Source organism: Solanum verrucosum, unplaced genomic scaffold (assembly GCF_900185275.1).
Source record: "Solanum verrucosum unplaced genomic scaffold, falcon-dt-bn FXZP01000278.1, whole genome shotgun sequence".
Lineage (NCBI taxonomy): Eukaryota > Viridiplantae > Streptophyta > Magnoliopsida > Solanales > Solanaceae > Solanum > Solanum verrucosum.
The window spans coordinates 4,588,546-4,731,643 of record NW_026020332.1 but is presented as its reverse complement, the minus strand read 5'-3'; the positions used below and the strand labels follow the sequence as shown (position 1 = coordinate 4,731,643).

At 31.8% G+C, this 143,098-nt stretch overlaps 16 protein-coding genes across 21 annotated transcripts in view; 4 read left to right on the top strand and 12 right to left on the bottom strand.

Annotated features, from left to right (window-relative positions):
• The window catches only part of LOC125836587 (membrane-anchored ubiquitin-fold protein 3-like), an 8,417-nt gene extending 733 nt beyond the window's left edge, over positions 1-7,684 (bottom strand). Inside the window, exons 1-3 of the mRNA XM_049515773.1 lie at positions 7,569-7,684; positions 7,275-7,454; positions 5,087-5,257 (exon numbers count right to left, since the gene is read on the bottom strand). Of these exons, the coding sequence (XP_049371730.1) occupies positions 5,087-5,257; positions 7,275-7,404 (301 nt within the window). The 5' untranslated portion in view covers positions 7,405-7,454; positions 7,569-7,684. The remainder of the gene's footprint in view (positions 1-5,086; positions 5,258-7,274; positions 7,455-7,568) is intronic.
• Positions 7,685-14,843: 7,159 nt separating this feature from the next.
• Positions 14,844-19,661, bottom strand: LOC125836563 (diacylglycerol O-acyltransferase 2D). The gene is made up of 9 exons (XM_049515747.1): positions 19,305-19,661; positions 19,141-19,215; positions 18,955-19,040; positions 17,236-17,342; positions 16,994-17,149; positions 16,490-16,576; positions 16,113-16,210; positions 15,190-15,277; positions 14,844-14,977 (listed from the first exon to the last, which is right to left on the bottom strand). Exons 1-9 carry the CDS (start codon positions 19,505-19,507, stop codon positions 14,876-14,878), a joined length of 1,002 nt encoding a protein of 333 aa, XP_049371704.1. The 5' UTR covers positions 19,508-19,661; the 3' UTR covers positions 14,844-14,875.
• A 4,312-nt stretch (positions 19,662-23,973) lies between these two features.
• On the bottom strand, positions 23,974-25,241 carry LOC125836527 (uncharacterized). The gene is made up of 4 exons (XM_049515698.1): positions 25,159-25,241; positions 24,904-25,077; positions 24,634-24,727; positions 23,974-24,092 (listed from the first exon to the last, which is right to left on the bottom strand). Exons 1-4 carry the CDS (start codon positions 25,231-25,233, stop codon positions 23,974-23,976), a joined length of 462 nt encoding a protein of 153 aa, XP_049371655.1. The 5' UTR covers positions 25,234-25,241.
• A 2,245-nt stretch (positions 25,242-27,486) lies between these two features.
• On the bottom strand, positions 27,487-28,426 carry LOC125836425 (vacuolar iron transporter homolog 1-like). The gene has a single exon (XM_049515593.1). It carries the CDS (start codon positions 28,312-28,314, stop codon positions 27,487-27,489), a length of 828 nt encoding a protein of 275 aa, XP_049371550.1. The 5' UTR covers positions 28,315-28,426.
• Positions 28,427-29,161: 735 nt separating this feature from the next.
• Positions 29,162-31,947, bottom strand: LOC125836508 (uncharacterized). Its single transcript, XM_049515676.1, has 4 exons — positions 31,518-31,947; positions 31,310-31,426; positions 30,385-30,483; positions 29,162-29,416 (listed from the first exon to the last, which is right to left on the bottom strand). The coding sequence occupies exons 1-3, from the start codon at positions 31,869-31,871 to the stop codon at positions 30,406-30,408; spliced, it is 549 nt and encodes a 182-aa protein (XP_049371633.1). The 5' UTR covers positions 31,872-31,947; the 3' UTR covers positions 29,162-29,416; positions 30,385-30,405.
• Positions 31,948-49,434: 17,487 nt separating this feature from the next.
• On the top strand, positions 49,435-53,766 carry LOC125836151 (subtilisin-like serine-protease S). The gene is made up of 11 exons (XM_049515244.1): positions 49,435-49,628; positions 49,722-49,819; positions 49,913-50,010; positions 50,103-50,261; positions 50,843-50,954; positions 51,040-51,565; positions 51,647-51,741; positions 51,837-52,079; positions 52,167-52,281; positions 52,536-52,722; positions 52,943-53,766. The coding sequence occupies exons 1-11, from the start codon at positions 49,548-49,550 to the stop codon at positions 53,503-53,505; spliced, it is 2,277 nt and encodes a 758-aa protein (XP_049371201.1). The 5' UTR covers positions 49,435-49,547; the 3' UTR covers positions 53,506-53,766.
• Positions 53,767-53,964: 198 nt separating this feature from the next.
• LOC125836152 (uncharacterized) lies at positions 53,965-54,600 on the bottom strand. The gene has a single exon (XM_049515245.1). It carries the CDS (start codon positions 54,549-54,551, stop codon positions 54,108-54,110), a length of 444 nt encoding a protein of 147 aa, XP_049371202.1. The 5' UTR covers positions 54,552-54,600; the 3' UTR covers positions 53,965-54,107.
• A 13,408-nt stretch (positions 54,601-68,008) lies between these two features.
• LOC125836134 (probable L-type lectin-domain containing receptor kinase S.5) lies at positions 68,009-76,394 on the top strand. Of its 2 annotated transcripts, XM_049515218.1 has the most exons (3): positions 68,306-69,614; positions 71,710-72,533; positions 76,268-76,394. In XM_049515218.1, the coding sequence occupies exons 1-2, from the start codon at positions 68,369-68,371 to the stop codon at positions 72,528-72,530; spliced, it is 2,067 nt and encodes a 688-aa protein (XP_049371175.1). In that variant the 5' UTR covers positions 68,306-68,368; the 3' UTR covers positions 72,531-72,533; positions 76,268-76,394. The 2 variants fall into 2 exon arrangements, with proteins under 2 accessions (XP_049371173.1, XP_049371175.1); XM_049515216.1 differs by lacking the exon at positions 76,268-76,394 and having other exon boundaries at positions 68,009-69,614; positions 71,710-72,585.
• On the bottom strand, positions 72,926-75,712 carry LOC125836136 (2-oxoglutarate-dependent dioxygenase DAO-like). Its single transcript, XM_049515221.1, has 3 exons — positions 75,341-75,712; positions 73,589-73,904; positions 72,926-73,409 (listed from the first exon to the last, which is right to left on the bottom strand). Exons 1-3 carry the CDS (start codon positions 75,679-75,681, stop codon positions 73,161-73,163), a joined length of 906 nt encoding a protein of 301 aa, XP_049371178.1. The 5' UTR covers positions 75,682-75,712; the 3' UTR covers positions 72,926-73,160.
• On the bottom strand, positions 73,098-79,444 carry LOC125836135 (2-oxoglutarate-dependent dioxygenase DAO-like). 2 transcript variants are annotated; one of them, XM_049515220.1, is made up of 4 exons: positions 79,050-79,444; positions 77,320-77,635; positions 76,876-77,144; positions 73,098-73,140 (listed from the first exon to the last, which is right to left on the bottom strand). In XM_049515220.1, exons 1-3 carry the CDS (start codon positions 79,388-79,390, stop codon positions 76,896-76,898), a joined length of 906 nt encoding a protein of 301 aa, XP_049371177.1. In that variant the 5' UTR covers positions 79,391-79,444; the 3' UTR covers positions 73,098-73,140; positions 76,876-76,895. The 2 variants fall into 2 exon arrangements, with proteins under 2 accessions (XP_049371177.1, XP_049371176.1); XM_049515219.1 differs by lacking the exon at positions 73,098-73,140 and having other exon boundaries at positions 76,628-77,144.
• An 883-nt stretch (positions 79,445-80,327) lies between these two features.
• On the bottom strand, positions 80,328-90,394 carry LOC125836144 (kinesin-like protein KIN-14E). 3 transcript variants are annotated; one of them, XM_049515232.1, is made up of 24 exons: positions 90,320-90,394; positions 89,477-89,715; positions 89,257-89,329; positions 88,957-89,088; positions 88,633-88,871; positions 88,187-88,514; positions 86,489-86,588; positions 86,231-86,412; positions 86,005-86,120; positions 85,726-85,828; positions 85,045-85,197; positions 84,813-84,959; positions 84,515-84,715; positions 84,075-84,239; positions 83,896-84,000; positions 83,654-83,794; positions 83,370-83,564; positions 82,950-83,076; positions 82,644-82,846; positions 82,367-82,549; positions 81,886-81,981; positions 81,539-81,736; positions 80,949-81,220; positions 80,328-80,792 (listed from the first exon to the last, which is right to left on the bottom strand). In XM_049515232.1, exons 2-24 carry the CDS (start codon positions 89,620-89,622, stop codon positions 80,600-80,602), a joined length of 3,798 nt encoding a protein of 1,265 aa, XP_049371189.1. In that variant the 5' UTR covers positions 89,623-89,715; positions 90,320-90,394; the 3' UTR covers positions 80,328-80,599. The 3 variants fall into 3 exon arrangements, with proteins under 3 accessions (XP_049371189.1, XP_049371188.1, XP_049371190.1); XM_049515231.1 differs by lacking the exon at positions 90,320-90,394 and adding an exon at positions 90,214-90,319; XM_049515233.1 differs by lacking the exon at positions 90,320-90,394 and adding an exon at positions 90,206-90,223.
• A 7,779-nt stretch (positions 90,395-98,173) lies between these two features.
• On the bottom strand, positions 98,174-99,153 carry LOC125836481 (uncharacterized). The gene has a single exon (XM_049515654.1). It carries the CDS (start codon positions 99,121-99,123, stop codon positions 98,185-98,187), a length of 939 nt encoding a protein of 312 aa, XP_049371611.1. The 5' UTR covers positions 99,124-99,153; the 3' UTR covers positions 98,174-98,184.
• Positions 99,154-99,607: 454 nt separating this feature from the next.
• Positions 99,608-103,239, bottom strand: LOC125836480 (N-acylphosphatidylethanolamine synthase). Its single transcript, XM_049515653.1, has 5 exons — positions 102,987-103,239; positions 102,491-102,618; positions 101,265-101,350; positions 100,813-100,950; positions 99,608-100,104 (listed from the first exon to the last, which is right to left on the bottom strand). The coding sequence occupies exons 1-5, from the start codon at positions 103,196-103,198 to the stop codon at positions 99,805-99,807; spliced, it is 864 nt and encodes a 287-aa protein (XP_049371610.1). The 5' UTR covers positions 103,199-103,239; the 3' UTR covers positions 99,608-99,804.
• A 1,450-nt stretch (positions 103,240-104,689) lies between these two features.
• Positions 104,690-113,808, top strand: LOC125836673 (C-type lectin receptor-like tyrosine-protein kinase At1g52310). Of its 2 annotated transcripts, none has more exons than XM_049515878.1 (5): positions 104,690-105,000; positions 105,128-105,191; positions 108,437-108,856; positions 109,106-109,664; positions 113,026-113,808. In XM_049515878.1, the coding sequence occupies exons 1-5, from the start codon at positions 104,920-104,922 to the stop codon at positions 113,552-113,554; spliced, it is 1,653 nt and encodes a 550-aa protein (XP_049371835.1). In that variant the 5' UTR covers positions 104,690-104,919; the 3' UTR covers positions 113,555-113,808. The 2 variants fall into 2 exon arrangements, with proteins under 2 accessions (XP_049371835.1, XP_049371834.1); XM_049515877.1 differs by having other exon boundaries at positions 104,914-105,000; positions 108,434-108,856.
• Positions 113,809-114,673: 865 nt separating this feature from the next.
• Positions 114,674-120,328, bottom strand: LOC125836681 (allantoate deiminase 2). Its single transcript, XM_049515891.1, has 12 exons — positions 120,141-120,328; positions 119,255-119,343; positions 118,880-118,983; positions 118,724-118,808; positions 118,492-118,608; positions 116,781-116,890; positions 116,596-116,701; positions 116,403-116,489; positions 115,617-115,859; positions 115,378-115,503; positions 115,143-115,304; positions 114,674-114,938 (listed from the first exon to the last, which is right to left on the bottom strand). Exons 1-12 carry the CDS (start codon positions 120,265-120,267, stop codon positions 114,816-114,818), a joined length of 1,479 nt encoding a protein of 492 aa, XP_049371848.1. The 5' UTR covers positions 120,268-120,328; the 3' UTR covers positions 114,674-114,815.
• A 20,681-nt stretch (positions 120,329-141,009) lies between these two features.
• LOC125836675 (polygalacturonase QRT3) lies at positions 141,010-142,844 on the top strand. The gene is made up of 3 exons (XM_049515880.1): positions 141,010-141,242; positions 141,319-141,555; positions 141,843-142,844. The coding sequence occupies exons 1-3, from the start codon at positions 141,036-141,038 to the stop codon at positions 142,842-142,844; spliced, it is 1,446 nt and encodes a 481-aa protein (XP_049371837.1). The 5' UTR covers positions 141,010-141,035.
• Positions 142,845-143,098: the final 254 nt, after the last annotated feature.

Genomic DNA, 143,098 nt, shown 5'->3' with positions numbered 1-143,098 from the left:
GGATAAGATTTAAGTTAAGCACCTTGCCACATATAAGCAAGTGCACTTCAACAGGTCAAAATCCACTAGCACAGTTAGATCTTCATTTAACTCAGCAAAATTTAACTTGCACAAAACACCCGGCTCACCTTGTTTCTCCCTCGAATCTACCACTTCATTATCCACCAAAGCTACATCCAAAATCTGCCTTCCATCAACAAAAGCATTTTGCAAAAACGAAATAGTCTTGTCCAAAACTCTCTTAAGTCTATTAGAAAGCACCTTAGAAATGATCTTGTACATGCTTCCCACTAAACTAATAGGTTTGTAGTCCCCAATACTAGATGTCCCTTCCTTCTTAGTAAAAATGACAATCAAAGAAGCATTTAAGCTCCTTTCGAAGTTACCCCTCCTAAAACTCATCAATAGTACTTAATACATCATGTCTGACTGTACAACAATGCTGAAAGAAAACCAAAGTGAAACCATCTAGACCTCGAGCCTTGTCACCCACACAACACTCCACTGCCTCACACACCTCCCTTTCGTCAATCTTTCTCTCTAACCACTCACTATTATCCCCTCCAATCTGATTGAAATCAAACCCCCCTCCCCCCAAACTTGACCTCCGTTCTGCTTCCTCTTTGAACAACTGTTCTTTCTACTTCCTCCTCTCCCACATGTATGTATCTCCCCCCCCCCCCCCCCCAAACTCTACTGACTCTATTAAATTTTTCCTCCTATTTGCAACTACTACCCTGCGAAAGAACTTGTGTTAGAGTACCAATACTCCAACCCCAACGACCTCAATTTTTGTCTCCAACTAGTCTCTTAAAGCTAACTCTATTTTTAAAATTTCTTTCTCCTCCATTTCCCACTTGTCCCACTTCCTTCGCACCTGTATTCTTTCTAACTCCCCCACCTCATTCATAATATCCCTCATTTTCACATCTACCCTCCCAAACACTACCTCTTATTCCACACCTAAAGTCTTTCTTAAGCATCTATACTTTTTTTGCAAGTCTGAAAGATGGTCTCCCCACTAAGGCATAACTACCCCACCACCCGGCTACTCTATCTCCAAAGTTTGTCACTCACAGCCACGTGTTCTCGAATCTGAAAAGTGATCTCATTCTTCTACCCTTACACCATCCAACATAATAGGTGAATGATCTCCACAAGAGAGGGAATTGGATAATGCTTGGTGTTGAAATTGGCACCTATCAAAGGTAAATCTATAAGAAGATAGTTAGCGATAAACTGCAAGAATTCCTCCATGTCCCTGGAAATCGCCCTGCAACCCAACCTCTCCTCCAGAAATCGTTTAGTGTTAGAAATCCCTTCCTAACACCCAAGGGATCTCCCACCTCTCCATACAATCCCCTAACTCCTCCAAAAATTCAACCTTAGACCCCTTATCTACAGGTCCATACACACCCACCCCACCCCAAAAAAAAACTGCATTCCACTCTATTTTGTTTCTAAACTGCACACCTAACATGAACTCCCCTTGTTAAGCTCAACACACTTCACCTTTCTGTTCTCTCACCTTTCTATCATCCCAAAGAATAAATATTCGTCCTGCACTTTCCTGTGCCGGAAAATAATCATACTCCCTCCCCTCCCCACCCCAAACAAACACACACTCTTCTAATAGTGCTATCCGTCAAAGTTTCCATTTTTGTTTCTTGAATACATATCACATCTGCTCCTATTTTAGTAATAAAAAATGTAGGAGCATTAGTCACTCTAGAAGTTGGGGCTTGTTGTCCAATTCCAAATTATCATGTCAAGGTGTTGTACAGATTCTCTTTTGGTAATAAAATCCTTTATATACCAAAAGAATATTTCATTTATTTTGTTAATTTCAAGTTCATTAATGTATTCTCAACTTTAACAATTCATGTGGGCAACTTCACATTAACACTCCCAGTCTCAAATTCATTTGAAGAAAAGACTATTGTTTATTATTAAGTAAATTAGTACAACGTACAATAAAGAGGAAAAGGAAAAACATTTTCTACATACATGCCTTCCAGAATCAGATACGTAAGTAGAAGCGACGGATGTTGGAGGGTGACGGCTCCTACTAGTGTGATACATATTAGTTGAAATATCTTATACACTACATTACTGAACTTAAGATCACACCAGCTCTCATACAAGAATAGGGGATGCTATCACAAGAGAATAGAGGATAAAGTAGTACGCAGAGAACTATTAGAATCTATTCACATAAGAATACTGTAACTTCAAATCTCTTCAACAACAATTTACTCTATTTTCTTAAACTCCTTATCAAGAATCCAAAAGATTTAATCCTAGCAGTTGAAAAACCAAATGTTCCACATCTAGCCCCCTTCTCCAAATTAGACACTCAGGTTAGTTAAATTTCAATATGAGTATCAATCACTAAATAAGGGGAAAAAATTAATGATATTTTCCCGATTGATTAAACCTAAATTTACAAATCTCAACCCAAAAAAGGTAATTCTGACAAGATATTCTAGACTTGGAATTGTTATAAACCAGCCAACAACTTGGAACAAAAGCAAGAAAAGAATATTCAGAGATTTACCAGGCGAAACGTCTTCATAAATATTAGATAAAACATTGATACTAAAACTGGAACAGTTGGTTGTCCCAAAGTAGAATAGTTAACAATGCCAGACATGTTTTACACATAAATACTCACTCACCCTGTCCCATTGTATGCCCCATTTCATGTCAAGACTAGGCTCAGAATTTAACAAATTCATTTAACCTATGTATCTATCTAAGAGAAAAAATATCAAAATCATGATTCAAAAGTGAGTTTGATGATAAAATGTCTGATGATTGTATTTAAGATAATAAATGAGTCTATGATACACCACCAACATGAGAAGTGTATAGAAGTAGTGTGTTTTTATAAATTAAGCATGTCGAATATTATTGTTTATAAAAGTGTAACCTACATTTAAGAGAGTTTTTTGTTTGGGAGAAAGTGATGTAATTTTTACAAATAAAGTGGCAAAAAGGACGTGATGTACATATGTACACTGTTGAAATCAAAAGAGAATATATCCCATCTAATTCTGAAGACCGAGGGTTTCTAACATCTGCAGAACTGATTCAGCATCATTAACATATTCCAACTAACACCATGAATAAAGATAGTATACAATTAACTTTTATCTTGAGGATGACAAACATTTACAGGAGTTCCAAAATGAAAACTGTTACATAATTTGGGAAAAGTGGATTTTGAAAACCCTAAAATGGAAAGACCTTTTTTTTAAACTGGTAATGTTGTAAAATGGAAAGTCCTTAACATGTCATTTGGAGCTTTTGAGGTAATATTGTTCAAGAGCAACCGATGAGTTGCAAGCTTTCTTCAACATCTGTGTCATAATAGATTATTATTTAAATTTCTTAAATTGTGCACTTCATTCCAAAGAAGTGTGCCCTGCACTTATCACTTTTTGCCTCAAGCCCATAGACCTCGTTTTTGCACTTCTTGTTTCTAAAAACACTGGGTCACAAAAGAAATGAGCTTAACTAAACAAATCATTGACTAAACCCAATAGCAAAAAAACACTACTCATCTCAATCTACATAAAAGTATTTCTAGTCTTGAAGGCTCATGAATATGAAACTAATATGGAAGGAATGTCATCCCAACTGTTATTACCAAATTAGGGGATGCTTTCTGCAGATGACCTAATCTCTCGAGTCACCAACATAGTGTGTAATGTTGTTTTCGACAAGTTTCCTGGACCATATATACTTACATATAGTAGATGAATCCATATATTATAATCACTTATCAAATCTCAATTCTAAACATAATATAATTTTTTTAATCTTTTTGGGGAATATCAATTCTAATTTTGTTGTTCTTACTGTTCTGTACACATCATCACAAGTTAACTTTCTTGACCATCAGCATAATCACAATAATTTTCATTTGTGGTATATCTACAAGATGCAACATGGTATATACAAAACGATACTTTCCCCATTTCAACTCAAGTATCGTACAAAAGAATGTCTTTCTTAAAGTAGGTAACACTCTAATTCCAACACTCTACTTAGCTTGTTTAAAACCACGGGATTCAATGGGCATTTTGGCACATTACAAATATCATTAGTTTATAACTACAAGATTCAAAAGTTATTTTCTTAAACTCCGCGCTTTGACACTAATATTGAAACGGACAGAGGAACATTTTTTTAAATGCAATCTTCATTAAATTAGGTGAAATCAGATTTGATTAAGCATGTTCTTAATTGAAAGCTCATATTATAAGTAACCATAGTTAATATGGTTACTTATTAACCATAGTTAATAGTCAGTGGGAGATCAACCTAGTTGCGTTTAACTTAAATAGGTTTAGTAATTTGTTTTGGAGCAACTCTTGCATATGTGGACTATGAATTAGTCAAATTTGAAGGCATATAAAGCCCTATACTGTAAGACATAAGCTAGGTTTAGGTTATCAACTAGAACTTCAAGTCAAGCAACCTGCAGCACTCCTTTTTTATTGTTACAGTTTATGAATATACAGTTGAATTTGTAGTAAACCCATTTGATCTCTTCTAAAATGAAGAAATGACATGCAAGCTAAGACATGAAAATACAGAAACTAAGTCTCCATCACTTGAGGAGTTAATACTATCTTGCTTATAATGGTTGAAACAAGATTCTAACTTCATACTTTCTGTTCCAAAAGCTAAAATATTCAGTATACTTTATGAACAACTGCAATTAAGACAACATATATTTGAAAATGGTCCCTGGGCACGAGCCATTGCAATCATCTGGAATTTCTGGCACGTACCACAGAAATTTCTTTGTAAGGCAAAAATTGTCAAGAACCATATACATAAAAAGCATTACCATGTTAAAAATAAGGTACGTACAACCAAGTGACTAGTTAACTATATTGCATGACAATTAAGATATTAAAAAGCAGACGAAGAAGACTATTGTCCTTATTTTTTTCTAAACACACAGATTTAGTTAGGTTACATAACAGAATCACCAATAGCCTCAAGATACAAATACATTATAGAAAGGGTAAAATCAGTATATATTACCACAAATCAAGTAAGAGGAACCCACCTGATTTTGATTTACCTACTGATGGCTGTACAACAGCATGCATGGTAATCACACCATTAGGTAGTTCGCCGAAAGGCGTCTTACATTGACCAACAGTCTTGTTGTTTTCCAAAATTTTCCCAGCACTTATCAACTTGACATCATTTGCCGCCTTGGGTGCAATTTTCTTATCTGCCAAGAGAGCATCACAACTTAATCTCGGGAAATTAGAGGCCACACAAATAAATAATAACCTTTTGCCACTTTTCTGAATATATAGTTTTGGTAAGTTAATAAAATGAAAATCTGCCAAACATTGAAGGCTTTACAGGATTTAGATATCAATAGACTTTTCTGCATGGCATAAAGCAAAATAGGGATAGCCAAATTGCAGGCCATAACCAACTCACCTCAATCAAGATTCTTATTTCTTTTAATAGGTAACAATAACCTCAACCAAAATTCTTATACTGATTTGATTGTTCATTTGTCCAGTGAGATTTGGGCTTGAATTTTGGTCCCATTTGGTTTGACTTAAATACTGAACTAAAGCTTTTTACAAAAGTTAAATCATCAAAAAGTTGTGCTTCAAAGTTAATCCTCTTTATCAATTTCCATATAGATCAATTAATTACAACACTGTATAATTTGTCTAACAAGGCAAATTATGAGTTCTTTGAAACTAGTTATTCACAACCTCACAAGTCCCACCTATCTCTATATGTGTGTGCGCGCATGCACAATACAAATACCTAATGTAAGAAATAATAACTATTAAACAAAGAAAATGATTATCTGGACGAACGAACTAAACAACTTAAAATTAAACGAAATATATAAAGTAAAAATCATGTCAATCAAACACAAAAAAAAAAAAAAAAAAATTGTTTAACATGAGGTATTCAGAATCCACTTGTCCAATTAATCCAAATTCACGCCACAAAAGTTCATTGAGGGTTATGCGTTCCCTAAAAGAGATTTCTCCATTCTCAGGATTCAAACCCAGATATCATCTATTCTACTGCATCCCTTAGTGTTAATTCAAAAATCATTTTAGATTTCTGAATTAGATGTAGAAACAGTTAAAGATGTTAGCTGACTATGGGGTTGAGGTATGGAGAACAATCAGAGGCCTATGGCCAATACGAATAACCTTTTACACAGCCAATCTTTTCAAAGTATCTTTTACACAACACTTTTGTGGTCAGCCAGTTATCAAAACCATGTGTATATCAGGCCCCAATATGGTCGTGACACATGTCATGAACATTTAATCAATATCGTGGCTGCCACCACCATGGTTTTCCATGAGAAAGTTTCCATAAACAACTAATCGATGAAAACCCAAAATGAATTCAGCACAACAACGCAACATTCAACAAGACCCAGTTGGATTTTCAAGTTTTCTCAATGCCCAACAATGGTAGGTGAAATATATTACTTCATCTAAAAAATATGCCCAACAATGGTAGATTCCTTAATTTTTCCACCCAAACTTCACAAATATCAGTCTTAAAGCTTGTAAGTCGCACAAAATAACCGATTCAACAAGATTTGAACAACAAGCACCCAATTTTCATATCTGAAATTTTGTATCTCCTGTGTGAGAGAGAGGGGGGGAGGGGTTCTATGGGGGATGGGGATATCAAATATGGGATGGGACAAAATTCTTACAGGCACAACGCACCTATTTTGTGCACGTAGCAAAAGTGGTGTTGCTTGTTAGATACTTTAGAAAGGTTCGGTGTATAAGGATTACCATGTTGGATAGGTGTGCCACAGGGATTTGTCCTAACTAGGTATTCTGCTTGTCATTTTGCATATAAGTGGGTTTGTATCAGAAAGTTAACATGGCTACAATCTCTTTAGCTATTTGATGTGAACTTTAGGCCATTTTCATTTTAGCCTTATCAATCAAAATCTCAGATTAAAAAATCCATCGCTTAATTCCATAAAAATCACCAAAACCACAACTAAAAGCCCCAAAAATGCAAACAAAAAACATTTCTTTGAAACATTTATTTGGGTTGGAGGCTGATAAGGTGCTGAATACTTCTCCTTAGGGTGCTAGGTGTCATTAGATTTATGGGTATTCTCATCAAACCCTGTTTTCCCATTTCCAAAAACAATTAACAAAATTCAATCAAAAGCATCTCAATTACGCTACGCCAGCCTCCAAAAAACTAACAAATGACGTAATTTTACTAACCTTTAGGCCACTCAGCGACAATTCTCTCTTTCAGCATAGCTACGGTTGAAGCCGGGGAGAATCGAAATGGACCCACATCTGATCCATCGAACAAACGAAACTTAACTTCTATCAAATCTTCCTCCGGCATTTGCAATCGCCCACCAACCTCTTTCTTCTTAGTTTTTTCACCTCCGTAACCTAAATCGCAGAGACAAACAGCTTAACGCTCAGAAAAAATAAACTGAAAAAAGAGAGAGATGAGAAGCAGATATATATATATATAAGCAAGTTGAATAATTCAAACAAGTTTACCAGTGGTTTAACGAGCAAGGATTCTTCTGCTTGATTGCATTGAATCGCACAGCTAAAATGGGGAACCCTAGACACAACTGAACTCCAGTGTATATGAAGACGATATATATATATATATATATATATATATATATATATATATATTGACAGAAATGTATCTAACAATGTGTGTGTATTAAAAAAAATTATCAAATCTTCTATTTCATGCTTAAACTAAATTTTGTTTCAATTATACACCTAAATTTTTTAATAAAGTATTTTAGTTATATATTTGTGTGCAAATTTGAAAATAATATTAGTGAGGTTTCTCATTTCTATTAGATGGTTAAATAATTAAATAAACTATATAAATATCAAGTGTTTCTATTTGAAGTTGATGTATATATAATTAGAGACGAATATAAACATTACAAATAATTAATTATACTTTTAAAAATTCAGAGACTTAATTAAAATATGATTTAGTTGGAATACCCAAATAAAATATTTTGTTAAATTTTAAGGACTAACTAATATATTAAGCAATGTATATATGATTACGTATGTTTTTCTTCTTCTTCTTTTTTTCCTTTTTTCTTTATTTGGAAGTGCTCTTCAATCAATTTTCTTATTTTAGAAAGAATGTTGTCAGAATTACCTTTTGTGGGTTTATTTATTAAAGCTCAAGGTATATATGTATAAATTTAGGTTTATCCAATCATGAAAACCACAAATTTAGTTTTTCTTTCCTAATAATATGTTTCGTAGAGTTTAATTAATTTGAATTTGTATTAGCACTGTCAAATAAGGCTGTTCAAAATAGTACTCTCTATTGATGATTTAGCACTCTCTACTAATGATTTTTTTTTTTAAATAACTCCAAATTAATTTGATTTCAAAGAAATTAAAATCTTTAATAGTATTTTCAGAGACAATGAAAGGCACTGCAAGAGGCTATAAATATACAATTTTTGGACGATATTGTATGTAAGCTGTGTGTTTGTAGTTAAGAGTGATTTGCTCAAAACATGTGGATCTTATTTCGGCTAGAAGCAAGCAGTTGTTCATCGACATGCCTATATCTAGCCAGTTGTATTCCTAGAAATTTTAATACTTTTTATGTTGTAATTTATTTGTCTTATTTTTATTTTTAATTAATTATATATTTGAAAATTAAGTACGGTAAGTTACCATCATTACAACTTACAATATTTGATTATATATTTAAAAATAACGTTAAAAATACTATAAATTACAATAATTAACGATCTAAATATTTAGCAATATATAATAAATAATAACATCAAAAAAAAAAAAAACATGTAAAAGATTTGAATATTGACTCTCTAAATTTCGTTTTTGTTGCATAAATTGAGACAAAAAAATAAGGAAAAATTACCTAACTACACATCATTTATTATCATATTTTCTTATTTTCCCTACCATTTCATAAAATATCAAAAATTCCTTTTTTTGCTCTCATCATTCCTTTTTCCGGATACATTAATTTGAAATCTCCTAATTCCTTCCTTTTTTTCATTCCACAATTACTTTCATTAATCTATTTTTGAATTTCAAATCTTTTCTCTTTCCGATTGATGAATTTAATAGTATAACTCATTACATATATTCTCTTTCTTGTTCCATGGGGACATTTTTTATTATATAATTGTAAGTTTTTTATATCAAAATTTTTGAATTAAGTGAGCTTTGATAATAGATATTGTATCCGATTTTAAAAATCAATCCTAAAAAGAAAAAGTTACAATTTCACTTATAAAATTTTAAATTTTTTCCAGGTAGAAATGCATGTCCAAATAAAATTTCAAGTTTTAAAAATCACAATTTTAAAAACTCAAATTTTTAAGTTTCAAACTTCAAAATCTACAATAAACCAAAGCTCAATACCTATGGGTACGTTTTAAACCTTGACTATAGTTCTTTAAGGACTTGCTCTTTTGCTAGATTTCCAAAGAGTGCATTTCTAAGAAAATTAGTAATGGAAAGTGACCATTCAACAAGTTTTTTTTTATTAGCCTTTAAGGCAGAAAGTTACTCCTCCAGCTCTGGGAGTCCTCCAAAATTCCTTATAAATCCTAACTCCCCAAAATAATATTTATCATTTCCTTATTTCACTCCACAAATCACTCCCTATATGTATCGCGTTTATTTTAATTCTTAACTTAGTTTTTATTAGTGTTATTACTGATTTGATACATCACTGCTACAATCGTTTTTTGTTCTATGCATATGATACTTAATTTTCAATGTATCTAGTTTATTTGGATAAAGCATTGTGTATCAAATTAAGTATCTTGATACATAAATACGTAAAAATTGATAATCTTATTGTATCAAATACATTATTATCAACTGCAAAATGATACATTTATAGATACACTTTATTTTAGCTTACATACACCGTTCTTTCACAACCTTATTGTATCAGATACATGAATGTCAACTATAAAATAATACATTATTTAAAAAATGTATCTTATCAACTGAAAATCTTCCACAATTGCATATTTATATTTCAAGGCAAATAATGTATCTTCTTCTAGAATCATAGACTGAATAAAGATGCTTAGTTGATGCAACAACCTGCTAACATTAAAGAAATTAGTGATACATTCCATAAAATAGTTATTTATATGGATCAATCACAAACAATCAAACAATTAACTTATACTTAGTATCAGGTACAAAATATAGCTATAATCTGATACATACCCTCATTCTTGGACATTTTGATGCTTTTACAACAAATTACATGTACAATATATCATCTATTTAGTATAGTATTTCACAAACACAACAAGATACAAAAATAGTAATGTATATCATGCTAAATATTTGGTCATGATACAATAATTTAAATCAATACTACATGTATCACACAATAATCTATTGATCTTTAAGCAAAACTTTAAATACAAAATTACTTATTTAATGTATCTAATTAATAAGAGTATAGTACTTGTCAATTTATACAAGATACGTAAATACTAATGTATCACGATTGTATAGTCATCTTGAAAACACAAACAAAAAATCAAATTAACAACACAATATATGTAATTCCATATCTCTAATTGTAAGATCTATTTTACTATGAAATTAAAGCTATGATCTATTTTATACATTGCAAATCGAGGCTCATATTTTTTCCAGATTCTTAAATGTCAGATCTTTTTTTTCTTTAGATTCTTGAATGTCAGATCTTTTTTTTTCTTCAGATTCTTCATTGCTTGACAAAATCAAAATATTCATGATGTATCTATACAAATTTTTTTATATAATTTTGAATCAAAATTGTAAGGATCTTCGACGAATTGGGAGAAGAAATTTGAAATCCATCACTTATGTATCGTTCATAACTCACCTTGTTTCCTAGATTCTTGAATGTATTCATCATGTATCAGCTTGTTTTTGACTTTTTAATCTATTATGATTTGGGTACGAATTGAAAGAAGAAAATTGGAATTGTTTGAAGCTAGACAAATTCGGAATAGAATTGAGAGAAGAAAATTTAAATTTTGAATTAAAGGTGGGTGGATTTGAAAGAGAACTAAAAGAAGAAAATTTAAATTTTGATTTGATTGAATCTTTTAAGATTTGGGAGAGATTGAAATATACTAGATTAGCGTAATTTGGGAAACTCACAATCAACTTTATATTCTCTTTCCTTTAAAAGTGTAACTGAATTTGTTTTAATGTATCCGGCTTGTTTGCTATGTATTCGGATAGCATTGATTTTGAGGGATTTTTGTAAATTGAAAAAGAATTGGGATAGGTCCTTACATTATGGGATTTATGTAAGTTATACAAAAAATAATCTCTCTATTTTATATTAAGAGATTTTTGGGTTTTCGTCATTGTTCAATATAATTGAATTGTTCAAAGTTTAAGATAGATATTTGGAAAAAAAATAATCATATTTGTAATTTCCTTTATGAAGTTTGATATTTTTCAGAAGATAGCATTACATACAAAGTTATATTTATAATTCCACAGAAGACCATAATAAAAAGTATAATTAAAATTATATCTTTATACATTTTTTTAATAGATATATATTATCTTATAAATTCAATTAATATGAAATAAAAATAAATCTATATTGAGTTCATACTAACCGAGACTTTTCGGTGTGTATATAGGAGTAGGGGGGGGGGGGGGGGGGTTCACATATATCTTCATTAATTAAAAAGTACACCCAACCAAAAACAGAAAGGAATAATCAATCCTCCATATACACGTACTACAGGAATTAGTTATGATGAGGACAACAGCATCCCCCTAAATTCCCTACAAATTAATTAAATATATACCAATTAATGTAGCTCTTGAGTTTTAATTAATTATTTGAGCTCTGGGTGGTATTAATATATAATAAAATCTCATTAGGTGGTATCAATATATAATAAAATCTCATTAGATTAATAATTGATGAATTAATAATCACTTTAAGATAATATGTTTCTTTGATTTCAACTTAGGTGAATGAAAAAAATTATCCATTTCGATAAAATAATATGATAATATACCTTTAAAAGATCCTTAGATAAATATATGGTTCCATTAATATTATTAACTAATAGTCCTTTAAAACTGTTTTTTGTTGAAATTTAAATCTAATTGAAGTTCATTCCTTACATTTTTTATTGCATCTAAAAGTTCTGGTATTGTCACGCATACAAATCTTTTTGAGTGCATGTGGGAACGATCTTTTCTGTACTCACATAATATTTTACGTAATTGATCTGTCATTGTTAAGGTGGTACGACACCTTTTAAATGAAAAGCCACTTTTTGATATGGTTCCAAGAAATTTTCTATGTTGCTTATATAGTTTATTTTGTCACCATCATGCATTGAATATTTTTAGTAAAGATACAACGAACAATATTTGATTAATAAGAAACAGTGAACATTATGTATAATGAATCAATATATTTTTACAATGAATCATTTAAAAAAGTATATTACAACAAATCATATATATATATATATATATAATAAATTTATTTTTTTATATGAATTCAATAAATATGATACATAATTTAGTAAGATAGAATGATTTTGATGTATTTACTGTACTTTAAGTATAATAAATTTATTTTATGTGAATTCAACAAATATGATATATAAATTAATTAGTAAAATACAATAATTTTGATTACTCATAAAATCTCAAAATACTCTTTAAATTAATAAATATTAATTCATCGATTAAATAATACATTTATAAAATAATAAATTTGTATCATCCAACTCCCACCTATATTACTTTAGGGGAACTTTCACATATAGCTATTCAAAAATAGCTTAATTATGCTCCATAACTATAGTTTGCTTATTACGATTCGTAGCTACATGTTATAGGGAGGAGAGCGACGAGTGAGATTGGGAGAGGAAGGAGAGAGGCGAGCGAGAGAGGGCAAAGAGTGGAGAGAGGCGAATTGTATATGTATATTTGTTGAATTGTATATGTATATTTATCAAATAATTGTATATATGTAACTAGTATATATATGTATTTGAATATCTAGCGAGCGAGATTGGGGGAAGGAGGAGGGAGTTGAGCGAGATTGGGAGAGGGAGGAGAGAGGCGAGCGAGAGAGCGCCGAGAGTAGGGAGAGGATAATTGTATTTGTATGCATGTCATGTAATTGTATATATATGTGTAATTTGTATTTGCATATGTATAAAAGAGGACAAGTGACGTAGTTAAAACTAAAATTAAGTTGTGAGCTGTAATTAATTCAAACTATAGTTATATTAGCTAATTAACTAGTATATGTTTGTTTTTTCACGTAATTGTATAATTAATTACTTGCAGCACAGACAGCGACTAAGGTTATTGCTGAGTACTTAGTGATTTTATCAAGTACTTCCATTCCGAATTACTTATTTACTCCCCGTCCAACAATAGTTATTCACTATATTAAAAATAGCTGTCCAGTTTAAAAAATCAAGAGATGATTTATCTTTTGTGTCTATTTTGCCCTTTCTATTAAATATTGTTTATCATTTAACACATTTCTCAAAACATTAAATTTAATAAAGTAATAATAATAATAATATTACCCCTATTATTTATTGTTTCTTAAGGAATGTGCCAAATCTATAGTGACAACTATTGTTCGACAGAGGGAGTACCATTTAGTCCTTAGCATAAGTCATAACTTTATCTATTTTAAGAATTTAAGAGAGTCTCTTTACCTTTTTCCATATTATCCTTAATATTAAATAATTATATAAAAATGTAATAATCAAATTTAAAATTTCAAAACATCATTAATAGGATTAATTTAAGAGTAATATACACTTCAAAATAAAGCTTTCTTACGAAGTGTATCCGACCAACATGGGTCAAGCATGAGGTGGGCATGGTATTGTATGGTATTTAAAAATTTTGATATCATAATTTTGATATTTGATTTTGAAAATATTATACCATTACCATATCAATTTAATTCGGTATAGTTCGGTATATTAAAGTTCGATTTCAACATTTTACGGTATGGTAAATCGATAATCATAATTTGTTCAAACTCGACTAATATATACTCGTATAATAGGGTATTATGACTTTGACAATTAAAAAAGGTCTCAATTGTATCATACTAACACATTACACATATATGCAAAATAAAGTACACACAACTCGTTTTGTTAATCAATTACAATTCAAATACATTTCAATCAAAATAGAGTAGTCAAAGTTTTAACTTCTAAACATTAAGTTTATTCTAATATTAGGTCGCATGTTTGTTAATATTTTAATAGTATATATGTTATTTATGTAATTATATACTTCGTTATTGTATTCGATATTTCGATATGCTATATCTAAATACCAAATATCGTACCGAATACCAAAATAAATTAAAATATATATCATATACCGCACTAAATACCATAATATTAAAACCACAATATTAAAAAATTCGATATAATATGATCTTTCGATATATACCATACCATGCCCACCCCAGCCTTTGCCTAGCAACAAGAAACGGAGGAGTGTTGTCAGTTTTAAAAAAATATAATTAACTACAGTTTTCATCTTTATGCTTACTCAATGGTAAATATAACAATAATATTAAATTGAAATCAAGGAATAAATCAGAATAATCCAGTCAAATTATAACGACTACAAATAAGAATATTAGTGACTGCAACTTTTTTCATTTATTTCTTGCTTCCCATGACTGCCTCTCTCCATGGATACAGTTAGATGCAAATTAAATTGTATAGTCACGAGAAGATTTAGATACATATGAATCATGATACACAATAATGCAGAGTTATCATATAACATTAAACAACTCTCAGTGGTAGATCTTCATAACCAACCCTCTTTTTGTGCCTTTCAAACAGTTCTTGCATTGCTTCAATAAACTGACTGTGCACTTCAGAAACCTTCAACAGAAAAAAAAAACTAAGGTTAATTATGGGTCCAGATATTATATTTGTTGAAATTTTTTGAGTTTTAACATAATATATACTCTGCATTAAAAATACTGGACACCTGGTGTTGAAGCACCAAATCAAGCCCCATATGACTAGACCACAATATTACTCAGTGCCAATAGCAGAGAAAGAGACAGACTTAACAGGGTGAACTGACATACCTCTTCAACGGTTGGCTCTGGATTTTTCTTGAGCACAATTGGCCTACCAACTACAACATGCATGGGTCGTTGAAATGGTACCGGAGAGCTGCAGTGAAACACCATGACATTACAGAGATGAAAATACAACACGAGTGGCAAAATGCATTATAGACGTTTCTAAAAATATTCTAGGGACTACTATAGCCATCGAAATCCATCTTATGATGCTAGCACTACACACTCATTTTTCCTCTATTCTATTTACAATAATGTACTCTTTCACTGTTGGTGGTGATAGTAGCAGCACTGCATTATTGGATCAGGGCGAGATTTAGTAATAAGGTAACAAAAGGTCAGAGTGAAAATAAAAACTTGAATAAAATAAAACCAATCCCAATCAGCCCAGGATGATGGCTGTACGTAGCTGCCCAGTTTGTGTCATTTCAGCCATAAAAGATGGGTAAAAATCACCCTCATCAAACTCAAACAAAATATGGAGGTCAAAGATTTTATTGTATTGCAGAAATACGGGAGGTTGGTTGCACATGGTTCAAAGCTTTGTGAATAATAGGGAAGCCACTCCACTTAAATCATTCACACACAAATTAATGTGGTTTACTAAAAAAACAGCTAGAAACCGACCACACAAAACGACCTCTTGAGGTCGATTTTCTTATTCAATTTTTTTTTTTTCAATAAAGAAGCTGACCTACTGAGGTCGGTTTACTTGGCAAAAAAAATGCAGGAAATATATTAGCTGACCTCATACAAGGATTTTGTAAAACAGCTATATTCAAAACTGTGAAATGTGCCTGACTTACACATCACAAGCTATGCACTTACCACTAGACCAAAGCCCCAGAGACAAGGGCCAGAGATTTTAGACTAGCTTCCTGGTATAGAAATCAATAGAAACTCAACAAAAATCTGAAATAACATACCCCAGCACGCCCCAAAAAAGAATTGGAGTGAACTTAATGAGCCTAGAGAATTCCAAGTACAGTTTCCCGCTTGGCTTCCACCATTTGTAGACATCAGTCTGCAGAATTTAGGTAAAACTGTAAGCACACGCCAGGATAGTTTTTCAATAACACACAAAGATATGTCAGCCCAAATATTTTAATAGCTTGCAAGAAAAATATTCAGTCCTGCTTGAAATTTTGATCATATAGACGGATACAAAACTCGCACAGGTTAGAGAACATTTCATTCCCAAATAAAGACATCTTTACACATCGAAGCACTACGCATCGAAGCACAAAGATGGAAGTAAATACCTGAACACTATGTAAACGGAAATAGAAGAACAAAATATCACCTGGCCGAAACAGAAAACTGGAACTAGTGGTTTGCCCGCCTCTATGGCAATTCGTACAAATCCTTTTCTTCTTTGAAGGTAGGCAATCTATCACAGGTTAAGAGAGCAATAAGATTTAACCCCTCTCGATCCCAGCACACACAGTAAAGGATATGAAATAATCTCAATTTCACACATTGTTTTCCCCAACAGGAACATAAGATGCATAGAAATTCTTTTACCATGCCATCAGTCCCAAACATACTATAATTTCTGGTCACATAAGAAAGAAAAACTAGACCTCTTTCCTCAAATATCAGATCGTTTACAATCCAATGAAGAGAGTACTTGTTGAAAAGAGAGTAGAGCTTATATACTCTTTTGATGAGTTCCTACTAGTTATTCCTGATCAAAACTCCTTTTTGTGGGTGCATCTACTTGGTCTTACCAGGAGTTAGGAAGAAATGTGGTGAGTACAGCATAATATACTGGTTTGGAAAATACAATCAAGTTTCGAGATTGAACCTCTGATCCGTGTTCCATATAGAATGCCTCTTGAACTCCACCTGGCACTATGATGCAGCTGTAACCAGATGCCAAGAGGGATTTAAAAATTTTCCTTGTTACTGGTGCAAGTCCTAACCATGTCCAGATATGCCGCAAGAAAGGTGTATAGAACACCTGTCAATGTTTCTTCATAGTAAATGCTACAGCTGAAAATAAGACTATGTACAATTAAAATATAAGAACAAGGAATCAAGTCATACAGCAGTACTCGCAAGCACTTTGATTTTTGGGAGAGGCATGAAACCTGTAAGATCAGCAAGGGCAACCGCCCCAATAGGCCAAACGGAATGTGGCTCATACCCAAAAACTGTAAGTAACAACATCTGAGTTAGTCTGAAGAACAGGAACTGAAGATTTCTGATTTTCCATTAATGTGACAAGCACTCAGAATGATGTATCTAGTTCCTCGTAGAAACAGATACCATCTGCCTACAATGGAAAGGACGTGAGCAAGTGCCCCTTCAAAAAGAAGTGGATAATGGGAGCAATATATTATTATTCACAGTAGAGAAAAAAAACAAGGAAAAACAAAAGAGGAAATTTTAGAACATAAGCAAGCAAGAGAAATAAAGATTCGAGGACCGAATTACCCAAACTATAGAATACTCAACAAAACAACATAGTAAGAGAAGAGGACCAAGAGAGCAAGAGCACAGGAGGATTTCTTTTCATTTGGCCCCTTAATCATTACAGTATACTCATTTGTTCTATTTTCTTTCAAACATATTTTCAAATCCTTAAAAAGTAATTTACATCGAAGGGGAAATTTTCTTGTTATGGTCCTATATTTCATTTGTTCTAGAAATGCAAATTTCACACGCCAACACTTGACGGCCATGACCACGTGATATAGGTTTAAACCTGTCTAATTTAATTCTTCACAAGACACCAAGCAAATGGAATCAGAGTCAAATGATATAGAATCGTTTTAGAAAGAGTCACAGAAAATAGGCTGAGTGGTTGAGCTAATAACAAAATGAAACAAAATAATGTATTCATCCAGCCCCCGCAAGTGGATACAAAGACTGAGAAGCTATGCTCCTAAGAATGGAGATTGCTATAGTGAGAAATTTATCAAGAGAAGTGCATCAAAGTAGAAGTCTCTAGACAGCATTTAAGCTAGTTAGAAGTCAACTATGGTTTAGACAAAAGCAAGCCTCCCAAGGTGACACAGGTTTACATAACTTGTCATCTAAAAGCAATAGCATTGGTCAACTTATGTTGAAGCAAGCACACTAATCACTGTTTTGATTGAGATTGCAGTTGATTGGTTATTACCTTCAATTTACTTCTTCCATTTCAATTTATTTATTTTACTTTCATGTTAAGTGTATTTCAAAAAGAATGCATATTTTCCTTTTTTTTGGTAACTCTTAAGTTCTAACTTTCCACGCAACATGTTTAAGATTAAAGAACATTTTGGTACATTCTACGTATCTTCAATTTAAGACTACAAAATTCGAAAGTCTTCTACACTTGCTTAAATTCCATGTCAAATCAAAACCAGACAAAGTGAAACAGAGGGGGCAACATATTTACATGACAACAATCACACAATTATGCCAAGAAATGTACGGCTTTATGACGGATATAGATAGCTTGGTAATACCAATGTTTCCAAGTGATCGAGTGAATTGCAAGTTCATGAGCACACACAAAAGTATAAACTTTAATCAGCCCCTGATGTTTTATTGGAGTCTGCCTAAAATAGAAAAGTGGGGACTACAATTTTTTGCAAATTTGTAATTTCTTAAAATGCTATCATTCCGCAGGCAAGACAGCTGCAAATAGACTAACCAATTATAGCAGAAACACTGTGCTAGTCTCTTCTGGTTAGTTGATTCCCCAACCCCAAATCAAATTAAAGTAAGTTGATTTGTTTATACTTATTGAGGATGGATAGTAGTCACTAATTTTACCGTAAGCCTCATTAGGATCAAATGCTTTGATGTCCTCTACATACAAATGCACCGGAAAATAGCCACAAGCATGCTTACAGATGTACCTGAAGAACCCCAATTTTCAGCATCAATAATACAGAAGAAAATCAATAGTTTCCACTTAATCAGATAAATACTAAATTGCAACCACAAAAAAACACTTGCCTAGCTAATCTTCGCCCCAAATTATTTTTCTCACCAATCGGAATGAGAATAAGTATAAGCAATATTCCTATAACTCTGAAACAAAATTTCAACAAAGTCAAACTCAAACTAGTCGACAGAAAGAAATAAGAGATAGAGAGAAAGTAAAGAGAAAACTAACTAACACGAGTGCTTTGGAGAAAGGAAGAAAAACAAAGGAAGCAATAAGGATTAAGAAGTTGAAATGGACGGAGCCAAGCCATAAGACCAACGCCAATACAGTATGCAATAATGACCCGGAATTCGTCCCTTTAAACTCCACCGGCGTCGGAGTTGACGGCGGCGCCGGTTTTTGATGAATTACAGAATCGTCATCTCGTATAGCCATGGGTGAAAATTCAAATCGAAACGAATAAAACAGAAAAAATGAATATGAAATTAAAGAATTGGTTATGAATTTATAGGAAGAAAGTTGGGAATCATGCAGTAGCTAATTTCCCTTTTTTATTAGATATTAGATAATAAAGAGGAGTGTTGGTTGTAGAATTGATGATGTTGTTCCAGCGACTTCGCGTCGAAAGCATCGACTTATTTTATTAATATTAACTCGTCCACTTTTAATTATCATGATTTTTATTTTTAAAATTAAATTATAAAAACTTTAATTAACTATGTATTTTTTCATATATAAAAAATTGTAATTTATATTATTTTTCATATAGTTTTTGAATATCTGATTTTTTTGTTTAAAATATTAAATTAATATAATTTAATTTAATCTTAAAAATTAATTAATCAATTTGACTTTTAAAAACGTAATATAACAAATAAAAAGTGGACAACGAGACTATAATTTTGATTTTGTGAGTTGTGATTTTGAAGTCAGCGCGTGGAATTTACTTTAACACGTGGTTTCTACAGAGAAAATGACAGGCAGATAAAATATGGGTCCTTTCTTCATTCTAGTGGTCACGTTACGAAGGTTAAAAATATTTATTTTGTCAAAAAGATATTATTCATTTTGTTTTATTTCGACTTTTTATTGGTTCTTTTTTATTTGTTATTATTTATCTATAAATTCTTCAATTTATTTAGAGAGTTAATGTTTTTTTTTGAAAAAGGTAGAGTCTTTTTAATGAATAAACTTAATTTTGGAATTCTATCAATTAGTAAGGATAAAATGGTAAATTCGTTATGTAAATTATTATTATTTTCTTAATAAGTGTATCAAGTTAAAAATAGACAAATAAATACTCCCTATGCCCCTAATTACTTGTCCACTTTTCCTTTTGTAGTTGTTCCTAGTTACTTGTCCATTTTGACTAATCAAGAAAGGACAATTTTTTTTAATCTATTATATCCTCAATTAAATGACTAATTATTTTTAAAAATATAGAACTTTTCATCCACTTCATAATTAATATGAGTAAAATGGTAAACTCACTATGTTATTAATTATTTTCTTAATAAGTGTGTCAATTCAAAAGTGAACAAGTAATTAGAGACAGAGGGAGTAGCAACAAAGGGAGTAGTATAATTTACATAAATTCATCGTGCTAAAAGCTAATTACAATTTTTCCTATGTTTTTTTTTCAAATTAACAAAAATCTCTTAAAACTTATGGATTTTAGATACATTACTGGACTTCCGGATACATCAACAAACATCTGATACATAAGGGAGGATGTATCAAAGAGAAGATAGGGATGTATAAGAGAAGGGATAGAACATCCGGATTCATAAGGGAGTGATGTATTTGGAGGGGATAGGATGTATCAGCGAGAGGAAAGTGATGTATCCGAAAGAAGATTTTTTTTAATAGTAGGAAATTTTAGAGATAATGGCAAAATAAAATGTGTATTTAGGTGATTTTTCCAAAAATGTATTACTCTCCTATTCACTTTTATTTGTCACTTATTTCTAAAATAGATTTTCATTTTTAGTTGTTATTTTTGACATATCAAGAAAAGACAATCTTTTTTTTCCATATTTTACCCATAACATTAAATACTATTCTCCATATCATTCTTTAAGACCCAATACTAAACATTTATTAGTAGGGATTTTATGGTAAAATACTTATATGAATAATTGTTTTCTTAATGTGTGTCAAGTCAAACAACGACAAGTAAAAACGAATGGATGTAATACTTTTTTCGAGGAATCAAATTGTTTGGCCAAAATTGTTTTGGAAAGAAACTAAAAATTTCTATTACAAAAAAAAAATTAGAAAATTATTTTTTCCAAGATTAAAATATTGTTACCATAGATACATATTTAAAATAATTTATCTTTATAAAATAACCTTAATATTGAAAGTGCGTTGATACTTATATTTTTTCATAATTTGACTCTCAAAAACATTTTTTTTTTTAAAACTTAATCAAACACAATTTATTTATTGAAGCAAATTAGCCAAAAACGAATTAGCCTAAACCAAATTATTTATTTCAAATTGAACTTTCTAGCAACAAAAGTCTCTTTTTCAGCCAAACATTTTGGCAAACGTCTCTTTTACAACCAAACATGTTACAGGCTGTACATACGTTGGGTTAATTTAGATTTTTTAAATGACAAATAAATTAGTTACGTCAAACTTCAAAATTTATAAATTATGTTAATAAAAAGAAGAAGATCTTATCAGATTATTATTTTTCTGATAAAGTCTTATTTGTGCTTCCATTTTAATTTTTTTAATAAGATAAAATAATTTGAAGTATTTCTTTAGAAACTAAACACAAAATGTGAGATGAGTGATGATTATATTAAAAAATACTAACAAAAATAATAATTAAATTACATAAAGTAAATATTATTAATTAATAAGTCATAATGAAAATGATTATAATCTAAAATTAATAAATCATATTAAACTAAATACAATTAATAAATAGTAATGATATGACTAAATATTTAAAATAAAGTTATGCACTGACACTATTTAAACAAATGCAAGATTAAAGAGTGATTATTTAACATAATATCCTTCTTAATGTTGAATTTCGACATTAATATTAATTTGATTTTGATTTTAGTTTTTAAACTTTTATTTAAATTACTACTAATCTTATTGAGCTATAAATTTTATTGAATTTATTTTGCCAGCATATATAGCCTCTAGCCGCAAGCTACGTATTGATTTTATTTTTTATAATAAAGAATTAAGAAAAGTAGATCTATGTTACCTACTCCCATTAAATTATACTTTTTTTTAAGATAGCATTGCTAACCTTGACTGGATTCTAATTGATTAGATTAAATACCTAGATTAACTAGAGATTATTCAACAAACTCTAATATATCATCGACCCATTTTTGATACTATATATGATTTCTTGTTGTTCTTGGAACGAACACTCATGTGTATGTGATAAATACGGGGGCAAAGCCAAAATTCTAGCTACGAATTTGTTATAACTAATGAGTAGTTATTTTCACTTAAATTATACTATATGTTATAATTTTTACAAAATTTGGGAAGCTATTATTTTAAAAATTCAAAATTTTGAATCCGCTTCTATTTGAATGCAAAGTATTCATATGTACAGTTTTATCCACCCCACACCCTTTCAAAACAAATTGTGCATGTGCAAAACAATTTGTTTCCTAAATGACAGGTCAATTTTCATGAACTAAAATTAAGGAATGTTTGGATTGACTTTTTAAAAGTTATTTATAAGTTAAAGTTAAAATTGAAACATTCAATTTTTTACTTTTAACTTTTTGGGTGTTTTTCAACTTGAAAAAGTGTTTTTAAAAAATACTGTTTGAATTAGTTAAACATTTTTAAAATTAAAAAATAACTTAAAAGTAAAAAAAAATTAAAAAATAAATCAATCCAAACACATTGTTAATGGTTTTTTACTTTTAAGTTATTTTTTAATTTCAATTTGTTATTAATAATCAATTTTTATTTGTTGTAGTTAAAGTATTTGAAGTAGTGTTTACTTCATATATATAAAATCAATCCATCAAAAGGTAACAAGTTAGCCAAACATTATATTCATTCCTAGCTAGCACATATCAAATAATAGATCAATCGTCCGAAAACGATCTATATATAAGGATACATATTTGGTAATTCTAGTGCTATGGCTAGAGTACTCTCTATAATTTTTACTCTTACGCTACATATTTTATTGAGTCATATTTCATAGTTTAACTTGATAGTTGGTATAATTGTAGTTTTCTCATGGATCATAAACCATCATACTAAGCTAGCTAAACGTTTCCTAATTATTATTATGTTTATGCTTGTGCTTCCACGTACAAAATAAGTTGCTTAATTGGTTGAATTTTTTGGAGTATTAATTAAGAGATGCAATTGTTTTGTTTTTCATGTATTTTTGTAAAAATATAAAGTAGTATATCATGAAAAGACCATATCCCTTTTAAAAGTGAAATAGTACAAGTCAAATCATTATCCAATATTCACATTATCTTGCTCCTGCCAGCATTGATATCTCTCTTTATTACTTTGACAATCACCAAAAGATCTCAGCAGCCTAGATTATTGCACAAGATCAAGTCAGTAGTCACCCACTCATTTTTAAATACGGTATTGTATTTTTAGTTCAAACTTTATATATATCTTTAGAAAATTAAATATTCATATAAAATTTAGCTAGACGATCACTTTCTATAAATTTATAATATATAAAAAACGTCTAAATTTTGAATCTTCTAGCCGATAGGTATGTTGGATGAGAAAATCATAAGCAATCAATCCACTTGAAGCTTAACGATAGGTATGTTGGATGAGAAAATCATAAGCAATCAATCCACTTGAAGCTTAAACAAGTACAAATTGCAAGTATTGGGAATATAATTAAATTACATACATATTTTCAAATTTTAATTACATCCCAATCGAAGCCAGCTGCCAAGGCGCCATTTTTTCTTTGTCATTTTAGCATTACCAACAACTTTATCTGATTTCTCACTACTTAAAGATACTGTCGACGCTTCTTCCTGTAAAATATATATTATTAATATTAGCCAATAATCATATGTTGTGACAAATTAAAGAACTGATCATGTATTAATTGTTATATATAGAAGACACAAGCCTATATATTGTATGATAAAAAGATAATTAAGCAGGTAAAGTATAAAATGTACTTATCGTTCATATTATTTTTCGCACTAAAAATGTGATACCAAACCTAACTCAGATCCAAAAGTTAAGAATGACTTTGATACCATGTAAAGATATGACCCCTAAGCTTAACTCAACCCCAAAAGCTAACTCATGAGAAGAGGATTGCTCAAGTCCATATAAACAGACCACCAGTCCATCCTCCAATCAATGTGGACTTTTACCCGGTCTAACCGTTTCACTTGAGTAACACTTAACTAGTAAGCATCAAGGATGATTTTGAAGAAAAAAAGTGATAAATCTCCTTATTTTTATTTAAAAAGGAAAATATATTCCGCTTTATCAGTTGGTTGGTTAGTTGACTATCTAGATTTTAATTTTATCTAAACGTTATTTATTTACCTGGAGTTGTTTATGTTTGAGATTGGCCTTTTCGTCTTCGTTGTCATGATTTCTTGACTTGGATGAACTCAACCTTGATGTTTTCCCTTCTTCCATTTCTAAGCTTAGCTGCAACTAAACAACACAAATCAATATTTTATATATTACATATGTTATTGTCTTAGTTTGACTGAACACAGAGTTTTAAAGAATAATAATGACTTTTGAATCAATCTTTTGATTATCTTAAACTAAAAACACGTGTAATATATATTAAAATATTCTTTAATCTTACGATCTTAAACCTTAAAAACTCGATTCTCGAGTGCAGTGAGTCGATCAACAAGAGTGCCTTTGTGATGAACTTCTTCAAGTGCAGTAGATAGACTCAGAGTACTCCTGCAGTACTCTGAGTCTTCTTCTTCTTCTCCTTTCTCATTTTTTGGTGACATCCCATGTTTCTCTTCCAGAACCTGCAGCTGCATTATATGTCACGAAAAGTCGTGAACATTTATTTTTAGTATAATGGACGAATAAAAGTGAACAGAGGGAGTAGTTACCAGGAAATCGAGGCGATCTAATCTTGGAAGAACAGGTAAGGAAGAAGCGAAGTCTTTACTATCTAGATCCTTCATTTTTATTAGCTAGAGATGTTAATGGATGGAAAATGTAGCTAAGTTTTTAAAGATGGTGATGACTGAAGAAGAGGATGGTGATTATTAAATAGAAGTGACATAATGTGAAAGTGAGGAGAGGGGGGTTGGGTTTACTAATTATTGGCAACTCCTATGCCATACCCTTTTGTCACCATGCTAGATTGGCTTAATCATTGCTCTTTGACTTGTACTCTTTTTTTCCGTAACATTGGTGAACAATAAATTGAGATGAGTTTGAATCTGATACTATACAAATAGATGGATTATAGGTTTCACTCAATTCCAAAAGTTAACTTATGAAGAGAAGTTTATCCAAATGATTAAATTCTCATCGCTCTACGGATGTCAAACTTCTTAACAAGTATGTCTTTTGAGAATTAAGCATTATTAAGAATGAATCATTCTTTAATACGAAAGTATAGTTAGAAACAAATGCGTTTTTTTTGTTTTAAATTTTTAGAACCATACTTATTTTACTTATTTTTTTGTTGTTGCTAAAATGATACTTATTTTAAGAGGGAATAATTTTTTTTAATTTTTTTTCGTTTGGAATCTTATCTCATAGTGGCCTATCTAATAGTAATATAGTGTATAGAGTATAATCTATGTCAATGACGTAGAAACAAATACTAGTAGTTAAATCTCAACGACGTGGTTGTTTCTATCCCTATAGCTCGTTACGTGCACCTTAGTGAGGAAGATCTTGTTTCATTGTTTGGCTGTTGGTGACTATATTGTTATGAATTATGATCAGTTTTAACGTGTTATTTATAATTAAATAACTATGTTTTCGATAGATGCTCGATTAAATGAAAATGATTTTCATAATAAATTTGAAAGAAATGTCAAAATATAAAGCTATGTCGAAAATATTTTTAGAATGAGTAATTCTTGGACATATTTTGAAGGTGTGTGTCCTCCGTATATTTGTTTCTTTTTTGTTAATCACAGCCTTAACAGGTATTATGGTGGACTTTTAACAAAGATTTTATGCATAGTAATTCTATATTTTTACCTCTCTTTAGTTTTTTTTTTTTTTTTTTATATATACTTTCTACTTTTTTTCTTGACTTGAATCTATCATTTTATGATTGGAGGTGAAGAATATATCATCAGAGCAACTCCCCCGTACACGCATGATGGTCAGATTCTAAATAATCAAATTCCTAAGGTCTCATTGGTAATTTGGGATATTTCACGTGCATTCAGTCATTGATTACATTAGAACGCCAAATCTTAGAGCTTTTACTTCCAAGATACTGAAAATCCTTTATAAAAAAAAAATATTGAAAATCCTTTTTTTAATGTTATCACAAACAATTTTTTAAAATAAGATTCTTAGTTGGTTAAAATGGTTGTGCATCACACAAGTCCATCGTTTCCCAAGGACAAGGAGAGTACCACACGGCAATTCATGATGTCACGTAGGGATAACAAAATCAAACCTAATTCGTTTAAGGTTGGAGGGTTATTGATCCGCCTATTTATTTGCTTAATTTATTTTATTCATTAAAAGTTGGGTTAATATATAGTCTAAATCAATGAAGAATCTTGTCAAAATATTTTTATATATATATTTTTAAAAATAAATATGTTAACAAAAGATACAAACAAACAAATAAAACTTAGTAAAAATTAAATGGGTTGGATTATGATCCGTATTTCAGCTCAACCCCCACATTTAACATCTTTATCGCCATGTCATATTAGGCACCAATCTTTTATGACTACCAAAGAAATGCATTAATTAAGTGTAAAAAATATTTTTGAGTTCGGTAGGTTTTCAACTTTAATTTTTTTATGTTGATAAAAAAGCTATCAATTCTCTCTTTTCTTATGATCGATCCACTTATGTTCAAGACCATTTTAAAGCAATATGTGCTTGAGTTTGCTTCTTTCCTATATTTAAATTTAAATAGACTAGGAAGACTTTGCTAGGTGTATTTATTTTGTTACAATTTTGTCTTTGCATTGTTTAATTAGATGGTGTCTTTAACCAAAGAAATACACAAACAAATTTTGATAGAAAAAGAAATGAAAAAATTAGTGAAACCTCATTGTAATGGTCATTCGTTACAACTCTATTTCATTATAACAGCCTAATTTTCTCCGTAACTAATTTTTCATGTTATATTTCGCTTCAACCTTTTACACTACTGAAGTGTATGTAGAAACCTGAAAAACTATTTCTTTTTTCTACTTCAACCAAATATGATCTAAACATCTACTCCTCTAATCATCATGATCAAAGGGCTTAAGTAAACCATATGAGAGAGCCATTGAAATCCACCCTCCAAGTAAAACTCTCATAGCAGATATTTTCACTGATGAACCACCAAGATAAGCTCCAATTCCCCCAAATAAACACAGAGCTAATGATGCTACAAGCACCATAAAAAAAATCCTGATTCTGTTTTCACTCACCAATAGAGCTGGAATCATAGGAACAAAGGCTCCAAAGAGAAAAGCCAGAGACGACGCTGCTGCAGCCTTCAATGGACTAGGCAGTGGCTCTAACTTTATGTCATTGTCCTGTTTTGATTCCTCCATCATGGTTCTTCTTGCATCAAATTCCATAACTTTTGTCAGTGGAGATCTTGAAGGTGTCAAAGAATTGGACTGTATACGTACAGGTGATTCATATAGAAGTTTTCCGCCTTGTGTTGAAGTGGCTAATATACTGTGAAAGACCATGTCATGAGGAACTTCACCTTGCTTGGTTTCTGCAATATTAGTTGGACTGCTTCCTTTTAACTCGTAAGCAATGGACTTTGTTATGTCTCGTTGAGTTGAAACAGAGACAAACTCTCCAACAGCCATGCTACAAGCACCTGCAAGAGCTCCAGCTATTCCAGAAAGAACCATAGACCGTTGATCTTGATCTTTAGCTGCACCCACACCGAGCATCAAGGATGTGGTGGAAAGCAATCCATCGTTTGCTCCAAGGATAGCTGCTCGAAGCCACTGAGCTCGGGTTAGTTTCTCTAAAGTTTTCTCTTCCTGGGCAGTTGCATGAGAACCTTTCTTACCACAGGCCTCAGTTGACTTGGGAGAATCCATGATTCAATGAATGGGAGTGTGGCTTTTAGCCATAGGCACGCTTGTACTCGTGGAAGCAATATGTAGGAACCCCAGTTTATAAAGAATGAATATTGATATCTAAGAATCATCTTACTTAGGTGGCACCGTGGAAAAAAACAAGCTGATACGTGAAAACCGAGAAGAACAACATAAGCAAACATCAAACTATACAGACAACAACCAACTGCAAATGAAAAGTAAATTTCTATTGTTTGTTGCTCCAAATAGAGGAAATCTAGAGCATCACTTTGTCTCATTCTAACTAGCAGCTCATCTAAACCAAATTATAAAAATCTTTTCATTCAATCAGCATCTTAACTCAATATGTAGAGAAGAGATACATATAGTGATGTACATAGATTTTTCTCCAGTATGACGTCCTCAGTTAGCACCACGTAGAAAAGCTATCTTAGCTTGAATGGCTGCATCACGTAAACTAGCTTCTAATCTGATGAGGAGCCTACTTATGCATATGACGCACATACTTTAGCACAAACATTGGTGAGCTGTTCAACTTTGAAAATGTGCACTAGAAAATGTTTCTGATAGACTAACGGTTACACTAAGAGTCATCCTGTTCTCTTCAAACAATAGAACTCAACTCCTATAATCTTCATCTTTTCCGTTTACTAGTCCCTACCATAACAGTAAGACCTTCATTACTCTGGCATTTACTTTTTAACCCCATATATCATATCCAGTATTAAAACCAGCTAATCCAGACATTGACAATAGGAAAAAGGAAGAGGCTGACTGTAAGAAATTACTGTGCACATTTTATCTGGAAAAAAATACACTTGAAACAGAGAGAAAGGAGAGATTAGCATGGAGAATTTAGTCCGGCTCGTTTATTTATCATTTTCCATTCTTATCACGAAACTACAGTTACAAGATTTGACATCACAGCTCCTACTGCTCACTTCCGTCAGTTCCAAGAGCCAAATAGTTTGAGTGCAATCACTATGCATTTATATTCGAAATGCCCAATATTTCTATGCTAAAGTCCCTATCTTTTCTCTTCTCTTGGAGAATTGGATGAACTTCGCCGCCCCAGAGAGTTGAAAAGCTCAAAGGAAGTAGACTGCAAAATTCAGAGTTCTGTGTGATTGCACAACAAGGAAGGAGAAAGAATGTTGTGGAACAACTGAACCCTTTTTTACTCGCTCGCGATCAGTGTTTCAAGAAATTCTCTCAGGCAGATACTACAAAAGTGAGAAACAGTAAACTAAAGCAATAATATAAGCATACTTTAGAGATAAAATTTAGATGAGCAAGAACTATATTGATCTTATTTCAAAGAAATGAATTACAACATGTAGAATGTAGTATCAAACCATTCTGTAGATATCATTAATCGATTCCAATAAACAAATGACTTGATGGTTTCTGAGGTACAAACACTAGGAAAAAAAAGACTTGTTAATGCAAATAATACATGTTAAGATGCTATTAGAGTGTGAAACTTTTTCTTTCACTTAATAAATAAGAGGAAGGAATATGTGCTGATATACTATCAAAATGAGAGTAGATTGAACTTATAAGTTATGCTAATTGCTATGAATGTAACTTAGGCAGGACCTATTTGAATAATCTTTTGACTATTTATTACAACTTATCAGTAAATACACTGTGAATGGAAGTCTATGCTCCAAAAGTCTTGGTAGTGAGGGACAATATAAAGAATTAGTGATTTACCAAGGTCGATAAGTTACAGTTAAAAAGCAACACTAGACTGGTGGATAACTAATAACTTACACAAGTTGTGCCTAGTGATCACCAAGTAGCTTGCCTAACCACAAATCGATAAACTGTTATTTTCAAATGAGAGATAGAAAGGTAAAATCTGGTAATCCAAGATTTTTAGACAAGTGATAGATACAAAATTGATAAAGTGGAATGACAAGTATTGAGAAGACAATTAGTACACTGATGCTGCTCTAGAAAGAATAAACCTCGAGAGAAATATCCATTTTCCATGATAATTTTCTTTGGAAACAACCACTAACATGCAGCATCTGAACATGCATATAAAGATGCTGCAGATATCACCTAAAAATTGCATATTAGATGTTACATATATCCATCCCTGCGGTCTTGTTCCTCTGCCTCCTTGTTAGCAACTTGTACTGATTTGAACCAAAGGAATGCCTGGATATATGTTCTAATTAGCTCAAATGAACATAGAAACATCTACTTTTCTTTTTTCTTTTTGCCAAAAGTAGTAGTCCCCCTGTTTAATTTGTTTGTTTGGTATTGACTTGATACGGAATTCAACAAAGTAAAGAAAACATTTGTAAACATTTCCCGTGGAATGCCAGAATTATGGAGTTACCAAAAAAGGGAAAACACATGTTTTTTAAAACGGACTTAAAAGAAAATTAGGACAAACAAATTGAAACGAGGGAGTATTGTTGAACCAAAATGTAACTAACAAAACAAAGATAAAATGATTAAGAAACTTTTTCATTGGTTCCTCAATCCTCAGTCATATTAAGGAAGTTGTTAGCTTATAATTAAAATATAAAAAATAGCTACCATTATCTTAAAATGTGGATATACAGGCAGCAAATCACCTACAAAAGGGTTGAAGACAGAACTTGCAAAAAGAACAAATTTGTTTAGTACTAGCTCCCGTTAGGCCATAGATTTGAAGACAAAAGTTGAAACTTTATGAAGTTGTGATTTTTAGAACTTGAAGTTGTATTCGGACATGCATTTGAAGTTTTGCGAGTGGAAGTCCCAAAAACTCAAAAGAGCCAGTTTTTTTGGGAACTTGAAAATATTTGAGGATCACATTTTCAACATCTAATCAAATTTCAAGGCAAAACAGATATTTAAATATAATTTTTCAAAAACTACTCCAAAAATCTATGGCCAAACGCTAAGCTTAGTTTCATCATTCAAAACAATTCAACTTAACCAAAACAGCAGAAACACATGAACAGAGAAAAAAAAAAATACTAAATCAACTTACAGAGGTGGGAATGCCAGTGAAAACAAAGAACCCAAGCAACGGAGCATAAAAAACACTATCTGAACCCAAAACTCCAAACACAGGTTTCTGATTCGTGTACTCGAAGATAGAACCAATCTGCACTCATAAACCCAATCAAGAATCAATCTTTATAAAACCCCCAAAAAACTTCTCCACCAAAAATGAAATTCCAGATAAAAAAACTCACCGCTGCAATTGCTGTGACAGCAGAAGCAAGCAAATAAACAATGAATGGAACTTGAAAGCTTGAAGAATCTTTTTGTGCTTCATTTCTAGCCCATGGTGGAGGCTCATCCGTACCGGGTTTAGCCCATGTAGGAACTGATGGGTCTTCTTGTTTTTCTTCATCTTTTCCACTGGATTTGTTAACAGAGCCTTCAGTAGCAGCTACAATTCCAAGGCTACGACTTGCAAGCGATTTTCCCCTTTTCTTGTAATAACTTGAGGAAGAGAATGTAATGAAATTGGGTAGAGATGTTTTTGAGGAATGGATAAGTGACGAAGAGGAATTGCAGAGAGATGAAGAAGCTAATGTCACCATTTTTGTTGATGTGTTTTGCACTGTATATTTTCATGGTGGAATATGGCTATCAGTTGTGAATAAGAGATAAGAGGTTCACTCAAAAAAAATATCTCCTTTATTTTTTTCGAAAACAAAAAACTTGTGGGAATTTTATTTACCAAAAAAATAATAGTAGTAAATTTTAGGTTTAGCAAATATAAAAATTATATTTGTATGCTATAATCATAGTTTGTATAATTGCGCTTCATAACAAATTTATACATGCACAAAACTACCGAAAATGGCAAACTACATCTCATATTAAAATAATATAGCTATAGTATACTTTATTTATATTATATGGTTATATTTAACTAATAAATAGCAAATACAATTTAACACGCCTAAAATTATTTTATACAATTTCACACACCTAAATTTTGTTTTCCCTCTGTTCACGCTTCTCTCTTTCCTACTCCTATTTTTTCAGCTTTCATTCATTATCCCAAACCAAATCTTTATCCTCAAATCACAAACATTACTCGTAAATCAACTTCACCTCTTCAAAGTATCCACAAAATCAGTCTCTTCGCCCGGATCCTTTCAATCAGCGACATTGCTTTATTTTCGGAGTTTTATTTGTTGTTTAGATCCTACAGGTTTCTTCAAATTCTTATTTTTTTTCTATTTTTTTTCTTTGAAAGTCTTATATAGCTATACATTTATATTTATTTCTAGTGTTGAAGTTGAAGGTTGTTTTCAATATTGCAATATCAGAAACAAATACTCTAAGGAGGATCACAAGAGGTACATATTATCCCGATAATTGCATGGTGGAAATACCCTCGTTTGATTTGTGTATAACTCAAATACAATCACAAATTTCAGGCTCCATTGCTGCAATGGAGATAGAGAAGAAATCAAATTTTCTTAATATCCCTATAACATTGGATTTGAATGATGAATTAGTAAGGTCGGGTTCTTCTAAAAGGAAAGAAGGGTCAACAATGAAAGTGGATGAAACAAAAATTGACAAGAGGAGGAAAGTCAAACATGTTGTTTCAGGCATGATTGGAAATCATGTAGTTAATGAAGAACAAGAAGAAATGAGCGAAGAAGAACTAGAGTTATGTATATTTTTTAATTCTTTTGGGATGTAGAATAAGTGTATACATATATACCTGCAGTGTACTGTAATTCGAACAAGAAAGGTTAGGTGGAGGATATATAATTTGAAACTGGAGTATCGGGAACTGAAAATTTTAGAGTAGGTGCCTTTGTAGTATTTTGTCTTGGTTTCTTCGCTCATATTAATTTTTTGAGCTTAGTGGTAATGTTTATGTATATACTAATCTCTTCAAACCCCACTTGTAGGATTTTAGTAAGGATGTTGTTATTATAGCTCTGTATGAATATGTATGCTGAAGTGCTTCTTTTAACTGAACATGTAATCTTCTTTTGATATGAGCATTAGAAATTGCAAGTAATTTGGATGTAGGATTGTAGTTAGTGTTCAACTTGTAATGTATTCAACTTGCATGCAATGTTTATTGGTGTAACCATTTTGCATTATGTTCTGGCACATAAGATTTTTGTTGGTGCATAGTTTTACATAGTAGTTACATTTTAATAGAGTTTGGATTATTTTTGATTGTGTCATTTATATGTGGTTTAGGAGATCCTTATTTTGTTAAGTTGATGTATGTGGGAGTACATCAATCTCATTAATGCAACTACTCGCGAAATATTAATGTACTTGTACATGTGATTGTTGTCTAGCATGCTATTCAATGGCTCTTCGTGTATGTTGTCAATTGTAACTTGTAATCAATATCATTCTAATGTACAGTAACTCGAACAAGAAAGGTTATGTGGAGGATATACCTTCCAATGTATTATACTATGGCATACCTTTAATGTGTCATACTTTCACACATTGAATACCTTCTAGTGTATTTGGGGTTATGTTGTCATTCTGTTTTTTGAAAATGACTGTAGTTAAATGGTAGTTTACTGAATATGTGGATACTTTTCAGTAGCGGTGTACATGACCGGGTTGGTTCGAATTTTTCAAATATCAAACCAAACCATTTGTGTAAAACATTTAAATTTATAAACCAAACCAAACTAATAAAATTCAGATTTTTTTGGGTTTTTCAACCTCGGGTTGGTTCGGATTTTTCAAATACCAAACCAAACCATTGTGTCGACTAAATCAAACCAAACTAATACACCTCGGATTTTTTCAAATTTTTGGATTTTTTCGGTAAAGTTTGCATACAAACATATAATTAACTTGTGTCCAATTATTTCTTTAATCCAACCAAAATACAATTATCTAAGATGTTTCTTAAGAAAATAATACAAAATATGAGATGAGTATTGATGACACTAAAATATTCAATAAAAATAATAATGAAACTATCATATAAAATAAATATTGTAAAGTCATAATGAAAATGATCATAATTTAAAAGTTACTAAATCATGCTAAAATAAGTTTAATAAGTATTAGTTACATTACTAAATATTTAAGGAAAATTAAAATTAGATTATGTATTTTAATTGTCTAAACCAATGTAAAACTAAAGAACAAATATTCAATATTATTGTCATTCTTAGTGTTGAATTGATTTTCTTTTTGCATTAGTATTAATTTGATTTTGATTTAAGTTTTATTATAATTATCAACATCTATGAACTATAATCTTTATTGGACCATTCCGAATTCTAAGTTTTAAACTTGAAATAATATATTAAAAGATAAAACTATGAAATAATATAAGAAATATTTTAAAATTATATCAAAGTAAATATTTTTATGTATAAAACAAAATTTAAAATTGCATATATAATGTCAGGTTGGTTTGGTCTCGGGTTGGTTTTTTTAGTTAAAACCAAACCAACCCAAATATAGTCGGGTTGTTTTTTTCCAATACCAAACCAAGTCAAACCAAATCACTAGTCGAGTTTTTTTTTCGGTTTGCGGTTTGGTTCGGTTTTCGGTTCGATTTTGTACACCCCTACTTTTCAGATTATTTTTTGCATCAAATTTATTTTGTGTCAGTGCATCTTCTATTTGAATGTGTTGCCTTGTATGTATGCATAGAATTGGCGGTTGATATGGATTTGGGTATTCATCTGATATCAAACAAGAATTGGTTCTACTCTCTGTCTTATGATAAACAACTTCTGAATGATGAGGTAAAAATATGAATATATACGTAAAAGGTATTGTTCCTGTTTATAAGATGTGCACATACATTTATTAATTATTATTTTTTGACAGCATATTGATGTGGTTCTATATTATTTGCGTAAAAAAAGTAAGTACAACATCAATAGTCGCTACAGATACACTACTGTTGACTGTCTGTTCAATTCAAAAATTGCTGAAATTTATGCCATATGCTCAAGTTGGAAGCGAAATATGTGTTGCAAATGTTGAAAGCGACATACGTGATTACATAAATGGGTATAGATGAACCAGGGTACGTCTTATCCAAGGTATACAAGTATCCAGGTAGCTTCCCATAAGATGCAGCTGGTTGCCTCATTGTTAATTTTAATGCCTTCTCTTTTGCTCACCATGCCAACATGTAGTTAATATCAATACCCAAGTCCAATCTAACGTCATACCTGATATCATTTTGAGTGTACTTTCTCTTGTGTTTTCTCAATTTAGGTGCGATTATTCCTCCAATCAATCCACTTGTTGCACGACAATCTGAATGCACCCCATCCTTTAAAGGGCATGTATGTTCAGAGTTAAAAACTCTAATTCTGAACATCTTCGATTAGTTAATACTTGACGCTTTCATCAACCATGTGCATTCTTTAGATTGACATACAAGAGTATAGCTGCGAATACAATTTATATTTTTTTGTTAGTTTTGCTTTGCATCTGCAAACATAACTCAATACACTTAAAATGAAACAAATTTAACAACAATTTACCTAATAGAGTTTGACCTCTCCACCAAGAATTTAAACCTTTTTTCTATTGAATACTTTTCCATCACATCCTTCAATGTCGACTTATCCATGTATATCTGATCCACCATTATCTCCTTTTGCGATCAATTCGTAATTATTAAATCATTTCCACCATCAAATGCATCTACTGATTGATCGCCAAACGTTGGGACAATTGGTAATATATCATTCGTACCAATTAATTCTTGATTGTATTCAAGTTGCAACACATCACCTTCAATAGAAGTTTCTCCAGAATCAGAATATACTATATCAATATCGAAAATACTTACACACAAGGGATATACTCCAAATTGAGTGTTGATTTTTTTCAACTGAACATATACACGCACACCTATGTTGTTACGTATTTTTATAGGCGTGTCGTTACCTTCGACATTGTATTTGATTTTCATACACTTTTTTGTAAGATCGACATTCAATTGTACCGAAATCAAATCAACTAAATCAGAATACGAAGCATACTCCTTCAACACTATCCCGTCAATGCTATATTCTACATAGCGATTCTCTTCGCTCCATTTTCCGGAATGCCGGATCAAACTGTGATAGTAGCCATGGAATTGTATTTTTGTTTTAGGCGTGAAATGAAGAAGAAAGAAGGAACATATTTTCTATTTTTAAACTTATCAGAATCCTAGAAGGTATAGGTCAGTTACATTTTTTAAAGTGCCAAATTAGTGAGTTTAAGGGCTGAAAAATAGCCTTGTTAGTTACATTAACTGACCTCATTTAGTGGGAATTTATTTTGAATGTATTTTTGTATTAAAAAAAAAATGAAATGTTTATGAAATTCAACTATTTTTTAACTCAAACTGTAGCTATTTTTTTTAAATATGATACTTATAGCTATTTCAATCTAATAACCCTAAAACTATAGTCATTTATGTAAGTTATACTAAAAAATATGTATTTGGGTCTATTTGTATATTTCGGTATACAAATGGGTCCAGCATTTGTATATTTCGGTCTATTTGTATATTTTGGTATACAAATGGGTCCTGCATTTGTATATTTTGGAATACAAATGGGTCCTACATTTGTATATTCGGTCTATTTGTATATTGGTATACAAATGAGTCCTGCATTTGTATATTTCGGTATGCAAATGGGTCCTGCATTTGTATATTTCGGTATACAATTGGGTCCTGCATTTGTATATTTCAATATACAAATGGGATGGCAAACAACATGCAATGTTTGCTGCAAATTACAAATAAAAGAAACTATGACTATAACATTTAATTTAAATTAATAGTTTGTTATTTCATACAATTTTCCTAAAAAATAATAATATATCTTCGAACTAATATAAATAGTAGGGAAAATTGTGCAGCAAACTATTAATCAAAATAAATGTTATAGCTACAGTTTCATTTACTTCCAATTCACAACAAATTTTTTGTCATTCGTCTCTCTTCCCTGAATCTTGCTCGTCACTCTCTGACTCGCCTCTCTCACTTTATACAAAAACAAATGTATAAATCGTGTTTGTGTTTGTATAAAGCGAGAGAGAACTGTATATACAAATACAAATACATATTTCTTCGTCTTATACACTTATAATTATACAAGTACAAATCTTCCTCTATCTAGTTCTCTTATGCCTTTCTCTCTTTATACAAACACAAATGATACAAAATCCAATGTATAATTTGTGGGGTATAAAGCGGGAGAGAGAGATTTGAAATACAAATACAAATATTTTAACCCGATTAAATTGTATACAAATTCAAATTTTATGCAAATATACAAATACAATCATTGATACATATACATAGTAGTTACATATATACAATTATATAACCGATATACATATACAATCGCTGCGATTTATACAAATAAAATGTTTGCAATTTATTCAAATTAACGCAAATAACAAAATTATAGCTATAAAGCGCTAATATGATTTTTATGTTTGCTATTCCTAAAATTTGCTCGTAGTAATATGCATATATCATCCATTATATTTTAACATTGTGTATGTCCTTGCCGTGGGTCATATATCTTAAGCCAAACGGAATGACACATAGCACCACTTATTTTTCACAATTTAACCCACTCATGACGCACATTAAAAAACTCACTCATTTTTTACTATATATCCTCTACTCCATGCATCTTTTAAAAAGTGTTTCATTTTAAAAACAAAATTTATTAAATAGAAATAATTTAACAAATAGTTATTAATTTCTTAATAAACATCATTTTTACTAAAATAATACTTATTGTAAGATTAAAAAAAAATACCAATTTTATATAAGACTTATACCTATATGTTTTTTTTTTTTTTTTGACAAACTAATTTGATTCACAGACTTTTCAAGTGTGGATAACCGGCCCATTCCTCGATGAGCCCATAATTTAATTGTCCACAAGCCTTGTCGCACTAATTGCTAAAATTATGGCTCTCTAATGAAAAAAATTCTATAAGTAATGATAATTTGAGAATAAGTAATGTATGATGAGTTTATAATGACATAAACTACTCCACTACTTGCATCATGGTAATTAGATTTATAACATTTAGATATTTTATGATACCATATGTCGGAGTCTCGTATACTCTTTATATATATTATCTTGGAAATTCTCCTCTCATGATCTGTTTTTTGGATTAGATTGGACTCAAGGTTCATTTAACATGGTATCAAAGTCAGACCCCCATATTGGACCCTTAAATAGACCGTTCACATCATTCAGTAATTAACAATGGTAGGGTGTGCAACACGGATAAGTGAAGTCCTATATCGAATATGGATGGATTCTTTAGACTTTTAAGCAATTTTTCTCTCTTAATATGATATCAGAAACCATATCCATCTCAATTTATTATTTTCGATGTCGGGCCCCTAATTTTATATTGTCTATACTCTAAATGTCCATAAAGCTAACTTATAGATGAACATTCTTTAGTAACGGACACAAATAAAAGTGTAATAATAATTCATATTAAGAGAACAAATCATGGTATTGACTATTGAGTAAGGATGATTAAGAAAGGAAGATCAGTGAAGTGATGATGGTTGGGGTTTCTTTGGGTAAATTATAATTAACATGATTTATATTAGTTTAATTGTTAATGGATTACATCTTGTCATTATAATTACAATTATAAATTTATACTATTATTGCTATCAATCGACTATATTAACAAGAATGAAAAATAGGAGCTTGCACCGAAAAGCATGTACTCAAGTCAATTCTATACTTGATGCCATTACCACTAAGCAACAACCATAATTTTAATTTTAATTTTTAAAAATAATATTTATTTCCTTTCTTGATTTTTTTATCTCCTAGAAATAAAGTTTTATCTTTTATTTATCTAAATATTTTTACTGTACTGATCAGTTATACTCGAAATTTACTAGTCTTGCTAATCTAGAAACACACTATATAAAGCTCATCAAATAAAAAATACTTTCTATTCTAAGCACTTCATTTACCAGACTTGAATTTGAAATCTCTAATTAAAATTGAAGAAATTTCATTCATCTCGAAATCATTATAATGAATGGTTCATATCTAACATTGTGATTATATGGTATAATCCACAATGAACTCTTTTTTATAAAGTCTCTAGTTTACACTATGACAATTGATAACAAATAATTAGCAGCCATATATTAACTATCAATATCAAAATAGTCTCTTTCACATTATCTTATCAAACTGTATATGTACTTGTATGAGTCATGTGTTTTTGTCATGAGAATTTTCTTTGACATCACTGGACTCCAAAGAAATTTCTTATAATATCTATCAAAGCAAAATGAGATTTGAGAAAACTTATAATATATATATATTTCCTAATATTTACCTGAAGTTAAAAAAAAAATTAAAAAAAAAAAATGGTTTGGAGTAAGAATATATTCTAGACAATAAATAAATAATAATGATATTAGTTTTTTTTTCTTTCCCTCTACAAAGTAGAGCCTTGAATTTTATATTGATGATGAAATAAGATTGTCATTTTGTTGTCACACGGAGGTGGAGGAATTGATTTTGTAGGCCATTTATAATATATTTTTTAAGTTATATAAATTTTTTTTATTTTTACACGTTTATTTTTTTTTCCTATTCAATCTATAAGTGGTCAAGAAATCTCATTTTTTCCGTAGTGATGATCTAATATTTCTTTTATTATAGATTGACATATATCAATTATTTACGAATATTTATATGTCAAGCTCAATAAGATCATTTTCATTAATCAATTTAATTGTTGAAATACAACAATAGGAAAAAAACCAAACCATCATTGAATCTAGACAATTAAAGTACCTACCATGTTAAGTACTCCATAAAAACCACTCAATAGTAACTAGTTCTTAATCTTCTAAGATATTAGAGTCCCACTTAAATCTTAATTGTAATTATTATATCAAAGTAGCAATTATCTACTTATCCTTTGAAGCAAACATCCACTTTGTTTAAAGGTGAATATATACATGTGCTGATCATTATTAATTAAGTGACCGTTAATTCGTTATATGATTGAATTTAATGTAAAATAATCAGACTAGCTAGACTTGCTGTTGTTCCCAAGTCATTGATCTTTCCACGAGGTAATCAAAATCGGTGTGGTGTGGTGTATACATATATTTTATTCTTATCTATAGAAAAGTTATTTTTGAAAAACTTTTGCCTTTAAGTAAAAGGTGGAATGACCTAGAAGACCTCTGTACTTGGACGGCGAAAAATTATATTATTTATATATGGTTAAAATAATTTTTTAGGTATATATAGTAGATGTCGAACCCCCTTCGACTACTTCGTGTGTTTATTTTTTCAGATTTTAAACCCCTTTATTAAAATTTTTGGTTCCACCACTGTTTGGATGTGTTTGTCAGTTGAACCCTTTTACTCATTATTTTGCCAAATGAGTACTTAAACTCGATGAAACTCTATTTTTTGAACTCCTCTGACTATTGACCAAACTTGTATGACATAAAAATGGATGAGTTGGATAATTGCGTGATTACACACGTTTTGCATACCCTAGGGTTTTGCATCAAGTGATTAGAATATTTTTATTTTTAAAATATTAAATTACATAAGAAAATAATAGTAATATTTTTTTAAAAAAAATAATCAAAAATAATTTCTTCTTCTTCTTTAGCCTCACCCACCCCTTCTTTCTTCATCTTCAGTCCCCCACCCCACCCCTTCTCTTTTCTTCTTCTTCAGTTGAGTACTCACTCACTCATCCACCATTCTTTTTTTTAGTACCCACCTCATTCTATTTTTTTTTTCATCGTCTTCTTCAATCAACACCCTCCATCACTGTCGCCATTACCATGAACTTTTTTATTAACAAAAGTTACCTAAAAATATACATCTAATTAATACATTCTTCATTTTTATGTTCTTATATAAAATTTTCAAGATCTATTATATTTCTTGGATTATTCACAAACAAACCTTTTTTAATTTGAAATTTTTTTGATATTTGAATTTATTGATTCAAAATAAATGGAACAATTCTTCAAGTAAACCTAATGGCTAATGAATTTTTGTGTTTAAATTTTTTTTTAGGTTTGAAAACAATGGAAAAGGTAGGAATAGAATGCGATTTTTTTGTGGATGAGGAGTGGAAATGGAGAAGATGATGAAGTGGGAAATTGGGGAAAGGAGGAATTGTACCTTTTTAAAAATATTATTTATCTTTTTTAATAATTAATTTCTGACGTGCCATTAAATATTTTGAAAAATTATGATGTGTCACTAAAAAAATGACGTGGAGTTCCACGTGTAGCTGCGTACTATACTTCCACTAATCAGGTGAGTAAAGGGTTTAAAATATTGTGTTTCGTCAAGTTTAAGTGTTCATTTGGCAAACTGGTGAGTAGGAGGATTCAACTGACAAACAAAACCAAGTACAAGGGTCTCTCAGATCATTTCGCCTAAGTAAAATAATTCTAAGTATGAAAAGGAAATATATTCGTAAAGAAACTATGTTAAAAATAATAGAGAAAAAAACAATAACAACAATAGATGATACAAGAGGTGGTAATATTGAATTGTAGAATAAGCATAGGATAGTAACAATACTAATTGTGATAAAATTTAGACAACACTTGATTACTTACTAGCTTTCGATCCTATTTCCCGACCTTTATACAACCTCCTATTTAGAGTCATGTTCTCAGTTGTTGGTGCATGCATGTAGGTGTGTCGGTGTCATGTCTTGTCTAATCACCTCTCAGACTCTCACCAATACTTCTTCGGTCTACCTCTACCTCTACCTCTCCCCATGCTCACTATAACTAATCTATCACACCTTCTCATGGGGCATCACAACATCTCTTTTTCACATGTTTAAACTGAACCACATTGGTCTCGCTTCCCTCATCTTGTCCATTACAGAAATAACTCTCACCTTTTTTCAAGTATACTCGTTTGATCATATCTCTCGAATAGTATGCCCACACATCCATCTCAACATACTTATTTAATTTTCTGGAAGTGCAAATTCTTTATCGATCAAAACTTCCACCCTATACAACATATTTGGTTTAACCAACACTTTATAAAACTTATCTTTTATTGAGGTGACACATTAATTCTCATCACATAAAATACCCAAATGTTAGCCTTCATTTCTATCACCCCCACTCTATTATAATGTGTAATATTATCTTTAGTCTCTCATTTTTTTGAATTGTTGAATCAAATATTTAAAACTTCTTTTCTTAAGAATATCTTGTGTATATATCAATCCTTACTTCCACGCCTAAACTGGATATGAGGAAGGATAGTTAAAAGGGGAAAAAGGCATTATTATTCTAAAGTATAAAGCATAAATACAAGTAATTAAAACTACTATATCAGAATGAGAAAAATTATTTCTTTAAATGTTACATACGGAGAGCTAATTAAGTTAATATTAATGTAACGTCCATATCATAGTATTCATATTGTGCATGTTAATCAGGCAAAGAGTTACTTACACGCCATATTTATCATCTCTAAAGTTTTCATAATTATTTTATAATAAGTCCATATATAATAATATTTTCTTTACGTAATATACTAATACTCAATTGACAATTGGTGACTTGTAAACGTGGATTGATGTGTTGTTTGGATTACGTATTACTTGGAAACGTGAATCCAAATTCAAGCAATTACCTTACCTATTTTTCCTATAAATCTTGCTCTTTACTCTTGGGAAAAATATGCTTGTTTTTCAAGTTTTCACCATTAATTATTTGTGGAATTTTTTTATGTTATGAAATAATTAGCAAAGTAAAACATGTTTAATTAAGTTTTTCTTTTTGGAAAAAATTATAGTGCTCAAAAGTGCCTCAAGTTTTTCTCTCTCACCTCCACTAATAAAGCTCGTGGTATAGTGACATATACGTACGCTTTGTCTTTTAATCAATAGTCAGATGTGTCAATTCAATACAAGTAAAATTAGAGCGAATGAATACAAATGAAATTAGAGCAAATGAATACATCCCCTCTAATTTTTTGTTGTTTGTATCTTTGTAATGAGGATTACTATACGCATAAATACAACAAATACAGTCGTTTGACACCTCAAATATATTTTTTTTAATTTTTTTTTTGTTGTCTAATATCTCAAACAATTGCTATGAATAGTAAATACACTACCAAATTATAACTATAGATTGCTAATAAAACCCAAACAATATCTTTTTTGAAAATTCCTCATGAAAATACATTTCCCCGTGGGAAAAAATTAAAATCCATTGCGCAGGATTCGGAGAAGGGCCCGATTAAGAGGGTCTATTGTATACAACTGATTTGGAGAAGGGCCCCGATTACAAGGGTTTATCGTATACAATCTTACCTTGCATTTCTGCAAGAGGTTATTTTCAAGGCTTGAACACGTGACCTCCTGATAACATAATAACAACTTTACCCAATTACTCTAAAGCTCCCTTCAAACCGTAGAAATTATTTTTTACTAATATTTTAAAGCATGCATCAGGAGATGGCATTAATTAATTAATGGACCACACACATAAGAATTTGGTAGTGAAGACAAAAAGAGATGAAAAAGCAAAAGGACGCAGTTCATGAGGAATGTGTTTGTGTCTGCCATTTAATTTATTTAGGTATATACATTCACGTATTTCGTGCATCCCTATATAATATTGTTCATCTATTTAATTTCTTATCATCAACAACTCCAATTAATGGTTAAAATAATATTCCCTCTGTCCTATTTTTATATGTCATCTTTTTACTTTTCACTTGCATTAAGAAATAGTGTGACTTTACCCTTCTACCCTTATTTAATGTTTTCTTAAGTCTACTTTCTTAATAAATGACAAGATTAATTAACTATTCTATCAAGGGTATAATAGGCAAAATATGATAACTTATGCATAAGTTTTATAAAATGTATTGTGGTCCAGCTATTTATAGAAAGGGATGACATATAAAATGAAACGGGTGGGATAATAAATGGGGTGGTTTACACTTTTAACCAAATATGGATGAAACAAACACCTTATACGTAAATATTTGATGAAATAAATATACTCAACTATTGTGATTGTAAGAGAAACGGGCGTATTTTGATCAATGACAAGTTAAAATTTTTATTAAGGGTGTCCAAGATTTAATAATATGTATGAAAAATAAGTTTTGATCGATATATTTCGTGCAATTTTCTATATACATAATATAATTTTTTTATGAAGGGTGTCTGATTGACAACCTCGAACTATATGTGGTTACGTCTAGGGAACGATAATGTCTTCTTCTTCTTTTTTCTTTTTTTACTATATAGGAGTTTGAAAACAATTTTTTTTTCAAGATATATGTAATATGGGTATATTGCAATTAAATAAAATATACCTTACACATATGTTAATAGATGGATCATGATTTTTATACCTATAAAGTTCAAATCTTGAATTTATTGATGTAAATAACTAAACGATGGGGAAAGAATGAAGATTTTAATTAGTTTTTTTTTTTAACACTAGTTGTTATGTCGTAGCTAATTAATTGAGAGTTGGACAAGAACAGCTGTTTGGTTAAATTGTCCTATATTTTGGGGTTTCTTCACATTTTAGGTAATAAATGTACCAAAAAATTATTTTGTCTCTCTGGGAGAAAAAATTGAGAAATAATTTATTAATTATCTTTCTTGCGGTCCATGATCAACTAAGTTTGTCTTTAAACATTCTAAGCTAGGTTAGATCCAAATCACTAAAAATAATAGTCCTTATTGTTTCTTGTACTATTTCATTTCATGCATGTTTCCCACATTCCCCCGTGAAGTGAGCAAATATAGGTTAATTATTGACATGAAAAAGAATAATTTGATTAATTATTGAAATAGAGTTGAATATGATTGGTTATATAATTCATAAATCATAATAAACATAATTACCGGCGGAGGACGAGAGGAGAAGATGTGAAATGGGTTGGGGCGGTATGCCGCGTGATATTTACTTAACACCCTTCATCGGAAAATTACGCTATATATATGTTAAATTTTACATTTAAAGGATATATATATTTAAAGTTGGACACCCTTAACAAAAGTTATGCATTTGGCGTAGTGGTAATAGGTGTCCATTTGAATGAATGAGTTCTGGGTTTGTACCTCAAATAGCACAATATTTTTTGTTTTATTTTGATAGCTACACACCATTATTCTTGGATACCCTTGATAAAAAATTTGGCTCTATCACTTCCCTAAGAAAGAAGGGGTATATTTGGATCACTTGGATAATGTTGGTGAAAATACAATAAGGTCTATTTGGATCGCTTGGATAATGTTGGTGAAAATATAATAAATTAAAATTAAAATAAATAAATAGCTATTTGTCAGCGTGAGGCGCGAATATATATATATTGCTCTACTTAAAGAGATCAAGTTCACTACAGTAGAATCTTCACCACTCCGATAGTATAACTCTTGACTTACCTTTTCTTTAGGATATAATAATCTGATAACATCATGTGACTCGAACAATTATGAAGTAGTTGTTGTGTCCAAAACTCCCCTAATAAAACACCTTTCCTTAACAAAATAATATTCTCTTTGTTAGAGATCATAAGTTGGAGACTTAGAATATGTTTTTGTCTCAACTTTTCAGTACATCAATCTTAAAATACAATGTTATTTTTCATTTGTAATACGTCCTCCGTCTCATTTTATATGTCATTCCTTTCTATAAATAGTTGGACCATAATAGTTGTCATTTTATAAAATTTATACATAATTACCATATTTTGCCTATTATACCCTTGATAAAATAATTAATTAATCTTGTCATTTATTAATAAAGTTGACTTCAGAAAAATTAAATAATGATAGAAGGGTAAAGTTATATCATTTTTTAATGCAAGTGCAAAGTAAAAAAGTAACATATAAAAGGCAACGGAGGGAGTATGACATGACTTCTCATCCATACAAGGAATAAAACATCCTAAGTTTTTTTCATATTATCAAACGTCAAGGTAATGGATAATAATTTGAGGTGCTGTAGAGTAATTAATATTTTTGTTAGTCTCATTTTATGTGATACCATTTATTTAAGAAAAAAAGATTTTTTAAAGAAAAATTATAGTCTAAAACAATTCTTAAATATCTGTGTGGTTGTAAATTATTTTCTTAAAAATATAAATTAGAATTTTAAAATTAAATTATTTTTTAATTATAATTAAGTGACATTTTTTTTTCTGGGACGATCACATAAAATGGGAATAATAGAAAAAACATGCCATAATGATTACAATTTACAAGAATAAATGATCACTTTCTTCGCTTCATGCAGTTTAATATTGTAATTTTAATTTAAATGCACATAAAAACCAACCGATAACAACGTGATATATTATACAGATAATACTAAAGATTAAAAAAAATGATCTTTTTCCCATTATAAAGGGACAAATTTGATCATTTTTCTTTAACAAAAAAGTGTTTAAAAGAAAAAAGAAAAAATGGACTAACACATGAGTCTTGAACTACTTTATCATAATTCACAAGGCACCTATGATTACTTACTTGTGTCTCATCATTAATTGTACTGAATATCTATGGAAAATTATATCTCTCAGGATTTTCCTATAGTTGAATATAAATTATAATTGCTTGCACCCAAGCTTTCTTCCTTTACAAGATGATGAAAAAGTTGTACAAATACTAGCTAAAGCTCATATAGAATTACTACCTAATTTTGATGACTGCTATAATTGGTGTTAATGGTGAATAATTATGACATTTTTGGTAATATATATGATAGTGAATAACCTGAACTTTTCATCATCAACAATTATTACAATATCCTTATAGAGCCCCCATTTTTTTTTAATTATATGATGTGCAAGTCAGTTTGCATATATCTCGATTAATTTTACAGATAAATACTATTTATTTTATTCATGAATGCTTGATTAAATGGAAAAAAATCGTCTAGAAATCTAAACCTGACCTCATGATTTCCAACTCACCCGAAGATTTGTTGTCCCTTATGATTTTGTTCAACCAAAAGTCAAAAAAGTGTAAAGAACAATTCTCTCCTTTGTTTTTATTGTTCTTCCCAAGCAAGTTTTTTGATATAAAACTTGAACCACTACACTAATTGGGAAACATCTTTGCTTAGCTTGCTAGGAACTCTTTGATCATTTGGATGATATATTGTATCATTAACATTAGTATTTGACTATAGATTTAGTTGAAACTTGAAAATAAGTAATTTAAACTTATGTAAAAAAAAAACAATTTTTGGAGGACATACAATTTATTTATTTTTAAAATCAATTAAACTTTGTGTGAAATTTCATCCAAAATTGATCTGGAACAGTTTTTTGGAATTTGAAATCCTTTTGAAGTTAGATTTTTAAAAACTAACCTAATTTCATAAATAAATAATATTTTACAATATTAAAAAAAATATTACCAAAATCTACGGCGAGCTTAATAAGACTTGAAATAAGAAGTAGAAATAATCTGAATTATATTCAAAGATTTTATCTGGCAAGTTGACCATTGACCAATATATGTATCAAAGTGTTAATACTCCTAGTTTTCTAAATAAAATCTGTGGCTTGTTTTACTTATTTTTACCCAACAGATTAAACTGTTGATAAAAAATAATAATAAAATAATTAATTTATATTAATTAATCTTCAAATCAAACGAACCATAAAGGTATTTATTTAAATTAAGTAGACAAAAATAAGACAGGTAACCTTAATATATATATATATATATATATATATATATATATATATATATATTATAAAATAAAACTAGTGATTCAATGAATGCCTTTAAAAATTTAAATATGAAGGGTTAAACATGAGAAATTATCCTTTTTTTGTTTCCTTTTTGGGGTTTTTCCATGTAAAGTATAGTCCAATAAAAAAATTGAATTTACTAGGTATATATCTAGTCAGTCAACACACAGAAAAATGTAACAAAAAAAATACCCAAAATAACTACCCCTCTATCATTTGTCTAGATTTGTCTGATCCACTTTTCCTTTTAATTCGTCTAGAATTTTTTTTCTTATAATTAAAAACAATTTAGTTATTACATTAGCATTTCATTCTTAATGAAATATATCTCATCCAAAATAAGCATTATCTAACAAAAAAATATTTGTCCCAAAATAAGTGTTACTTAAGAAATTCAAGAAAAAAATTACTCAAAATGGAAATAGAAAATGCTTATTATCCGAGCAATAATGTTTAATTTTCAAAAGACTTTTCTAAAATAAGAGTAATTTTATAAACTACATATTATATTTATTATATAAAGTAAAACGGTGTCAAATAAACTGAAACGAAGCCCACCAGTAATTTTCATTCCTAGCATGTGTGAAAGAATTCACATGGGCGAATAGGCAAAATGATGAAAGGAAATTTGGGGGTTAAATATTCTAGTGACCATATCCCAGTAATAGCAATACTTTCCTACAATATTCCTAAGTCATCATCCATCACATATAATAATTATGTTTTGGTCAATAACAGTAAAGTGGTAAATATTTTTTATTTTAATTAGAGGTTTTGGATTTGAGCTCTCTTTGATACGAAGTTGCCTTTATTATAGAACATTTTACTCCTCAATATAAGACTCTCCTGTCCGAATCAAATTTAATCTAAATCCAATATAAATATACTGAATATCGAATAGAAAATCAAAATAATAATAATGGCGTTTTCTTTTCACATAATAGCACGTACCACTAAAATATAATTACTCCACACAACACAAGAATCGAATAATTACCCTTTTTAACGGTCTACTGAATACTCACTAACTGTTGCTCTAGTGGCCTCCCTCGTGCTTGGTTCAGTTAAAAGCAAAGAAACCATTTTTCACCACTTTTCTCCAGTCTTCAAGTTTTCCATTTTCTTTTGTCTCACTAAACAAGTTTCTATAAGCAATCGTTTGATTCGCGAAAAAAGTTATTTCAAAATTAGCTAGGAGATCAAATAAGATAATACGGAATATCTCACTTTATCTCGCGTACTACTGTCCCTGAACGAGTTAATGGAAATATACTTGTCTACTACTATTACCCACAGTATACCTGTGACACTGAATAATCTTTCCCTCTGCCTCTCCTCTTTATTTTCAAATCATTCTTTCTCTTTCTCTTTCTCTTTCTCTCTCTCTCTGTGTCTTGTTCTGCTATAAAAACCTCATCTTTTTTTCTGCTTGTAGTTGATAATACATGCTTTTACTAGCCTCATACATCAAGATAGGAGATGGGTGTTTCAAAAAAGACTCTTTCTTTACTCTTTCTTTGTGTTTTTCTTGGAGAAATTAGTCTCTGCTTTTCTACCAAGGTAAAGTTGGCTCTGTATCAACTATATGGGGACATGGGGTTTTATTTGAATGATGAATAGTTAGTAAAGCTGTGTTTTTTTTTCTTTCTTCAGTTATATGTGGTGTACATGGGAAGCAAAGATAGTGATGAGCACCAAGATGAGATTTTGAGGCAAAACCATCAAATGCTTACTGATATTCACGGAGGAAAGTAAGTTCTTGGTACTTTTAGCTATGAGTTTGTTTCCCCCCTTTTGGTCTGTTTTTTGGCAAAGAAAACTGAAGTGGTTAATAACCTTTACAGTGTTGAACAAGCCAAGACTTCTCATGTATACAGTTATAGACATGGCTTTAAAGGATTTGCAGCCAAGTTGACTGAGAAACAGGCTTCTGAAATATCCAGTGAGGCTTTTACCTAATGTTTTATGTTACTGTTGATTACCTACTTTGATGGTTTGCACTCAGTCCACTATTTGAATGTTGAAACAAAACAGAAATGCCTGGTGTGGTATCTGTATTTCCAAATACTAAGAGGAACCTGCATACAACTCATTCATGGGATTTTATGGGGCTCAGTGAAGATGAAACAATGGAAATCCCAGGTTTTTCCACCAAGAACCAAGTTAATGTAATCATTGGTTTCATTGATACAGGTGATCATTTCTCTGTTCAACTAGCTCAAAGTTATCTTAATTGCTGCAATCTTTTTCCAGTTAGGTGAAAGATATGATCGTTTAGGTGATCGATGGCACAAGCCAAGTCGGTCCCTTCACTGATTGTGTTGTCATGTAAAAGGCTCGTCACTAGTTACGTTTCTTAAGAAGAGTACAATAACATGACTTTGAAAAAGTGCTAAGTTTGTCATTTAGGTACTAAGGTACATATGGTTGAACCTGGGGAAAGCAGTTCCTTTAGTACTCTGTTCCCTTTTCATCTATTGTAGGTCTGTAGGATAAGTTTTATCGCGCATCAATCAATTCTTGTTTCAATCATTTGAGAATGATGGATATGTTTGCTTAGATTTTCTTTAGCCCAACTTCATTCAATGTCTCAACTTCCTAGTTTCTTCTTTGCACTTGTTGAACTGCTTGTGAATGTAAATGGAGTAAAGTCATCTCTCTGTTCACAACCTTATCAGTTTATCTTTGGCCTGGTCCCCAGCTTCCTTGTTTCCCTTGTTTTTTTGAACTAATTAGACCTTGAGGTTAAGCTCTTAAGACATTTACTGAAACAGGAATTTGGCCTGAGTCTCCAAGTTTTAGGGATACCAACATGCCTCCAGTGCCAGCTGGATGGAAAGGACAATGCCAATCAGGGGAAGCATTCAATGCCTCAATATGCAACAGGTTTCTTTTATTTGTCAACCATTTCTTGCAGTTTAATGTTTTGTTATATAGATGATAAGTCTAATAAGAATTTTGTCTTATATAGGAAAATAATTGGGGCAAGATATTATATGAGTGGCTATGCAGCTGAAGAAAATGATGGAAAGACCATGTTCAAGTCTGCCAGGGACAGTACTGGTCATGGAAGTCATACAGCTTCAACTGCTGCTGGGCGTTACGTAGCTGATATGAATTACAAAGGTTTGGCATCTGGAGGAGCCAGAGGTGGTGCCCCAATGGCCAGGATAGCAGTGTACAAAACCTGTTGGAGTTCTGGTTGCTATGATGTTGATTTGTTGGCTGCATTTGATGATGCAATTAGAGATGGGGTTCATGTCATTTCTCTATCTTTGGGCCCAGATGCTCCCCAAGGAGATTATTTTAGTGATGCAATTTCTGTGGGGTCATTTCATGCTGTTAGCCGTGGGATACTTGTGGTGGCCTCTGTTGGAAATGAAGGAACATCTGGTTCAGCCACAAATTTAGCTCCTTGGATGATCACAGTTGCAGCCAGTTCAACTGATAGAGATTTTACGTCTGATATTTTACTAGGAAATAGGGTTCAACTCATGGTAATCCCACTTTTCGATTAGTTTATATGTTAAAGTAATATTCAATTTCTATCTCCTCATTATGTTCTGGATATTTGGAAGGGTGAAAGTCTTAGCTTATCTCAAATGAATACATCTGCAAGAATCATACCTGCTTCTGAAGCTTATGCTGGATACTTCACTCCCTATCAATCCAGGTGAAGCAGAAGGTACTTAACTGTTTGTTAAATGTAGATATGTATGCATTGAAAATTATATTAAAGTGCTTTTTCCTTCCTATCTTATCCACTAGTTATTGCTTAGATAGTTCTTTGAATAGAACTAAGGCCAAAGGGAAGGTTCTTGTGTGTCGACATGCTGGAAGCTCAAGTGAGTCAAAGCTGGAGAAGAGCAATATAGTTAAACAAGCTGGTGGAGTTGGGATGATCCTTATTGATGAAGCTGACAAGGGTGTGGCTATCCCCTTCTCCATTCCAGCAGCAACTGTTGGGAAAAAGATTGGAAACAAGATCCTAGCTTACATTAATAATACACGGTTCACTTCCTTCTTAGTGGCTGTTGATGTTTGTTTTATTGCTCTTTGATATTATTAGCAATCATCTCATCTTTTTTATATTAACAGCCTCCCTACGGCAAGGATTCTCTCTGCTAAAACTGTTTTGGGAGCTCAACCTGCTCCTCGAGTAACAGCATTTTCTTCAAGAGGTCCTAATTCTCTAACACCAGAAATTTTGAAGGTAATTTATTTGCTTAAAATAGTATCGAATTTTAGAAACTTGTCTTTCAACTGCTCCTTGTTTTCTACATCGATCCCTCTTTGCTTTTATCATTTAGACCAACAAAGTCTTATGTTGCATCCTGAGATTTCCTTCCAGGATCTTCAATGTGGTTTTAGATTAGTTCTTTTAACTTTGCATCTCTTTGTTCCTACTTTACTTGAGAATTTATTTTTTTCTTGCAAGTATAATATACCTGCTGATTTACCTTGTAGCCTGATATTACTGCTCCGGGATTAAATATCCTGGCAGCATGGTCCCCAGCAATGTCTAAGTTGAACTTCAACATACTCTCTGGAACTTCCATGGCTTGCCCTCACATATCAGGAGTTGTTGCCTTGTTAAAAGCCGTGCATCCATCATGGTCTCCCTCTGCAATCAAATCAGCCATCATGACAACAGGTAAACTAGATGCCTTACATAGTCTAACTATGCAACTCTTGAGTCTGAGGTTTGCTTCAAAGAAAGAAAAGGGTGAGGGGATCAAGATTTGGTTTTTTTTTAGCATATTGTCTTAAAAATACTTATGGTTTTATTTGAGCTTTGTATCTTAAAAACCTGAATGTGTATAAAGTGAATTTAACTATAACAGAATAATCTAATGTCATGAATGTTAATGCAGCCAAACTATCAGATATGCATCACAAACCCATAATAGTAGATCCTGAAGGGAAGAGGGCTAATCCATTTGATTTTGGTTCTGGATTTGTTAACCCCACGAAAGTCCTTGATCCTGGTCTGATATATGATGCACAACCAGAAGATTACAGAGCATTTCTTTGTTCAATTGGTTATGACGAGAAATCTCTGCATCTAATTACAAGGGACAACAGAACGTGTGATCAAACCTTTGCATCGCCAAATGAACTAAATTATCCGTCCATCACAGTACCAAACCTCAGAAACAAATACTCAGTAACTCGAACTGTCACAAATGTGGGAAAATCAAGGAGTACTTACAAGGCAGTTATATTTGCACCAAAGGGTATCAATGTTACTGTGGTGCCGCAAAGATTAGCCTTCACTAGATATTACCAGAAGATGAATTTCACTGTGACTTTCAAAGTGGCTGCACCTACACAGGGGTATGTCTTTGGGTCCTTGTCATGGAGGAACAAAAGAACATGGGTAACATCTCCACTTGTTGTCAGAGTGGCACATTCCAACATGGGTACCATGGTATAGTTCAGCTGCAGTGCTATTTATTTGTGTTATATAAGAGAAGTAACAAGATATTACACACAGTAGCTGCTGAAAATGGTTGCATGAAGCCAACACAAAATTCTTAGTAGAATACATGTAATTAGTAGCAGAATACAAATAATTAGTAATTCTTTATTCTGTTTGTCCCTAGTATTGAGTTTTGGTTCTTGCAACCTAGTCAGCTTACTCATAGGCATACTGCAAATTCTTTTACTTGTCTAGTAATTGCATTATGGATTGGCATCTCTCTGTCTCTGCTTCTATATGTACTAGTAGTTCATTTTTTAATGGAATATCTTATCATGTTGGTATTATAAAACCCAAGAAACAAACAAAATGCAGTTTTCTTCACACACTCTGGTAAGTACAAGTCTTGTGACTTCCAACTGATCCAACATGCATTTTGAATAAGACTAAGGAGGGGCTGGGAGGAAGTTTAGATTTGGTCATTGTGCAATAAAAAACCAGTCGATGTTATATAATGCATCGTTACAATCTCAACTTTATGCTAACAGAAGTTGGATTGTTGTACAGAATTCTGTATATATCCCCAGTTTACTGAAAAACACATTTTAAATAAACCATCATAATCGCTGGCCTTGGGATTGAATATCTGAAGGATCAACCAGGCCTTCTAACACAACAAGATCATCAAGGAGTGTTAGCTTCTCGTCTTCAAGGGCCTTGATCTCATCTTCGGCTTCTCTCAATTCTTTATTAAGACCAAAACTTTCTTCTTCCAGCAATAGATACTTTCTCCTTAATGCCCGATATTCTTTTCCAGAAGTGGAAGCATCTGGCGAGAATTCAGGTGTTGATTTCTCAGCATATTGGAATAATGGGGAAACTTCGTTTGGTGGGACTCTTTTGGTGGGTGTTAACCCATTTTGAATTGGCATTGCACGCACATCTTGCATCCTTTTTGCCTTATTCCCTTCTTTTTGCAACACTGGAGCCTTTGGTTGTGATGTTTTCTTTTTCCGCAATTTAGGAGCTGAAGCTTCCTCCAGTCCTCTCTGGTCTTGCATATCTCTATAATTGATCTACAAGGATAAACAGCTATTGATATCAGAAGGGTGGAGCCTGAAAGAAAACTGCAGTTGTATAATCCACAGGAATAATAGAATCCAACTTCTAGATTCTAACTTATGCAATCTCCCTAACCGATCTCACACATAAAAACAAAAGAACCCTGAAAAGATAATTGGTAATTCATGCATGCAGTCTGAGGTAATATCCCATTAAGTTCTGGTTATCATCCACAATATCTTTGGGGTGTTGGTGGGGCAGAGGGAGGTAGGGAGGATCCACTCAGGAATTAATAAAAAGGTCAGATTACTACAATAAATTCCGGACGAGAATAATGCCAATGCTAGCATCAGACAGTTAAGAGAGAAGCACTGATGATCATAGCCTCCAAACACTAAGCACCAAAGTAACAAAACATGAATCCCAGGTAACATGAAAACCACTTACCAACATTATCAATTTCTTACACTCTCAAAGATAATATAGAGGGAAAAATTGATGAGGTAGTACTATCAACAAATAAGAACCTAATGAATGATATAGAGAATACTGTTCCAGACATCTCAATATACAGAGCACCGACACAGCATGGCACATAATTTATTTTTAAATAAATTGGACACCAAAAACATCATTTTTTTCTCATTCTACAAAACGATTTGCAAGGTGAATATAGGGTCATGCTGAAGAATCTCTGTCCATGTCTAAAGCTTTGGCCTTCATTTGTTCTACCTTCTCCATACATTTTACAGTTTTAATTAAGCAAGATAATTCCATTATCCTCTAATTCAAGATGAGAGAATTCTACCAAGGTGACTGTTTTTGAGGCTTTTTTTCTTTCAAGATTATCTTATCATCAATTCTGGCTGGTAGTGGCAGTTTTGACTTTAGACTCAAAGAATAACACTTGGGGGTCGTTTGGTGTAATGGACAAGAGGATTTTATCCAGGGATAATATTTAGGGATAATATTTAAGTGGCTTTTAATCTGCTGTTTGGTTGCCAAGGATGGGATAACTTATCCCAGGATTAACAGTTAGTCCTGGGAAAAGTTATCCTTCCATGGGGGTGGAATAACAATCCCAGGATAAGTTATCCTGGGATTGGGTAGGTAAAATAACAAAAATACCCTTCTTAAACCCCACTTTTTACCCTTCGGGGTGGCCCAGTGGTTTGGGCTTGGGACATCCATGTTGGAGGTCTCAAGTTCGAAACCCCTTGCCAGCGAAAGCAAGGGGTTTGCCTTCTGGGTCGAGCTCGTCGCACCGGGCTTGCCTAGTACGGGTTACCTCTCCTATGTGGTTTGCGAGCTATTGCATAGGAGCGGGATTTTTACCCTGTGCGCACACAAAGGGTAGCGGCTGTGGGTTTCCCTTCTCATCAAAAATAAAACCCCACTTTTATACACCACTTTACATTCATGTATATTAACATAATTTTTAACAACATTTATAATAACATTCACAACCTTAATTATTCGTTGCTCTAATGATAATATATTTTTCTATTAATAAATTACATTTTATATATATAATTCTTATTTATGAATATAATATAAGTTGAATTTATTTGCCTAATTCTTATATTTATATTTTGATTTCTCTCAAAAAGTTCACTACACTACTAAATTGCATATTTTTTATTAAATTGTTTATTACTCACTTAAAAAATTATATTTTATATTTATCAATTAAAATGTAGATAACTTTAATAATAAAATTTCTTTCACTTTTAATAAACTTAAAATGAAAGTTTTATTTTTAAGCTAAATAGCATGAAGATTTTATTTTAAAACTAAATAAGATGAAAGTTTTATTTTTAAGCTAAAAAGATGGAAATTTTATTTTAAGCTAAACAAGATGGAAGTTTTATTTTTAAGTTAAATAAGATGAAAGTTTAATTTTCAAAAACACACGGCACAATCATGGAAATGCACACCCAAAAATATTTAAGCTAAATAAGATGAAAAAAATTATTTTTAAGAATGAATGACTAAACTTGCAAAGAAAATGTAAAAACAAAAAAAAAAACTAAATAAGGTAAAGGGTATTTTTGTAAACAAACAACTTATTCTTAGAAATTATGTCATGAATATAAGTTTGAATATGACAAACCAAACAAGCAATAAAAATCAATCCCAGCATAACTTATCACATCATAACTTATATTCAAACCAAACGACCCCTTAATGTATAGACTATCAAAATGACGGGGATTATGATGCCCAGCCAAGCAATAAGTCTCCTAACATAACCAGAAGAACATAGCACAAGAATTACAAGTAAATTTGTAAGTCATTATAGTTGATATTCCTACCACTATATCATATTTTGTGGTTGGATGTAGAAAAAAAGAAAGGTTCCACAGGCTACCGCAGCTTCTTCCTAAAACATCCACAAAGTCATATGATTCCTACGTCCAAGCAACTAATATCCTTTGACATTTAACAGAAATATCCCTTTATCGACTTAAAAACAATGACCTACTATGATTTAGTAAATAAGTATTGAGTCAATAATGGAGGGGGATGTTTCAATTAGATCCTTTTCACCAGTAATTTCAGTGAGATCTTCGCGATAAGAAAGTCAATGTTCTACATTCAAAGTCAATCTACAATAGACACAGGTTTTAGTTTTCTCAAAGTTGCGCAAGGAAAATTCATTTGTCAATCCAAAGACTAGAATTGCTTACAATGCCAGACTTGAAGGCTTAATATCAAAGTTCCAAATTGAATGAGCCTACATTAACAACACTGCAAGTTAAAGTCAACATTTGACTAGAACTGTCCCTAGAGTCTAGTGGGGATTAACGAAATTGAATGGTCATATTACAAGGAAATCTCCTCCAAAGACATTGTCCTTTTCACAAGCTCTCTACTCAAATTTAACAAATCTAAGAGAAGATTTCACTGTTTGGACAGCAAACATTTCAACGAAACGACTTCAAATTTTTGGTGCAAACTTAGCCTTGAATGACTCTATCATAAAAAAATCAAAAACCAAAAAGGAATTGAACTCTAAGGTTTTGAAGCTAGACATAGACTTGGGAAATTTAAACTCCAATAGTTATATATCTAAAGAGTTGGAACAACATACGCGCCAAATACATGTATTCTAGTTAAGAATACATTTCATACATGATACAGCCATTCTATTGTACAGAAGAATCATTGTCGCTGTTTGAGTAAGTTCTCTCCGTTTTCCCTTGAAGAGAACATTAGCAATCTTCCTCCTCCAATGTGCATCATTATTTTCACACAAACATTTTTAAAACACACTTATTCATCACAAGTTTATTAAAAAAAGAAACCCTTTATAATAATCCTTAACTAATCCATCACTAAATCTAGGAAGCTTAGCAGAGGCTTATCATATTTTACCAGGATGAAATTAGGATACCTTACAAGCAAAAATAATCAAAACACAGCAGATTATTGTCCCTTCTTGCCCTCCATTTCCAGGCAAAACTCAAAGCCATAATAACATAAATTGGACCCAGAAAAAAAGGCAACCTAACAAATTCATGATCAACAATAGGTAAAACATCAAGAAATAGTCATTAAATGAGGAAAAAGATGAAATCTTTCAGACTTCATAAAGCTAAATCGAGTTCAAACTCAAATTATAGTAAAAGAAGAAGACAAATTCAACTGGGTCGATAAACTCAGGACCTAAGAACACAAAAGTAATTGCATATTTAAGATTTTAACATAAAGCAATTAGACCTAGATTATAAAATCACCTCCATTTCTTGCCCAAAATTGAACGGCTGTCAATGTGGCGGATGAATTCTCTGTGCAAATCAGCGGAGGCAACTTCTCGGAGCTTTACAGCAAAGAAGAAAGGGCTTTTTACTGTCCTCCAAATTCCAATTTTGGACAAGCTACCACTAGGGCTCCTGTATTAATCGAATGTTTCGGGTTCGAATCTTGCTATATAAATTTATTTTATAGTAAGTTTTTTCATGATCGAAATTATAGAATTTTAATTAAGAAGGATTCTTTTACCGTTTTTTTGTCCTCATTATTTCAACCTCATTCTCTATCAATGCCATTGAAGCCAATTGAGACAATCATCAATGATAACTTTTTACTATTTTTTTCTTTAAAATCTAGACTAATTAATCTCATAAAAAAAATATTCATAACTTACTAAGTTTTCTTAGCAATATGAAAAATATTTTTGGATAGTTGCTTCTATTGCTTCAAACTGTCTTTTCAATTCAATAAACAATACAAAAATTAATTGCAAATAATACAAAATTAATAGAAAACAAATTTTGATCCATACAACATCACATGTACTCCAATTTATTTAAATAATACTCAAAGACAATAGTAACAAAAATAGTTGAACGTTATTTCAAGAAATAAATCTTAGACCTAGTGAACATGTTTTAAAAAATAAATTGAAAAAGAGAAACTGAAAATTCATTAATCTTTAAATATAAAAATATAATAATTAAATTAATAAAAATAAGTATTTTTAAAAATAAACTGATAGTATAATTTTCTTGTCCATTGTTAGTAAATATAAGTTAATCTCTTTCAAAATACTATACTCTAATTTGTATGAAGTTAAATAGTTTAATTTTGATTGTTGAGCATAAAATTTATATATTTGAAATTTATATAAATAGTATAGTAAATAAAAATAATTCATAATTTAAAATATATTTAAAAAAGAGTTGTCTGAATTTCAATTTGGAAAAAAGTAAAACTTTTTATGCACTTCCTCCATTACATTTCACTCACTAGTACTACTTTCATTTCTATTAATATGTTATCATTTCAGATTTCACCTCATTTGAAAAATTAAGTAAGTTTACGAGAAAATGTCATAAATAACTCTTTAACTATAGGAGTAGATCTAAAATGGTCCTATAACTATATTTTTTTTGAATTTATTCCTTCAACTATTTAAAAACTTATTAGATTTGGTCCCTTAACTATACATTTATCGGTTTTAGTCCCTTAGGTATATTTAAAAACTTATCAGATTTGATTTATGTCTATTTTTTATACAAATAACTTAGGTTTATATTAACAATAATTCATGTCTCGAGAAATTAAATTCATTAGTCATTTTTTCAATTGTTTCACTCTTTCCTATTTTTACTTCAAATTATCCTTTGCAAATAACCTTAATATCGACAATCCTAAATAAAATTCACGAAAAAAGAAAGTATATGTCATAATTTAATTCAACAGACGATAAAATGAAGCATGTCATTGCTACTAATGACTTAAATATGCTAAACTTTATTACAAAAAAAATTATTACACGTTGAATTCAAAATTTGTACTCCAGCAACTTTATTGAAGGGAATTTGTTTAATTTATCAGAAATTGAAATTTATAAAATGGTAGATTTGCAACTTTTTTTTTAAATAGATTGATTTTATTAATCTATTCATTTTATTTTACGTAAAGAAATTTGACTATATATGGCATTTTCTCATAAGTTTACCATTATAACTTTATTTAGCATTCTCTTAAAATCAAGTTTTCAATAAATGAACATAAATTAGTTTATTTTGATAAATTAATTGACCAATGAACATGAATTAATCATGTAGTTTTTCTATGTTATTTAAATTCATACTTTCAAGGTTAATACTCACTATGTCCACTCTTAATTGTAATGTTTTGTTTTTTGAAAGTCAGTTTGACTAATTTTCAAAGTTAAATTAGATTACATTAATTCGATATTTTAAACAAAAAATTTAGATATTCAAAAACTATACAAAGATTACTATAAATTCCAATTTTTTTGCATATCAATATGATGAAAAAATACATCGTAAAATGTTAGTCAAAGTTATTATTGTTTGACTCTAAAAAAAGAAACTATGACAATTAAAAGTGGACGGAGATAGTATGTCACAAGGTAAAATAGAAAGAATAATGTCATTTATGCATCAATTTTATGAAATGACAATAATATAAAGGAACATCTATTTTTAGTAAGAACGACGTATAAATAAGAACGAAGAGAGTATTTAATTCGATACGTATCAAGTATGCACACCCCTACTTCGACCAAAGCAACTGATCGGCTCCCTTCTTCAAAATGTAACTTTTTATTTATGTAAAATGTAACTATCATGGACTTATTTTTCAATCAATGGAATTTCCAATATCCTTTGGCCGGTTTGAAATCTTATCCACTTAAAAGATATACTCCATCTATTTAAAGATATTTAACATATTTAATTTCACATTTTAGAGTCAATTTAATAAATTTTACTTCTTTAAGGAGAAAAAAAATTATGTTTACGTATTATTTTCTTGATATTTGATTTTATATTAAAAGATAATATGCATTATATAATTTTAAAATTGTTTATTTATAAAAGTAATCTCTATCTTATTTAGTGGAGAAAAGGTTCGACAGATTTTAGGGATAATTTTTGTTATTTTTATTATTTTATCTATAAATAACTAATCGATAGGAATAACTTATTTCAATACTAATTAATATTTCTGATATAATTTATCTTGAAATTCACTAACTCAAAATAAAACAATACTAATTTTTTATTCTAAAACTATTTATACTTGTCCAGCATACAGACGACCAGTAATTATATCTTACTTTCATAATTGTTCCAATTTTTATTTACAAATAGTATAAGTAGGTCCGTACCCATTTTGAGTTATATAAATTGGGTAAAAACTAAAAAGTACTACTTGAATGTTCTACATCGCATTAAGAAAGTTTGTTGAAGATAAAGAGTATTCATGGTTTCTTCTAAATGGGCGAATTAACAAGCAACAATATATTGGGGCACGTGAATTTGTGATTTCTTTTATATTTTATATATTTGATATATAATAATATCCACTGATATTTATGTTATAAAAAAATTAATGGTGCATTTGATTCAATGTTGAGTTAATTATATAATGAAGAAAAAAGAAATATTAAAGGGTGTAGTCAGATGAATAACATACTTCCATTCTTAATTGGAGTTCTTGAGAATGCCTAGATTAACCATCCTATATAAGGAAGAAAAAAGAAACATCAAGGGGTGTAGCCGGAAGAATGGAATATATTCTTTCATCCTTAATTAAAGTTCTCGAGTTCAAACTTTGAAAATGGAGAAATCTAAATTGAGAGTACTTCCTCTTTAATAAAGTTTAATGCGATACGAATCTAAATTGATTAGACTAGTTAACGAATGCCAAATTTTTTTAGACCAGTTAGATTACCTATCTTCTCCTTCAAAATATTACTATAATTTTTAAACTTTTATAAATAAAAAGTATATACTCCATTTCAAATCTATGCAAACAGTATAATAAATAAAAATAACTAATAATTAAAAATATATTTTTATAAAAAAAAATTAAAAAGAGAGTTGTTTGAATTTCAGAATTCAAAAAAATGTAAGCTTTTAATGTACTTCCTCCGTTACATTTCATTCACTAGTATTTAATTTTTTCCTGGCTTGAAATTCACTCGCTTATCCGGAATGAACTACTGAGTTGGAGTACAGGAAAGAAGCACCACTTCTTTATTGTCTTGAAACTCCGCTCTGAACCCGAATCGTAGAGGATATAAAATTTAACCCAAAATAAATATTTTTTTATAATTTTAAATGCGTGATGATAAAAATTTAATTTCAATGCGATAATTCGATAGTATAAAGTACGCACACCCTACAGTACGCCCAAAGCAAATGGTCAGCTCCCTTCTTCAAAGTGTAATTTTAATTTATTTTATGTAATTACTATGAACTTATTTTTCAATCAATGGAATTTCAAATATCTTTTGCGGGTTTGACCAGCTAAAGATATACTCCATCTGTATTAAGATAGTTGACATATTTAATTTCACTTTTTAGAGTCAATCTTTTAATCAGTAAAAAATTTACTACTTCAAGGAGGAAAGTTTATATAGTATTGTTTTGTATTGATGTTTTAGTTTGTTGTATTAAAAATAACATACATTACGTAATATAGAAATTGTTTGTTTACAAAAATATTTATCATCATATTTAGTAGAGAAAATGTTTGATAGACCTTAGGGGTGATTTTTGACATTTTCATTGTATTATCCCTAAATAACTAATATTAATACTATTATTTCACCATTTGACCGAGATAGCTTATTTCGATATACTTTTGAATCTTGATATAACTTAACTTATCTTGCACTTTAGTGACTCAGACAAAAAATAAAACCGTACTAAATTTTATTTTAGAATTATCTATCTTGTCCAGCGACGAAATCTAAGTATATTCTACTTTCGCATTTGTCCTAATTTTATTTAAAATAGTATAAATAGATCAGTGATCGTCAGGTAATTAAGTCTAAAATAGATTCTCCAACAGATCCTGACTCTTCCAATCCAACTCTATTGAGCATTCAACGAGTACTACTTGAATGTTCTGCATCATGCATTAAGTAAGTTTGTTAAAGATAAAAAGTATTCATAGGTTTCTTCTTTTATGGGCGAATTAATAGGAAAAATCAGGACACCTGAACTAGTATTTTTTTTATGTAAAACTAGGTTATTTAAGTATATATATATTTTAAATTTGAGATAATATTATTTGTTGACACCTATGTTATAAGAAAATCAAATGACGCACTTGATTAAAAATTGACCAGTTCACTTATTTATATAAAGAAGAAAAAAGAAACATCAAGAGGTGTTGTTGGATGAATAAGATTTTTCCATCCTTAATTGAAGTTCTTGAGAAATTCTAGATTGTCCACACTCAACTGTATATATAAAGAAGAAGAAAAAATATCAAGGGGTGTAGTCGGATGAATGAGATATATTTTTTCATCCTTAATTGAAGTTCTCGGGTTCAAGTTTTGAGAATGGAGAAATCTAAGTAGAGAGCACTTCCTCTTTAATAAAGTTTTATGTTCTATGAATCTAAACTGATCAGACTAGCTAACCGGTGATGGACCTTATAACAAATATATTCAAAAAAAAAAAAAAAAAAAACATTTTCTCATCCTATATAATAGAAACTTTTGAATAAAGAGAATAATAGAAACATGAAAAAAGTAATTATTCTCATATTGTACTAAAACTAACATTAACAATGAGAGAATATAACAGCTTCTTTTAAAAAGCAAGGAACACACTAAGCCTTTGTGATAATCTTCAATATAAAGTTCAGTTTATACCTTCCACTTAATTATATAATATGCTTTTCATGTGGCAATTTGGAATTCTTTACCTAAAAATACCTATCAATAATTAGATCTACTATGTATATGAATTTTACACAATAAAATTGCATTCATGTCCACATTAATTTTTTTTTAAATGTTTAAATGTCAATATGTATATATAGTCCAATAAAATCCTCCCTACACACAGCACATTATACAGCTGAAAAGCTATTTATTTTATCTCATTCTTTATGTAATGGAATCATATATCATTAATTTTGCCTTTTCTTTGGACAATAAATAATAAAAGGTCCTTTTATTAAAGAAAGACTTTATTGGATCTCCCTTTTTAATCATTTACTAGACACTATAATCAATTAATGAAGATTTATCTCCAGCCAATACAATAAATCAAAAAGATGTGTGAACACTTGCTGTCAAAAGAGAAGAAAAAATAATAATGTAGATTTACAATTTAAAAGGATTTTTAAAAGAAAAATGGAATCTTTTTTTCCTCTTCAATCATTTGATGAAAAAAATATCTGATTTGAGTAGGATGGTCTAATTATTTCTAGAAGTTGCATGAGAGTGAATCTACCACGTTGATTATAAATTTGCTTAAATTAAATAATTTTTGTTTAGACTTGATATATTCATTAGGTATTCATAAAAATTTGATTGAGAATTCAGATATATATTATAAAATTATCATTAAAAAAATTATAATACGTTAATAAATCCTGAATATAATCATACAATCTTTCATTATTTTCTTTGCTCTTTCTACTTTTGTTCACGGTAAATGTTTGATTACAAAACAAAAATTAGAACTAGAAATAGAATAAAGTAGTACCTTTTTTTTTTTTTTTTTTTTTTTTTTTGTAAATTGCTTACTTCATTTTTCTTAATCTAATTTTTATTTTGATAGATATTTTCTCTATACTTCAACTTACACTGATGAAGTCAAAGTCAAACACTTATTTTGTTTTATTATGGAAATTATGTCCTTTTAAATATTAGGTTCCACCCAACTTATTAATGATATTTTTGCCTTGTCTTCTGAAACTGAAATATATGAACGAACAAATGAGTCTTTAAAGAATTATTGTTTATAAGAATTATTCTTATAATAATCCACATTTTAATATTGTACATTCTTTAACTGAAAAAATATGTTACGTTGTTAAATTGTTGTTTAAAAACTACAATTGAATATAACTAGCTAGAACTTATACTTGATTAGCAACAAAAGTTTTACCCAATTAGTTATTTTAAGTTAATGTCAAACTTTAAAGATTTTATCAAGCGGAGTCAAAATCGATGCAATTTTACGTTTTATAGTTAATTGACCTTTTACTCTTCGTTTTTATTATATTTTATACAACCAACAAAAACTTAAATCCTAAATGTTTGACTTCATTAAACTAAAGTTTAAAAGGAGAGTTGGTATTAACAAATACCAAAATGGGTTACAATTTTCTTGTTATATATCCTTCCTACGCAGGAACTGCATTACGCCATTAATATATTTATTTTATAATTTAATGTGATAAGTTTGTTGACCATTTGCTTGGTCAAATGATGAATTTTCATAAGTTTCAGCTTATTGGTCAAATGATTAATTTTCTTTTATCTCTTTGAAGAAGGACAAATTTTAAAATATATATACGCGATTTTATGTACAAATTGGAATAAGAATTGTTGTTTTCAAGTGTGAATCAGGTTCAAAATTCGGACTAGAAATTGCTATTTTATTCAATGCAATTAGCGATTTATTTGTTGATCTGAGGGCGGGAACCGTCTTATCTTAAGGTAGGCAGCCTCAGGTGGGAAGGGCTCGGGTTCACTTTTTGATAATCAATAGGTATGATGGATAGTTATTTCCTCAGCTTCGTTCAACCATAGATTTGAAATCAAAATTTGAAGTTGTGTTTGGTTAAAATAACTAAAATTTTGAGAGTGAAAATCTCAAGAATCCAAGCTTCAAAATAAAATTTCACGATTAAATAAAAATATTTTAAAAATAAAATTTTAAAATCTATAATCAATCGCTAGGCTATGTTAATTCTTTCGGACGGTGATGAGTTTACCATATAAAATGAAGCATAAAGCAAATAAGCACACTGCACACACATATATATAAAGAGAGTTTGGAGTAAAAAGAGATCATTTTTTTCCTTCTAAAATGCATAAAAGGCTATTTATTTTGCTAATTAACCAAAATGGACAAATCTTTCAAAGTTGAGAGCGATTTGTCCGTTTTAGTTAATTAGCAAAACAAGTGGCTCTTTGTTCATTTAAGAAGAAAAAAATTACTCTTTTAACTCTAAACTCTATATAAAGACAATAATATTAATTAATGCAATGTCTTTTTTAACCGCCCAAAAGGATATATAGAAATGAAACACAAAATAATAGTAATTTTATCCATAACCAATTAGTGCTACATTTGATCATTCAGTACGGAGTACGTGAGTTACGTTGGCCTGAGCCTATCAAATTCCACAAAAGGAAAAACAACATATTTCCTAAGTAATATAGTAGTTTATTTAGCAAAAAATATTTATTTCAAAATAATTCTCGCTTTAGGAATTTCAGAAAATAATTAATATAATAGTAGTAATTATTTTCAATTATATTTTATATTAAAGAATTACCAGTACTCAATTTTTAAAAAATATCTACAAGCTAGAACCAACTTAGTAAATGTAATACCTTATAATATTTATTACTTTTTTTTATAAACATGAAAAAAATCAAAGCAATACTTATTTTAAAACGAAGAAAATAATATAATTTAAATATAAAAAATTAATTTAAAGTGCACGTAAATTGATTCGGATATCACGATTACAGTTGCATTGATGAAGTACATTACAAATCTTCAATTTCTTACTTAATTACAATACTACCTGTCGTACTGCAATAAGGATTCTCTCATTTATATACGCCACCTTTTTCAAAACGAAAACAGTAATAATTGAGTTGAGTCACATCCTTTTTTTTATTAAAATATTTAAAACGTTTACTAAAGTTTCCAGCCATCACAATAGTCAATAACACAAATAACAAAGTCGTCATAACAAGTTTTATTTAAATTAGTTGTATCGAAAAAATAATATGCATGACATTATTTCTAAAATGAAGTTGATGGTTTACAGAATATCTTTCATCTTATTTAGTAGAAAAAAGTTTGAAAGATTTCAGGGGTATTTTCGTTATTTTAATTGTTTATCTAGAAAAAATTATCCGAATATTGTTATTTCATTCTCTAACAATGACAACTTAATTAAGTTCTTAATTACACTAACCAAACAAAAGATAAGACAATACTGCTATAATTTTTTCTTATCTCAGAACTATTTATAGTTGTCCAGTGTATTAAACGATCTCTAATTAAAATTTAATCCTTGGAATACTATATTTATCTTTTTCTTTTGCGACGTAAAATCATAGTATAAAATGGTATATTAAATAACAAATTTTAGTATTATATGATTTTAGATAGGAGGGGACATTTTGATGAACAAAGCGTGCACCGAATTTTAATATGAATCGTTCAAGTGGGTATCAAATATAAAAAGGAGAGTAAAAGACCAAAAGGCCCCCACAAAATTATTTAATCCAACTAGCAAGATACTGACCTGGAAGGGCATGTGCTGTACAACCCAAAGTCTATCCCCTCTTGGCTCTTTCCTCTCCTTTTTAATTTTAATAGAATACTCATGCAAATAATTACGTAATGCAAATAATTACGTATAAAAAATGCACAGCAAAAATGATTTACATATAAATATTACTCCATGTTATACAAGCAATAAATTTTAAACATATGGTTTAATGTAAGTTATTATTTTTATCAAATGTACTTAATATTTATTACTATCAATAAGGTTATTAGTGAAATGACAAGTCCATCATTCTTAATCACTCGTCTCAAATGTGAAATCTAACATGAATATCTAGTAATTTTTTCATTAATAGAACTAGTAATGAAATCACCTTATGTTAAGGAGTGTCGATTGACATTTCCTCATCGAAAATTTATATTGTTTAGGTAGATTAAAATTTTAATTTTACGTATAAATACTATATATTAATTCAATTTATTTTTATGTGATTCTACTTTTTTATATTTTAACTCTCATTAGTCGTTAGTATAATGTATGGCTCTGTCATTATTGATAGAACTTAACTCAAAGAATAAGGAGTAAAGAGTCGGAGAACATGCAAGTTCTACTAGGTATATATTGATGGTGTTGTGAAATAAGTTGAGATATGCAGAAGCATGATCGGACTGGCAAGTTCTATATTGTATACATTGATGATGCCGTGAAATAAGTCGAGATACGCGAAAGCAAGTCTGGAGACCATAATCATAAATAAAAAAATAAAAAAAAAGGTAAGTTCTAGGCAATGGTATGAAAGAGTGTGAGACCAAGCCAAAAACCTATTCAAACTTCTTTAACAATGTCTATAATTATTTAAGTATCATATCTCCATTTTTTCACTCATTGATCAATTATTTTATTTGCATTTACAAAAAAGTAAGACAAAGCCAACGTGCTTCAAAATTTCTGCTCATTGATTCTTTCTTCCTCCCCTGTTTTCTTGTCCATCACCAAATCTACTTCCTCTGTAGCCACCACCACCTCTGAAGGGACTCACTGCTGATGAAAAATGGGATTGTTAACACCAAAAACACTAACCATTTTCATCATTCTCTTCTCTTTACTACACCTCAAACTTCAAGCTCAAAAAATGGAACATTACAACCTAGAATATGCATCTTTTGATCAAACTTTCTTTGACATCTTTGAAGTTGAAAGTCCTGCAACAATCAGTAACTTTGCTCTCCAAGTAACCCCTGATTCTGCTTCTTCAGATTTCAATCTCAACCATAACTCAGGAAGAATCCTCTTTAAGCGACCATTTAAGCTCTGGGATGGTGATGTTTTAGACAATAAAACAAGGGTTGCATCTTTCAACTCTTCTTTTCTTGTCAACATTTACAGACCAAAGAATGAAACAGCTGCTGAAGGGTTAACATTCTTGATTTCACCAGATTTGGAGAAGCCAGATAATAGCCAGGGCCAGTATTTAGGGTTAACAAATGCTACTACAGATGGGAAATCTAGTAACAAAGTTGTTGCTGTTGAACTTGATACTTCTAAACAAAGCTTTGACCCTGATGGTAACCATATAGGTATTGATGTTCATAGTGTTAGATCTGTAAAGGTTGAATCTTTAACACCCCATGGTATAGAACTTGCTCCTATGGGTGCAAGATTCTATAATGTTTGGGTACAATATGATGGAATCAAGAAAGTTCTTGATGTTTATATTGTTGAACAAGCACAGAAAAATGGGTCTACCCCACCTATACCAAAAACCCCAATTTTAACATATAATCTTGATTTGAAAGAACATGTAAATCAAGAATCATATTTTGGGTTTTCTGCATCAACTGGGACTAACTACCAACTCAACTGTGTATTGAGATGGAACTTAACAGTTGAGTACTTCCCAGAAAAGAAAAATCCTTGGTTGAAGATTGTTTTAGGTGTTGGGATTCCTGTAGTGGTGCTTTTGATTCTTGCCGCGGCGTATTTAGGGTATTGTTATCATAAGAAAAGGATTGATAGGTCACAGTCTAACATATTGGGTGCACTCAAGAGTTTGCCTGGAACACCACAAGAGTTTCAGTTTAAGGCATTGAAGAAAGCTACAAATAATTTTGATGAAAAGAATAAGCTTGGGCAAGGAGGATATGGAGTTGTTTACAGAGGATTTTTAGCTGGTGAGGAGAACAAAGATATTGCTGTCAAATGGTTTTCTAGGGAAAGCATCAAAGGGCAAGATGATTTCTTGGCTGAGCTTACTATTATCAATCGTCTTCGACATAAACATCTTGTCAAATTGCTTGGTAAGTGTTCTTAGTTTTTCTTCAAACATAGATTTTGTGCATTTGTTTGAGTAGAGTATTAGAGTTATATTATTGTGCCTGTTTTGTTTATGATCTTCAATAACAGTTAGGGAAATGGTACTGGTAACTGGTAAAGTTGCTGCCATGTGATCGAAAGTTCATAGATTCAGGGTGTGGATACAGTCTCTTTGGCTGCGTAAAGTACACCCTTGTGGTCTAATCCTTCTCAGTATAGCTACAAATTTGAGTCTCAAATAAGGCCTTATCTCCAATATTTCAATTGAAAAGTAAACTATACAAATAGGGTAAAGTGTAGTGTTTTTTTTTTTTGGGTATGTACATAAAATGTGTGAATAACTTTAAGGCAAAGGAAGTTTTAAGTGTAGAGTAAATTTTGCTCAAACTTAGTTGCATTTTCTTGAATTTCCCTTATAGAATTCTTGCCCCACCCCTCCTGCCATAATTAAGCAATGAGACAAGGATAATGGCGAGGAGCCAAATTTAGCAATCAGAAACAGAAATTGTCCTCTATGTTTTTTGATTCTCAATGAAAGAGAGAATTCATTACCAGGATTCATTGATGTGACTTGAAAGAATGGTACCAAAAACCTTGTAAAAATTACTGACATAATTTAAAGCCAAAGATTGGTGGGACATCAAATTTAATACTCCAATTTGTTTGTCATTTTGTCTTTCTTTTTTTTTTGGGTATAAAAAAGAATGGCTTTTACTATTTTTTTTCAAACTTTACGACTATAAGATTAAAAAATATTTTGATATACATATGTTTAAATTAAGACCATAAAAATCTAAAATCTTCTTTATTATCATGAACTCTGCAAGTCAAAAACAAGACAAACATATTGAAACGGAAGGAGTTTATAAATATTATTATGTTGTTCGGACTCTCCAAAAATGTTGTTGCACATGTATTGAATTCTTAAAAAATAATACTATTTTTGAAGGATCCAATCGGTATCCATCCACATATTTAGAGAGAGCGAAGCAACACTAATACAATAGACTCATTAACCGCGTGAGCACATGCACTTAACTTTTTATGCTTTTCTTTTTCTAGTAACTAGTAAGTGATCAATGATCTTATATGCTTATTCAATTAATTTATGTAATTTTAACAAGGGACTAGTCTTTCTATTCTTACATTTAGTATGCTAGGAATTTTGACATGGGACTAGTTTTTCTAGTCTGACATTTAGCGTGCTAGGAATGTACTAGGTTGGATCATCTTCTGACAAGCAAATTTCCCCTTTGGAAGAATCAAAGTCTTCTTGAACATTTAATAACTTGGTACTTCTTTTTGTCTTCAATCTCCTTTTCCTTTCTTAGAATTCTCAAGTCATCCCAAGGGTTTGTCAAAGTTTCTTTTACCCTGACTAACTAGATTTGCGTAGCATAGGGCCCAACAAAGTGAGAAACGCTATATATCAAGACCATTTTTTAATGCTTGAAGTCGAGACCTCTAGTTAAGGAATCACACTCCCCGTTAGGCAATAGTAAATGTTTTAATAGTTGATTCATACCATTTGGTAAGTAAGAGTTTAAGCCAAAAATATCAAGGAAGTAAGAAAAACTAATGGAATGCCTTAAAGTTTTGACCAAGAACCAACTTGTTACTATGGTCCCTCCAATTTAGAAAAACAAGGCACTATCTTGAAGCCCTTCATTTTGACTTGCTTAAAAGAAGATGATCATCCTTTGCTGACCATGGAATAAGCAGCCATTTGTCAAAGTTCAAAACAATTTTTTATGTCAAAATTTTGGGAAGCTTCCTTCTTGTCCTAACATCCCTTTCATTCATTGTCAACGATTAAGACAAGTTTTGGATGTTAGTTGAATGATGGTAAATTAAATCCAATGAAAAGGACATTAATTCTGTATTTTAGTATACATTCATCTTCAAACACCTAATCTTTGTGTCACCTACTCTTGTCATCTGACCCTACAAAGAGATAAGGTTTGTAAAATACAAAAAAAAGTTGACCATTTGGGTATTCTGCAACTTCTGTATCTAGCTGTTTTTACTGATAAAAAAACAAACATATGCATCTTACAAAATTACATGTTATGGTGACAGGATGGTGTCACAAGAATGGAAAGTTACTGCTTGTATATGAATACATGCCTAATGGCAGTCTAGATATGCACCTCTTTGCGGGCCCAGATAAAGAGTCGCTGAGCTGGCACGTCCGCTACAAGATTGTGCAAGGTGTTGCCTCAGCATTGCACTATCTGCACAATGAGTATGACCAGAGGGTGGTCCATCGCGACTTGAAGGCAAGTAACATCATGCTTGACTCAAAGTTCAATGCACGCCTTGGGGACTTTGGCCTTGCGCGGGCACTTGACAACGAAAGGACCTCTTATGCTGAGGCAGAAGGAGTGCTAGGCACAATGGGATACATTGCACCAGAGTGTTTCCACACAGGGAAAGCCACACAGCAATCTGATGTATACGCGTTTGGGGCAGTGTTGTTGGAAGTTGTATGTGGCCAGAGACCTGGAACCAAGATTAATGGCTTTCAATTCTTTGTTGATTGGGTTTGGTACTTGCACCGCGATGGCCGTATCTTGGAAGCTGTTGATCCAAGGCTTGGAGGTGACTATGTTGCTGATGAAGCAAAGAAACTTCTACTGCTTGGTTTGGCTTGTGCACATCCTATAGCTACTGACAGGCCTAAAACACAGGCAATAGTTCAGATTATATCAGGGTCAGCACCAGCACCAGAAGTTCCACCATTCAAGCCAGCATTTGTGTGGCCATCAATGATGCCAATTGACATAGACTCAAGTGTTATGGACACAACATCCATTACTACTTCTCAATTCAATTCAGGATGGAGTCTTGACTATCAAAGCAGGGAGACCCCAACATATGCAGACCACTCTTTGGTGTAGTTACTTTGATGGTAAACAACTATTACCAAAAGGAAAACTGATTTTTTTGGCCTTCTATTTTTTAAAAATATTTCCTGTAATTATGTTTTCTTGGGAGGAGGTTAAAAATTTCCTTCAGTTTTTTACTTTTTTGTTTGATGTTTTTTTTTCCTTTTCAATTTGTTATTGGGGCATGATGAAAAGATCAGGCAGCCTATGTACATTCATATAACTCAGTACTGTTACATTATGTCATATTTACTGTTTTCCTGTCTTTGCCAACCAAAATTATGTAAAAGAAACTCATGTTGAGCCAAATTGGAGGAGACAGAAAATGAATAGTGGCGAAGTATCTTTGTTGCCTCAATTGTACTACTACATACAACTTAAAGAATTCCAAGATCTCAAATTGTAATGAAAGATAAGACCTGATCAATTCTTATAAAAGCAATAGATAACAGAAGAACACAATACAAAGATGGATCATAGATGCTTTTGTTGATATGCATACATGCTCTGCCATTTTATAGGCTATTGTAGTATTAGATCATTGACAATATATAGTAGATGAAATCCCACTAAGATTCATCTACTTTCAAGATCATTTCTGTAAATCAATATAACGGAGGACCTGAGATGCTTGCCAAAGTTTTACAAGTTAGTGCGCATAAGATCAAGAGTTTCCCCCGCCTGTAACTTTGTTGATAAACGGTTCTCCCTATAATCAATGAAAGTGAAAGGAACATAGATACGGGGGTGTTCAGCACCTACCAGCTCAGGTGGTGGTTCCACTGCTGTGTCCCTTGGTCCCAAGATGAATGAAGCAATAGACACCCGGAGTTTTGCTTCCTTGCATATCACTCTATGCTTGACAGAGTATAATCTTCCATTGCTCCATACCTTCACACATAGCAAAAGGCAAGTATCATTGTCTAGTTCTTTTTTCTCAATCTTAGAAGGGGTAAGGGAGTAGGAATTATCTAACTTCCTGCTAAACAAACCCCGCCAGAGGCTAGCATAAGATTGTTGGAACACGTCAAATCTTGAAAATGAACTAGGTAGAGTAGCAGCATAGTTACCGTGCCTATGTCTCCAATATTCACAAGGAGGGTGTTTGGCCAAGGATCAACTGCTACAAATTCACCAGACTTCTTCATGACCTCAAGACCACCAACGCTTTCATCATCCTGTAGAATAGTAAGGAATGCCGAGTCTGTGTGTATCTGAACCCCAGAGGAACCTACAACTTCTGGGGTGAAGTTGTACTTGTTAATCCTAAACTGACAAGGCCAATCCTCAAAGGAAACATTTGGCAGTCCCAACCCTTCACCCATCTTATGCAGAACGTCCATCATTAGTCCATTAATTGCTGCAGCATACTTCTTGATTGTCTCTCTGTTCACAGTAGGAATCAAACTGCTTTTAAGCATTCTTGGAGAGCAGTCTTTTGAGATTTCTTCAATATAAGTATAATTTACCCAAACATGCCCACAATTCTTAAAATATATTCAGATATCAATTCCTTTTTCTTGTTAATTTCTTTATGATGCCACTCCAGCATGTAAGAAGCACTTCTTTTAGGATAGTCGTAGTATTATTCTTGTAGTTTTTATTTCTTCGATTTCTGTCACTATTTATTATTCCTTGTACTTCGATTATCTTATTATTTTGTTGTAGTTACAGATTGCTTTGTCATGCCTTGTTTCTTTACTGCTGTTATTTTCTTGAGCCGAGGGTCTACCGGAATCAACCTCCCAAAGTAGGGTAATGTTTGTGTACGCACTACCTTCCCCAGACCCCACTTGTCGGATTAGACTGAGTATGTTGTTGTTTAACTCATATTACAATTATGAAAAAGACTAAGAGTAAAAAGCAAGAGAAAACAAAAGCTCTTAATTAAGTGTTTATTAGCTTCACTGATCATTTAAGTTCCTTCAACTACTGTGCTAAACTTAAGTACTAAACTTGCTAGCAATACGAACAAATCACTTCCAGATCCCACCAGCAAGTCACTGACATAGCTAATTTATCAAGGATATCGGTAATAAATGAATCCTACTTTTCATTTTCAAAACTGCAATAACAACTATTAATGCACAAAGAACTCAGTTTTTAATCATCAAGAAACTAAATAAGTACTCCCTCTGTCCCAATTCAAGTGTGTTACTTTCCATTTTCTGTCTGTCCCAAAAAAGAGCTTCTTTTTCTATATTTTAGTAAATTTTCCAATTCCAACATTCTACATGGCAAGTCGCTGACATAGCTAATTGATCAAGGGTAACAACAATGAATGAACAAATGAATTCTATTACTATTCATTTTCAAAACTTCATCATCAACTATCAATGCACAAAGAACTCAACTTTTCATTATCAAGAAACTAAAAAAGTACTCTCTCCATCACAATTCAAGTTTCTTACTATCCTTTTCCGATCTGTCCCAAAAAGTGTGTCTTTTTCTACATTTAGTAAATTTCCAATTCGACATTCTACATGACAAGTCACAAGCTAATTGATCAAGGGTAACAACAATGAAATGAACCAATGAATCCTACTATTCATTTCAAAACTTCATCAAACAACTTCTAATGCACAAAGAACTCAACTTTCCATCATCAAGAAACTAAAAAAGTACTCCCTCCGTCCCAATTCAAGTGTCTTACTTTCCTTTTTCAGTTTGCCCCCAAAAAGATTGTCTTTTTCTATATTTACTAAATTTTCCAATTCCAACATTCTACACAGACATAGCAAATTGATCAAAGGTAACAGCAATGAACTCATCAAAGAACTCAACTTTTCATTTTCAAGAAACTGAAAAAGTAAAAATCAAACCTTTGATGTGGAGAAGCATCCAACTGAGTACAAAACTCATCTAAATCTTCAGCACAAGACATATCATAGAGACCAAACGCTTCATAAAGAGGGTTTTTTTCACTAGGAGCCATGTATCCAGATCCTGCAAGTACATCCTTGTTGCGTTTCTTGATTTCAATTGGAAGATCAAACAATGTCCTCACCACTTCCTTCATCTCTGCCATGAGTGAAACTGGAAGGATTTTATCATGGTTCAAAATTCTGAAACAACCCCATTCTTCACACGCCCAAATCAACTTGGATGATTGCCTTGGAAAATCCTGTAAATCAATTACTGGCACTAAATTTTCAGTCTCCATTTTGTTTTTTTTTTGCTCTTACCTTAGTTTTTTTCTTTTTTTGGAACTTGGGTTTATTCTTATAATGAAATGAAAAACTCCCTCATGGAAAATTCTAATTGTGTCACGTGAATTGAGATAGATGTCGATCAAAGACGTGAAGAATTTGGATGCGTTGAATTAGAGAGGGAACACAACATGAGTCTCTCCGCACGATTGTCTCAATTTTTTTGGACACACATTTGAAAGTTGAAACATACATCACTCTCCCGGGAGAAAACAAAAATCAAACAGTAGTGTAATTCCTAATTATGTGGAGTAATAATTATCAACAATAATTAGGATTTCCATATCCAAAACAAAGAACAAAAAATTTGGGGAGAAAGAATGAAGTAACCATTGATTGATTGTTTTAAGTATAATATACACATATAACTCTATACAACATGAGGATTGAGGACTCTCTAAGCTAAATTCTTTAAGACTCCCAATCAGACAACAAAATTCTGGGAAGGAAAATCTCAACCACTTCAGTACCAGTTTGAACAAGCTGTTCAATTGTTCACTATTTCCTTCATCACACTTTTGAGGCAGCTAAACAAGTTACTTTGATGGTAAACAACTATTACCAAAAGGAAAATTGATTTTTTTGGCCTTCTATTTTTTAAAAATATTTCCTGTAATTATGTTTTCTTGGGAGGAGGTTAAAAATTTCCTTCAGTTTTTTACTTTTTTGTTTGATGTTTTTTTTTCCTTTTCAATTTGTTATTGGGGCATGTTGCATGATGAAAAGATCAGGCAGCCTATGTACATTCATATAACTCAGTACTGTTACATTATGTCATATTTACTGTTTTCCTGTCTTTGTCAACCAAAATTATGTAAAAGAAACTCATGTTGAGCCAAATTGGAGGAGACAGAAAATGAATAGTGGCGAAGTATCTTTGTTGCCTCAATTGTACTACTACATACAACTTAAAGAATTCCAAGATCTCAAATTGTAATGAAAGATAAGACCAGATCAATTCTTATAAAAGCAATAGATAACAGAAGAACACAATACAAAGATGGATCATAGAAGCTTTGTTGATATGCATAAATGCTCTACCATTGTAGTATTAGATCGTTGACAATATATAGTAGATGAAATCCCACTAAGATTTATATTCTTTCTTACTTTCAAGATCATTTCTGTAAATTAATATAACGGAGGACCTGAGATGCTTGCCAAAGTTTTACAAGTTAGTGCGCATAAGATCAAGAGTTTCCCCCGCCTGCAACTTTGTTGATAAACGGAGCTTTCTATAATCAGTGAAAGTGAAAGGAACATAGATACGGGGGTGTTCAGCATCCACCAGCTCAGGTGGTGGTTCCACTGCTGTGTCCCTTGGTCCCAAGAGGAATGAAGCAATAGACACCCGTAGTTTTGCTTCCTTGCATATCACTCTATGCTTGACTGTGTGTAATCTTCCATTGCTCCATACCTTCACATAGCAAAAGCAAATATCATTGTCTAGTTCTTTTTTCTCAATCTTAGAAGGGTAACGGAGTAGGAATTATCTAACTTCCTGCTAAACAAACCCCGCCAGAGGCTAGCATAAGATTGTTGGAACACGTCAAATCTTGAAAATGAACTAGGTAGAGTAGCAGCATAGTTACCGTGCCTATGTCTCCAAGATTCACAAGGAGGGTGTTTGGCCAAGGATCAACTGCTACAAATTCACCAGACTTCTTCATGACCTCAAGACCGCCAACGCTTTCATCATCCTGTAGAATAGTAAGGAATCCTGAGTCTGTGTGTGTCTGAACCCCAGAGGAACCTACAGCTTCTGGGGTGAAGTGGTACTTATTAATCCTAAACTGACAAGGCCAATCCTCAAAGGAAACATTTGGCAGTCCCAACCCTTCACTCATCTTTCGCAGAATGTCCATCATTAGTCCATTAATTGCTGCAGCATACTTCTTGATTGTCTCTCTGTTCACAGTAGGAATCAAACTGCTTTTAAGCATTCTAGTAAAGCAGTCTTTTGAGATTTCTTCAACATGAAATGTAAGTATATGTTTACCCAAAATGCCCCCCATTGTTCTTAAAATATATTCAGATATCAATTCCTTTTTCTTGTTAATTTCTTTATGAAGCCACTCCAGCAGGTAAGAAGCACTTCTTTTGGATAGTCGTAGTATTACTCTTGTAGTTTCTTATTTCTTTGATTTCTGTTACTATTTTTTTTTTTGAGAAAGGTAACTTGTATTATAAACAAAGAATACATAAGGAGTATTAAAGTAATACTTACATCCAAAAGTTGCTAAAAGAAAAGAACTCCTATGGAGGTCATAAGAACTCTAAAATACTAGTAATATCCTCTGCATCTTGAGGATATTCATGTTTACACCAAAAAAAGAAAAGAGCCATGCAATTCAACTTCAAATTCTGCATAGAGCAGCTCTTGTTTTTAAAACATCTTGTACTTCGATTATCGCATTATTTTGTTGTAGTTACAGATTGATTTTTCATCCATCGTTTAGTATTCTGCCTTGTTACTTCAGTCCTGTTATTTTCTTGAGCCGAGGGTCTACCGTAAACAACCTCTCTCTTCCTCCCAAAGTAGGGGTAAGGTCTGCGTACACACTACCCTCCCCCAGACCCCACTTGTGGGATTAGACTGAGTATGTTGTTGTTTAACTCATATTACAATTATGAGAAAGAGTAACAAACAAGAGAAACAAAAGCTCCTAAGTGTCTATTCACTTCACTGATCATTTAAGCTCCTTCAACTGTTGTGCTAAAAGTAAGTACCAAACTCACTAGTACTATGAACAAATCAATTCCAGATCCCACCAGCAAGTCTCTCACATAGCTAATTCATCAAGGATATCAGCAATAAATGAATTCTACTTTTCATTTTCAGAAATCCAACACCACCAACTATCAATGCACAAAGAACTCAACTTTCCATTATCAAGAAACTAAAAAAGTACTCCCTCCATCCCAATTCAAATGTCTTACATTTCCTTTTTCAGTCTACCCCAAAAAGAGTGTCTTTTTCTATATTTAATAAATTTTCCAATTTCGACAGGGCAAGTCACTGATATAGCTAATTGATAAAGGGGTAACAGCAATGAATCCTCCTACTGTTCATTTTCAAAACTTCATCACCAACTTCTAATGCACAAAGAACTCAACTTTCCATCATCAAGAAACTAAAAAAGTACTCCCTCCTTCCCAATTCAAGCATCTTAATTTCCTTTTTCAGTTTGCCCCAAAAAGATTGTCTTTTTCTATATTTACTAAATTCCAACATTCTAAACAGACAAGTCACTGACAGCAATGAACTCAACAAAGAACTCAACTTTTCATTTTCAAGAAACTGAAAAAGCAAAAATCAAACCTTTGGTGTGGAGATGCATCCAACTGAGTACAAAACTCATCTACATCTTCAGGACAAGACATATCATAGAGACCCAAAGCTTCATAAAGAGGGTTTTTTTCACTAGGAGCCATGTACCCAGATCCTGCAATTACATCTTTGTTGCGTTTCTTGATTTCAGTTGGAAGATTAAACAATGTCCTCACCACTTCCTTCATCTCTGCCATGAGTGAAACTGGAAGAATGTTATCATGGTTCAAAATTCTGAAACAACCCCATTCTTCACAAGCCCAAATCAACTTGGATGATTGCCTTGGAAAATCCTGTAAATCAATTACTGGCACTGAATTTTCAGTCTCCATTTTGTTTTTGTTTTTTGCTCTTACCTTAGTTTTTTTTCTTTTTTTGGAACTTGGGGTTTATTCTTATAATAATAATAATGAAATGAAAAACTCCCTTTATCGAAAATTTTAATCATGATAAAAAACGTGAAGAATTTGGATGCGTTGAATTAGAGAGGAACACAACGTCGGTCTCTCCGCATGATTGTCTCAATGCTTTTGGACATTTGAAGCATACATCACTCTCCTGTGAGAAAAACAAAAATGTGTAATTCATTTAATTTATTATATTTTCTCTTCGTCAAATTATTTGTCATGTTTCTTTAAAAATATTAATTTGGAAGATTTTTGATAAAAATAAAATTTTAATTTCTCTTTATTGAATATGTGTCATCACTCTACAATTTAAATATATATAGTCGTCAAGAACAATTACTATTAACGTAAAATAGAAAATAATAATTAATTTTATTTCAGGACGGAAATGACAATGATATATTCAATGTATTTTATAAATGATGTTTGAAAAACAATTACGTATTTCGTTGGAAGTGGTAATAAAAGAAAAAAAATGTTGAGGTAATTGATATAACAAGGGATTATAACATAAGGTTGTTTTCCAAAAAAGAGACAAGAATTAAGAAATGAAATAGGAAAAGTTTTTGCTCATTTTCATTACGGTATGAATGAACACTTTACCAAGAAGTTTATAAATTAACATAAGTTGGTAAGAATGCTGAGAAATGGTCTTGGTAAGAATGCTGAGAAATGGACCATTCTGCTGAAATTTCTCTTCTGGTTCCAGAAAAAGAAATGCAAGATATAAAAAACAGCTATATTGGATTGGAGTATATATAACAAATCAATCTGGTAAGTAGGGCTGCTTAGCCTAATTATGTGGAGTAATAATTATCAACAATAATTAGGATTTCCATATCCAAAACAAAGAACAAAAAAATTGGGGAGAAAGAATGAAGTAACCATTGATTGATTGTTTAAGTATAATATACACATATAGCTCTATACAACATGAGGATTGAGGACTCTCTAAGCTAAATTCTTTAAGACTCCCAATCAGACAACAAAATTCTGGGAAGGAAAATCTCAACCACTTCAGTACCAGCTTGAACAAGCTGTTCAATTGTTCACTATTTCCTTCATCAAACTTTTGAGGCAGCTAAACAAGATACTCAACTTGATTTTCGTTCCACATGTTCAATTCGAGAGGTTTTACATGGAATAACGACCATCAGTTTTGTCTTTAGTTGGTCGTTCATCTTGGATTTCCTCCAATTCCTCATCATCTCCTTTTCTACCAGCTTGTTCCTTCCAATATGAAACTAGCTTCTTTAAACGAGCGACTTCCTTAGAGGAAACATTTTTGCTGGGATCATTTACAATAGAACGAACTCTTGATGCATACCTGTGAAGCATGGAAACCAAATTTCCAGATAAGTAACAACCCTTGAATATAAGTCGGCTCCATCGTATGATTAACATGATCAATTGAAGGAGGAAAATTATTAGCTCATTTAAATATGAATAACACGATCAAGAAATGAAACAATAAAGAACATACGTCAAGGAATTGTGAGTCTCATCTAAGTTTGATTCTGCTGGAGAGATGTTTACAAACATCAGGGTTTTTGCATTTCCACCTAACGAGTCGCTCATCAACATGGTTAGCTTGTGATTTCGATAAGGAATGTGTTGATTTCCTGAAGATAATGCACTTATAACATCACCAAGTGCTGATAGGGACTTGTTAATGCTTTGAGCTTCTTTTAATTGATTGCCAGCTGAGCCTGACTTTTTAACTCTTTCTGAGCCAGCAAGATCCACAAAACTCAGCTGCAGACACATAGAAAAGAATAAAGCAGAAGCTAAAGGTACAAAGCTAAGCTTTTTAGTGATTCTATATTCGTAAGGTAAATAACAAATTAAGATATACTAGCTCTAAGATCTACCTAAAGATGCTAAGAAATAAAACTTGAGCTACTCCATCAAACTATAAGGATGCGAAAAAGTTTAATATTTCAACTAAGGAAAAGCGAGTGACCAACTGTCTTCTGTCTACTTGCACTTTGAAATTCCCCAGAATGTGCAGCATCATATAAGTCGAACAAGTTCAAATTGTGGCAATAAAGCAGAAGGGTGTGATACACCTACCTTCCCTCTGGCAATTGCCTGAGTTTGAAGATTGGTACTCTCGATAATAACTGAAACAATAAGATGAGATCTTGAACTCTGCTCATTCATCAAGGTTCCAGTCGTATGACGCTGTTCAGATCCTCTTTGAATTATTGTCTTAAGCTCCTCGTACGTTGAAATAGACACCACTGTCACATTCTCCACAGAAACCATGCCCTGTTTGTACCAAATTTTGCTAATTGTTACAGCCAAAATAAAAAGATAAACATAAGCTTATCCAAGCTTAGTAAAATGAAAAGAAAACTGCAAAGGACTTATTGACATAAGAAGTATTGATAATTTGAGAAGCTCCAAATAACAATCACCTTTGAATCCTTTTTTATATCCAATTTCAAGCGCTTTGCTTGCTTTGGCAATAAAAGATCTACCAACGTATCCTGATACAACTCTACCATGTACGCCTGAACAAGTTCATAAACACTATGAGTTTACAATGAGCCTTCTGGAAGTCCATCTATTCAGGTACTCTATAACTTACAAGCACCGAATAAGGAGAGAAATCATATGAAAACAAAACAAGTTGAAAAGATTCTTTTGGAAAAAAAATGAATTTTTTTTATTTAACTCATTCTCAAAAGGCGAAAACATTCAAATACTCAGTCTCGACAATTTTTGTAATAAATGTTTAACTGAAGAAGTGGAAATTTAGAAACTTGAAGCATAGCATAATTAATGTGCCTTCTTTATAAGGTAACGTAATTTGAAGCATAATTGATGTACTACCTAAATTAATTAAAGCCGGAATAAAAACCTATCATAATCTTTTAAAGAATGAGAAGAGTTTACCTTTAAAGAGAAAGAGAACTTATTACTGTCTTTTTTCATAATTCTAAAGAGTTCGGACATAGCTCTTGGTGTCAGTCCTGGATTACTATCAGCTCCATAGATTGTGAATGTCTTGCCAGATCCAGTTTGTCCATATGCAAATATGCAAACATTATATCCATCAACAGCTGATTGCACCAAATACTACACCACCAACATGTCAAACTTAGAAGCTGCTAGGCAATATAGATTAGATCCTAGCAGAGTTCTAAAAGAAATCAATTGATTTCTTGCTTACCTTAGTATCTTCGAACACATCATCTTGGGTGGCATTTCCATCAAAGACACGGTCATACATGTGCTGTTTTGCTTTATCATCCTTCCATAAATGTTCAACGGTAAACTCATCAACACTTCTGATGGCATTTCTTTCCTTTGCTATAATTTCCTTTTCACAAAGTGGTCTTAATCTACAGTAGACTCTGATCTTGCCTTTCATATCTGAGACATGAGTAAGGTCCATAACATTACACTTCAATAGAAATAGCAAATAATTTTTTATAGAAAAATGTTCAGTGGCACAAAAAAAGGCCGGTAATTTTACCTTCTATTATGTTGAAATACTTTTTCCTCAGAACTTGTTCCTCCCGGTAAAGTGCTTCCATTTCTGCCAATTGAGCCCCTTGCATTTTCAAGATGGCAGCAGTTTGTGCATTTTTTCGATCAATATCCTGTTAAGTAATTGCCAAATTAAAAATGAAAATATGATGTTTGATATGCCATAATAAATAGGGCATATATTATAACACAAATATCTAAGTATAAACTCTGCCTATGTGAGCTTGCTAACATTGCTGATTCCAAACACATCTAAAGGAAGTAAGTACACTGCCAGTATAAAACTAGTTATTGAATCATGAATCCTTGCAATTCAAAACCAATGGGTACTGAGGATCACATAACCGATAGCAACTGACTTGGGATAGAAGCATAGTTATTGTAAATATTAGTACAAGATGTTCACCTCTTTCATTTCTCTCAGCTCCTCAAGCTCCTTTAAATTATTCTGTAGCATTTCTAGTTCCTTGTCTTTAGCTTCAAGACCAGACTGTGCACCAATCAAGTCGTGTTTGGCCTCTTCTAGTTTCCTTTGAAGTTCAGAGACTTGGAGCCTCAGCCCCTTGCATTCTTTTTCAAAATCTTTCTGAAGGTTTTCCATCTGTACTCCAAAAAATCAGTGCAGTCAAACAAAAATATCAATATAAATATAGAATGCATGCTAAACACAAAGACATTGAGGCAACATACCTCATTTGATTTCTTCTTCTCTAGTCCTATGACTTTTTCCTCAAGTGATGCTTTTTCACTCAAAAGCCTCCTCTTTGTTTCTTCTGCAGTACGCAAATCCATAGTACGAGCTTTCAACTCTTCTTGGATCTTCTGTAAGACCTGCAAGTGAAAGCCACATAAGTTTGTTTTTTGTAGGTTTATTAAACTCACCAACTAATTTCAACAAAAATTTAAGGCCAGACACAAATTTATAGCGCTACCTGGTTATTTGCTTCAACCAACTCTTTCGTAATATTTTTCTCCAAACCTTGAGAACTTAACTTTGAAAGACGCATTTCCAAGTTTCGCTTCTCCGTTAGGGCAGCCTGTAAGGAATGGGCTTATACAATGAGATGATTGTCACCTCAATAAATCAAATTCAAGCACATTTAACAAACACCTGAAGCTCTGCATCTTTTTCATCGCATAAAGATCTGAATTTATCACAATCATAAGCAGCCGCTGCTAAATTTTGCTTCTCGGAACTCAAGTTATCTTTTAAGCCGTCCAATTCTTCTTGCATCTCTGATTCTTGTTTTTGCCTTTCATGTAAATCTTCCACCAACTGCTTATCAGTACAAAGACCATGAGCTCGAAGCAAATGTGTGCATTTGACTATTGTAATTGAAAAGATGGATGAATGCATAATGGGTAGAGCAAATAAGTGTCATGTACATTTTGCCAGAGAGATAACTGATAGGAGATGAGAAATATATTCTAATATGGCAAGTCAATTATGTTTTCATATTACCAGCAGCATATACCTTATACGTTAAACATTTCAATTCTAACTTTGCAAAAAGCAAAAAAGTTTCTTCTACAACAACAAATACCACTCACATCATTGACTTTCTTCTGAGATTCTTCAAGGGCTCTAGACAAATCCTGAATGCGTCTTTCATTAATATCAGTGTTTGCAGTTTTGAGATTATTTGGAACATCTCCATTAACAGAACCATTAGCCGAAGAGCGGGCTTTAGAGTAACGGCGTAACATCACATCATTAATATGTGTTTGCAGAGCAACACAAATTTCTTCTCCCTGCATAGAATGGAGATGTCAAGCTATGCGAAATGGTGAGTCAGATTCAATGACACATAACATAAGCATGTTCATTGGTAATAGAAACACTTTGAACCTGTTTCGTTTCAAACTGAAATATATGCAAGACACCAGCAACTCTCATCTTAAAGAACACAGCAGTGTTGCTGCTACCAAATTGCATTATGTCCCTAAGCTCAGCTGAATGCAAATATTCCTTTGGAACTGGACGGAAAAAATGAACCTGTGGAGAAACAGAAAATCATGCCTAAAGTAAATACACATCTCACTTCTAAAACAGTTAAGCAACACTATACATTATATCATACCCCACGCTTATTAATGCCCAATACAATTTTCCCAGGTAAAAGTCCAATTGGATCATCAATCTTCCGAACAGCAAAGAAAACTGAATTCCCATAAGGAAGTGTCCTCAGGATCCGCAAAAATTGTTGTTTGGCATCATCTTTTGTCAGATTTTCCTAAAGAGAAGAAAAGAATGAACCTCATGTTGGTAGCAGTTCACAAACACAAGAATCCAAGTAATTTAAACATAAATCATAGGATAGCTGGTTAGCAGATTTTTAAATAAATGAAGGGAAAACTAGCCACGATGAAAAGAAAAAAGAAACAAATAGAACAAAGTGAACAGTTAAAAGTAACTCAGGGACAACAGCCGAGAACTGCTGGTAATTCTCTTTTCCTGCTCACAAAAAAATGACTTTGAGAAATGCAGAAAACATAAATAATCTAATATTGATTGGAGAACACTTGTGTGGTGATGACATGAGCTTAAATAGAACAGCAAGGATTCATCCAGCCGACCCCAACTTGTTTGGGACTGAGGCATAGTTCTTGTTGTATTGATTGGAGAACACCTTTTATTATGAATGAAAACACATGTAGTAAAGCATAAAAAGCATCATTAAGGAAAAAGTCAATAAAAGAACTTCTATTCAATTTCTTAGAACATTATTCATTGACCAAGAAGACCCAGATAAAGCTCTTACCATCACTTTGTAACGAGAAAGGATGTCCAATTCCCATTCCCTCTTTGCCCGTGTCATTGCAATTTGTCTGGGTAAAAATCGCTCCAGCAGTGATGTCCAGTCACTATAAAAAACTAAACAACTTAGCATATAGGAAAGGCATAAACACTACAACATGTTCAGGCTTTGAAAGGAAAAGTACCAGTAAGACGGAATAAGAAACTGGAGACCAGTCAAATATGGGAGAAAGTATGAGGCATAATCTAAAAGGAACTAAAGTTAAAAAAAAGAACTACTGACGTGCAAGATTCAGGGCCATCAACATATCCAATGTCAACCAGGATCTGCAAAGCAGACATCTGTGCAGCATCTTCCTTGCCAACAGGATAATTGCCCATTATGTAATCATGTTGTAACTGTGAACACAACAAATATTATTACATAGTAGAATCAACTTTGATTTGAAGGTATACCAATGACTTGAACATTTAGCATAGCTCAATTAACTATACGCAAACTAACTTACTTGAACATACGACAATTGCACGAACATTGGCTCTGTAACAGCTTCATCTGACTCCCGAAACAACTTTTTCTTGAAAATCAATTTACAATGCAAAATCTCTCCTTTACTTCTATCTTTCGATGCCTTAAAGTCCGCCAGAAGATCTCCAATATACTTATTTTCATCCAAACCAATATACTCCTCTACAGAAAATATACATGTTTAAAATGCAGAAGATTCGACCTTAAAATAATTTATAATGTGGAAAGGAAATAGTACCATTTCCAAGGTCTGGAGATTTAGATCCAGTAACAACCTTACGGCACTCGAACAAACTGAAGCTAGCATGAGCAGACAATTTGATTATCCCTGCAACCTCCTGAAAGAGAAGGTATGTCACAAAAAAATTATAAAGGGAAAACATCATCATCATTTCCAACGTTAAATATATCTGTTTCCTCAAGAAACTAAGAATGCTTAAAGAGGACTTCTTAATTAAAAAAGTGATAATAAACCATGACAAATGATCTTAAAGCCCTTTCTGAAATTCAAGTTAGAGAGACTAAGCCATCTATGACTATAAATAAGTCAAAACTTTAAAATTCTTGAGTCTTGAGAAAATGAGTCTAAGAAAGAGAAAGAAAAGAGAAGAGAATAAGAAGTAACAGACAGATAGCACAAAAGTTAAAGTTCCACAACAAAACATAACAAAGACAAGCTGGACTATGCCGGAGCATACTGCAGATTTGCTTAGTTGCTGGATGAAAAGAGGAGGCAGCAAAAGTCAAAAGAAGTGGTGGAGGATCATCCCACAATGCATCTGGTGGACAGTTTGGAGAGAGAGAAATGGGAGGTGTTATGAAGATAGATCCAATCCCATCCAGAAAGTTAAATGGAATTGTATAATATCTTTCTACTTTTGGTGTAAAGAAGTAGGTTTAGAGGATATAGATCAGTTTGTAGATTTATTAAGATCTCTGTAAGTATCTTGTTTTCTAGTTGCTGTTTTTTTTTATCTAACACTTTTTGATGGTGTCCAGCATGTCCTTAATGCTGAGGAATACACATATACCAGTTTCAAAAAAAAAAAAAGTTCCAGAACAAACTATAAGAAGCTGTCCATTGACTGATCAGAAGTCAATTACTACCTAAACACTATGCCAAGTGAATAATAGATTTAGAACAGACATGAGATGTATGTTGGAAGGAAGCAAAGATTGATAAAGAAACCATCTAAGGAATAGAACAAAGAAGAAAGGAAAAGATAAAAGACTGAAACTGCCAATGAAAATTTTAGTGTTAAATATCATGTCCCACATGGGTCGTGTAAGTGCAAAAAAGGTTTATAATGGCCTAGGCCACTCCAACAGTGCCTTAAGGTGTTGGGTTGTGCAAGTCCAAACTGTTTAAGCTGTTGTAAATGAAGGCTTGCTATTACATCTTAAACTACATATCATCTATCAATTAGGTTTATTTTTCAAGAATATCTATTTTTATGAGAATTATTTTACTAGGATGTTTCATTCAAGAACACATTTGGAGATGCAGCATTATCTTACTCTCTCCTGCACACATTGTCGCCTCCCTCTTATAGTATCTTCAGAGCAGTGTTCACTTTCATGAACGAAGGAAAGAGATATCACACATATAAAATAACCAAGAAGTTACAATTATCCTACTTTTTACCGTGCAACTTTTCTCATTAATCATTATACCTTAATACCAAAGAATAACTAGTGAACCCCACATATAAATAGAGATTTTCCAACTATCATGTTAAGTTCATACTGAGTCAAACATGGCCATTAGCTCTTGGATAAAAGAATAAAGAATAAAAACAAGGATCTCCTAAATCATGTTTTGTTCGACCAAATTATAAATCCCATGTGTATTTTTTGTTAGCATAACTAAAACATTAGCATGAAATTTATCAAAAAAAGTATATTGTATGTAAACTATATGGAAATTCAACAATACCTCAATAGCATCAGCAACAGTGGTTGCCATGTCATATGTAATTTCCTCGAAAGTTTCATCCAAGAAAAACACTATTGTAGTAAGCTTTTTACCAGTTAAATGAGCTTCAATCTCCTCACGACCAGGTATCGTGTGCCTAGGTCCAGCCTTAATCGAACGTTTCAGTGCATTTAGAGTATTTATAGCAAAAACTTGAACCTCGGAATCAGTATTAGCCCCATGTGCTACAGTATGAATATATTCTGACAAGTATCCACCAATTTCCTTGCTTGGAGGCATGCAAGATGCGCACAAGTACATTAGCTCCCATGCTTTAATCAAAGAATGCCTATATGTACGAAACAAGCATGTGAGGAACATAGTCAAGTTAAAAGCAACATAATCAACAGAAAGAAGTGAATATCAGCTTCCCATTTCTCAATCAATAAACTTGATGGTCAAAGTACCTCTCTGGATTATTCCTAGTTTGTTTTGAAATTTGTGCAAACATTTCATCCCGAAGCTCAGATCGCTTCAGGGCCTGCTTAAATAGCTTGCCAACAAGCTCAATCCGTTCATCCAAGCTGATTGGAGCCACTCTATCATAGGAATCAATACCCATATACTTCAGAATAGACTGAAATAACTTAACTGCCCTGCTAATGAGATCACCATTTAGTTTCAAAATTGATGTTGGAATGGGTTCCTGTCAAGATGCAAGTTGTTTTTAGTGTGCAAGTGTCAAGAGATACATTTTCAAAAGTGTAAAGAGCTAAATAGCTTAATCTCACCCTTTGGAAACACAGCATATCCTCAAATGTAAACTTTTCTCGAACTTGGGGCCCAACAGATTTTTTCAGGAAGAACCCACGTTTGCTAGCAGAGTGAATCTGTTTTTGCATAGCCTTCAAAAAGCCCTCAACCTATAACCACAAAGAATCTATATTACCTCTCTGAAGTAGCAGCAAAGCATAATTGAGATCCACCATGTCATTCTTAACAAAATTCAGAAAAGGAAAAAAGTCACTCCAATCTTTGTTGTGTGCATACAGACTGAAATGATTATCTTTTTCTGCAAAGTCATGTCTCACCTGGAATCTGTCAATATATGGTATTGCACCAGCAAGTTCGGGTGACAGGACTGATGAGAGGGTATTTGGAGTGCTGCACATTACATAATGCAAAAACGCAGTTGGTAACCATAAGTCCATAACTTGTAAGGTAGGAGATACAGCATTGGATAACACTAACCATTTTCATCAAAGTATGAAATAAGACCAAAAAAGTAAATATAATGGTAAAAAAACTTACGGTGGAGCGAAATTGGAACCATCACTATCATAATCATCCCCATTTGAGGTTGGAAAGGAATAGTGTGAAGGTGTTTCATATCCATTGCTTGAGCCAAAAGATGACCTGCTTGACCTCATACTAACTGGTGGCATATCAGAAGTCATGTTCCAAAACTATAATCTCCACTCTATACAGCTCTCAAAAAGACCATCCAACTCCTCAATTAAACGGTAATCTTCAATAACTTCAGCAGTTACCTAACCAATTTAGTAACACCATGATTACTAAAAATCAAAGAAGTCCAAAAGCATATAACCCCCCGCACTTAAGAAGATGCCAATTTCAACAAAGAGTCAACAGAGGTCCCAAACCAAAATCAACACTAACCATAAAAAAAAACTAACAGAATCTACGATCAACATTGCACGATATGCTACAAAGCTCACAGAAAACTCAAAAAAATCAGATAACTAGCAAGCTCCCTAACACAAAAACCAAATTACCAGCAATGTTTTCTACTAAACAAGAACCAAAGAAAATTACCCACCAAGATCCATGTACCCACAAGCACAGAACACTAAAAAAATTCAAACTTGGTAATAACAGTACAGTACACATTGGGTAAAAAGACAATAAGTCGTAACCCAGTGAAGTAGATCGAGAAACCACAATGACGAAACAGAAAAAAAACGTAAAACCCCATTCGACAAAACAGCATAATATGAGCTGTAACTCATAATAAAACGCCTAAAAACCTCTGGGTATGTGTTTTCTTGTTTTGGGGCTTCGTGTACCTAAACAAAAATGGTGTTCAGAAGCTCAGAAATTAGAAATAGGAAAGCGAAGAATATATGAGAATACCAAGAGGAAATGATGAAACCCATTTTGGATTTATGCTGAAAGTGAACCTTTACTTAGAAGAAAGATCGGTACCAGAGAGAGAAAGTAGAGAGAGAAAGAGATGTTAATGGTGGAGTGAAGGAGGGAGAAAGAAGATGGTGTGAAGGTCACGAGAGTTTTTTAAATAATTTCAATTTCAAACCTCTTTTTTTCGGAGTAGGGGAAAATAACAAAATATAAAAGGGAAATAAGGATAGGTTTATTTTGATCCTTTAAATATTTTTAATTACTTAAATTTACTAAAGTGAAACATTTACCTTTTATTTAACTAATCGAATGAATAAACCAACAAGGGTTATGGAAATATCGAGTTTAAAAGGGTGTTTGGATTGACTTAAAAGTTGGTTAAATCTACTTTTAAGTCAATTTTGACTTCTGCAAGTATTTGATAAATATAAAAAATAATTTAACATAAGTCAAAAATAACGTATAATAAGTTGGGAAGTGTTTGACAAGGTTAAAAATATAACTTAAAATAAGTCAAAAATCAAAAGTAGGTCCCTCTACTTTTTATTTTTTGACTTAAAAGTCATTACATTTTGACTTTTTATTTTTTACTTAAAAGTTACTTTTCTTAAGTTAATCCAAATGGGCTCTAATTCACCCCAAATATAGAGTCATCTTTGTTAGGGAGATTAACCGAATGAACTTAAAAACTAATTATTACTATCAAAAAAGCACTACTAAACACACACAAAAAAAAAATCGAACAAATTGATCAAACTCGATTGATTATAGTAAAAATAATTTTGTGAAATATTTAAACAATTAAGCTTGGACGATTTTTCACTTTCTTAATTTTTTGGTCAAGTAAAATCAATGGCGTTCGATTGATTTTATCAAATGGATCAAACCAATCCAATCGATCGGTAATTGAATTAAAATTTAAAGGACTAAAAATGATCGAAGTCATATGCTAAGGACTAAAATAAACCTACTCATATATAGGGAACAAATTTGGCTAAAAATTCTTAATACGACTATTTTAAATATCAGAATTGTCTTTTTTAACATTTTTTCTGAAATTGGTAATTTTTGCTAAAAGAAGTGAATAACGTTTTTAATTTTAATGGGCAACTTTAGAATGAACAATTCTTATGTAACAGTTATACATTATACATATGTTATTATATAGTACCTTTATATTATATAGTTCCAATAATATTACTCATCATTTAATAGAGGCGGAGCTGATATTAGGAGTTTGGGTTCTAAATTTTCTTCATCTTCCTTATTATTGAGTTGTCAATCAGTTTTGTTAGGGATTCACAAGCTATTATTTAATTTTTTAGTATAAATATAGAATCTACGAAAAAACTATTGGATTCGTTCGAACCCACGAACCCCACCTAGGTCTGCCCCTGCATCATTACATTGTATGTTAATCAACCACACCGAGTTTAGAGGTAAAGTATTTTCACTTTAAATATATGAAAACTAAAGTGTATCACTTTTAGATGCGGTAAAATTTTATAATAATAAAATATGTCACTTGTTCAGCATTAATAACTGCGTAAATTAAACCTTCATCGACTAACGTATTAAAAAAAAAAGTAAGAGAAAATTTTAATGTTAATGGTTACAATTTTTTCTATGAGTTTGTAAGTATATAAATGCAAAATAATGGTTGCATCGACCTATCTTCAATAAATGTGGAGCATATTTAACACTCCTAAACCTATTAAATATCATCTATATTCTATAAGTTGGTGTTTGTTTGGAAAATACTAAACAAATCTAATTTAGGATATTAGATAATCTTGTTAAATTAAATTAGATAGGACTGAAACTCAAAATTGTACCAAGGAAAGTCGTGTTAAGTAATTGATTTTTTACAAACATGATTCGTGGTGGGATTTGTCTTGAAAATTTCTCTTTTTTTAATCAAAGTCTTGAATTCGAGTCTTGAGGAGTCATTTGATGTGAGGTATAAATTATAATAATCTCAGGATAAAATAAAAACTCTAAAATACTACATTTGGTTGGAAGCATTCAGGTAGTCCTAGAATTATTTATCCAATCATATCCCAAAATAATTTATTCCGAACCAAACGACCTCGTGTTATTTGGTCTACTTCAATACGAATATCGAACAAGCACAAAGCGATGGAGACAAAAAAAAACTCATATGTATGTACTCAATTATTTGTTATATATGAATGAATAAATCATGATCATACGTGCTTTCCGATGAAAATAAAAGGGAAACTAAACTAAGTTGCAAGTGAAAATTGAAAGAACAATAGTTTAAATCTAGAATTTCTAGTCTTTCATCAAATCATTTCTTATATTGCATGTACAAAAAAAAACATAGCAAAGTAATTGATGATTTTTTTTTCTTTTTCTTTATAAATAGAGGCACAATTATATGGTACAAGAACAATATTCATTTGGATGTGACAGAAAGAATCTAAGAAAAATTGAGGGAAAAGTACAAAAATAATAATCTATATGGGCAAAAGAAATGGAAATGGAAAAAAAAAAGATTCTTTACCTATCCTATTGGTTATAAATTATCAATTATAATGAACATATTGGACTGAGACTTTGCAACTTTAGTTGGTACCTGGGGTGGCCTAATGGGCAGCATGTATTACTAGGCACTAGCTAGGACCAGTGTCCCCTACCACATAACACTTATATTCTAGTATCATATAATTGTCTTCTCATAATTAATACACCTATAATTGTATCTCAATGTAATCGTACATATGGCGGTTTGAGGAGGGAAGAATATATTATATGCAGATCTTAATGTTATTATCTCATATAGATAAGAAAATTATTTTCTAGATAGGCAATTGAGATGAGATCACAAAATTCAACAAGAACATAAAATTTAACCCGAAAATGAATGAAAGCGATATTGAAGAGTTGAAAGGAAAGTTGGATTGAAATACATAAAAAGATCAAGTGGCAAGCAAGAAAAATACTAAAAAACACCGTCTACATTATATGTGTCTTTTAAGAACTTTTGCGAACATCTTTTTTTATTAAAAAATCATTATCTTATTGCTTTAATCTTGGAAATATTTTTTATCTCTTCTTAAACATTTTACTAATTGTAATAATATGGAGTAATGCCTTATTGTTTTTTTTGGTTTAAAATATCAAATATTTTAAGACATATTTAATTTGTTAATGATCATTTTTGCCCTCAAGTGGCATTTTAGATGGACTCGTTGTGTTTCTCCAATTATGGTCGACTTAGAAGGGGTATTTTGAAAATCACTCCTACTTTTTTAATTGAAAATGAGTAAAAATAAAATAAAATGATGTATTGAAAACAACCTTTTCTAAACTACGAATTAATGGGAAGCGTTGATGTGGATTCAAAATTTAAAGTTTATATGTTTTTACAGCCATATAAAATAAATACTACAATAATAATTAGATTTACTATCCTGGAGATACCACAGTCATTACTCTTCATATGTGCACTGAATAAATTCATTCTTGTACAATATAGAACCGTTGAATTAGTCAAACACGATGCAATGAGTTTGACAGAAATGTTTACATGATTGGGAAATATTTATCACATGTTGCACCAACTCAGTCACCTTACGTATTACGATATATTCTGGCATTTGAAACATGAAAAATGAAATTGGTAGGTCCAACAAACTATCCAATCGTGTCATGGCCGAGTGAGTTGGAGGAATTTGAAAATTTCAATCTCAAAATAGACAAAATTAGAGACATGTTCGCAAGTAATGGATGCCTAAACTCCAAGAAAAAAAACTAATTTTAAAACTCAAAATGACTCCTAATTTTTTTTAAAGAAAAAATAAACTGAGGAATTATTTCATTAAATTATATATCTTTTACTTACTTGGTATAAATAAAAGAAAGATCCTCAATTTAGCGTACGTGGAAATTAGAATAAATATGATTCATCATACATATTTATTTATATATATGGAATTAGGAATATTCTTCAGATACTTATTTTCTATCGTTAATGAAAATTGACGTTGTGTTAAGATATTTGAATTTCTTGAGAAAAAAATCTGAAAAAATTGAGATATGTTATATGAGTGGAAGTCTAAAAAATACCTCACTAATTAAAAATGAACCTTTAAACCATAGTTATGTTTATACTAAAGTTAAGTTTCTCATAATCAAATGGCAATCTACGAGCCTAAACGTTTTTAATTATTTGCAAGTCATGAAATTTTCACACAAATACCACATAAAAAATAAAAAACACAAATACCACATAATTATTTTGGAGAAAATGATCTGTTATGACTATCTTTTAAATAAAAAGATATAAAACTAAAAATATAAATTTGTAAAGAGCAACAAAATCAAATTTTCCGTTATTATGTGAGTGAGGTCATTGTTAAGACTGGCAGTTGAACAAAAAAAAGAAAATGTTCATTATTAGATGATTATAGGAGTATAATCTAATTAACCCTTAAGTAGATTATTTAACTTTTACTCCAATTTTATTTCTCAAAGAGAAGAGAGATAAAAGGATAATAATCTTGATTTCAATCATTCCCAAATATGTAAGTCCTAACTTTTCTTTTTCTATCTAGTAATTTTGGGAAATTGTGTTTAAAAAATATCGGAAGATTTTGCAATGTTTCAAATTATCCTTAAAAATATACTTTTGTGGATTTTTGCCAAACAGATGGATGTAACCTGAGCTAATTATTGATAGTATCGTTAAATATTTGTCAAATAAAAAAATATATCATTTTTTTCAAAATTAATTAAAAAGAAAAATATATCAAATAAATTGGGACGGAAAGGAGTACTAGGTATGGCCTATGGTAGTATAATAAATACTCCCATGATCTTTTATAGTTCAAAATCACCATTAATAATTTTAAAGCTTCCTTGCCCCTTTAAATCTGTTCATCTTAATAGTGACAGATGAATAAGGACATGCAATGTAAAGTCAGTGTCATGTGAGTCCCTACTGCTCTCTTTGCTTCATAATATATACGTAAACGTGACATTTAATTTAGTTCATCTGATATTTATGTGTTATAAGTTTGATTGAGTATAAAAAAATATTTAAATTTGTATAAAGTGGAAAAAGTAGACACATGCTCCTACGTAGCATTCTATGTGACAATTCACGTCCTATATGGTGTCCTACGTATATTTATGCCACATATAATATATCACTTTCATCAACTAGAAATTAACAAACATCATATGATCGTTGCATTGATGCATACTCGAAGTCGATCTGTGAAAAAAAGTTCAATCTTTGTTTAATTAGGCATGTCATGTTTCCATATTAAGTATAAATGGTCCAACATAAAATATTACACCACGAAATTTAATATATACAATACAATATAACATTATAAGCATTACATATGTATTGTGTTAATCTTCTATAAAAGTATACACAAATATGGGCTAAACTGATCAACTATATATAATGTTGTATAATATTTTATGTTGAACTATGTACTATTAGAAAAGAAGAAATTAGTGACGGAGAAAATTCGATAGCTAAACAACAAAAATCCTATGTTAATCCCATTCAGCTATGAATTAGCGACGGATTATAAGAATATTCAATTAGCCGTAGCTAATTATGTGTTTTTAGTAGTATATGTGACGTAAATAGTTTCTCCAAGTAGACATAAAGTGTAATTTTTCCTTTTTCTAAAAAAAAGAATTTTATCAGTCACTATTTCATGATTTTTATCTCGAGGATAAATTACAAATCTTTAATTAAATAATATTTAAATTGTTCCAATATGACTTTATAATCTACAATTTGTTAAAGGAAATGAATGTGACATGAATATCCTAGTGAAACACAGTTATATTGCCGGCAATGCCGGCTTGCAAAACCTCAAAAAACCAAAATGGAAGAAAAATAAATAAATGAATTTGGATTTGGAGCTAATAAAAATAAATAATTGATAGCTAGGGAATTAAATAAGCTCACGAGAATTTCCACATATCTACACTACTTAGCCAGCAATACCATTAAAAACCATTTATTTATTTTTAGGTATATGAAAGTTGTGACTATTAGAAGAAGGCAGGCCATGACTAGGCAAAATCCAATAGTACCAACAACTAAAAGTGGGAAACACATACTATATTTATCGTTTTAATTTGTTTGTCTTATTTTTAGTCTATTTAAAAATAACGTCTCTTTTATAACTCTTTAATTCTAACACTTTCCGTATAAAATTTTAAGTTCATAAAATTAAATGACATTTTGAAATCGTATTAAGTCAAAATCAGAAAGACAAATTAAATCGAAAAGTACCATTAAAAGTCAAAGTTAGAGTGCTTTTGTATTGAAGACAAACATGAGAAAGTTGGGAGCATAACTTTTTATTAATTTTGATTACTAAGTCAATATTTAATGCACTACGAATTTGCTTTAGTTTTAAATATTTTGTTGGCAATTTCATTTTGTAGGCCAGACAATCTTTATTTTGACAATTGTACAAATATTTGAAGACAATCTAGTTTACATTATGGCAGCCTGCTTAGATTAATTATCCTTGATTTCTTTCACTAATTTTTTCATATTATAATCTATAATCAACAAGTTTGACAAGCTTTTTTAAAAAAAAACCCGTAGAAGATAGATAAAAGAATAAGTAAATACTTCTCATTTTACTTGAACAGATGGTTTATCGGAAAAAAATGGAACAATATTTTTTGTATGACTCTTTTTATAATTGAAGATTTGGATCCACCATGTGCCTTTACTGAAAGTGTTTGCTAGGAGTTGTTATGATTTTGAGGAGAGGCCAAAATAAAGCTAAAAAGTGATTGTCTTTTTCTCTTTTCTTGTTTTTCACTTTTAAATGAAAGGTGATGTCAAATCACTATGATTGTATCCTAATTTAATCAATTGTAGGATTAAAATGACTCTTGCTAAGCATTTTCAATAAACAGTAATTGTGCATTAATTTCCCAAGAACGTGGGGAGTTTTACATGTTTTTCTTTAAAGTCCACCCTCAAATCATTTCCTTTTTGCATAAAGAAATGAATCACAAATGCAGCCCAAACCAAAAAGAGTTTGTAGCCCAATACTAGAAATGGATCTCTATTCTAATATATTTGTCTATGACGAGGTTAGAGGTGTTGTAACAAACGTGGCTATAGTAAAATCCCTCTAAGTGGGGTCTGAAGAGATAGATGCAGACTTTACCAAGATTGTTTCTGAAAGACTCTTAGTGAAAGACGAGTTAGAAATAACCTTTGGGACCCTGGCTAAAGGAGTATGTGCACTTTGTGAGGAAATAGTCCATTGCTACAAAGTTGTCTCCTTATTTTCTTAATTGCTCAGATGAATTCTGGAACCTCGCTCCCTTCTTCCTTTTCTATTTCTTCTTTGCTCAGAAGATTTGGTTATACCCAACACTAGGAAATCTATTAAACTTGGAACTCAACACACACCAACAAAACCTTAGCACAACTGTAGGTGTTGGTTCGTGTGATCAAGTGTAGCACTATTTTTAGCAGGAGCTTAGTGTTCCGGGTGAGCCTAGAATGCAAAAACAAATTCAAGATACTTGATTTTCCAATGATTGCATTTATGAGAAATGTTGCATCCACATGAACATCTATTCTATCAAACTTTGGAACTCACAACATCAAAATTACTAAAACTTCCAACCAAAAAGACATATCTAGAATTACAAAAAGCTGTGACTAGACAATTAAAGAAATTTTGGCTATAAGTAGCAAATTGTTAAATCCATTTTGCTAGACACATTTAGAACAATTCTAGCTCCATCAAACCTTCCATGATTAGCAAAAACCAAATTCAAGATTCTTGATTTTGGTAACAAAGAATTCACACCAAAACCAAAACCAAATTTCAAGATTCTTGATTTTCCAATGATTTCCATTTATGAGCTAGTGCATCAACAACACCATTAAAGCTACCAAAATTGGAACTCACCACATCAATGCCAACACCCAAACTCTCAGCACCAGCAGCTGTAACAGGGCCATGAGCTGCTGCCACCATTCTTGGACATCTCCTCCTCACCATTGACCAATCCAATCCAAATTCCTCCAAACTCTTCAACAAACCCTCCACTTCTCCAGTACTAGTAAACACAATTGCATCAAATCCACACTCCTCTTCACTCTTTATCACCACATCCTCCGCGCATTTCGCCCCTGCCCATCGCGTCTCATACGCGTCTAATCTCACTGGAATCCATCCCCTTTTCGATAAATCCTCAAGGAATTTCGGCACAACAGGTGGTTCATTCAACCCAATCACTAACGGAACAGGGCACAACACTTTTCTCCCTTGGCCTAAACCTAATGCCTCCACTAACCCAGATGGGGTTGCAATTGAAGGAACCAAAACTCGAATTCTTTCAGGGTTTTCACACATTTTTCGAATGAATTCTCGATCCAGAAGCTCAGCATCATTACCCAAAGCAGCAATTGTGAGAATTTCTCCATTTGGGGTTAATGGGGGTGTGGGGTTAATAGATAAAGCTTGTGAAAAAGCAGTAATCCCAGTTTTTGAAGTGAATGCTAGAGCTGAAAATTCTTCAAGAAACGAATTGGGTTCATCGATACCAGCTTGTGGATTGAGGTAGTGATGAATGGAAGAGATTGTTTGTTGTGTAGATTCAACAATGACGGTAGGACACCAAAGGGGTGTCCATCCTTTGAGATGTATAAGCTCAGACAATCTTGGTGCGTAGTTTTGAGGAGTGGTGAAAGCTATGACACAGTTTCTTCTACTGTTTTCAGGGCTGGGAACTGGAGAAGGAAATAGCGGAGGATGCTGCATATTTTTAGAACAACTATCATTGGCTTATCATCTTGGGGCTCAGTTTTATCTATCTTTTTTTTTTTTTTTCTCTGGAAGGAGCGCCAGCCACCGTGCAGTCTTTTAAAATCTAGTATCCCGCATCGGGTGTCTGCACCATACTAATCATTTTATCTGTAATTAAGTTGTGACTAAAAAATACATGTCTTGCATTTGTTCGATGAATATGAAACATCGAATAGAATTTTACCCTTCAACCCTTTGGTTGTACAAATTTAATAGGCGTTTGAACATAGATTTTCCTTGGAAGAAATTCATTAAGGCTTTTTTCCTACAATGCTTTATGTGCCCACTCTCTAGGAATGGTCCATCTTATGTTTCAACTTTAGACATATAAACGTGGTTCCTTTATTACCATTTCTAGTAAAGAATCTGTCTTGTCAGCAGCTAAAAGAAGGTTTAAGGGAAATATAGTCAATCGGGAAATCCACAAGAATCAGTTTTGAAGAACTGATGTGATATCTTTCATTTCAAAATGCAAAAAATGCAGCTACAAGGATGATACCGGGAAAATATTACCCTGCGTCCTCAATTAAGGGATGAGAAGTCTACCCTCAAACTATCAAAATCTTGAAATGAAAAGTTACAAGACCTTCAAAACAGATGCACTTTATGAATTCCCTTTAAATGCTTGGAAAGTGCCTACTTTATTTGCTCTGCCTTCGCATAAGATTTACTAAAATTCCTCAAGTTTTCCAAGGTAGTTTGAATTTGATCAGATATAGTCATGTACAGACATTTTTGTGCTGCCGCATCCAATCCCCCGAGGATGTTTCTCGGCCACTGCTCACTGGAAAAAGATGAATCTCGAGATTGAGATAGAGCCATCTCTCGCAGTTCAGGAAGGTTGAATTCCATTGGCTCACCAACAACTATTTTTATCTCCTGGTTCCATAAAGGAACTGGAGGTCTTCTCCCAAAAGCATAGTTCTCAGGCATAACCTGAAAATTGATCAGATCACAGAATGTATCACAATCCCAAGGTTGTGAATTATTCAAATAAAAGCTGGTTCAACCTCATAAGCAGCACTTAATTTGGATGCGAAAATACACGTGTCCACAGAACTACGATGGATGCACATGTGCATATGTATGTATATGTGTATTTTATCTCCTCGAAATGGACTGAGCATAAAGAAGAGCAGGAGATTGTTAGATGAAAGTAATGACAGTCGCAACATTTTGGCCACTCTTATTTTCTTTTCTTAAGGATGGGACCAGAGGGAAAGGAGAAAACACCTATGATATTGGCAAGGCGTGTCACTTTATTACTGAAGTTGACAAAAGGATCAATGGGCTTTGTAACAACAATGAAGCAGTGCCATAAATGCAACGGGGTGATTTATAAACATTTTAAGAACTGCATGACCTCTAATCCTCTAAGCTACACTACCTTATTCTTCCAATAAAATTAGTTCCACACAGAAGTACGTGAATTTAGCGAACCAAAGTAACATATATAACCAGACAGGTACTATAGATTACAGAATCACAATAATTCGAACATCCTAAGAAGGCCTACCTATTGTGCATAGTGTATTACTAACAAAAACAGCCAAAACCAAATGGATCCATTGTCCATTGCTATTTAGGCATTAGCCCGCATTGTTCACATCTGTGTATGGACAGGCTACTATGTCAATAACCTACCTTTTCAAAACCATGATGGATAATTGGCAAGACAATTGGAGTCACGGGGGCACGAGCAATGAGACTGGCAGTTCCCCACTTCAATCGTCTTATAGGAGCATCTTCTTGACAGACCTTCCCTTCTGGAAATGTATGCAGCTGCCCATTTGGAAGTTAGTCTTTAGCCAAACATGTCATTTCAAAAACTTAATAGGAACTGCTGAGAACATTATACAATATTCTCATGCATTCTGGATGAAATGGAGGTGACGTTAAGCAACACTAGATCATTTGAAATTCAGTCCTCAATTCCAGAATAACATAATATCATATGCATATCCATTTTAGTGTAACAAAATAACCCATAGAGTGTAAAAAAGGATCAATTGGACTAAGCAGAAATTTAGAAAATTTAACACTAACATCCATAACTAGATGAAAGAATTCAAGGCAAGGGATAAAAGACGTATTACCCAGGCTCCGTTAGTCAAACGATCAAGAGCTTCATTCATATGTTCTTGATATATTCCGCCTCCTCTTGTTATTGGTATACATTTACCTGCATATCTTCACACAGTGAGAAGAAACCCACACCAACAATTATGTTTGTATTAAATTGAGTGATTCATGTAGGTCTGTTGCGAATAAAACCAAAAAACCTCAAATCCCCTAATGCCTATCAAATTAAGAGTCTTCTACTTCTCGCTCTAGCAAGGGAAATAAGAAAATATAAAATTGACTGATATACATGTAAGTGGAGAATAAACCACACAGTGACAGATCCAGATCTGAATAACTGATCAATAAAGAAGCATGTTAAACAGAAACATGGGTGCATATATGGATAATAGCTCAATATGAAAGCTTGCTGTACAGAAGCTTGGGTGCAGATCTGACTAACCACTCAATATGAAAAGCTTGATATCCAAGTGAACAGCACAGAAACCATAGGCACACATGCATATTAGAGTAAGAGCTAATATGGAAGTTTCAAGCTAAATCACAATCCTATTCCACTAAGATATAACCTTGAGTTTTGAGAGACTACTTCCGTTTATAAACATAGCTGGTACACATTTTTATTTCGATTATACAACTGGTTCCAAAGACATTTATTGCATCATTCCTACACCCAGAAGCTCCTTCTCTACTGAACTTCTTTTAAGTAAATAATCTCCAGATATTCTCAAATTCTTGTAGAATATATATGCAAAAACATGCTCCGTCCTCCCTAAGGGAACCTAATATTCTGCTACAAAAATGCAACTACCATTTTTCTTTTCACTTTCGAACCCTACTACGATATGGAGTTCGTTTTTTGGGAATGGTAAGGTTGTATAAATGACACACAAGGATTGTGCCAAAAATTACATACAAATCAGTTCCTTTACAATCAATGTAGGAAGCTAAGAAAACCTATCATCCTATTAACTGTATTTCATATCTTCAAGCCTACACCAAAAGCCCAAAAGGGAAATACATCTGTATTTCATAGTGTAAATATTCTCATAGGGAATGCATCTGCGATGAAAATACATGCTTTGGTTCCTCTCCTTCCAAATCACCCACCAAACACACCAGAGGAATGGTCTACCATATATCCCGCTACGATATAAAGTTCGTAAAAGTAATAAAAACACCAAATGATAGGGCATGAAAATACAAGAACAGAAGTGTACCAGACCAACAGATTACACACCGATCCGGAAAAAGTATGACAATACTGTATTTTTAAAGCATATGTCTTCCGCTGCCAGTACCCAACGAGCCAGCTTTGCATCACAAATTGGAAAACCTTTGAATGCCCACATAACTGGGTCATCCAACCTGCAGTTAAGACACACAATAGGAAATAATAGACGATGACTACAACAATCAAAGAATTCCAGAAATTCACTCATTAAATCAACAATCAAATATGCCTCAACCCCAAAATGGAGTTTAGTTATATGCATTCCACTATATCAGGGCACATTTCATACCAATATCAACAAAGATTGAACTAAAAAGATTAAACGGATTGTACACAAAAATACTTCTGTAATTCATTGTCTGTTAAGCATTTATCTCAATAATGGGTATCTTGGCCAATAAACAATTTCTCCGTAATTTCAACTAGCAAAGGTTTCCATGAAAGCACACATCAGAAAAAATCTATCACAGAGAGCTCCTAATGAAGAGACAAAGTGACTTACGTGGACATGTGATTGCTGACGGTGAGGAGAGGAACGCCGGCTGGGCGGGATCGAACTAGCCGGATAAGGGTGTCGCCGTTGTGCACGGTGGTAGTGTTCAGTAGATTGGCCACCACCTTAGCGAAAGTACCTACCGCCGTGATCACCACTTTCCGCGGTAGACCACCCAGGTGGTTTGCTCTCGCCGCCCAGTCCATCGTCCGGCCACCCATTTCCCAAAAAATCCACACTGATGTCAAAACCTTCTTCCATTGGGCACCAAGTTATTACTGACTAATTAAGTACGAGAGATAGACACAATTGGTCCCTTATGTTTGAGGATAGGTGCAAATTAGTCCATCTACTGACCCATTTTGATCGATATACAGTCCCATTTTTTTTTGTTTTTCTAATTTGATATTTGATATTTGTATCAGATTCTCATAAATTTAGATTTAGTTGGATTTGAACATTAGTGTCAAGGATGATATCTCTAGCTTGTACCAGTAGCACAAGGACATTCTTATACTCAGTGGCGGATCTAGGATTTTCGTTCAAGGGTTCGAAAAATAAAAATATAAACGTGTAAATAAGCCTAAAACGTGAAAAACATAACTGGATTTTTGTTTAGGGGTTCAAAAAATAAAAGTATAAATGTGTAAATAAGCTTAAACATATGTAAATAAGTCTAAAACGTGTAAAAATAGAAATGAAACTAAAAAAAAAAAAAAAAACAGAAACTAAAAAAAAAAAAAAAAAGTATAAAGGTGTAAATAAGCCTAAATCGTCGCCCCCAAGGCCTAGCTCGAGTGGCAAAAGGTGGAGGATTTGTGGCTTAGGTAGCAGGTTCAAGCCCCACACCATGCAAAGCAAAGCCCGGTATTTAAGTGGAGAATGGTAGAGGGGCGGGCCCATTATCCACCGAGTTTGAAGGCTGTGATTGGTCCAAAGGGCGGGTCACAGACAGATTTCTCGATTTAAAAAAAAAAGAGCCTAAAACATGAAAAACAAAAATGAACCTAAAAATAAAAATAAAAAACAGAAACTAAAAAAGAAAAAAATTAAACACTATCGCAGGGATTCAAACAGGTGCGTGAAGCTTAATTTCAGGGGGGATTTGCCACTGCACTATCAGTTTCTCCTTGTCATTGAGGGGTTCAAAATATATATATATATATATATATATTACAGAAATACATAGAAGTAATTTTTTGGAACCCCTGGATCCCACAGGGGTCCGCCCCTGCTTATACTTGTCATGGGCGCATTGTTAACTATATCCTAATTTCTGTCAGTTTTTCAAAATAGATTTACATATGTTTTTTTTTTGAAGTTAGCGAGTGCACGTGCACTCCCTCTTCAAAGTGTGGATTCGCCTCTGTCTCCGTCACATACATATATTCAACAACTTTTAAATGGATTCTTGCTTTAATTTACGTATAACACACACTTTACTAATTTGATGAAATTAATGTCACATACGACGATCAAATAAGTTTAAAAGTTTTATTTTGTTTGAAAGTTAAGTATCTAAATGAATTTCATGGAATAGAAAAGTCTAGTTCATAAACCAAGTCAAAGATGTTCCAAGTCATTTCATATATTTCTAAACTATGCAACTTTTAACTTTTTCTAGACGTCTTATATCTCTTAAACTATTTTAAAATTGAAAGAAATTTGTAAATTTATTAGGAAAAAAAATTGTTCCTTGAATTTGACGGAAGTCATTAAAAATGGTGGGGACAAACATAAGGTGAGAAATTAACTACTCTGTCTGAACAACACTTTCTTCTTCAAAGAAATTCAACTAACCATTGGAGACTCCAAATGTGAACTCTTTACCTTTCTCTCTCTAAAAAAAAAACCCTATCCACCCCCCCCCCCCCCGATATCCACAATGCGCAACCCCACAGTCAAAATCATTCCAGGTTTTGCTATACAGTGAGAACAAGTGATGATACTGATGGCAGTTAAACTTCTGTTCCCTTTGTTTCTACTTACTTGTTTTCTGCTTCACCTCTGTGCTTCCACTTCTGTAAGTAAAGAAACGATTATAGTACCTTTTATTTAGAGAAAAGGGTGTCTGAATATGTTATCAGAATTCATGTTAGTGTGTGAATTTGGAGAAAGTTTTGATTTTTATTTTTTTGATTTTTTTTCAGGTTTCTAATAAGACACTTGATTCACAAGTAGTCTCATCTTCTGGGAATCAAAGTCATGATGATGGTAATATTTTGGAATTAATTAGATTATTGTTCTGTCTATTTCCTTGGAACTGATAGATTGGCTTGTGTTGATTAGATTAGGGCTCTTTTTAGAATCAGTAATGGAGTTGCATCTATAATCATCTTTTCAACATAATGTTCAACTACTATATGTTACTTTGTGTATAATATGTTGGGATTTCTTACTGGTGCTTCTTATGTAAATTGTAATGTGTGGCATCTATGTGTCATTTGCTAATTTAAACTAGCATAGTGAACTTTTGAGTTTGGAGCAAATAAAGGCTGGCGAATCCAATCTTGTTTATCAAGTTGCTATAGGTTTAAGGTCTACAACTTGGGGTATTTTGTGCCAAACTATTATTCATAAATCAAGATTTTGAGAACTACGTCACTTCCCAGCATCATTAAGCTCAGGCCATAAAAGACTGTCTCGCAACCAGTTATCCCTCGAAAAAACAAAAATAGAAGATGAACTTGCAACTATTTATTAATCAGCTTCCTACTTCTAAAGAAAATTAATTGACCAGCCTCTCGATTCCGGTTTACAAAGTTATGGATTCCCATTCCTCCAAGACAGTTGTTCTTGGAATATTCTTAGAACAGTATTCTATTTGACTGATCGATTATCATTCTAAGAAATCCTGGTGGTCATAGTCACGTGATTGAATTTAATTTTTTCGGTCGACAAAGGAGCAGAAGTAGATTCTGCTCATTTCATGCATAAAGGCATGTTTAGGTTGCTCTTAAAGTGAAACTTTGGTTCTATTTGAGGGAGATAATATATATGCTTTTATGGTGGATTAATGATTGCCTTGATGAATAATGTTGTCCAGTTCCTTTCCTATTGAGGAACTCCTCCCTTGGAATTTCTTTTGTTTTGATGATATGCATTTCACCATTTTTTTTCCTAAAAAAACTGCACTAGATGTCGGGAGGACTCATGAAGTGATGCATAGAGCTCACCTGGTAGTTGTCTAAGATGAGGAGGTGGCCAGATGAAGCATGTAGACACTTAAAATTTTGCCAGTTATAGGTTTTGCTATTACATTAGGCAATGGAAAGACGAGAATAACAGCGTGTTTTATGTTGATCAGCATGTAGAGCAGCAGTAATTGCACTAGTATTCTAGCTTGATATTACTACATCTTTCATTTGAGATAGCACATCATTTTCTTTTGAAATGGGCATAGACTGAAAGCAATAGGGAAAATAATAATGATCCAACTTTATCCTACTTTTGCCCCCTGCAATTCTTGAATATTGATGGTTTTTACAGGATATTTGCAGTCATGTGGAATGTGATTCCTACATACTGTATATGCCTCTTTAGTAAGACCTTTGCTTTCAAGTCTCAAGACTTATGGTGTTAGACATACTGGTACACGTGTAGAAATGTCATGCCAAGAACCATCTAGCTGTTCATTTAAGTTTCCACAATTACGAAGAACCTTTCTTTTCCATTCGCTCTGTAGGAAGAAGAACAAAGTTCTAGTTTTTATTGAACTAGCATGGGTTTTAAAAAAGACGTATATTTGTTGGTACATCAGTGAATAAGGCTGTGGATCATCTCAGAGAAAACTGACTAATTGAGTGAACACAATTAGGAGTCCTGGACGGAACAATTATGGAGAATGCTCATCTGTCTAAAGGGGATAAGATGGGAGAAACCAGGGAGCATTAAAGGAGTCCTGAGCAGCTGGAATAGAGATGGCAATGCTTCTGACAAGGAGAAGAGATGGAAACTTGTTCCAGCATGTATTTGGTGGACAATCTGGAAAGAGAGAAACAACAGGAGTTTTGAAAATTGGCAGAATAGCATACAGAAGATCAAGATGGACTGCTTAGCTCTTTTCTATTTTTGGTGTAAACAAGATATATTAACTAGGACAGAAGACATCTTTGATGTGCTAGATAGTTTATAGGCAGCAGTTTAGACTATGACTATTTTATTCTGTAAGTTGTAACACTTTTGAAGGGGAACTACACTTTTGTTGTAGTATACCTGTGGATATATAGACTAACCAATTTCAAAAAAAAAACAATTAGGAGTCCAAGCTGAACGAAAAGAGAAGAGAACACTGGAGCTTAATTTTTTTTTTAAAGCTTCAGTGTTCTCTTCTCTTTTCGTTCAGCTTGGACAAGCTTAGTTTAATGCAAGTTTGGCTTTGTTTGTCAGAACTTGGTACTTTCATTTATCCATCATACTTGAATCTAGCACACCTTCCCTCTCAACAAAGGAAAAGTGAAAACTGAGAACACACTGTCGATGTCAAACCTCCACTAATCTGAGTGATATCACACAATCCATAACACAGAGGCCAAGAAACGACTACTCCTATCAGGTTCATAAGACACAGGGGTAGAGGGCAATGACCTGATGTCAACATCGTTCTTGGGCCTTCTTATTTCGTAAGCTTAGTTTGAGATGGCAGTGGAGGCCAATTGTGGTGAACCGTGAATCTTTCAATCTTCAAATCTTGGAGACCTTATCTGAAATGAATTCTAATTTTGAAGCTGATCCCTCAATTGTTAGCATAATCAAGTAAATAAATCCATTAATGAAGATAAAGATACTTTTAGGGTGAAAAGTCATCTTCAGTTGTGGTATTAGAAATAACTAGTTCAGAATACCCGAGCTTTATTGTCCATTATGAGGTATTTATTAGATATAAACAAGTTCATGATACCTGAGTTTTACCTACCTAGATATAAACAACTATTCCTACCTAGCACTTTCCAGTCCCTGCAATCTTACTAGTATTATTTACAACTGAAGTCGATGATCAAACTTAAGGAAACAACAGAAAGAAAAAACATTAAAACTACAAATATAGAAAGATGGTGGAAAGAATCAACAAATGTGTACAAGAGGTGGAGATCATGTGGCTAAATGGATGGGGTTAGTGCAGGAATGGCAAGTTTGAGCCACTTTTATAACATTAGGAACACATATAGACTGATAGAATAACATTAGGGGTATATATGAACTGATAGTATAATGGAGGGTAAAATTAAACCTTTTCAATAGTACAGGAAGTGAGGGACAAATATGACCCTATTCCTAATTTCTTTTCTTCTTCTTAGATAAATGAAGAAGTTAGATCAAGTATTATTAAAACACTAGTGCAACTGAAACTTATGTGGACCTCTCAACGTGGTTTTTCTTAGTGTATGTTTTTTATTTTTAACTGGTCAAGTTATTATGTCTCATCTCTTTGGCACTGTTGTTTATTGTTTCTCAAGCAGGAAGATGTGATCCTGGTTGGTTTAGCAGCCCAAATGGGAAAAAGTGTTTCAAATATAATGCGACCTCTTTGCAATGGAATGAATCAGAGACTTACTGCAATGGTTTTGGAGGAAACCTGGCTGCCATAACATCTTCAGAAGAACTGAACTTTGTCCAAAAGCTCTGTGGCAATGATAGTAACGGATGCTGGGTTGGCGGAAGGAGCATCAATACCACAGCTGGGTTGGGTTGGAAATGGTCTGATAATGCTTCTAGCTGGAATGAGAGTATTGCTCCTAAGACAACTTTGGACTCAAGTTGCAAAAATTTCTCATGCTATGGCTTTAAGTCGGTGGATTTGTGTACATCGATAACCAATGGCGCTATTATAGCTGAGAGATGCATTGTAACTCATGCTTCTATATGCACACTTGATGCTGGTAAGTGATTGCAGACCAATTTATTTCTAATTGTTTCTTTCACCCAGTGTAATTTTGAAAAGTAGGAGCAAAACTCTTTCCCTGATATAGTGTGGTTATAATATGTGATTAAAAGTCTCATAGTCCCCTTTTGTTTTTTCCATGAGAAGTGCATTTTAGCTAACCATTATACAGGCATACATTGTTATCTGGATAAATCTATTACATTCCTTAATTGGTTTTTAAATAATCTTCTAAATTTTACATTAGGGAGCAAGTGTCGCCATATGCGTTGCCACAGGGAGTATCTCATTATTCTTGCAGTTGTGAGTGGGTTGATCCTTTGCACTACTTTGGCTATTGTGATATGGCTTCTTGTATTTCGGCGAAGTAAAAGACGCAAAAGATCATCGCGTGCATCATTAGCATTAGTTCCCCCGTCTTGGAAAATTTTCAATCGTGATGAAGTAAAGTCCATGACAAAGAATTTCAGTGAAGCAAATCGTCTCCTTGGGGACGCCAAAACAGGTGGTACCTATAGTGGGCTTTTACCTGATGGTTCAAGGGTGGCTGTGAAAAGATTGAAGAGGTGCGGTATTCAGAGGAAGAAAGAGTTCTACTCTGAGATTGGAAGGGTTGCAAGACTTCATCATTCAAATCTGGTATCTATCAAAGGATGTTGCTATCATCATGGTGACCGCTATATTCTGTACGAGTTTATTATCAATGGACCCCTGGATAGGTGGCTACACCATATTCCTAGAGGAGGTAGGAGTTTGGACTGGAGCATGAGAATGAAGGTCGCCACCACCCTTGCTCAAGGGATTGCGTAAGTAGTGTTCCAACATTATCTTCATGTGCATTGTAGATTAGGAATAAATATTTTAACTTATCCTTGAGGTGGATTGATTTTAGTCAGAAATGTGAGTTTATTCTTTAAATTTTATCATACTTCCCTTCTTTGTCATGAGTATGAACTCATATATACATGTTTGGGTTGATGTCCAATGAAGATGTTATCGTGGAAGTCAAACAAGGGTGAAAATAGATGATAAGACTGCATTATCTATATTGTTAAGAAAAAAGGGTGTGTTATCTGTCTTGCAATATTCCTTTTCCTATTTTCTTTTTTCTTCCCTAGATTTTTCATTCAGAAGAAAGTCAAATACTGCACATCTTGACCAAGATACTTCTTGTTAACATATAATGCAATTAATAAATGAAAACCTTTTTGGTTTACAACATCCGTTCCAGTACTAAGGAGAATTCACTTCCTAGGGATCTACCTATCTGCTTTTCCTACTCCAGCTAGATCTTACCATTGCCAAACGTGTTTTTGCAGCACTGGCCTTCTGGCTTCTCATGTTTCCTTTCAGGTTTGGGGTGGATCTTTCCTTTCTCAATTATCACATACTCGGTTAGGTTGCCCGTGTGTGTGTCTTTCAATTTAAGTGTTTGAGCAGGAACTCTCTTCATGAATCTCACTAAAATATTGTAGGAAAGCTATGATTGATTTTCTATTCAGGGATTCATTATTAACTATTATGACCCTATTTATTGGTGACAGAATTGTTGAACTTTTATCTAGGGAATATTTCCTTGACATGGAAATTATGGCAAATAGATTTTTCAGGGGTTTGTGAGACTACTCGCAACCTAACCCCCAACAACAAATATACATGGAAGAAATATTGAAGTGTACAAAAAGAAGCCAATATATTATTCCAATTATTCACGATGATATAGTGAAATAATTAGCATAAGATAGACCAAACCTTAGGCTTATCTACATCACCAGATTTAATATATGCAATGTATTATGTATGGTCCCTAGTAGTTTAACTTTTCATGGACTTCTTTGTTAAGAGGTATTATTTTCCATAATTTATTCAGTGTAAGTTGAAAAATATAGGCCACTTGAGTAAGCTGGGTTCATTTCATAATGTACATACTTTTAAAGATTTCGATAGTTTGCAAGGTCTTTGTAATTTTTATATGCTTCAAGGAATTCAGACAGAAGCGGGTGAGAAAAGATGAAATACTTAAGGAAATGGATACCAGCGACATCTTAGTAAGAAAATAAAAACTGCATATTACTGTCCTGTTGTCTTCATGAATTTTTGTTCTGAGTGTGTTACCTTGTTCTAGGGCGGATGTCTATGGAAAGTGAAGTCATAGAAAATAGGATGTCTATGGAGGTCACTGTTATAAGCGAAGCAACCTAGATGCCTAATATATCGATGGATAGATACTTTAAGACCAGTCATGCCTATGGCATATTTGTTAAAAAAGGGAAAATAAACAGAGACAATTCAGGGTCTATTACTAGTTTATTACCTTTGTAATTTATGGAATTGAAGGATCTAGCAAGTGCCATACTATGAAGATTTGGGAGAGAGTGGTGGAGATGAGGGTGAGAAGAGGGGTGTCCATTTCTGAGAATCAGTTTGGATTCATGCCGGGACGGTCGACGACCGAAGCCATTCATCTTATGCGAAGACTGGTAGAGAAATATAGAGAGAGGAAGAGAGACCTACATATGGTGTTCATTGACCTTGAAAAGGCCTATGACAAAGTACCGAGGAGTGTCCTCTGGAGGTGCTTGGAAGCAAAAGGTGTCCCGATGATATATATTAGGGCGATAAAGGACATGTACGGTGGAGCCAAGACTCGGGTTAGAACAGTTGGAGGTGACTCGGAACTTTTCCCAGTTGAGATGGGGTTGCACCAAGGATCAGTCCTTAGCCCTTTTCTATTTGCTTTGGTGATGGATGAGTTGACGCGGTCTATTCAGGAGAAGGTTCCGTGGTGTATGTTATTTGCGGACAACATAGTACTGATAGATGAGACGCGGGATAGAGTTAATGCGAGGTTGGAGGTGTGGAGACAAACGCTTGAGTCCAAAGGGTTCAAGTTGAGTAGGACCAAAACAGAATATTTGGGGTGCAAATTCAGTGATGCGTTGGAGGAGGCAGATATGGAAGTGAGACTTGCCACACAGATCATCCCTAAGAAAGAAAGTTTTAAGTATCTTGGGGCTGTAATCCAAGGAAGTGGCGACATCGACGATGATGTCAAACACCGCATTGGGGTTGCTTGGATGAAATGGAGGAATGCCTCTGGAGTCTTGTGTGATAAGAAAATTCCACCTAGACTTAAAGGTAAGTTCTACAGAGTGGTAGTTAGACCGGCCTTGTTGTACGGAGCGGAGTGTTGGCCAGCCAAGAACTCACATGTTCAGAAAATGCAGGTTGCGGAGATGAGGATGTTGAGATGGATGTGTGGGCACACTAGGAGTGATAAGATTAGGAATGAAGTTATCCGGGAGAAGGTGGGAGTGGCCTCTGTGGTGGACAAGCTGAGGGAAGCGAGACTGAGATGGTTTGGACATGTGAAGAGACGGTGCGAAGACGCCCCAGTGAGGAGGTGTGAGGGGCTGGTTGTAGAGGGTACGCGGAGGGGTAGAGGTAGGCCTAAGAAGTATTGGGGAGAGGTGATTAGACAGGACTTGGCTCAGTTTCACATTACCGAAGACATGACTCTAGATAGGAAGGAGTGGAGGTCGCGTATTAAGGTTGAAGGGTAGTAGGGCTAGCGTGTTATCCTTTCTTGCGAGGGTCTGGGTTGTTAGCGTGTGTAGTAGTCTTAGCGTTGCACTTGCAGTTCTTGTCTGTGATACCTATAGCCTTATGTTGTTTATCGCGTTTCACTTCTCTCATTGTGCTATTGAGGCTACTGTCTCCTCTGTTGATTATTCACTATCTTTCTTATTGGATGGTATGTTTTGTACACTGTTTTCCTCCCCTTTAACTTGGATTTGTTGTACTTGAGCTGAGGGTCTTTCGGAAACAGCCTCTCTACCTCCACGAGGTAGTGACAAGGTCTGCGTACACTCTACCCTCCCCAGACCCCACCTAGTGGGATTTCACTGGGTATGTTGTTGTTGTTGTTGTTGTAAGGATCTAGCAAGTATGTTAATCAACTGCATAAGGTGAAAATGACTGGTCTGGTTGTATTTTTAACCATGAAAGGTGGTGATAGTTGTTAAAACTCTGTTTTGTGTCACTGTGTCAGCTAGTGCACAAGAGGAAGTGCGAGTGGCCAAAGCATGACATTGTTTGTTTGCTAATCTCTATGATGGCAGTTTCTTTGCTTATATTGTTAGTGCTTACTTTCATCAAATGTGGCAGGTTTCTTCATGACAAAATGAAGCCACAAGTTGTGCATAGGGATATCCGTGCAAGCAATGTTCTTCTTGACGAAGACTTTGGCGCCCATCTAATGGGAGTTGGTCTGTCTAAGTTTGTACCATGGGAAATTATGCATGAGAGGAGAGTCATGGCAGGTGGTACTCATGGGTATCTTGCTCCGGAGTTTGTTTACAGAAATGAGCTTACTACAAAGAGTGACGTCTACAGCTTTGGAGTCCTCTTGCTTGAAATAATTAGTGGACGAAGACCAGCACAGGCAGTTGATTCTGTTGGGTGGCAAAGTATATTTGAATGGGCCACGCCTCTGGTGCAGGCTCATCGATATGTTGAACTCTTGGATCCTCTCATATCATCTTCTTCCTCTTCTCAGATTCCTGAAGTTGGAGTCATCCAAAAAGTTGTTGATCTTGTTTATTCTTGTACACAACATGTACCATCAATGCGTCCGAGGATGTCACACGTTGTCCATCAGCTACAACAATTAGCTCAGCCTCCTATTGTAAAGTAAGTGGATAAGAATTATAGTTCAGCATTTCTTTTGACTGAAATCAGCCTGCAATCTTTTATCCTAGTTGCAAGGGCTAATTGTAGTAGGCATTATTTTTAAACTTGACATTCAAGGCCTTGAGGCTTGAACCAGTCCATGATGGTTGAGATTAATACAACTACTAATCTGTATCACTAAAGCTTTTCATCTGCTGCTGCTTTGCATTGTTTACTTGTAACACCTGTATTTTTAAAATTTGTTTCTGTTTCCTGTGTTAAAATATCACTATGCATAACAACCAATTCAATAAATGTCCATGAAATCTTGCAGAAGTTTTTCCAAATGGTCTTTCTTCAAGACTTCAAAAACTGTATTTTGAAGTTCTTTCTGTTACAAATTACAATCTTTTCTAAAAAGAAAACTTAAAATATAGAAACACTTTCTTTTTGTACCAGTTAGACATTTTTCCCCAAGAAGCATCCGCAATGCCTAAACTTAGGGGTCGTTTGGTTTGAAAATGAGTTATGATGGGATAAGTTATGTTGGGATAAGTTATGTTGGGATTAGTTATGATGGGATAAGTTGTGTTGGAATTATTTTTTATTGAGTGTTTGGTTTGTTGTATTCAAAATAATAAATTTTAAGAACAATTTATTTGTTTACAAAAATGCCCTTCATTAATGTAAAAAGTGATATAACAAAAGGGTTGAAAGAGACATTTTTGTCATTTACCTATTTTATCCCGGGATAAGTTATCCCGGGATTACTATACCACCCAAAGAGAGGGATAACTTATCCCGGTACTAATTATTAATCCCGGGATAAGTTATCCCGAACTTGCCAACCAAACAACAAAATAAACGGTACTATAATTTAATCCCGGGACTATATGGTATTATCCCTCACACCAAACGAGCCCTTAGAGTTTAAACTACGAGCTAAACCAATTTTTGACACCATTTGCCACTTATATTTGCACAATATAATTTTTCAACGAAGACCCTTTCCTCCGCTTAGCCCTGGCACTGGGTGTAGGTGGGTTGAAAAGTTTTAGCGAGGTTATTGGTTAGTGTTATCTCATCATTGCATGCCATATCGCCACTTACTCGAATCAAGACTTCTGGTAAAAGGTAGTTCAAATTAAGTAACAGGCCAACTTGTTTTATTGCAAATATACATTCTCATTACTGCAACTATAGAAATTGAATGGATACATATATATACAAAATGGGATTATGAATAGCAAACTAGCCTACTAGGTTGCACTGCAAAATGCCAACTATTACAAGAGTGTCTCAAAAAATGCAAGGACAGCCATTCCAGCTGCCCAAACATCATCATCCAATACATGTTCTGCTGGAGAATGGCTGATGCCTCCACGACAACGAACAAATAGCATTCCCACCTATCGAAAAGTAGCCAATCTTTAATAAAAATAAGAAGGAAAATTACATTCAAGTGTCAATGAACCGGGTTAAAACTATGAAACACCATGGTTCAAATCTCCTATATAGGATGGAATAGTATAGGTGCACAAGGTGGCTTGGATAAGAAAACGAAAAAAGATCACGTCTGAAGTAGTAAAATACAAGGTTTGAGTATAACTCACCTTGGTTAGATGAGATATGGCCATTGCATCATGTCCTGCTCCACTCATCAGTACAGGAACATCACCTGGATCCTCACCAGTTATTCTTTTCAAAGCAGTATAAGATGCAGATTTTAGCTGTGTACTCAGGCCAGGATCGCAAACCACAGCATTTGCATCATGCTAAATCAACAAGACAAGCGTTAGTCATGAACATGCTTCAGAATACACTACATATGATCTAAGAATCTCTCACCTTTCTCTCAACGTTACAGAAGACAGAACGCCTATCACACATATGGTAGAGTCTATTAGAGAATTCATAAATTATAGCTTCTCGTCCTGAGTCATCCATCGCACGTACATCTACGGTGAATGTCACCTGTAATAAATGCACAGGTAGTAATGAACATTCTAGAAATTCGAGTACTTACCCTGTATGGATAACAAACAACATTATGTAACTTGTGTGTCAGCAGTTTAAGGAGTGCTTGCCTGGCCTGGAATGACATTACTTGCACTTGGCCAAGTTGATATCTCTCCAACAGTACAGACCAGAGATCCTGCAAGAGATTCCACTGTTGAAGATGTGCATTGACCATCATATGACAGATAATAGTCAGGTTGTTTACAAAGACTTTCCAGAAATACAATTAGTTCAGCAGCTGCAACCATAGGATCCTGTCGCATATTCATGGGTACTGTCCCTGCATGTCCTTGTGTGCCTTTCACTGTCACCTGCAATGCTTAATTCAAAAGGTCTGGTCAAGCAAGCATTACTTAAACCAAATTTATAAGTGGCTGTGTATACCAAAAGGAGATGTTAGTCGTGACAAGTGGAAGTAGCCAAGCTGTTGATTGTGCCAAGAACACATTTTCCAGGGAGATAATTTTCTCACCCTTTAGACCTCCAATTTAACTATTCCTCTCAGACTGATCAATTGATTTATTGCCCAAGGGCTTGAAATATGTTTCTTGACTTTATTAGTTGCAATCTTTAGAATTTAGCTTCAATGTACCAAAGTAAAATCCAATTCTCCCATGGCAAGGATCATCAAGATTCCAACTTGGAGTTCAAATACATCATATAAGTACTTTTTACTTTGTAACGTCATATCATCACAAAGACGAGAACTACTAGAGCGTTAAAATGTGCTCCTACTAAGTTACATTAACAAACTTAGAATAAAAGTAGATGATTTGCCGTAGAAAATTCAGACTATCTTTTTGATGCTGCGATCACATAAAGCAGCCGAGAGGCGGTAGGATAAGAATACACACCTTCAACCTTGTCTGCCCTGCAATGCCTTTTACTGAACCAAGAGGGAGACCAACATTCTCCAGTACAGGTCCCTGTTCAATGTGAACCTGCAAAAAACCATTAGAATAAGATCTATCATCAGCAACTACGTTACCAGGGGTCTTATGAAGTAGTTAGTGACTTTGATATGGTATATAGAGAACTATTATTGACCTCAACATAGCCCCAAACAGATTCTGGTTCATATTTGAGCTGCAAAAGGTTTTCTTCTGTAGTCTCTATAGAACTTGCTCTCAGAGCACCTTGCACTGTCACACCACTGAAACACTTGCACATTAATTTACTGAGACACAGTAGCTATACGAACAAAGACAAGCTTTTGGGTTAGCCATACAAACTTCTTATCATGTACTTGCAACGCTGAAACTGGTAATATGCCAGCAATAGCTGCACTGCCCAAGAAGGTTGACTGAAACCTTACTCCCTCCTCATCACTAAACGCGATTACCTGCATAATAGTACATAAGAAATTTGCAATATTTAATACTAAAAAGCAGGAGAAACTAAATATTTTATGATATATGATATTAACTCAAAATAAAAGCTGCTAGATGGAAGGAATACAAAGGAGAGTTGACAGCAATTACACATTAAGCAACTAGCACTACTATTTGTGCTGTAACACTTGCTACAACTGCTCCTTAAGCAACTTAATTTTGTCATTGCACATTAAGAAGTATATTCTTTCTGACTCCTGATAATCCTGCTACCACAAATGATCACTGGTGATATTAAATTACTTAGGTTCTTTCGCCAATATTTAGATTCTAGACAGACTATGGTGCAAAAGTGTCATAGTCTCCCCTAGAAGGTCTAATATTTTAGATTCTAGACGGACAGGATTATTTGTTAAGATATAACACAATTCTCCCTAGAAGGTCTAATTATGTCAAGTACCTGAAAATAAGGAACGTAAACTCAAATTTGCATGTTCAAGGTTATAACATTTCAAAGAGGACATAACATGCCATTTGAAGCTAGGGTTAGATGGGAAAAAGGGTGAAAATACAAAGCTCATTAGTGAGTTCATACATCTCAAAGCTGAAAGACAAGGAGATAAGGAAAAGAGAAGAAAGATGTGAGAAGTAAAACCAGGAACATTAATACATACTCCAAAACTCTAATAGATGGAATTGATATTGTCCTTGCGAAGGTTACTACTATGTCAGCAAGAATCAACTCGTATATTGTGAGAATTTTTTTAAGTGTATTACCATCGGATTCTATTTGATCATAATGAAAATTTCTTTTGGTAATACCATAGGATTCTTTGTGCACTCTCTTGCTATGTTGCTCGGACTCTCCAATAATATTGTTGTACTCGTGTCAGATCCTTCAAAAATGTCCTGTTTTTGAAGTATCTGACATGAACCTAGCGGCATTTTTGAAGAGTCCAAGCAACTAGCTCTCTTGTACTCTAGCTCCCAAGTTCCTCTCATCGGTCAACAAATTAGTTATCAAGCAACATGAGGCAGATGTGGACCTAACTGTTTGCATATTCATACTTGTGAACAAATATATACCATGAAAAGAGAGATAGCATAATGATAGAAACCCCAGGTAGTAAGGAAATATCTAACTTATTATTCAGATTTCAGCATACTAGACTATGTTAGTCAAGCCAGAGATCTAACAAGTATTAACCTCATTTTCCATCAACTTCATCGCCTCATATGCAAGTCACACTTCTAATGGAGCTTGCAACCACACACATAAGCCTCTGCGACGGATTGGTTTTAAGTGTCAACCCAAAACAAAATTGGAACAGTCTGAGACTTAGCAGTCGACACCAGAACAAAGCCCAAATTTATGGGAAAGCTCATGACTAGTACCTAAACTTTCTGGAGTTAAGTTAAAGAACAGTTACTTTTTGGAGTTCAGATTTTGTCTTTAGGAGACACAAATAAAGTACAGTGCCCCCACTCCTAAAAAATGCATTATTAGTGTGATTGAAAAAGGAAAAAACCTTCTGGTTGCAACAAAGAGTAACAGGACAGAAAACACGAAATACGATTGACATTCCAGGCTAATATGTTTTATGTGTCTCACCTCAACTGGTCGCCGGAGTTTACCCAACCTTCCAGAGGAATTCAATGCCTTTAATGCAGATATTGCACAAATTATGCCCAATGAACCATCAAAGAATCCAGCATCAATAACTGTATCCTGTTGAAACACAAAATATTCAATGGCAGGTCCTTCTGCAGCATCTTGAACTAGTAATGCTGTGAAGTTAAGCAAATCTACTATACGAAGAAGATGTAAGTAATTAATGCTTCACCAAATGAGAGCCAATTAACAAAGTCCTTTCACTTGGATTAATTCCTTCAGCCCGACCATGGACATTGCCCATTTGGTCCACCCACCTGGAACCAGGAGTGCTATCAATTAAGTTTCAGAAGCATTAAAAATACAGTAAGATAAGTCGAAAACATACGTTTTCAAGCCTGCATCTTCCATCCATGCACGAAGAAGATTTCCCGCTCTGATCGATGCAGGGCTCTGGAAGGTCCTCTCTAGGTAGCCGTTTGCATCACTTACCTGTCACACAACACAAATTTTTGTTACTTCAACACTTCTACTTATGAAAAAAACAGGATAAGAAATAGCACCAAAACAAGTAAAAACAATGAAAGCAAACTGTTATACTGCAGAAATCGGTATTTCAAGATTTGAGAACTTTCATGGATGCATAATGTATTGTACTCTAAGAAAGATAAACCTCAGTTAAAATACCAAAAAAGAAAAAAATGCTTCCCAAGAAATTTGACTTCCACTAAAAATGATTAAAGTAGTTGCCTTGCTTTGATACCTTTCCAAGCTCATTAAGTCTTCCAACAGCTTCCTCCTTGAGGATTTCAGGGAAAAGATCATACTTTATGCCTTCTATATTTTCAGCACCTAATCATCACAAAGAGCCCCACATTATTACAGATTTGAGGTATTTAGTATAAAAAGAGCAACTGAATCAAGGGGGAGTGGGGGAAGGGATGAATCTTGTTTAATGAGATGAATGGAACAGTTTTTCGCGATAAAGAACACAACTTTTGGGTTTTTGAAAGAACCAATTTTTATAGAACTTCACATTGGAAAACAACCAAACTTCTAAAAGAAACAGAATCATAGTTGTGCACATCATGTAATGTTATGATTCAAGACAGAATAAATTGAAAATGACATGAATATACAAACAAGTAGAACGTATAGGAGCTAATTTTTCCACCTTGTCAATCACTAATGCTTATGAAACAGGTAGTATAATTTCAATCTATATTGCTTAGACTCTCCAAAATTTCCCCATTCGTGTCGAATCCTTCAAAAAATGCACAACTTTTAGAGGATCCAACACGCATCCGTAGACATTTTTGAAGATTCTGAGCAACATAGATTTCAAGAACACAAAGGACCAGCTACCTAAGCAACATAGGTCACAATACAATTTCATTTTCACAATAAAGAAAACATCTTTTTTCTAAAAAGAATCAAATCAACACATAAACTTCAAGACCTAGTAACGTCAGACAGAATATACTTCAACTTTTACACGCAAGCTGTCCACCTGTAAGAAAAAAGTACAAATACTTGCAAAATCATCACATTTCCAAAGATCCTAACAGAAACATTAAAAGGGTTCCTTCATTACCCAAAAGGGTGTAAAAAAAATCAAAATTTTACATGTGAAGAAAACCAATAATTACCAAATGATGTGTTAGCCATGGCGAACAAAGGAGAAAGAAGAAGAATGAAGGATAAGATTGAAAGAGAGTTCTTCATGATTGCATGGGGAATTGGAAATGAGAATGTAATAGAAGGAGGCGCCGCCATGGCTGCTTGCTGCAAGTCTTAAAAGCAAGCGAACAAGGCCACGGCACTCCCAAATTGGAATGAAAGAAGATAAAATGAATTCAGAATGTGGAAATTCAATACAGACCACTACTATATACTCAGCTATTTACAACCTAGCAATTCATTTTCGTGGTGGAATGATAATTATTCCTTGTTACTTAAAAGTATTTAACTAGTATACATGTATTGTGTGATTAGTGGATAATATTAAGTATTTTAAAATATTTTAGATTGTAATATTTTATTACGGGTTTGAATCTCTTGAATATGAAGTCGCTTTTGTTAAAGATATGATGATATATGAACAAATTTAATTAAATTTAATATAAATATCTATTTTCGAATGGTAAGAAAAAAAAAAAACTATTTACCACCTTGTTATTTGTTGGTGACTCGTGAAGGGTTCTACTTGGCTGTATTTTTTTTTGGTTCTTTGACTATGTGGGTCCAAAATAGGACTCGGAACCCAACAAGATGCTGTGGGTCCGACAAAATATTCTACTCCCTCCGTCCCATTTTATGTGGCAACATTTGATCGGGCACGGAGTTTAAGAAATAAATGAAGACTTTAAAATGTTTACCAAATTGCCCTTTAAAAAGTAGATTCTTTTTTCTCTCTCCTCATAAATGTATTGGAGTATTATTTTAAGATTAAGTGGGACCAACAAGGATAAAAAAGGAATTGTACCTTTATAAACTTATCATATAAAGAAATTTGACATTCTTTTTGGGACTGACCAAAAAGGAAATGGTGCCACATAAAATGGGACAAAGAGAGTACTCCCTCCGTCCCTATTTACTTGTCCATATTTCCTTTTTTAGTTGTTCCTATTTAGTTGTCCATTTTGACAAATCAAGAAAGGACAACAAATTTTTTCCTATTATACCCTTATTTACACTTCTTGAAAATTGTAAAAGTGTATGTTGTTTCCCTCCAATTTATTTCACTTGAATTCAAATAAGTGGTTGTAATTTTGAAGTGAAAAGTTGTCATAAGGGTAAAATTGTAACTTCATTGTGCTAATCATTGTTGCCTTAATCTATGTGTCATTTCTAAAGTGGACAACTAAAAAGGGACGGAGGGAGTATTATTTATATTAATTAATTTATATAAAAATATAGACTGTTTCGTCATTTCTTTGTCTAAATTTTCGAGCCAGTTTGGTTGTATAATACGTACTTTGTTAAATATTTTATAATTTGATTTCTTCCTTATCTTTTATTAAATTAACGTTCTTGAAATATATGGTGAATAAATACCTTTAATACTCTATTAATTAACTAGGCATCGGAGCCCGTGCTAGCACGGCCCAAATATATATTATTTTTTGTTTCAATTTATGTGATAAAGACAAAATTAAAGAGTTAATCAAACTTTAATATTAATTTAAAATAGTTTAAATTTTTAATTATTGTTAACTATGTGTTAACTATGGTAATTTTTTTTTTATGTCTTTTAACATTCTAAATTGCTAATTATTGTTGTATGATTTGTAATATCTTTTACGCAATTTTGAAATAATAAAGGTTATTTCTTCTTTCTCAATTTATGTGGTACTAATAAAATTTCGAGATTCAATCATTTTTTTTTGTCTTTAAAATATTATATTGTTAATTACTATAAATTATTGTACTTTCTAAGTAATTTTCAAATAATATATATTATTTCATTTGTCCAATTTATGTGTCACCGATAAAATTTGAAGAGTTAATCAGATCTTTTACATATTTTTATATCTTTTGAATATTTAAGTAAATAATTATTGTGATTTATAATATTTTATACAATTATTTAAAAAAAAATTAAACAACAAACAAAACAAATTCATCATAGGAAAATTACCAAAGCATCCTTGAATACATCAATAATGGGTCTCACTTTTTGTTTTAAAAAATATGCATATTGGGAGGATATTTTTGTCCAAAGTGGAAATAGAATAAATATAAAGCATTAAAGTCTTTTAAAATTTTAAATTGTTAATTCTTATAGTATGATTTGTAATACTTTTACGTCATTTTCAAACAATAGAGGTCATTTCTTCTTTCTCAATTTATGTAGTACTAAAAAAAATTTGAGATTCAATCAATTTTTTTCGTCTTTGAAATATTTCTAGCTGTTAATTACTGTAATTTATAGTACTTTTTAAGAAATTTTCAAATAATATATATTGTTTCATTTGTCCCAATTTATGTGTCACCGGTAAAATTTGAAGAGTCAATCAGATCTTTTATATATTTTTTTTATCTTTTAAATATTTAAGTAATTAATTATCGTGATTCATAATATTTTATACAATTATTTAGTATAGTAAAATAAATTTAAAAGAAACAAACAAAACGAATTCATCATAGGAAATTACCAAAGCATCCTTCAATACATCAATAATGGGTCCGACTTTTTGTTTTTAAGAAATTGCACATTCGAAGGATATTTTTGTCCAAAGTGAAAATATTGTGTAAAAAATGTGTATTTATTGTGATTTTGAATGTTTTGTGGGGTAATAGGACGCACGCAAAGTTAAGGTGTCTTTTTGAAAATCTGGGACAACTTCAAGTATCACTTAATGTTTTTTCTCAAAATCTAATTTACTTCCGTAAACTATGTGTCAGATCAAAATCAGATTAACAAATTCAAAAGGAATGAGTAATAAATAGCTCATACAATGACATATTTATTACTTAACTAAATAATAAATATGTAACTAAAAATCTTGTTAGCTTTTGGTTGAAAGCTAACAAGATAGTTACAATGATAGTTGCATTGTGGCTTATTATATATATATATATATATATACTAGAAGAAGCAAAATCATTTCAAAGATGAATTTATTGACACATATTACTCACATCTTGTCCTTAAAAGTAACAAAAAAGTCAAAAATGTTCTCTTCTTGTGCTTTCTCAAAGTCTAATACAATGATTGTCACAATGAAAAAAGAAAAATAAACGTCAAGAGTATACTCACACCTTGATTTCAATATTATATTGAAGTTCAATTAAACTAAATTTATGTTGAGAATTTAATTTTTAAGATAAAAATATTTTATATTAAAAACGATTTTATTTTAAGAGCTCAAATCTAAGACTTATGAATTTTGAATGTATTTCTTCTATCTACCTCCTTTTCTAAGGTAAATATTCCAACTATGAAAAAGGCATATTGTACTCCGGTCAAATTATAAATAAAATTCCTCTAGAATATACTATCAAAGAAATCAATGCCCCTTGGAAAGAAACCATGCAAAAGCTTTAATCAGCAGTATATATAATATCTGGTTATTATTTTTTTTGGGTGATATAAAGTAAATCCTATTATAATATAATACCTCACAAAGACGCAAGCCACAGTTCAAGAGAAGTAAATTGCATCAAGTAACCTTCATATAATCAACTCGATCGAAAAAATATGCGAAGGAAATTTGTGTTCGAAATTTAAAAAGTCTAGCAAACTTTCTTAAAATTTAGTTTGCCTTTTGATATCGTGTAAACTAAATTTACCTTTTTGAGTTACAAAACTTGTAAAGTGCAACTAAAAACGTGCCTATATTTTATTTATAACATACGCCTCATTATAAATGGATCAAAAACGTAATTTCCACTTGAACATTACTAATATCGATGTTTGAATATTGATTTGGTTTGAAATTTAATAGGAAAAAAAGTATTTGAAATTAACGTTAAAAAATGATATTTGAGAGTGAAACGTTATATTGTTTGTACATGAATTTCACTAAAAAAAAAATAATGATGAAGTTTCGTGAGTGAAATTCATTATTTCACTTGAAATACTTCTCAAACTGATTATTAATTCTTTGATGATTCAGATTCTCTATTCTAAATTGAAACTACATAATGGATCACTAATTAACAAATACATTTATCAAAGACAAAATTAATCCATAAAAATATAGCTCGATCGCCCGACCATCGCATACATACATATTTGGTCGGATCAATAATTAGCGCATGAAGATAAGATCCGCCCAACTCGTGCAAGTTTGGACAGATCGATGCATTTTTACCATCCTAATTCAGATTATCTAAACATTAACTTGACACATAGCTCAAATTAATTCATGAGAAATCTTATCAAAATAAAAATATTTTGAATTTTTTTATTTGATAATGTTTATATATATCTATAATAAAGAGAGAGAAATATTATGTATTTATAAATCATATAAGAACAAACAAAGAAATTAAAATTTTATGTTATGATTCACCTTTTAACTCATTCAACCTAAGTAACTTTTAAACAAGCTAGTCATTGATTCATGGGAAAAAGGATAAATATACCCATGAACTATCGTAAATGATATATATGCATATATCCTCCGTCATATTTTTGAGACATTAATGTCCTTGCCATTCAAAAACTAGAGCATATATACCCTTTATACTAATGGAGATATACGTGTCATAATCTTATCTACCGACCCGACATTTATTAAATATTGGATCAATGGATAAGATTATTGTGTCACGTGTCCCTATTTATTTAGTCTTCCGTTAGAGTGAAGGGCATATATGCTTTAGTTTTTGGATGGTAGCGGCACCAATGTCTCAAAAATATGACGGAGGATATATGCATACCATTTACGATAATTTAGGGATATATTTGTCAGTTTTCTCTGGATTCATCCATTTATTAACTTATCCCTCTTTTATAACCCATATAACTCAATCACGCCTATATAACACCTCTAATTAAGCGTGAAGGAAAGTGTCTTTGTCACAAAGCTATTAGAGAGGCAGACATTGGCCCATATTACTTTATTAGTATTTGACAAAAGTAAGAAGCACTTGTTGTGAAATGTTGGGTAGTTGGTGAGTATGTTGATGTAAACCTCTTTGGCCACTTGTTTTTAGTTAGTCCAACGACTGCAACTCCTTTCAGAATCTCTGTCGTCTTGGTACCCTCCTCCCCCCCCCCCCCAACCCCCCAATTAAAAGACAGTAGAAGTTGGTAAAAACCCAAGAAATGTAACGTATTCGAAATATACTGGCATGACTGTTTTAAAATCAAGTTATATGAACTAGGGTTGTGTATCGATTGATTCGGTTTTGAAATTTATTGGTTTTATTTATCGATTTGTAATCATGCTAAATCGTTATAGAACTGTTAAGATGTCGATTTGTCGGTTATTGGTTTATCGGTTAGTATCGTTATCGGTTCAATTATCGGGTTAACCATTAACAGTTCACACAATTTTCATTGAGAATTACTAATGGACTAATCACTAATTAATCGTACGCATTAGCCAGAAGTCACTGCTCAACTTTTCCGTGTTATTCCATTACTACATAAAACACTTAGGGTGTGTTTGGTATGAAGAAAAATGTTTTCCATGGAAAATGTTTTCTTGGAAAACAAGTTGATTTTGGACTTATTTTCTAATGTTTGGTTGGTGAGTAAAAAATATTTTCCGAAAAAGATTTTTAGTGTTTGATTTATGAATGAAAAATATTTTGAAAAAATTCTTTTATTTTTACAAGAGTAGAAAATAATTGTTGAAATTGAAAATATTTTTTAAAAATAAACTTAATTTTTTTTGGGGGTGGGAGGTGGGGGGGTCGAGGGTAGGGGTGAAAAATTGAAATTTTGAAGTTAAAAATATTTTTTAAAAACAAACTTAATTTTTTTTTTGGGGGTGGGGGGCTGGTAGGGGTTGGGTGGGTGGGTGGGGGGGTCAAGGGTAGGGGTGAACAAATGAAATTTTGAAGTCGAAAATATTTTTTAAAAACAAATTTAAAACTTTTTTCGGGGGTGGGGGGTCGAGGGTAGGGGTGGAAAAAGTGAAATTTTGAAGTCGAAAATATTTTTTAAAAACAAACTTAAAATTTTTTTGGGGAGTGGGGGGCTGGTAGGGCGGGGGGGAGGGGGGTTCGAGGGTAGGGGTGAAAAAATGAAATTTTGAAGTCGAAAATATTTTTTAGAAACAAACTTAAATTTTTTTTTGGGGAGTGGGGGTTGGTAGGGGGTGGGTGGGGGATGGATAGGGGGGTCGAGGGTAAGGGTGAAAAAATGAAATAATATTTTTTTAAAACAAACTTAAATTTTTTTCTTTTTGAAGGGGGTGGGGGGCTGATAGGGGGCTGGGGGGCGAGGGTAGGAGGTGGGGGGTGTAAAAAAATAAAAAATTGAAATTAGAAATATCTTTTAAAAATAACTTTTATTTTTTTTGAGGGGGGGGTGGTGGTAGGGGGTGAGGGTAGGATAAAAATATTGAATTTAAAAACAAACTTTAATTTTATTTTTTTTGGGGGGTGGTTAGGGGGGGGGTGGTTTGAGGGTAAGGACCAAATAAATTGATTTTTTCAATAAAATTTTTTTAATTGGAAGTTGGAAGAGAGTTTTGGAAAATGTTTTCCTTAAGTTTTGTAGGGAAGTTATTTTCCTTAAATTTGAGGAAAATGAGTTGATTTGGAAAACATTTTCCAAAACATTTAACCCAACCAAACATGAGAAAATTGGAAAACATTTTTCGTACCCTTAATAAAATTAAACTCCATATAAACCTGGACAGAGATGTCAATATTGCCCAAACTGGCAAACTCAAAAGGGTTCCTCATAACAACCAAGCCAATTTCGATATGAACTATAAAGAGAAACCATTACAGCACTACTAACGAAAACATTAATGATCATAAGACCATTACTAATAAAAACTTTTTCATTGCAGATTATAGTATTGCAATATTGTAAGCATATCTCACTGACTCACTCAATGTAATGCGAAGATAAAAACAAAGACTAAAATCAAGGGAACCAACCATTGAACCTCAATTTAGACACTTAGAGAATGATATTCAATATAACTCGCCGACGTGGGAGCAGTGACCGTGAATCAATGAGTGATGTCGCAACTTTGGAATATTATTGTGAAATTTGAGTGTCAACTATAAAGTCATTGTAAAGAGTCTGAAGAATGAAGTGTAAACCCTAAATGCTAAAAGTGTCTAACACCTTAACTGATATAAATGTAATTAATTAAACTTCTTATCGGGTTATCGGGGCACCCGATTAGAAATATGGCCAAATCAAGACCCGAACCAATAAGCCAATAAGAAGTTTATAGTAAATCGAGACCCAAACTATTAATTAATCATTAACCCGAATCATTGACCAAATAACCAAATTATCGATTCGAATTATCGGCTTAATTCAATTTTGAACCCCGTCCTAATGTGAACTTAATATCTCTAATTTAAGAGTTGAAGGATCTCGTATTCATCCCTCCACACTGTTGGATGGTAGAACGAGAATATCGATAAACTTATATTGTATTCTTTTTTGGATTTATTACTGGGTTCCCTTTATTTTATACTAGGTAATGTTGCTCGTGCTATGCACGGGCACGGGCCCAATAATATAAATGGTATGTTTTGAGGCTAATAACGGAGATTTTGAAGCGATTGTTTGTGTGGATAAAGGAATAAGTTTTTTTATCACAAACTTGTACTTTATTTGACGCTATTCAAGGCACAATAAGACTATCCACATACAACATTTTTGAAATATTTTATGTTGTCAATTATCATGATTTATAGTATTTTTACGATAGATTTACTTAAAGAATGAGTGGAATTTTTTCTATTTTTTTCAAAACATATTTTATGTTGTCAATTATCATGATTTATAATATTTTTACGCATTTTTTAAATATAAAAAACCCCAAAAAAAAAAGACAAATAAATTAAAATGCACCCAATATATGTTATTTTTGTTGTCTCAATTTATGTCACACAAATAAAATTTGGAGAGTCATCCAAATTTTAATTTTTTTTAAAAAAATGTTTTAAGTTATTAATTATTGTGATTTATAATATTTTGATGTAACTTTCAAATAACCAACATTACTGGTCACTTTGTCCTAATTTATGTGATATGGATAAAAATACAAAATTAACTCTTTTAAAATGTCTTTAAGATATTTTAAGTTGTTAATTATTATTATTTATAATACTTTTTTGGTAATTTTAAAATGATATGTGTAATTTTTTCTGTCCTAATATATGTGAGCCGGAAAGAATTCTGAGAGTGAACCTATTTTATTATATAGCTTTTAAATATTTTAAATTGGTAATTATTCTAATTTTTAATGTTTTTTAAGTCATTTGTAAATGATATATGTTGCTTCCTTTGTCCCATTTTATATAGTATAAATAAAATTCCCGAAACCAACTAAATTTTTAATATATTTTTAAAAATATTTTAAATTATTAATTATTGCGATTTATAATATTAAAAAAAAAGTACAAAACTTGTATTAGCCTAAAAAATGACCACGATAATTCGAAGCCTATAGAAAGCAATATGGTTGTACGTAATTTTTAAATGCTTAATATATATTACTCCACTTGTTTCAATGTATGTAGCATTGATAAAATTTCAAGATTCAATCAAATGTTGTTAATTGTTAACATTTATAATACATTTTATGTAGTTTTCAATAATTTCACATTAAACAATACATATTACTACTTTTGTCTCATTTTATGTGACATTGATAGATTAATTTTAAGAATCAGTCAATTTATTTTTTCCGTTTTTTTAATAAATATTTTAAGTGGTCAAAATCACGATTTATTGTATTTTATACATAATTTTTAACGATAGATTAATTTCAAGAATTAATCGAATTTTTTTATATGTATTTATTTTTGAAATATTTTATGTTGTCAATTATCATGATTTATAGTATTTTTACGCAATTTTTAAATATAAAAAAAAATTAAGACAAATAAATTAAAATGGGCGCAATATATGTTATTTTTGTTGTCTTAATTTATGTGACACAAATGAAATTTGAAGAGTCATCCAAATTTGCATTTTAAAAAAAAAAGTTCTAAGTTATTAATTATTGTGATTTATAATATTTTTATGTAACTTTCAAATAACTTACATTGCTGGTCACTTTGTCCAAATTTATGTGAAATGGATAAACTTACAAAATTAACCCTTTTAAAATGTCTTTAAGATATTTTAAGTTGTTAATTATTATTATTTATAATACTTTTTTGGTAATTTTGAAATGATATATGTTATTTTTTCTGTCCCAATATATGTGACCCGGATAGAATTTTGAGAGTCAACCTATTTTATTATATATCTTTCAAATATTAAATATTTTAAGTCATTTTTAAATGATTTATTATATTATATTATTATATATAATATTATATTATATTATATTATATATATATATATATATATATATATATATATATATATATATTATTTATTTCTACTATATAATAAAAGGGGTTTTATTATGATATTATATAATAGTAGTATATATATTATTTAAACTCCCTTTTATTATATAGTAGAAATTACAATTACAAAATTAACCCTTTTAAAATGTCTTTAAGATATTTTAATTTGTTAATTATTATTATTTATAATACTTTTTTGGTAATTTTAAAATGATATATGTTATTTTTTCTGTCCCAATATATGTGACCCGGATAGAATTTTGAGAGTGAACCTATTTTATTATATATCCTTTAAATATGAAATATTTTAAGTCATTTGTAAATGATTTATTATATTATATCATTATTTATTATATAAACTCCCTTATAGTAGAAAAATAAATATATATTATATAGTAGAAAAAATGATTTATTATATTATATATTATATATTATATAGGGAGATTGTGATGTCCATAAATATATATTATATAGGGAGTTTATGATTGGACATCACAATGTCCCATCATAAACTCCCTCTTATATAATAAGAGAATATATAAACTCCCTTATAGTAGAAAAATAAATATATATTATATAGTAGAAAAAATGATTTATTATATTATATATTATATATTATATAGGGAGATTGTGATGTCCATAAATATATATTATATAGTAGAAAAAATGACTTACTATATTATATATTATATATTATATATTATATAGGGAGTTTATGATTGGACATCACAATGTCCCATCATAAACTCCCTCTTATATAATAAGAGAATATATATATATATAATATATAGATATGGATAAAATAGTAAGATTTAATATATCAATTATAAATTTTTTAATAGGTGTGCCAAGTCAAAATTTAACAAGTAAAAAGGGATGAAGAGAGAATTTGTTTTCTTTTATTTGCTTAGCATTTTAAAAATAGATTTTTATTTTTATTTATTTACTTTTAACATATGAAGAATTTTTTTTAAAAAATTATTTCTTATTCTCAATAATAATTATTTATTTCTCAAATTATTTTTCAAGATCAAAGATGATATATTACTCTCTTTGTCCTATTTCGTGTGGCACTGTTTGACTTGATATGGTATTTATGAAACTTGTGGTCTAATCAATCATGAGATATTTGTATGGTTGAAAATCATTAAGGGTAAATGATGTATTTTAAAGTTAAATTGTTTCTCATTATAGTAAGATAATGTTCTTTTTTAGAACGGACTAAAAAATGAAATAATGCCACATAAAATAAGACGAAATGAGTAATTAATATGAATATTATGATAAAATATTCATGTTAAGGAGTATTATTTTTTAAAGAGCGTCTAAAGTATAAAATGGATAAGTAAAAATAAACTGAAGGAGTATATTGTTTGTTTCACTTTCCTTTTTAATTCATTTTTAAAAATGTCTGTTTCCTTTTCTTCTTTTTTTCTTTTTAGAATTATTTAATCCTAACTTACCATAACATGTTTAAGACCACATGACTAAAGAACATTTTAATAAATTCTACTTATCTTTAGTTTAAGACCACGATCTTCATTCGTTTTTTTATTGCAATTTTTCAAGTTTGCAAAATTGCAAGAAAATCTTTTTTTTTTTCCATAAAATTTTAGTACTATTTTTAAAGTGATGTATGCTCAAATACAATTTTAACTTTAAAATATTACCATATATTTTTCAATTTGACTTTAAATATTAATATGAGTTATATTAAAATGATTAAAATATATTTATTTTTAATTAGAAATTTCAAATTCAAGCCGGTGAGGATGAAAGATTGTCTTCACTTAATTTCGTAACACTTGTCGATTATAAGTGTTGATGGAGTTTTTATACTCCAAGCTAGCTCAAGGGAAGCATGCTGAAAATGAAATGAAATGAAAATGCTGTATCGGATTCTAATATGCAATAGTTACTTAATCATCATCCTTGCATTCAGAAATTATTTTTGTATCCTAATATCATATTTTATCTTAATTTATCTATGTCAATATTCTTATCATATAGATTTAAAATGTGAAAAAATAGAATAGCTACTTGCTAAAATAACACTTCATATCGATCAAAATATTAAAGAGGGACAAACTTCCAATAAAATAAAATAAAATAAAAGAGGTCACTTTTATTTGGGTTAAGTGGTATATATACGTTTCTAAAATATAATATATGGAAAAGACACATGGTATATATGAGTTATATGAAAATATCTGCCAGCTTTTGTTAAGTTTGGGATACTATTCGGTTACGTGGTCGGGTTGATTCAAAATTTTCAAATATCAGATCATTTGTGTCAAATTTTTAAATTTATAAATCAAATCAAACCAATAAAAGTCGGGTTTTTCAACTCTGGATTTTTTTGGGTATTTCGGGTAAAGTATTCATACAAACATATAATTTACTTGGACTTCAAAAAGTTCTTTAGTCCTAACAAAATATAACTATCTAAGGTGTTTCTTAAGAAAATAACACAATATGATATGATTAATGACACTAAAATATCCAACAAAAAATAATAATAATGAAATCGTGTAAAACAAATATTGCAAATTAATAAGTCATAATGAAAATGATCATAATTTAAAAGTACTAAATCATGCTAAAATAAGTTTAATAAGTATTAGTTACATGACTAAATACTAAAGGAAAATTAAAATTAGATTATGTATTTTAATTCTATAAACCAATGTAAAACTAAAGAACAAATATTTAATATTATTGTCATTTTTAGTGTTGAATTGAATTTTTCTTTTGCATTATTATTAATTTGATTTGATTTAAGCTTTATTATAATTACCAACATCTACGGACTATAATCTTTATCGGACCATTCAGAATTCTAAGTTTCAAACTTGAAATAATATTTTAAAAGATAAAAACTATGAAAAAGTATAAGAAATATTTAAAAATTATATCAAAGTAAATATTTTTATGTATAAAATATTTTTTTAAAATTACATTTATAATGTCGGGTTGGTTTGGTCGCAGGTTGTTTTTTTTTATTTAAACCAACCCAAAATTAGTCGGGTTTTTTTTTTTCCGATACCAAACCAAGTCAAACCAAACCACTAGTCGGATTTTTTTCCAATTTGCGGTTTGATTCTATTTTTGGTTCGATTTTGTACACCGTTACTATTCGCAAACCTAAGTAATAGACACGGTATACATCGTGGGTGCAAGAGGTTCATCTAAATTCCTTCGGAGCGACACAGTGAGATCCAATTTTTTGGATCCTCAAGAGATTGAGAAACTATTCTAAGCGGGTCTTCGGCCCAATGTAATATTGGGTTGATAGATGGATTTCACAGTTTAATGAAAACTTGGGCCTGATTCCTGATTCAAATTATTGAGAGGTGCAAGTATATAGTAAGTCTATTAATTTGTGATTTTAACACAAAAATGTCGAATTAGAACTCAAAGAAACCACGATTCCTTATTAATTATTTCCTTATATTGTTAAGCAAAACAAAACATGATCTAGTTTCTGAAATTGATAAACAAGGCAAAAAATATGATTATTTTCCATTTGTTTTATATGTTTCCTAATTTCATTCAAGGCATAATCCAGAAAAATGCACTTTAACTTGGCTTCAACTGACATCTATGCTCTTCAACTTTAGGTGTGCACAAGTAGATATTTAAATTTGTATATAATAGAAACAAATAGACACACACGTCCTGAGTGGCGATTTCCAGTCCTACATATGGCATCATGCGTTCAACTTTATACAAATTTAAGTGTCTACTTGTGCTCATCTAAATTTGGAGGACATAGATGTTTATTAAGACCAAGTTAAAGAGCACGTTTATGTATTATCACTTCATTTAATTTATTGAAATTCAAAGACAAACAAACAACATGACCTGCTTTTAAATCTTTCAAGAACTTCAAATATCTGCTTTTCACAATGTTTCAATGGATTTAATGAAGGAAGCCCCATTATTTACGGCCCAACTTGATGAGCCCAAAAGGAAGGGATACTTATCCATATGTACGGCCCAAACAAACAGTTTACAATGAGCATAGCCCAATAATTTTCTTCTCCACTTAAAATAGGTACTCCTCTATGTTTACTTGTTTAGATTGAATTTCAAAAAGCCAAATATATTTTAAAGTTATTTTTTTACCTTTTTCTCCAAACTACCATAGAACCCTCTTTGTTTTTCTCTTTTATCATCTTTAAAAATTGTATAATATATTGCATATACATCCGTATACACTATTATACATTACATACTTTGTATATATAGGTATATAACTAACGGTTGTGATTGTTTTTTTTTTTTTGCGAGTGATCAATATTATATATGTACATTAATATAGAAGAAAATATGTGTTGTCGTTGATTTATAAATTACAATTTTGATTATGATAACCAGAAAGGACTATATAATTTTGAATTTTAAATTAGTCAAGACCGAATTTATGTAAGACTAAAATGTTTCACCTAAAAACAATTTTTTTTTCTATATAAACATGGACACTTTGCCGATCTTTCTTGAATTACAAATTTTACCTTTACAATTTTTAAAATTTTGAATAAATGTATTTTTATTCATATTTTGAATAAAGATCCTTTAGCACATGCATCAAATTATTAAGCATATTTATTTTTTTCCATATTTATAGGCAAGGTAACATGGCTATGAATTACCTTGCTAATCTTAGTGAAAGGATCAAAATGCATATCTAATTTGATGTTATTAGTTCTCGGTTTAATATGGATAATTAAGTCTTTTATCAGGATGGATAGAGAAGGCACATGTCTAAGCGTTTTAGTCATATTTCATTGTAAAATTTTAAAAAATATTTTTTATTTTCAGAGTGAAAAATTATTAATTCTTGGAGTTGACTAAGAATACAAATTGAAGTTGTTTTTGACTTTCCGTGAGTATTTGGAGTGTAAAATGTGAAAACATCTTTTTGTTATTTTTCAAATTCTTAATTTTTTTGAAAGTTGATCAATTCTGAAATTTTATAATCAAACGTGTTTGTCTAGAGTTCAACTCCGAAAAAAGTGAAATAAATTTCTATGACCAAAATGCTAAGTTTTATTTTGTTATTAATGATGATGATTCTTATCTAGTAGTGTAGTGTTAACCATTTGTATAGCCTCATTTTTTGTATAGAGTAATTTATTCTGATTGGGAAGTTGTTACCCAATCCAACATTAATCACACTTCTTCTACTAAGTAACTAAGAGTGATTAGTTTTGCTTTAAATTGAAAATAGAAAGCAATTTGCTTGAGTGGTTTAATATGAATTGGGGTGCCTTTCAATAACAAACAAACCAATAAAAACTTTTTTTCTTCTTTATTAGTAGTATTATTTATTGGTTTATTTACTTTTACATAAAGAAGCAGTTGGGAGTTTGGACTACCCAACTCTTCCTTTTACTTTCTCGTTTGAATGAACTATAGCTAGCTAAATTTATTAAATGCTACAATAAAAAAAGAAAAATATAGAACTATTAAACTGGCATGAGTAAATTAGATTTATAAAAAATAAAAGTTTTGATTTATAAATTACACGAATGAAATATTATAAAACACTAACTCTAGAAGAGGAAGATATATAATATAAAAAATTAGTAATACGTGACTCTCTGAATAATAGCTATGTTTCAATTTAAAATAAATTGAGGTTAGCTATATAATCTACGTTTGTCTTAATTAGTCCAATATATTATAAAACTATAATTTTCCATAGCATGCATAAGATGTTTTTTATATTTTGCATTGACATGTAATGGTGATAATCGATAAGCAATATGTAAAAGTTTACTATGCATTCTGGATTGTGGACCTTATATTACCACTTTGAATTTGAAATGTATATGTTGATGTACACGATTTTAATATTTATACGGGTGATTGGAGTAAAATTTTCGAATAGTATTTAGTGCACATTTTCATCTTTTCTCCACCATGTGCATATTCCTTTGACTAATGTGTATTTTACGATCCTTATTTTTTTCAAGGGGAATTTACATAAATTTCACTAGTTTAGGAGTTAATTACTTAGATATACTCTAGTTTGCAATATTACGTATTTTATCTGATTTTGGTGTTTCCAGATACATGTATCTCGGATATATGGGGTCAAATTTAAATGTAATTGTTCTAGATACATTGTATCCAAGTGAATTCACATATATCTGGGATACACAACAAATCTAATTCGCCTCACTCCCATCTCGCTTGCCATTCTCCCATGTATATGAGATAGATTGCAAATCTCACTCGCCTCTCTTCCATCTCGCTTGGCATTCTCCCATGTATCTGATATACAGATACCAGATACATGCCATACAAATTACATATATCTAATGTGTATCTATTGTGATTCACATGTATTTGAGATACATACGAATCTCGCTTGCCTCCCTCCCTAATATTGCTTGCTTCCCTCCCTATTTTCATATATCTAGTTGCAAAAATACATGTATCTAAGTGTAAGATACATATAACACTTTTAATTAGTGGTGAAATATAGTAATATTTTGAAAGTATAGGTAATAATAATATATATATAGTAGTGAAGTAAATCTAATTACGTAATTTTTCCTTTTTTCAATAATTAATATGGGTCGCAGCTAAGTGATTTTAATGCCTAGATGGTTTGGCCAGTAGTGGGACAAGAATATTTAATAGGAAGTAAATGAGATTTGCTAGGAATGTAAATAATTTTTGTTTTTTTCTCTAATTTGATGAACATACTTAATAATTAGTGAGTTGTATAATAACTTTATTGAACAATTGGAGTATGAAATTGGCTAAATAAAGCTTCATCATGTGAAGTTATAACCAAGGCCTAAAATAAATGCACTAACATTATGACTAAAAAAATATTTTTCACTATTTGTATCACAAATATTTTTTTTTTTAAAATTTATTGGTATGTTTCTCCAAAAAGTAACTAGCTCAACAAAATCTCTAACTAGCTAGGTATCAACCAATTGTAGTTGCTCAACAACAAAAGAGAACACATCAACTAATTAAGACTTGAATATATGTTTAAGAGAAATTGTGAATAGACTTCAAACATTATTTATAAAAACAAATCTAATCAACATTTTTTATAATAAAAGGACACCAAGAGGTTTCAATAAAATAAAAAACATAATACAATATTGATTAGCCAAAAAGAAGTTAACTTACATTGAGTACTTAGGTAAACTTGTAACAAACTATTTTAACTAATTTTAACAACATGAATGGGATGGATAACGATTTTCCTGTTTTAGTATTCATTATCTTAGGGACAAGTAACTTTGGCCCATACCACATTTCTTGATAAAAACATAGTACTTTCGCCTCCGTTTCAATTTATTTGTCCTACTTTTTTTAAGTCTGTTTTACAAAGAACTTCTCTTTTTACATGCGACCACAAAATTAAAGGACATTTTAATACATTATGCAAATTTTTAATTTATTATCACAAGTACTAAGTCAAACAGGATAATCAAATTGAAACTGAGAATTCGATTCAATGTAATGATTTCCTATTATAAGTACTTAGTTTTGGAATCACATGAACGGTTCTAAATATTAACAAATAAATTAGTTGTGGGAAAAATAAAGAAAGTAGGAGTAGTAATTAATGATGCAATAACTATAGAGGGAAAATAAATCAAATCACATTTGAAAATGAGTGACATGTTTAAATAATTACGGATGTACGAGCATGCAGAGACGTCATAGGCCAATTAAAATTCCTAATATACTAGTATTGTCCTAGCTAGATATGTGAACGTTCCACTCCGATAAAAAATAACTTTTAGCAATAATAAATATGTAGATTACTCCCTTTGTCTCTAATTACTCGTCCATTTTTCCTTTTTTAATTGTCCCTAATTACTTGTCTATTTTGACAAATCAAGAAATGACAAAATATTTTTACCTATTATATCCTCAATTAATTACTTTGAAAAAGGTAAAACTTCTTGAAAATCTTAAGCTTTTAATTCATTCACTTCATAATTAATAAGGGTAAAATGGTAAACTCACTATGTCAATAATTGTTTTCTTAATAGATGTGTCAATTCAAAAGTTGACAAGTAATTAGGGACAGAGAGAGTAACAATAGTACTAATGCCGTTATCAGTAGTAGTTAATTGTCATTGAATTCAATGTCACTATAGACTCTAGGGATATTTACAAAAAAAAGTTAATTGCTTTTGAAAAAAACATATTTAGCAATAATAAAATTATTGTTGTATTATTACCGCTAAAGATCGTTTTTGATATAGTGTTTCGATGTATATATTAAAAAAATCTAATTTATAATGTTAATTAAGACAATGAAATTGACTTCTAAGTAATATCTATGTATTTTATAATTACATTTATTTTTCCTCTAAGCAAATAACACAAGGAATCAAAAGGTTTGGAAGCATGCATTGTCATTGATTGAAATACAATGAAAAATGCCAGTTTCCAAATATTAGTACTCTAAAATTAGAAATTTCTATCTGTATAAATGGAGCAAAATTGATTCCATGAAACACCAATTATTATAGAGTTAGAATCTAAAAACTTCCAAAACTAAAAACTCTCTGCCAAAGTTTTTTACTCCATCTGTTTTAATTTATTTATCTGATTTTAATTTGATACGAAATATTCTAACATGTCACATGAAAAGTTTTATTTATCTGATTTTAATTTGACATGAAATATGCTAATATGTCACATGAAAAGTTGAAATTAAAGAGAAATAACAATACAGAAGAGAGTCGTGGTAAGTGCGTGGATCATGTTCAAATGGAAATTAATTTTGTCATCATAAATGAACATGAAGAAGTTGTGTTTGAAAATATCAAATAAATCCAAAAAATACCTACGGTATCTATTACACTTTAGATCAAGTCAAAAAATCAAACAAATTAGGCGTACGTACTTATAATACCTAAGATTAATCTTCAACATATTGATAAAAACAAAGTATTTACATTAGTAAAAATAATTTTTTACGAGCTCTAATTTCGTCCTATTTTCCTATAGTTACTAGATATATTTATTATACGCAGTTCCTCGATCGTATTTTTCCTTATACGAACGGAAGTAATTAATTTATTAGTATAAATAGTCGCTATATTGTAAATGGAGAGAATAATATTTTTTGGTCCTTGTAAATTTTGATTTTGATCTTTGTAATATCTTTGACTCTCGACCAACAACTTCTTAAGAATAGGGACATTAAAACTTGCCCAACCTAGTAAAGGGGTTTGGGGAAGTAATAATTAATAACATAATTTTAATATAATATATGAATAATTTACAGTGAAACAATTATTGATTTTAAAATTTAGTGAATATTCATTACCAAATTGATTGAAAACTGCACATTTCAAGTAATTGAAAGTTAATTTTTTTTTCAGGCAGATATCACAAGAATTAAAATTAAAATTTACCAACACTAAAGGACAAAAATGCTATTATTAAATTGTAGGAATATATTTATAAGGGAATAGGACCAAAAATATATTTCTAAACTATTCAAAAGAGAATATATTATCTTCCGTTACACTTTTTAGAATAAAAATACCAATATCATTAGTCAAATAATTAAAAAAATCACTTCCACAGCCTAAGTAAAATATCCTCTCCAGTAAAGGTTGAAAAAGATATCAAAAGTTTAATATTGTGAGTCATAATAATATGCAAGCCCTTAACGTTGCTTTAAATTAATACTCCCTTTATTTCAATTTAAATATTTTAATTTGACTGGACATAATTAAATTAAAAATATATGTAATCTATAGTCTTAAATTTGTCATACAAAATATTGAAATTTAAAACTTTATTGAATATAAAAATATTCACTTTTTAAAATAAAATAAAAGGAAAAATAGCAAAGCTTAAATTTGACACGGCGGATAGTTTAGTATCAAAAAGCTTCAACAATTTCTTTTATGTACCTCCATTTTTTTTCCCTCACCTGGTGTCTAGAGTTCATATTAGAGTCTTGATTAAATTTGAATCACGTACTATAGAGCCTATTTGAAAAGATGCATTCTCTACAAAATTTTCTCCTACCCCTGATTAACCCTGATTAAGGATGAAACAGTCATCACCGCACCACAACTCAGGTTAATTTACGTCCCTCCGTTTCATTTCATCTTTTACTATGCTCTTTTCATTTTATGTTATAATATCAGTTTCAGATTCATTATTCATCTTTTATGATCTTGAATGGGCATGAAAATTTATTTTTCAAAGAAATTTGTGATATATTTATATGACTATAAAACTTACCATTTAAAATAAAATTCAAATCCAAGTTAAATTATTTTTAAATTTATAAAAATGATATTTGCTTCGAAACAGATTAAACTAATGTTTGACCATAGACTTTGAATTAAATATTAAAAATCTATCTTCAATATATTTGTCAAGCCAAAGATTTTGAGTCAAATTTTAAAAATATGTCTTCAAAAAATTTCAAATTCCAATTACAAAACTTAAAAATAGCCTTGCAATTCAAGATTTCAATACCTTAAATCAACATTCCACAACTAATCAATAATATCTCCCAAAAGAACTTCACTTCATTATTTATCAAAAAAATCAAAACCTCAAAAAGGGGTTTTGCTTATTTCATTATATTATTTGCTTAAGATTCAAACTTTCTTCCCCTCTTAGTAAACTTAAAAATCAAATTAATTAATTCCTTTATGTTTTCACCTAATTGCCAAACTTTGTAAGGATGCTTAAAGTGAGAAGTTGGTCACTGCTTTACTTTTCTTTTCTTCCATGCCACCAAAACACAAGAAAAAAATGATACTATTCAACAAGGCAATTCATTGTAATCCAACAACTTAACCCCCCCACCCCACCCCACCCCCACCCCCACCCCCATGTTGTAATCTGATTCACTTTGGTAATGAAATTCACCTGACGTTTGACCATGAAATTTTTTCACTTATTTCTAGAGTTAAACTTTAGAAAAAAACGTTCGGTCATAAAATTTCGAAAGTTTCAGCAATTTTAAGAATTTAAAAAACAACAAAAAAGTATTTTTCACGTTTTCACTTCAAATTAGTCAGAAAAAGTCAAAAACGGCTCCAACTTCAATTCCCGAATATCATTTTTCACTTAAAAACAAAACAAAATCTTTTTTTTTTTTTGAATTTCAGAATAAAACATGAAAAATGCTCAATAATTTAATTACCAAACACGAAAAAAATAAAAAGGCAAATTCATTTTACACACGTATTTAAGTAAAGCATATAATACATCTTCAACAAATATTAAAAAGTAACATCAAAAGAGAGCCTTTTCTTTGTCTTTTTTCACACTCTTTGTCTGTTTAGATTATATAGTTCCAACTTTAATTTCTTCATTTTATTTTCTAAACCTCTCTCTTTCCATTGCTTAGCTATATTCTCTACCCCCAAATTAAATAATATTTAATAATTATTATTATTAAGAAAAAAAAATCTTCTTCTCTCCCTATATCTAGTATATAAATGGGAAACTAGAATGTTTTTTCTTGGATTCACTCATTTTACATAGAAGGCAACAACATGGGAGAAAAAACATGGGCTTTGTCCTTGTTTTTTATTTTTGCTTGTCTATCCCATGTTTATGGAAATGTTCATTCATATGATCATCAATTGAGGAAATTACAAGCTTTTACAGCTGAAATTGTTCATCGCGATTCGATTTCTCCTTTTCCTTCTCCTTCTCCTGCTAGATTTTCTCCATCACCATCATCACCATCAGTAGTAACCGTAAGTCTTTTTTTCCCCTAACCAATCGATTAATGTTAACGTATCGTAAATTAACTATATATGTATTATATATTAGGTTACACCAAGTCCAAAAATATATCATGTAACATCATATGGTGCTGATCCAACTGGAAAATTAGATAGCACACAAGCTATTCTACAAGCAATTTCTGATGCACTTGAAGGTCCATCTAATGGTTTCTTAATGCAAGGAATTTCAAATCTTGGTGGTGCTCAAATTAATCTTGAAGGTGGAAATTATTTAATTAGCCAACCATTACAATTCCCCGTTGTTAGCCGTGGCAATCTCATGGTACGTTCTGTTATAACATGTTAAATTATACTGACTGACGACATATAATAGAATAGTAGTGCCTTCCCTTCTAGACTAATTAACATATGTTACATGTTTGATTATATTTTTTCAATCTCTTTGACTTGACCTTTCTAAAATATAGAAAAATAAAATTAATTTTTTTTTCTCCACAATATGTGTAATCTTAAGACTTTTAACTTTACATTTTTCTATATTTCTAATTTTCACCTAGCTAGTTATTTTAATTACAACATTACCCCTACATTTTTGTTTTTATGAAACAGATTCATGGAGGAACACTAAAAGCTTCAGATGATTTTCCAACAGATGGATATTTACTCGATTTATCGACATCTTCAAGCAATGCTCCTGAGTTTTTATTCGAATTCATAACGTTAAGAGATTTATTACTTGATGCAAATTTCAGAGGAGGTGGTATACAAGTGATAAATTCACTAAGAACAAGTATTGACAATTGTTACATTACACATTTTACAACAAATGGTATTATAGCCAAAGGTGGACATGAAACATACATAAGAAATTCATTTCTTGGACAACATATTACTGCTGGTGGTGATAAAGCAGAGAGGAATTTCTCCGGTACCGCGATAAATTTAATGGGAAATGATAATTCTGTTACTGATGTAGTGATATTCTCCGCTGAAATTGGTATAATTGTATCAGGTCAAGCAAATTTGTTATCAGGTATACATTGTTACAATAAGGCTACTGGATTTGGTGGGACTGGAATTTACCTAAAACTCCCTGGTTTAACACAAACAAGAATTGTTGATTCTTATTTGGATTATACTGGAATTGTGGCAGAGGATCCTGTTCAACTCACAATTTCAAATACATTTTTTCTTGGAGATGCATTTGTTAAGTTGAAGTCAATAAATGGTGTTGTGAATGGAGTTAACATTGTGGATAATATGTTTTCTGGATCAAATAAAGGGATTGATATTATTCAATTGGATCAAAATAATGGACCATTTAAGACAATTGAACAAGTTGTGGTGGATAGAAATAATGTTAAGGGGATGAATCTTAAGGGTACTATTGGAAGTGGAGTTGTTGAAGGAAATGGTACTTCATGGACTTTGGATTTTAATCCAATTCTTATATTTCCTAACCTTATTAAACAGGTTCAATACACATTTTTCCCTAGTGGGAATGTGTTCGTTAATCATGCTTTGAGAAATGTGTCGAATAATAAGGTTCTGGTTGAATCAAACGTGCAAGTTCCAGCCAAGGTTTTTGTGATGGTGGATCAAGGGAAATGAGCTTATTTGAGCTACCATGTATAGGCTCAAGAAATTAATAAGCATAGGGATGTTATTTTATTGGTTTGATCTAGCTAGTTATGTTACAAAGATGATTAGATCTCTTTGAGTTTGAAACATTCTTGAAAAAGAAATGTTTATGTTAAGAAAAATTCAAAAGTATAATCCAGCAATACAAGAAATGCTTTTTGATGACAATTTTTTTTCTTTCCTACTAAAGTTCAAAAAAGTTAGGGATGAACAAAATCGAACCA

Bases quoted from the DNA above. Each gene is read 5' to 3' on its own strand.
- LOC125836563 (XM_049515747.1), bottom strand. From the start codon at position 19,507: ATGGCTATACGAGATGACGATTCTGTAATTCATCAAAAACCGGCGCCG. The intron at 19,041-19,140 runs GCAAGTGTTTTT...GGGGTTCTTCAG, and splicing joins TTGGGGCGAAGATTAGCTAG to GTACATCTGTAAGCATGCTT. The intron at 15,278-16,112 runs GTATGTTATTTC...GTTTCACTGCAG, and splicing joins CTTTTTTGGGGCGTGCTGGG to CTCTCCGGTACCATTTCAAC.
- LOC125836527 (XM_049515698.1), bottom strand. From the start codon at position 25,233: ATGAAGGATCTAGATAGTAAAGACTTCGCTTCTTCCTTACCTGTTCTT. The intron at 25,078-25,158 runs GTAACTACTCCC...CATATAATGCAG, and splicing joins TAGATCGCCTCGATTTCCTG to CTGCAGGTTCTGGAAGAGAA. The intron at 24,093-24,633 runs ATAAACAACTCC...TATATATTTTAC, and splicing joins CGAAAAGGCCAATCTCAAAC to AGGAAGAAGCGTCGACAGTA.
- LOC125836425 (XM_049515593.1), bottom strand. From the start codon at position 28,314: ATGGATTCTCCCAAGTCAACTGAGGCCTGTGGTAAGAAAGGTTCTCAT.
- LOC125836508 (XM_049515676.1), bottom strand. From the start codon at position 31,871: ATGGTGACATTAGCTTCTTCATCTCTCTGCAATTCCTCTTCGTCACTT. The intron at 31,427-31,517 runs GTGAGTTTTTTT...TTATGAGTGCAG, and splicing joins CTGTCACAGCAATTGCAGCG to ATTGGTTCTATCTTCGAGTA. The intron at 30,484-31,309 runs GTAAGTTGATTT...ACATATATCCAG, and splicing joins TCACTGGCATTCCCACCTCT to GCATTCCTTTGGTTCAAATC.
- LOC125836151 (XM_049515244.1), top strand. From the start codon at position 49,548: ATGGGTGTTTCAAAAAAGACTCTTTCTTTACTCTTTCTTTGTGTTTTT. The intron at 50,955-51,039 runs GTTTCTTTTATT...TGTCTTATATAG, and splicing joins AATGCCTCAATATGCAACAG to GAAAATAATTGGGGCAAGAT. The intron at 52,723-52,942 runs GTAAACTAGATG...ATGTTAATGCAG, and splicing joins ATCAGCCATCATGACAACAG to CCAAACTATCAGATATGCAT.
- LOC125836152 (XM_049515245.1), bottom strand. From the start codon at position 54,551: ATGCAAGACCAGAGAGGACTGGAGGAAGCTTCAGCTCCTAAATTGCGG.
- LOC125836134 (XM_049515218.1), top strand. From the start codon at position 68,369: ATGGGATTGTTAACACCAAAAACACTAACCATTTTCATCATTCTCTTC. The intron at 69,615-71,709 runs GTAAGTGTTCTT...TTATGGTGACAG, and splicing joins ACATCTTGTCAAATTGCTTG to GATGGTGTCACAAGAATGGA.
- LOC125836136 (XM_049515221.1), bottom strand. From the start codon at position 75,681: ATGGAGACTGAAAATTTAGTGCCAGTAATTGATTTACAGGATTTTCCA. The intron at 73,905-75,340 runs GTTTGATTTTTA...TACTGTGAACAG, and splicing joins GATGCTTCTCCACATCAAAG to AGAGACAATCAAGAAGTATG. The intron at 73,410-73,588 runs GTAACTATGCTG...CTATGTGTGAAG, and splicing joins ATATTGGAGACATAGGCACG to GTATGGAGCAATGGAAGATT.
- LOC125836135 (XM_049515220.1), bottom strand. From the start codon at position 79,390: ATGGAGACTGAAAATTCAGTGCCAGTAATTGATTTACAGGATTTTCCA. The intron at 77,636-79,049 runs GTTTGATTTTTG...TACTGTGAACAG, and splicing joins GATGCATCTCCACACCAAAG to AGAGACAATCAAGAAGTATG. The intron at 77,145-77,319 runs GTAACTATGCTG...TGCTATGTGAAG, and splicing joins ATCTTGGAGACATAGGCACG to GTATGGAGCAATGGAAGATT.
- LOC125836144 (XM_049515232.1), bottom strand. From the start codon at position 89,622: ATGACTTCTGATATGCCACCAGTTAGTATGAGGTCAAGCAGGTCATCT. The intron at 84,240-84,514 runs GTGAGTGGTATT...ACTGATAAGCAG, and splicing joins CTCAGAAGAAAGTCAATGAT to TTGGTGGAAGATTTACATGA. The intron at 83,795-83,895 runs GTAGCGCTATAA...TTTCACTTGCAG, and splicing joins TGGTTGAAGCAAATAACCAG to GTCTTACAGAAGATCCAAGA.
- LOC125836481 (XM_049515654.1), bottom strand. From the start codon at position 99,123: ATGCAGCATCCTCCGCTATTTCCTTCTCCAGTTCCCAGCCCTGAAAAC.
- LOC125836480 (XM_049515653.1), bottom strand. From the start codon at position 103,198: ATGGGTGGCCGGACGATGGACTGGGCGGCGAGAGCAAACCACCTGGGT. The intron at 100,951-101,264 runs GTAATACGTCTT...CCAAATGGGCAG, and splicing joins GTTTGACTAACGGAGCCTGG to CTGCATACATTTCCAGAAGG. The intron at 100,105-100,812 runs GTAGGTTATTGA...ATCAATTTTCAG, and splicing joins TCCATCATGGTTTTGAAAAG to GTTATGCCTGAGAACTATGC.
- LOC125836673 (XM_049515877.1), top strand. From the start codon at position 104,920: ATGATACTGATGGCAGTTAAACTTCTGTTCCCTTTGTTTCTACTTACT. The intron at 105,001-105,127 runs GTAAGTAAAGAA...ATTTTTTTTCAG, and splicing joins ACCTCTGTGCTTCCACTTCT to GTTTCTAATAAGACACTTGA. The intron at 108,857-109,105 runs GTAAGTGATTGC...ATTTTACATTAG, and splicing joins TATATGCACACTTGATGCTG to GGAGCAAGTGTCGCCATATG.
- LOC125836681 (XM_049515891.1), bottom strand. From the start codon at position 120,267: ATGGCGGCGCCTCCTTCTATTACATTCTCATTTCCAATTCCCCATGCA. The intron at 116,702-116,780 runs GTTTGTATGGCT...CAAGTGTTTCAG, and splicing joins TTGCAAGTACATGATAAGAA to TGGTGTGACAGTGCAAGGTG. The intron at 116,490-116,595 runs GTCAATAATAGT...GGTTTTTTGCAG, and splicing joins CTGTTTGGGGCTATGTTGAG to GTTCACATTGAACAGGGACC.
- LOC125836675 (XM_049515880.1), top strand. From the start codon at position 141,036: ATGGGAGAAAAAACATGGGCTTTGTCCTTGTTTTTTATTTTTGCTTGT. The intron at 141,243-141,318 runs GTAAGTCTTTTT...ATTATATATTAG, and splicing joins CATCACCATCAGTAGTAACC to GTTACACCAAGTCCAAAAAT. The intron at 141,556-141,842 runs GTACGTTCTGTT...TTTATGAAACAG, and splicing joins TTAGCCGTGGCAATCTCATG to ATTCATGGAGGAACACTAAA.